We start from the raw sequence: 144179 nt of genomic DNA, 5'->3' as shown, positions 1-144179 counted from the left end.
TGCCTTGTGTATGAGTGTACAACTCTGCAACATCAGCAGACTTATCAGCTGAGGTTAACGGAAGTTCAGCATTATATTTGTTAAGAGGGAGATGTAGAAATTAAAATTCTTTGGAGACAGGGTGAGACATGTCATCTGGGGGTCAGTTGGGCAAGATGGTTCCTGGACAAGAGTATTGAAAACAGACACGGCGTTATCTATAAGTCTGTATTTTAATAGATTAAGAAAAGAACGCCCACTTAAGGTGTAGGCGTTCCACTGGGAGCCTTTTTCTTTGTAACCTAATCCTGCATGTTGCATTGTTAAACGCTCCTTCTTGTACAAGAAAATAAAATCTGTTAAATTTGATTTGTTTAATGGTTATTAAGAAGAATTTTTTTAACAACTGCAACCTTTGTTAAACCCAATTTAGGTTTTTTAGGACTGAGATAGATGCAAAGGAAACAAATGCCTGCTCTCGACACGTGCACATGTCCTGATAAGCACCATTGGAGAGCAACCTTTTGTTCAAACATCTTGTTCTTCAAAATAAATTCTGCATCCTGAAGAGGAAAGTTTTTGAAACATTTCCTCGACAGGACCGAACCGTCTATATATAATCGTTAATAATGTGAGTACAAGTGATTGACTGTGTGCAGGAGTTTTACGATCCCACGCACCTGCCCATAAGACTTTCTGGAGTGCAAGAACTTTGTTGTACTGCTGAGTTTAAGAATGTTGGAAGGGATGTAGAGAAGAAGACACTGGAGAGTTTCTGTGTATTTTTGCCCTCAGATGTGGTCGGACGATATTTTGTTCAAACTAGTTCATTTCAAGCATACTGACAGCCTTAAAAGTAAACAAAAATATATTTCAATTATTTTGCTGGCTGCTGATGTCTCCTGCCTCATCAAACTTGTAGCAATGTTGCTGTATATTAACATATATATATATATATATATATATGATGGCCGAAACTTCCAAGATCCAATTTGTAGTAAACTGTATGTGACAGTGAATTAGTTGTGTGTCTCTCTGGACCAGAGATCGGTATAAATCCATTTTGAAACCAGTGACTAGTTATCATCATGATTCTCTGACTCAGTTGTTTTCTGATGAAAGCCATTGACTTACAGTTCATCTAGAGTTCATCCTCTGGAAACCGTAAATATCTGTTCCAAATTTCATTGCAATTCATCCAAAGTTTGTAAAGATATTTCAACCTGACAACCAACTGACATTTCCATGCCTGCAGTTTTGTGTAGCAGCTGACTTGGAGCAGGATTTGGAGCCTCCCAGTAGCACGTGTGCACACGGTGAGACCTCATTTGGATCTGGTGGAGGCAAACAGATCTCCTGTGATGGATACATGTCTCTGGGCACCGGCTCTGAATAGTTCTCATCACAACTTTGACCCAAATAAAAAATTTACTTGTCTGATTATTTTATGAAGTGCTGATGTTTGTAGCTTTGAAACCGATGCTGAACTAAGATTAGACTTTATGATCTAAGTCCTCGAGGAGTGTGTTGGCCATCTAGTCTGCCTGTCTAACCTACACCATCCTGACTCTGTAATAAAACCATTATCCTGATTTTTGCAGTTTACAGTGAAGAGATGGTGACAATTATGTGATATGTATTACCATGTTTGTTGATGTTTTTGAGGGCCATGTTTATGCTTTTTATTAGAGATACACATTTGACAGATTAGGACATGCAACGAAGGTCCCTGGCCAGAATCGAGCTGTGGGCGTCAGCATCTAAAGTCACTCAGCCTCTGGGCACCACTGTTTTCTGACATGGAAATTTACTTTTAGCTCAGCATACTTTGTTTCTGAAAATTATTGGATATTTTTGGACCTTTTCTTACTTTTTTTGTCAGTAAATTTTGCTATTTCGATGGACAAAGCAGATAAAGTGCACATGCAGCAGGCAAACAGCCAATAGCATGCATGTCCACATACTTATGACCATATAGTGTATATTGTGAAAAAGAAATAGGTAAAAAAAAATAGAGAGATAAGTCTAAATACTTACATCTTATGCCTGTCATGTATATTAACACAAGAACTGTCGACACGTGTGCACCCGCTGCTCACTTTATTGGGTACATCTTTACAATCTAATGTAATCCAATACAACATCTCTGCCATGACTTCTACTTTTAGATTAGACAGGTGTGCCTAATAAAGCGGCCTGTGCAAAAAAAAAAAAAAATTTATATGACACAGTTATGCCAGTTGACCAGTTTTAGGTGTGTGAGCATCCTACAACTTCAAGGTACATTTAAGGAGGGAGGCGATGGTGGCCTGATGTTAAAAGCAGACCTTGTGACCATAAGGTCGCCGGTTTAATCCACGGATCAGCAGGATAAATCTGGGCGGGGAACAGCAGCACTTGCCTCTCCGTTATTGCCGCTACTGTTATGCCTCCGTTTAACCATATTTCCCTGCACTTAGCCCTGAAAAAAGTCATGTTTCTGGTGCAGATAGTGTGATAATGACACGGTGCAGCAGTGTTTCTATTGGCCGGCCGAGCACATCCGCTCGATCGAAGTTGAACAAAGGTGAACTCTAACCTGTGAATCTGTCTCAGCTGGTTGGAAAATGTGCAAAAACATGAAACATGTTGTGCAGGCTTTATTAGAAGTGAATGGGAAATGGAGCGAAATAGGATGGAAGGAGAGGAGAGAAGGAGAGGTTATCCAAGTTAAACTACCCCAGAATAAATAAAGGTTAATATTAAATGTTTACATGTTGGTATTTAATGAATAATCCCACTTTATAGTTGAGCTTTCTGTGGTGGACATACTTTACAGTGCTTATTTGAGTTATGGGATGAACCTTTAAATCTGATACTTCATCACAGTGATGATAACAGATGGGAAAGTTCTCTGGAAAGGGAAACAAAATCTTCAGCGAGCGAGGGGTATCAAGTGTATTAAAAGTCCTGAATTTCTCTATAAATTATATTTGGCTGTGGCACAGATACAGATGACACGTGTGATGGTGTTTTGGAGGGATGATCGGTTTGGGTTACAGAGGAGCAGGTGACCTAGATGAGAAGAGGAGGAGCGGGTATAACGCATACAAACATCAACACACTAATAAATGGTTATAAGGTCACATACGGCACATTCAGAACAAGTTTGCGCACAAATATTTCTCATGCATCCACACATACGGAGTTCGAGCCTGCGGACCTGTGATCTGACGTTCTGTGCGGTCACAGTTTTAGGTAACGTAGACAAATATGGAAAGCCTAAAACGGCCTCAAGGGCGAAGAGAGGTAACTAGGAAATCAGAGGAAGATGAATCGTGTCCCTCCTGAAGCTCAGAGGAGGACGGTGAGACGTGAACCCACCACCGGCTTGCCCTCAGTCTGTCCGTTCAGCTGTCTGTTGCTTTCTTTTTCTGTCTGTCAGCAGAGCTAAAAGCTACTGCTCGATGAGGTCATGTCCCGACCTCACGCAATATTTTTCACCTCTGCTGTGACTTTCCTAACTATCCTGCTTCTTACAGAGGGTGTAATGGTGGGATAGTTCTGCCCTACAATAGTCAAAGGCAGGTGGAAGAAGGACTTAGATCCTTTATTGAAGTAATTAAAGTATCTTAAGTAGCACTTAAAGGTGCAGTGTGTAGAATTTAGTGGCATCTAGCAGAACAGACTTGGCAGAAATGGATTATATTCATAAGTATGTTTTAATTAGTGTATAATCACCTGAAACTAAGAATTGTTGTGTTTTCGTTACCTTAGAATGAGCTCTATATATGTACATAGGGAGCAGCTCCTCTTCCATGGAGCCCACCATGTTGCACCTCCATGTTTCTATGGTAGCGCCAAACGGACAAACCAAACACTAGCACTAGAGAGGACCTTTCACTTTTCTCGAGAGTTCCACAGCCACCATAGGGTGATCCAGTTTGATATAGTGGCCAAACTGTGGGATTACAACTTCCAAGTTCAACAGGTGCCCAAAAAGCATTTTCCCCCGTACACAATCATGGGAGAAGGGGCGGCTGTAAAACCATGGATACATTTTTTTGAGCATCACAGCCCCAACAAGAATTTGATAATGAAAGTCTCGAAGAACCGTACAACTGAATTCTTTTGTCCCCATTCAAGTTAGTTGAAGGGCTACACTGGAAGTTAGCCAGCTCAGCTCCATGGGCGTACGGGGCTCACAGAGCGTGTGCAATCTGTTTTCATCAAGGTAACTTCTTTACAGCAGGAAGTGGGGTTTTTTTTGGCTTCATGCAGTGTATTTATGTGGTTGCGATCTGCAACTTCACTGCTAGATGCTGTTAAATCTTACATGCTGGTCCTTTTAAGAAGGAGGAAAAGATTACCAATTTGAGTTTTTTATATGTATTATTCAATATCTAATTGTTTTTTGCATATATTCATTTATTACAGTACAATTTAAAACAAATAATTACACTGGTGATACACACAGACTCTAAAAATTCTACAGCAATGCAAAAACTAATCATATGTTCATAAGGAAGCTACAATAAATTAAACTGTTAAACAACTAAATGTAGAAAAGGTAGTGAAATATAAAACTACAATATTTATAACTGTCATAGTGTCAGCATATAGCTCAAATAAAGTATGTAAAAATTGTAATTAAGTACAGCAGTTGACTGAATCTACTTTCATCCACTGTATAGAAGAACGTATTTAAAAGAAATGTGTAGAGTTAAAACAGAAACAACCTCAAACATATGATTTTTAAATCAACAACAAGCTTTTCCTCCGGTTGCATCTCTGTCACCACTGACTTCCTGCTCTGTGTCGAGGGCCAATACATCACCCTCCTCCCCCGAGTCTGACACCTCTTCAGCGCCAGTGACCCTGTAATATCACACTGCTGTTTGTGACTTATCGTCTCCCTCTTGACCTTATGCTACGGCAGATAACGATAGGAACATACTCGACCCGCATAGTGTGTTGAAAAGAGTTACAGCTGCATCTGACGTCAGAAGCATCCGTGTCCAATATAATCATTCTGTTCCAGCAAATAATGATGTTAAAAAATGAGTTCATGCATTTATTCACTAGGGAGACAGAATCACTGAACACTCACATACTCAACCCATTTTTTAACCCATTTTTACATTTAAGAGCAGCAAAAAACTCTTTTCTTTTGACTGGAAAGTTTATGACTTTTCCCAACAGAATATACAAAAATAGGAATATTTCATTCCATGTATTTTTTTCTGTATTTACTTTAAAAATCACTCATGTTGTTGCATTCTTCACATTCAATGAAATTCATTGAAATCCTGATGACTGTTATGTTCTCCTCTTTTAGGTGACATAATGCCATCATATAATGTGATTGTGAGTGTTTATTACACTCTATCTGCTCTCTGAAAGCTTCATTAATCACCCAGACTGAAAATGTATTTATGAATAAAAAAAAATAGATTTAGAAATAGATAGTGTACAGACACTAATTATGAGGGGATATTGTGAAGAGTCAGAATATGAACAGTATGTTAGCATTAAAATCTCTAAGTTAGAACGTCTTTTCATATTTTTTTTTTTTTTAAGAAATTGTGAATTAAATAAGTGATTTCAAGAAGTAAAACAAATTAATTTCAACATATTTAATAATTTGTAGAACAAAGTTGCTGTTACACTCATGACTAAAGGGTTTAAACTAGTCATTTACGATATATTTATCTTGGCTTGTACAGTCAAATGAAATTGTAATATAAACATTGAGTTTATATTACAAAGTGTGTGGTAGGGATGTGCAGAGAGCCCAGTATTTGTGTCTGTATTTGTTGAGGCAGCAAAATTATTTGTATTTGTATTCGAATAAAAGTGGAAAGAGGCTTAAAAAAATCCTGTTTTTGTTTTTATGACACTTTTAATTTTAGAAAATTAAAGTGTTACAATAAGTGTTCATGAATAAACTACCTTACGAAGGAGGTCCCCGCATCAGGTCTTGAACTGGAGTCTCCCAGATCATAGACGACTGTGCTGATTACTGAGATAAAACTTTACTCATCGCCTCATTGCAGACAGACCTCTACCTATTTATACAGCCATAACACAGAGACAGCACACCATGTAATGTGTAGGGAAGAGCTTCAAAGGAGATTACTGCTTTGCACTTTTCATTTATTGCCTATTTTTTACAACCTAACTTTGTGAAAAGGCGAAGGGGATCAACAGGTTACGGAGAGTCCATTGGGAGCACTTTGCTTGTGTCAGTAGCTCAGCTTTATCTCTGGGGAACACCCCCAACAAATATTTTTTAAAATATTTGTATGAAACAAATATTTGTATAAAACCCACTATTTGTGCTTTGCCGAATAATGTATTTGTATTTGGGCACACCCCTAGTGTATGGACGGATTAAGAGATGATTAAGGTATTTTAGGGTGTTATTTGGGGGACGTGTGTCTGCTAGTGACAAAGAAACCTGGAAAACTAAATAATTTTAGCCCTAATCCTTTTTATAGTCTCTGTTTTGATTTCCCAGGGGTCACATCAGAGCCAACTGGTTCTGCAATGATTCTGGGGTCAAGAGAAGTAAAGTTGTTTTTGCTTTATCAGAACAGAGCTTTAGCACCACCCTCTGGTTTATCAATGCAAATTAAACTTGAGAGAAATATGTGAATTCACTGATTGGTGTATTTTTTGCAACTATTGCTGTAATTATTAAAATAAGGACAAGACTTCACACATCCTTTGAAAGGATTTATTGCCTCTTTCTCATTAAATTGGTCATAAATCAAAAGTGTTAGTCCAGTGATTTTACAGCCAGAGTGGAATGAGTGAGAAATGGGACACATTTTTATAGTTTAGCCAGCAATACAAGCAATGTAAACACAACACACATATCCAACATATCATCAAGATATCAATCAGCCCTGTATCTTACCGCCAATTAAATACAGTTCATGTGATCTGATCACAGTAAGCCTTTAAAAATCTATGCAAACAAATGAATTCACAGTCAAGAAATGTTTATGACAATTCATTTGTCAAAAGTCCTGTAAACACGATCTAAAGTCACAATCAGCCAGTATTAAACATATCATTTGCTGCCATTAAGACATTCATCAGATGAAGTAAGACAATCATTAGATGTTGTTGTTGAGACTGGTGTCATCTCTAACAGTGCACATCGGTTCATGTTACAGTCTGAACGGGGATCATTGCATCAGATAGGTTCAATGCTTTAGGTAGAATGTCACTCAGTATTATAATAAATTAAAAGGAATATTTTAACAATTTGGAAAATATAAAGAAACTGGATTTAATTAGTGTTAATTAGTGAGCTTTAGAGATGCTACCAGGCAGATTTTGTTTCCTTTGTACAGATCCAAGGGCCCGTTGGAACATGCAAGCTGCGACTTGCAACATGACATCACTTTTTCCTCACATCAATTTTTATATATTTACTAAATCCAAAAGGAACACCATACTTGTGGCCCATGCGTGAGCATGCGAGGGGACTGTTAGGACTTGCAAATTTATTCGCAATTTGCGAGTGACAATCATTTGTGAAATGTGACCCGGGACCATTTGTGATCTGCGTGTCAGCAGTGCTTGTAAATCCCTTTTTAGGAAGCTGGCTAGCTGTTTCCCTCCTTTTCCAGGCTTTATGCTAGGCTAAGCTAACCAGCTGTAGCCTTATATTTAACAGACAGACATAAGAGTGGGATCAATCTTCTCATCAAACAAAGGTGAAAAAGAGCATTTCCCAAAAAGTCAGACTATGCCTGTAAGTTACAAATATTTTCCTCAGATTGTCTAAATCTTCACAGCAGGATCTGCTGTAAACGCTCGACCACTCAGTACCGTTTCAGACTCGTGTTGAACAGCCTCTTCATCTGAAACCGTACTTCTCATACTCTATTTATCAAGATCTATTCTTACATCCATCCCTAACATACCGAAGGCCATGAGTTCAACACAGGGCTGTCTGTCTGTCAGGTAAACATTTTGCCTTTTAAAAAGCCTTGTGATAATTTCATAAACATGAAAAAGCAGATAAATTAATTCATCATTCATATGAAAACTCTTTTTCTGTGCTGTAAATGGCACAACGGAATAAGATGGTAAGTCACCTCTTAAGTCTGTTTTCTCATTATAACAGAAGAGAAGCATTTGGAAGGTGCAGGAGATGCAGAAACATTAATTTACTATAGATTTAATGCAAAAAGTGATTCTACGATTTACTTGCCAATAATCCCCACATGAGAGCTTCCTTCTGATATGATGACATCAAAAACAAATCTCAAAGAGGCCTTAAAAGAATAAAATAGGACTTTCTCGATACAAAGTCCTGCCAGTTGAAACAGAAAGCTTTACATTCCTGCTCTGATTCACCTCCTTTATTCATTTCACCTTTCCAAACTTTAACTGGGATGAAATGATGTTTTCAGAGGTAAAAATAATAAGAGGTAAAAAAAACTTGATTGGGATTAAGAAGCCCTGTAAATATGTCAGTAGTGTTTTAATTTACTGCTGCGCCACATTCAGCAGATATGCAATATATAATATCTAATTCTGAGCTTATTTCATTCTTAAAAATGCACCAAACAGCTTGAAATGACACGGCACGGCACCACGCATGTCTGAGATTTGGAAATTAATACATTAATTTCAATGTTGCGACAAAATACACCCGCTGATAACAAGCACACAGTAGTAAACACATCTGCATTGTAAACACAAAATAAAATTCATAGTTTAAATACCTCAGAAAGGAATGTTAATGCTGCAGTTCAGTATCCTGTAGATTCAGTGATTCTATAAACACGTTATATACTGTGGAATGGATAAACTCTGATTCCTGTAGCGATAAGTAGATGTGTGTGTGTGTTTTATAAAGGTGGTTTAAGCGGAGGGTTGCATCTGCGTTCAGAGAAAATGGGAAATGTTGAGAATTTAAATTTTATATCCCATAAAAAAAAGCTAACCCCAGCCTTTTGATATTATTGTTGTGTAATCAAACCACACTTTAAACCAAATTATAAACACAGAAATTTTGAGCCGTTTGATTTTTGATTGACAAACTTCCTCCAGCCTGAGGACCGGGCTCTCCATTATTCACAGTGTGCGGATGGGAAGTCAATTAATCCCCTTTTAAGTCATAAAAAAGGGGATTAACTTCTCTTAAAATTAGTGAACAAGTCTTGCCAGTGAGGTAAAGGGGCTTTATGTAGCTCAAATTGTTCTTTGTTTAGAAGTAGACACACTTCTAGTGTAATTTCAAAATGATTCAGGAAAAGGACAAAATCTCATTTTCATTAAAACTATTAAGACTGATTGAAAAAAAAAAAAAGATTTAAGTGCCAATTGTAGAATATTAAAGAAACTACCAGAATCTTTGCTTTATGTCTTATAGTTCACTTAAGCTGAGTTATGTCAGTCTGCACATTATTCACAGTAGGTTACAGAAAGCACTGGTGCCTCTGTGAAGCGTTGTTCTCGAGGTGCAGCGCTCTCTACAGCCTGCAGGGGGAGCCGTTTGAGAGACACAAACACTCCACATTAGAAGATAAACCTCTGTTCAGAGAGCCATCTACCGGGGAGGCGACGCAGACACATAAAAGAGGAGCACCTGCTACTCAGGACATCACACGTAGCCCTTAAATATTATTTGGAAATGGCTCATATCATGTAATGGCTTTAATAGATTTAATGCTTCATTTCCTGTCGAGAACATTTTTTAAAAAGAAACTATGATTCTTTCTGAAATGAAATGATGCCATGATTTGTTTCTACAGCTCTGTGGGGGGGTTTTTCACGTCTCTGCTTTGGGGTCATCGTGTGTGAGAGGTTTACTCGCGGTGTGATGCACAGGAAGCTACGGACAAAGATGCGGGTGAGATGGGAATCGCGATCGACGTAACCGCGCGCCGCGGACTCAAAACTGGATCCAGTTGGCAGCGTTCTCTGGTCGTGATGGTGGTGGAACAGAGCTGAAAAACACAAAAACTGATGTTAGTTTTAACATGACGGAAAAGGGCGTTTCCTTTCTGATCTGCTGACATTACATTAAATATTAAAAAAGGACAATTCCAGTGTTTATATACTTTACATTAATGTCAACAAATTGCCAAAAATTAAGGTTATGCTTTGGAAATGATCGGCAGCAACTGACAGTAAGTAAAAGTAAAATTTATAATAAATGGGATCAATGGGGGCAATATCATTTGTAATATGATCATATAAAAATATGTTTTAATTATGTCTATGTGCATAATATACATATATATTTCTAATATGAAATGTCAAATTAAAAATATTATAAAAATACATTAAGACAGTATAAAACAACTAAAAACAAAAGTTCAAAGCTGTATGTAGAAGCTTATTATGAATGATTATCAGTGCTGCTGGTGTACAACAATGCAATGTATAACATGCATATTGTCATATGGGGGTAATGTTAAGAGTGTCCACATACTTTTGGCCATGTAGTGTATATATATGTGTATATAACAGCTACATTTGCAGTATATTATCAGGAGATTAGCGGTCTACCTTGCAGGAGCAGAGAAGTCTCCCCAAAGATCTAAACTAGGGTTTGGCTGAACCACTGTGTTAGAGTTACTACTGTCCAGCTCCAACAGACAGCCTGAAACAAAGACAGAGAGGGAGAAAAAAAAAAAAACAGAGAGCTCATTAAAAAGTAGCTTAGAGACTGACACACATTTCACTTTTTTTCCCCCTGTAGCCTGAAGCTGAAAGACACACGAGTCGTTAAACGGTCAGCAATTAACACGACAATTAAGAAAATAGGTCGTTCTGGTAGCTGTTACAGGAAACCGTGTGGTGCAGCTTGAAACATTTGAGTGCTGTTCACCTGTCGCTGTTCCTCTTGTCTGGGGGACTATGTTGTGATTGGATGAGCCCGATGAAGGAGGAGGGGCTATCTTGCCTCCAGGTGGTGGTGGGAGGAGTCCAAACCCACCTGTGCTCTGTGGGCGGGGTTTATCCCTCTTTTTACCTTGCTAAAAGATAAAAAAAAAAAAACACAAAACATTTCAGATATTCATGATACTTTTTTTTTTAAAATAAACGTTAGATTTATCACATGGCATCTAGCTTAATGCTTTTAGCTTTAATGGACGACAGATAGAGGACACTTGTTCTTTAATGCACTGACAAGAGATGTGATGATATTTTTGCTTTCTGGGGTGTGTATGTGTGTTCAGAAAAACTGGCAACAGAAATGGAAATTATGAATTTGATTGCTTTAAATCTGCAGTTACACTTGAGCTCCATTTTTAGTAGCATAAATATATTTTTAAAAAGCCAATTAAAATCTTGTGTCATTTATGATTTATTATAAGTACTTCCAAGCTAATTCAATTCATAACACTTTTCTACACTCGCTGTTTCATTTCTTTTAGAAAATGTAGTAAAAGCTTCACATTTTGATGGTTGGAGTCTTTCTTGAAGCAACATTCAGGAGCACAAATGAACAGTGAAACATGTTTTTTCTTGCTGTAATCATCCCCCCTGTTCATACTGACTATTAGATCCCTTCATAATGCACTTACGATGTGAGTGATGGAGGACAAAAAGTGAACCTGTCCTTGAACATGCTGGTTCTCACCCCTATATTGAGTGTGATGGTCTGTCCCTCTTTAAAGCCCAAGTCCAGCTTTGGTCCTGAATCTCCCAGCTGGGCACTTTTACTGAGTTCGTTCTCCTGTTTCACCCATCTGCAGGGAGGCACACACACACACACACACACACACACACACACACACACACACACATACACCATCTCAGCACTGATACAGAAATAAACAATGCATCTCAGCAGTTTTCAGGAAAACTACAGCAGGCGTCTTGTTTTGATACGGACTGCAAATGCTGCAGATGGCTACAGATACAGAACAGTAGAGGATGCAAGACATGTCGGATCTGACACCACAGTCAATACTATCAATACTTTGAAGGGGAAACTAAAGGTAGCTTGTATGTTTGATGACAGAGATTTTCTCTTGTAGTTGTTTGAAAGATAAATAATTCTTTGAATCCTTAAAAATTGGGTTTTGATGAGAAATACCATACACAAAAGAATTGTTTACAATAATAAAAACAAGATTTAAACCACCCAGTCACTGCTTACTTGAAATGGTCCTGCAAAGCCACGTTGAAATCAAAGGCGTCTCCTCGGTCGACGAAGCCAACGCCAATGAAAGCACTGCGACCTGCGGACGAGGAGGTGATGATAACTGGTTAAACGGGAACGAAACTCCATCGACTCAGATCAGCTTTTATCAGGCAGTTGTGATAAATGGTTTCGGAGTCGTGCGAATCAAAAGTAAGTAACGATTCGGAGTCGTTTTAGTATCATCGACATCCTCACCGTTGTCATCTTGTATCCGCAGAACGAAGTATCGGCTGGAGTCGCTGACCGTTTCCACTGCAACACCGGGATACTCCTTCACCGGCGCCTGAGCAAACAGCTCCCCTGCAGGATAGGAGAGGAAATTACAACAGGAGAATAAAAAAAAGCTCGTTCTTCCGTTTTCAGATGTTTATCTGAATTAGAGCAGAGCTTGAGCCAGTTTGGGGGTCACCGATCTATCACAGAGCTAAGATTCAGCTGGTTTATAGTGGACATGTGATGCAGTGTTGGCTTGTGTGAGCTTGTAACAAGTGTCTCTTTCTTTTTAGTTTTAGTTTGCACAGTGAAAAACCCAAAGAAAACAGCTGAAAGCGGCTAAAGGCAGCGTAGAGATGTAGAGAATGGTGTTAATTCTCAACAGACATGTCAGCATTAGTAGCACCTTCACATTACAGAGAGGAAGTTTGATTCAGTGTGACTTTAAGGTAGAATTAACAGTAAAGTCATACCTGAGACTTTGTCTTCCAGTTTGATGTACGCCACTTTTCCCTTAGTGGTGATCCTCATTCGACCAGACCAGTCTGGAGTATCCAGCTTCCAGTCAGCTGCCCTGCAGGCAAACATGATGTAACATCAATATTTTACTCATATCAGTTTTACCCGTATGTCTTTGTTGCAGCCGTAAACAAAACTGTTACACTTTCAGGAAAGTATTAATAACTACCTAAACAGACCTCATCATTTACACCAGTGGTTCTCTACATTTTTGGCTTTTGACCCTTTAGAATAGAATAAATGTCTACTTGTGATATCACATGTTATGGTCTTAGTGTGGATGTGAGTTATGAGCAGTAGAGCTGCAACTAATGATTCTTCTCATTATCAATTAATCTGCCGAATATTTTCTCAACTAAACAATTTATCGTTCTGTCATTAAAATGTCAGAAAATAGAGAAAAATGCCGTTGTACTTTTTAAAGGACAGGTTCACAATTTTTCAAGTCTGTCAGGAGCCCAGATGAACAGTGAAAGATGTTTTCCTCACGCTTCATATTAGCTTCAGATAAACTTTTAAATACATTTTTTGGATTTTGTCCCCCATCACTTACTTTCTAAGCACATTACAAAGGGATCTTCTAACGGTCAGTATGAACAGGAGGAATGATTACAGCAAGAAAAACATGTTTCAATGTTCATTTGGGCTCCTGACTGTTGTTTTACGACAGACTTGAAAAATTGTGAACCCGTCCTTTAAAGATCAAGGCGATGGCTTAAAATGTTTTGTCTGATCAACACTCCAAAATTGAAAAATATTCAGTTTACTATCATGTTTGACACAGAAAAGCTTCTAATTCTCACGTTTGAGGAGCTTTTTGCTTAAAACAATTACTGACACGATTATCAAAACAGTTGCAGATTGATTTTCTGTTGATGAGCTCAATTAATCGACTAATCACTGCAGCTCTGAAGAGCAGTTCACCTTTTTATTGTTTAAGTCTTTTAAATATGCTCTGCCTCTTTACTGAACACTCATAGTGATCTATTACTGTAGGAATAGTGTAAACTCTTCACACTAGGGGTACAATAGTGTATTTTGTATGTATCTGTACATATGGAGATTATATACTGTGCATACTTTGTATTTTTCTATATGCAGCTGGATGCAACACTTTCCACTCTGGGTCAATCTTATCTTTATTTCTTTCTCTGATTCATTTGAAGGATTTTTAGAAGGATGAAAAGGTGAAAGTGTCCAGCGCAAAAGAAAAAATACAAACAAACAAAAACAGTGAAAAGTTATTTATTTGCTCTCTATCTCTCATCCCTTTAGTTATCTTGTCTCTACTCCGATTTAAACCGTTTTGGTTGATTTACACAAATTTGACAACACATAGGCTACTAATTATTTAATAATCTGGTTAATTTTAATGTATAATCTGTGAAAAAAAGTTTTTATCTGTACTGACAACCTCATGCAAAAATACTGTGCAGCCAGAAAACCTTTAACGTTGCTTCTCAAACTGATATTTATCCTGTGTAAAGAGGACATTCATCTCCTGGCAGATCGCCCGTTATCGACCGGTGTGGTTTGATGATGACGAATACCCCCGTCACATCTCTGACAGCTCAACCGCTCCGTACAACAAACAAAGCGGCACAGAAAACAGGCCACAGCTTTACAACTTTAAACCACTGGAAACGTATTTTCATCTCCGGCCCTTCCACAACATTTCACACACCGCCTGTGGTTCTCTTCGTGATTTGAAAGCGCGTATGTACTGGCAGCGAGCGGTGAAAAGTGCAATGCCCAGAACAGAACACAGCAACACCGACCACCCACGACCGTTAAACCATATTTTACAGAGCCGTTAGCGGTCGACTGTTATTTCTTTACCTGTATGCGCGGTTTGAAGCTCGCGGCGGGATGCGATAAACGTTGACATCGGGTTTAACGCACAGGATCGACTCGTACTCGCCCTCGGCCGCCATCTTGATTCAACTGTTATTGAGGTGGGAGTTGTGGGTTGTGACTCATTTATTCAGCTTTTTTTTCTGAAGTGTGTGTGTGTGTGTGTGTGTGTGTGTGTGTGTGTGTGTGTGTGTGTGTGTGTGTGTGTGTGTGTGTGTGTTTGTGTGTGTGCGCGCGCGCGGCGACGTCGTGACCGGCGGACGGCGTTAGTTTACATAGTACTCAAAACAACTGAAATGTTATAAAGGTTCGTCATTCTCCAAAAGAAAAAAATATATTTTATATTAAAGCAAGAGGCATATTGTTATTACGTTTTAACCCATTTTATATTAAAACATAAAACATTAATTGATAGAAAAGTGTATTTTTTCAGGGGGAAAAATAAAATATATCGTGAGGGGCGGGGACACGCAGGTGCTGAAAACTGCGGAAGCGGAAACTGCAGCGTCGCGTCGTCTCCTAGAAGATTCCTGACTATCTTCTCAGGGTTAGTGCATTATTTTTGCTGTAAATCTGCATTTCTTATACACGGAATAGCGGGCGTCATTGGCTGTGTTTTTGAACTGAAGGTAGCTGCTGTTTAGTCGAAATATAACGCTTCTTTTGGTTGGTAAAGTGTGATGTATTTCAGCTCATTGGTGCTGGATGACAGCGACGCTCGGCCGTTAGCCGTATTGACGGCTGCTGGCCGTCTTCAGTCGCTCTCCGAGGTCCTGAAAACACGAAGCGTATTATGACAGACATGTTAACCTGCGAGCACGTCGACTTACAGTTGATGTAGGTTAGACCGATCATCCTCCAATTGAATACGTGGGATTGATTTTCCTACATGAGCTAGCTTCTAACGTTAGCATAGCTAGATAGCTAACGTTAACTGTTAGATGAGGATCTGTGTTTGTCGCAGTGATTATGACAAACGTACACTCAAGCACAAGCTGCCACCCACAGCAGGTGTGGGCACACCTCAAGTCGTAAATGTGTCGCACCTCTGCAGGGGCACATCATAATTGTTTGTCACTCACTGCCAATCCTGCCTCAGCATTTTTGTTTGTTTTTGTGTGTGTGTGTGTGTGTGTGTGCTGACTGGTTCCTCTCTGCAGCTGTAGGATCTGGTTTCTGATATACTGAGATAAACCAATGCAGTCAGGGGGAAGAGAGACCAGCAGGATGAATGCTCACTGAGCCAGGAACTGCACTCAAGCTACACAAATATTAGTCTTTGAAAGGTTTACCTTTGAAAAGGTAAGTATGTGTTTGTGTTGTGCTTCTGTGTATATATTTGTGGTCCTCTCTGTGCCAACTCGGTGCAGGATTGTTCACTAGTTTTCTCTGAATCAGATCGTGGAGGTTTGATTCCTCGTCCCCCCCACCAGACACCATGACGTCCTCTATGCTTCGCAGACAACTGAAGAACCTGGTCCAGAACTACTCTGAGGCTGAGGTCAAGGTAAGGGACACTAGAATTGAAGGGTGGGTAACGGTGTCAATCCTATTGTTCCCAATATTCCTGTTGAATTTTTCCTCAAGCAGAAAATAAAATACTCTCTCGCTGTAATCTCTAAAACCTTGTCAGTCTGCCAATTTTTAAGTTTTGGTGTGGCATGTATGCCTTTATTAGACTTCGACAGTAATATTGTGATCACATTGTTGGGAATCTTAAATCCTTAGAACACAAGGATGTCCCCAAAATGCCATTTTTTAATAACGCTACATGAAATAACATATATTATAGATGTTCAGTAAGAAAGGGTATACATTGGTGCATAATACATCACATTTGTGGCATCTTTGTAAAGCTTTTTATCTTAACTATAATTTTAATACAGTTCCATGGTTTAGAATGATGGTTGTCTGCACAACATGAGTTTTAAAGGATAAACCCAGCAGTTGAGATGAAGAGGTTAACAGAGGTTGATAGGACAAACAATTAAGTTAATGTTTTTACAACATAACAATAATAAAGACTTATTAAGTCATAGTGAGACATGCTCATTGATCCTGAACTTCAGGCTTTTGGAGCCAAGCAAAGGTGGGGACATATTTCTTGCTGATCTGATGAGACGTGATCTGTAACATCCTGGCAGAACTGATTACTTATCATTGGCATGATGAAAGGAGATAATGGCAAGGAAGATTTGCTACAGTGCAGCAGACACTGACATTTTAAAGTGATTGCTTCTTATCATATGCTGGCATCTCTGGACTGCCACCACCTTTATATGTGTTGACATTTCTTACTTTGCTTCTTTTGCAGGTGAGAGAGGCGACATCTAATGACCCATGGGGCCCGTCCAGCTCTCAGATGGCAGACATCTCCGACCTAACCTACAATGTGGTGGCCTGCAACGAGATCATGACAATGCTCTGGAAACGCCTGAAAGACGACAAGAACTGGAGACACATCCACAAGGTGGGGGACAGAAGGAGGAGGAATAATGTATATTAACTTGTGGTAGCTGAGGCCATTTAAAGGTTCAATTGTAGCCTTATTTTCAAAACAAGGACTGTGACCAAAATCATTAACATTCCTCTGATCGTACACAATAAATACATAGACTTCAGGGTTTCCCATACATTCATTTATTTGTGGTGGTCCGCCACAATATCAACATTGACTGCCACATATTTATTTTCTACTTTTTTTCTTTTTTTTAAATGGGTGAAATCTTATTTCATAGTAGAGCTGCGTAGAGCGCATTGATTCGCTCCGCCCCTTTACCCGCTCTCTCTCTCTCTCTCTCTCTCACAAACACATTGAAAACAGACCTGTTTATGAATAGCCCCTCCTCTTAGTGCGCAGTCTGAATCAAAACATGATCATGCACAGGAGGAATGATTGTTGATTGTTGTGTTATCAATTCTTAGTCAGACAACTGATGCTACAGTTATAAACTACAGTGCCTGCTTTGTGAGTCCGCAGCAGCAGAGTCGCCACTTAGAGCAGCAAAGTGAGATGTCTGTCCTCCCTCCTGCTCTCTGCTGTAACTGTTAGCAAGCAGCTGCACTCATGTCTCCCCCGGTCTCGCTGCTTGTTTTTGGCAGAAACTCTCCCGCTCTCTGCCTGCTCTCAGTGAGTCTCTCTCCGGATTGCAAGCAGGTTGCTCCAGTTCTGGTTCTAAGCGGTGCTCTCTGTCTGGACTGCACACTCAGCTATTCCTTGAAGTAGCTACACTCCTTGTATAAAACATTTTAGTTTAGAAAACATATTAAAATACTTTTTTTTTCTTTAAATACTCTGAAGCTTAGGCCTGGCAGGGAGGTCAACTTGCCCTGCAAGTTATCTCTGATAAGTTAGTCTATGTTCTTTACACAATACTGTCAAAATACAGCTGAGTTGTCAAGGTTAGCTGTACATAGCTGCTATTTGGAGTGGAGCACCTCATATATAGTATTATTGAATAATTAATTAAAGGAAGCACTCAAGAGATTGTGATAATCCTAGAGGTCACAATAGGTCATTTTATACAGTGAGGTCAAGTTTCAAAAAATGGTCTCACTACAATGAAATGACTACTATGGGGACTAACATCATCACACATGAATACAGTTGGGCTCATTGAATCCACAAGAGTCTCAGCTCTCCAGTCATACCCAATTTATCCAATTCCAAGACTGTTTAGTAACCCCAGTATGCAGAAATATTCAAATACACCACTTTTAGAATAGGCAAAAATAACACATTTATGCTGCATGCAAAATGGTTTTTGCCCAAAACTGAATGGGATTAGCATAAAGTGGTCATGTCTGTAAAGAGGAGACTCGTGGGTACAGAATGAACCCATTTTCATTTAGATATCTTGAGCTGAGAGGTCAAGAGACCCCTTTGAAAATGGCCATGCCAGTTTTTCCCTCATCAAAATTTAGCCTAACTTTGGAACGTTACTTAGCCCCCTTCCCAACAAGCTAGCATGACATGGCTGATACAAATGGATGCCTCAGGGCATCTAGTTTCATATAATACCAGTATCTTCAGCCTTAAAAACTGAGCCTGCTACATCCTCTGGAAGACACTAATGTAGGCCGATATCGCAGACGCCCCCATGGGTCTCTTAGGGTTAAGTAAGTCCCTACAAAAGTAAGCAATGGGACACAAAAGTTCTGCCTTCAATCCCAGACCAATTAATTCTTATAGGCTTAGCAGCTGTATGGTGACCAATAATGGGTAAAAGCTGCAATAAACTAGGCTTTAAATGAAGAGGTCATTTATAAGAAAACATAAATTAACACTTACATATAAAATATGCAAAGAAATTAAAGATTCAGCTCAGGTTGCTTGGCTATGCTCAGCGAGGATCACATCCAAGGGTAGAGGACACTGAATGGACAATATCCAGTATGCAATAAGAGTTCAGTGTCAGCCTACTATATTAGTCTAGCCCTTTAATCAACATCAGAATCTGTATCTGTTTGATTAAATTTGATTTAGAATGAAGTGTTATACTATGTTAACAAAACTTGATTAGTCTGCATTAGATTGACCATACCAGCACAGGGACAAACAAATTATAAAAGACTGAGATTTTACCAGTTGAGCAGCTATTTATAACAGTTAAAGCTCAATTGAAAGCACTCGCTGTTCCATCACATGACAGGATTTACTTATCTGGCCTTCAGTGGAGATGTAAACTGCACTGCCACATCTGCTATTAAGTCACTGGTATCAACAACACAGTAACATAAAAAAGATAACTTTGCCAGTGACTTTGTATTGGTGCATCAGTTACATTTGTGTCCACTACTGGCGTTGTATATGTTTTGAAGCCTTTGCACTTTACACAGAGATTTAGTTTTGTCCCTTTCCTTGTTGTTTTGTCACATGAATTCCTTGATTATACAGAAAACAAAAGGGTGTTGGAAACATTAGTTTTGATGAAAACCATATGGATTGAAAGTTCACTTTGCTTTCAATCATATATATATTTTAGTTTTACGTACATTTGTTTATTGTCCGGCTTTTTCCATTGTAGTCCCTGACACTGCTGGAGTACCTGTTGAAGACTGGTGACGACCGCGTGCTTCTGAAAATGAAAGACAACATCTACATTGTCAAAGCCCTCACAGAGTACCGCTTTGTAGAGAAGGATGGCAAAGATCAGGTGATACCTAATTCCTGTAAAGTACAGAGCATGCATTTTTAATATCCACTGATTATGTAGTCATATTTCTTGTAACCTCAGCGCCAGCACAGTCTAAGAATCACAATAGATGCTTGTCTGTCTCACATAGATATAAGAAAGCCGAGTCAAAAGCTTTCCAGAGTAACAATGCTTGACACTTACAGTACAAGCTGTAGAACCCTTAGTTATTTTTGGTCATGTAAGAACCTGTACCATTTGGGCTTTATTTCAGGTTTAAACAGAAGTTTTTCAGGTTTAGATATGATTTGTTTAAATGTTCAGAGCCAGGTCAAAGGCTAATGTGAGCATATCTGTCCCAGGGTGGAAATGTGAGAGAGAAGGCCAAGGTTGTCCTTGTTCTCATGGAGGACGATGAGAAACTAAAGGAAGAAAGAGACTTTGCTTTCAAGACCAGAGAGAAGACGTCAAAAGGTTCTGCTGGTGAGCCCCTCTTTCCTACATCTGCTTCCATTGTTTCAACTGTTTTGAACAATGCTCTTTACTTGTCTATGTCTCTCTTTTTCTCTCTCAGCACAAATCTCATTCAATCTCTTTTCCAACCCCTCACAATAGCCTCATCCTCGGACGCTGTCAAGGATCCCAACTACAAGCCAGTCTACGTTGCCGGGGCCACAGGGCTTCCCTCCATAGACAATATACCCTCTGTGGCCGACTTGACTGCTTCCTTTAATGCCCGCAAAGAGGAGCGTCTTAAACAGGAAGCTGAGAAGAAAGAGGCAGAGAGGAGGGTGAGCATATAGCAAGTACAGCAAGAGGACACATTAGTATCAATACTATACCAATACAACACCACAAACCATGGCATCAAAAATAACCATAGTCAACGCTCATCTGACAAAGTCTCAATACAGCTGAACTTTCCCGAATATTTTTTGCAGGGCTATTGTATTGAATTGCCCCCTGTATATTCTACTGTTGAGCCATTGCTCCTGTATTGTCCTGCTTCAAGAACGCTGTTAGGGAAACCAATCTTAACATATTACATCAATCTGAGAAAGCTTATTTTTAAGCTTTTTTTTGTAAGTGGATGGATAAGTAGTATTAGTAGTGATACAGACTGACAGGTAAATAAGAGATAGCAAGTTCAGTACTATAAAGTATGCAATAAATGGTAAAATGTTCATCCCAAAAAAAAGTCAAACAACAGAACATTTCACACAAGATCATAGAGTTGTTTACAAACTTAAATTGAAAAAAGGACTTTAGAAACTGCTACTCCCATTAAAGTTGTCTTTTGACCATACTGAGAAGAATTTTAAACCTGTGGCCTTCATTACAGAGTAAGCTTTGTATATCCTGAGTATTCTAATCCATTAGCATGTTCAGAAAAGACAAATATCTGTGTTGAGGAAACATGGCTATTGCGGTGGCAGAAAAAAATCAGTCACGTTAAAAACATACAGTATAATCCCATGGTTAGAGTAGAATTAGCAGCAATGGAAATCAAATTGGTGGGAATTATTATATAGGCTATCTGGGCTCACCACCTGCAAAGCTAGGTAAAGGGGTCTGATGCATTGCTAGTCAGGTGGCAGATGAAGATAGCGTTCTTGGCAAACTGACTCCTGGTTACAAAAACTGGAGGTGCCAGGCAGATGTGGGGATTATCATGAGTACCAAATAAGTGAAGTAGTGATCACTTAAGTTAAAAGGAAAACTCAGATTTAGCCAGACCACTAAAGAAACCATTCATTGTTTGTGTTTACTAATTTTGCATTTTTTATATCCTAGGCCAAAATGAGTGAAGATGAGCTGAAATGGGAGGATGCAGGCAAAGGCACTGAGGAGAAAAATGATGCTTGGGGAGGAGAAAAAGCAGAGAACAAGGAAAAGGAGGAGGAGGTGAAACCAGACCCATGGGGAACCCCCAAAGAACCAAAAGAGGCCACTGATCCATGGGGCACACCCGCAAGACCTGCCACAACAGACACAGCAGCCAGCAGTGATCCCTGGGGGGCTCCAACCAAAACTCATGAAGAGGCATTTGCAGCTCCAAAAACTGAAGAAGATCCATTCGCGCCACCAAAGAATGGAGAAGATCCTTTTGCAGCACCAAAAGATGAGCCTGATCCATTTACTGCATCTAAAGATGGACAAGATCCATTTGTGGTGAAAAATGATTCAGATCCCTTTGGTGCACCAAAAGATGACCCTTTCAACGCAACGAAAGATGGTTCAGACCCCTTCAATGCACCCAAAGACAAGGAGGATCCATTTGCTGCTCCAAAAGATAAACCAGATCCCTTCAGTTCGTCTAACCATGATCCATTTAATGCACCTAAAGATGACCCATTCAACACCACAAAAGAAGATCCATTTAACACACCAAAAGATGATCCTTTTAACACCCCAAAAGATGATCCCTTTAATATCCCAAAAGATGACCCTTTTAACACCCCAAAAGATGATCCCTTTAGCGCCCCAAAAGATGACTCCTTTAATGCCCCAAAAGATGACCCCTTTAACACCCCAAAAGATGATCCCTTTAACGCTTCAAAAGATGATCCATTTAACACCCCAAAAGATGACCCATTTAACACCCCAAAAGATGATCCCTTTACTGCACCGGCATCAACACCCCCGAAAGATGACCCCTTTGCTGCTCCCACAACACCACCCAAAGAGGATCCTTTCTCTGCACCATCCAAACTATCCAAAGATGATCCCTTTGCTGCTCCAGCAACACCACCTAAAGAGGATCCTTTCTCGGCATCATCCAAACCTACTAAAGATGACCCCTTAGCTGCAGCAACAACACCACCTAAAGAGGATCCTTTCTCGGCACCATCCGCACCTACAAAAGATGACCCCTTCACCTCACCAACAACACCCCCTAAGGAGGACCCATTTGCAGTGCCCTCCAGCCCACCAAAAGATGAGGCCTCAGATCCCTTCAATGCCCCTCAGGTGAACCAAACCCAAGGCAGTGCAGATGCATGGGGAGCCCCTGCCACCTCTCCACCTGCCACTGGTTCAGATCCCTGGGAGGCCCCATCCGATCCACAAGTGGAAACAAAGGGCGGAGATCCCTGGGGGGATGGGACAAGCGCTTCCTCAGTCGTTGATAATTCTGATCCATTCGGGGATGCATCCAAACCAGACAATGACCCATGGGGAGCCCCAGGTAAGATTAAATAACAATGCTTGAGTATGGATATTCATTCTTGGAATTTGGGAACACATTTCTGTGATCACTTAGTAGCTTTTTCCAGTACTCATAAATGTGTCCCATGACCCTCTTCAGTGAATGAAATTTGCATCTGGCAAGGACTCCGTGTAAAATGCAAAACGGCATCAACCAGAAAGGGATCAGAGTCATTGACCAGGAGTTAGTGGACGTCAGAGACCATCTTTAAACATAGACAGGGTTTATGATCCCCCCCCCCCCCCCCCCCCCCCCCTATATCTGACCATTTCTTATCATGTAAAATGGTAAATGGGCGTATTCATGTAGCCATATATCACACTATTGCCACCATTATATGATGTAAGTTTTGCACTTGGGTCATGTGAGGACACCTGCGCAAGTTCCCATCGCTGAATGAAGCCATGTGCTATATGTTAAGGCTATGGAAAAATCTAGTAACAGAATCTTGTGCTTAGAATATTTTATCACAGAAATAAAACCATTAGACTGAAATTTTGGTCAGATCTGTATATTATTGCTATGTCCTATTTGAGCCTGCCTTTTATTTTTGCCTTTTTAGCTGCAGCTCCAGCCAGTACAGATGATGCATGGGGTTCACCTGCTCCACCCTCAGACCCCCCTTCAAGTGACCCCTTTGGAGACGGAGGATCTAAAACCAGTGATCCTTGGGGTGCACCGAGCAACGCACCTAGCAACGGCACAGGTAAATAGCACTTCACATTTGCCTGAATGCTTATTTCTGTGATTCATCCATTTTCTTAAGAGTCAAATTTCATTGTCCACTTTATATTCAGCAATTCAGTGCCTCACTCTGATGAAATCAATTTAATCAACTCAATCTATCTATTCATGTTTTCTCAAATTTGTGCTTGTTTGTAATCAATATTATACCAGCTGGTTGAGTGCTTGGCTCAAAATAGTGACTCTAAATACTAAACCGTTTGTGTGCCTGCATATGTGTTTATGTGCGTTTATGTATAACTATACTCTTTTCTTGTGTAAAGTTAAAGGTCATTAGCATGTGTGACCATTTTCTTCCATTTTCTCCATTTCACCTCCATCTTCCTCCATCTCTCAGCAGTCAGCTAACAATCTTAATTAACTAACCTTCTCTCCCGCTTTGCTCTCTCTTCCTCTCTGACCTGTCTCCTAAAGAAAACACCTTTTAGAGTAGAATTGGACCTTTATTTTATTGCAGGAAAGCGAACAACGCAAGAAGAGGACATACATAGAAAGACTGCTTCATTTCTGGGCTCGGTGGGGGCGTCGCTGGTTGACTTGGACAATCTATTTTCCTCTAACCCCAAACAGCGCCCCCCTATCAACACACCCGCCACCCAGACCCAAGCAATTGGTAAGGAGAGGTAGACATGCTTCACCCTTGGTGAAAAACACCATTTTTGACGAAGGTTTCATGTGGGATTATCTGTGGTACGCTTGATTAAAATGGACGCATGATCAACTTCAAAGACTGGCAAATCAGATATACTAAATATCAGTCATTCCCCTGTAATGCATTCCGTGATTGTTTTGCTGAAGTCTTGAGTCCAGAGAGAGAGAGACAGAGAGGGGAGGAGAAAGTATGACTGACAAATAAATATCTATCAATAGGTTTATATGAAAAAGCTTATTGTGATTCTGTGTTTTGCTGAACCAACCCTCCCCTGTGGTCACGCTGTAGTGTATAGATGTTGTTATGTGTGTGTATGTGTGTGTGTGAGCATTGGTGAACTACTGAACTTACCCTGTATAGAGACTAGTGTATATTAACCAGCAGATATATAACTCTTTTCACCCCTCTCTCTGCTCTGCTTTGGTGCATTTTCTCTCTGCTGGAATACTCCAAACTGTACTCCCTCCTTCCCCTCATCCCTCTGTCGTCCTATTACTCCTCCTGATTTCCCAGGCACTTTTAAAGTCAGGGGCATGGTGTCTGGCCCTATGGTCATTTCAGGGGCTGTTGGAGGGGTGTCCCTCCCTGAAACATCAGCCCAACCTGGCAGTCCTTTTGGTTCCATCCATGCACCGTCTTATGGTGCACCATATCCCACTTTTGGAGCTGCCAATCCTTCCAGTGAAACTCCCCTGTTTCAGCTATCATCCCTTTCCATGGGAGGGTCTCATTCTGGCTTAAATATGCTTCAGGCAGCTCAGGTGGCTCCTCTGCATTCAGGAACTGGAATGGTACAACCTGTTTCTGGAGGAGGGAGTCCACAAATTGGATTTAACATGAACCCCACCAGGGTTGGAGTGGGCTTGTCTGGATTTCCGGCAGGGAATCCTTTATCAGAAATAGGGGCAGAACCCCTTTTATCGGGAGCAGGAATGGTCCAATCCAGTTTCTTTGGAGGGAGTCACCACTTGGGAGGTTCCATTCCGCAAGCCGGAGGTGGAGTCCCCTTGCAGCCACAGCTGCTCTCAGGCAGCGGGTTCGGAGAGACCATGAACAAAAACAAAAATCCATTCCTGTTCTGACAACTTGATCATGTAAACTGTCCAATTAAATATGTCCAGATTAAGAAGGATAATTGAATTTGATTTTTGCACTTATAGTTACAGGACCACACAGGAGTTTGCATGTTTATCCTTGTATAACATGAATACTTCATGTGTTCATCACCAACCATTTTCCAAAACATATCCATAACACTGCATATCGCTTTCTAAGTAACTTCCAGGCTGCCAGTGGTTTCAGTTATGTTCATTATGTTATGAAAACGTACTTGCAAAACCTGCTTAAGAAAGGTAATCCATTACAGAGATAGAACTAATTTCAACCTTAATTTCTCGTCAGTGTTACAATACCAAGAGCTCGTATTTCAGTTTTGTAGGCAGGGACTGTTAAGGAAGCTCATATTGCAAGACAATGTGGAAGGCAAACAATAAACAAACACTGACATCACAAAAAACACAATGTGAATTTGTCCACTATTATCGTTGAAAGTTTCCTGTTCCGTCACCTACTCTCAAAGCTCAGATGTTTTTGTCCTAAAATGCACTAAGAAAGAAGAGTTTCCGAAACTCTTTGCGAAACAAATTGAATTGTGAGAGTTCCTGCTTTTAACCAAGCTAGCATGTAATAATTTGTTATTCTGACAAAAACGAAATGTTTGCTTTGCTGGACAATTGCAGCCTGGAAGATACAGTAGGAAACAATATTAGCATTTATGGTATACTTTTGGAAAAAAGGCAGAGGTAACACGTTTACAGCTTGTCGTGCTAAAACATGCAAATCCATTTGTATAATCCTTAAGTAAACCCAGCAGCTCCTCAGCTTACACCTCCCTTTCTGTCCTTAAGAACGAGAAGCAAAACATTTGGATTGGCCAGTCTTTATTTTTTTTTCATGCACAAGTCTATGAAACCAAGAGCTCCTAAGTGTGAGTGTCTGTGTGGAAACACTAAAGGATTACTATTTATTTTGTTGTTGTATGATTCTGTGACTGGACCTGTAAAACTCTTGACGAGACTGATCTGGGAAATACATCACTGTAGGTTTTCATTGAGTGAGCATGTGTTTGTACAAGATGGAGTGTGTGCGTGTGTGTGACCTGTATGCACACAGTGGTTGTGCAGTATATATTGTGCTGATGTAAATAATGGAAGTAATCACAAATAAACCTTGAAATATGCTGTATATCAAAGTGTTACAATCATGAGTAACTATTTATTGATCTATTTATTAATTGATTTATTGCTTGATGATTTATTGACGCAACAATGCAGCAAAAGGCCTCCAACAAAGACAAGATCAGGTTAATCATTACAGTGTCGTTGTGTTGTGCAACCTGTCTGCACAGGTTGTTCTGATGGTAGTGATTACATAGGATGAGAAGTGTGATTGGTTTTAATCCGATCGGTTGTTCAAACACTGCATTATCAACGAACTCAGTAACCAATGGTGGCTTTATCTTCCTTGTTTAGATTTGTAGTCGTTCTGGATTCATTGTGTAATTCAACATTGTCTTCTCTGTAGCTCCTGCCATTAGACAAGAAACAGAAATGTATTATTGTATGCTGTTTAGCTACAGTGCTGGCTACATAAAAAATATAATTTGAACAACTTCTATAATGTGCATGCTGTCTGAGGGGATCCTGCTCTGTAAGTGTGTGTATCTGCCTCTCATCTATTTGGAGTGTGAGTGATGAATGAAATATTTGGTCACACAACCTGTGTGAAAAAGCAAACGAAGATCCCGTCGGCCATTCTGTTTAAAAGTTTACCTGCATCAATTTATGTAGCTTGACAGACAGCTGCGCATTTAACAGTGAAATGATGAATCGTAGCTTATGACATGAAAACATCACAGCTCAGCAAATCAAAGCCATCTTGAAAACAGACAGGACCAATGACGTGTAAAAGGTCGAATTGTGTTGAATTGTTTTGCATTCTTTGTGTTTAATAGGCTTGTACAAAACATCTTGTATGTTTGTCTCCTTTTAAATGTGAACTTTGATGGGAAAATTAACTGAAAGACAGTATACAGTTTAGTAGTGAAGGATCATAATGACAGCTGATTATGTCTCAGATTTAATTTTGTATGAAATGAATTTATTTTGCTGTGTATTTAAATTTGAGGCTGTGTTGTAAACTGTGACTGTATACAGTACATTTGAGAAATAAAATGATACAAGAATTGACATATTTGCTTTGCTTAATGTCACTAATCAGCATGTGGTCACTTGATGTCCAGACAGGACTGAAGGCGGTTTCTCATATGTTGATATTTGATGTTTTAAAGCTGAATTGCTTTTCTGTTATTGGAGATTTCTTTGTCTTCAAACCTATAAAGAATTTGCTTAATGCCACCACAAGAGGGCCATAAGTACACACATTTACACCCAACATATTCCAGTTATTCTAAACCACTACTACCAGTAGATTAAATTGAAAAATAAATTAGGACACAGCATTTGATTATTAAACATAGAAGAAATAAGAATATCCTGCTGAAGGGAAATAAATTCTGCTCAAATGCAATAAAATACATTAAATTTATTTACTATAAGGGTTCTAAATTTTTTTGTGTACTATATTTCTCAATTACCTGTACATTTACTGATTTATTTGTTTTTTTTAAATGATATTTCTCCATTTATTTGAACATTTTACTCTTTCATTGTCTTATCTCTCCAAATTAATTTAGGACACTGGGCTGTGGAGTCAGCTGAGGCCATTACAGAATGTGTTGAGACGGGATTGAGCCGGATGAGTCTCCCCATTCACAGTGAGACAGCTTAGCATCTAAAAAAAAAAGGGGGGGAAGACTGGGATTTTGATATTTAGTCAGCATGTGTTACATTAGGACACGATGGTCAGTTAAATCCTTGTGTTGCCTTTTTTTACACAAGCCTGTCAGATTACATAATCCATACCCAAAAAAAAATCTTATTTACAGCAAAATTGTTGCCGATTCTCTCAACCTGGTTGCCTTGTTATTTCCTAACCAGCACCACAAATAATTAAAGTGATTTAAAGTGATTAAACCTCCATAATTTGTCAAAACCAAATGCATTCACTTGCATTAATTATGAGTGTGTTACAATACGGAGGTCAAAAGCGGCCACAGTTGCTGATGTCTTTAAGCCCATTATTAGTTCAAGACCACAACTTAATTATTTTAATTCAAGATGACAAGTACTGATTACTGCCGTCAACTCAAAATAATGTTTTAATTATAACTACCATTACCTCGACAACTTAAACCTTGTTTTCATGTTTTCACTTTATTATGGCTTAAATATCTCATTATCTCAGCATGATCCATCGAGGTCAGCTCCACTAAGAAGTCATGAAGTCATTCTGCTCAGCCTTGAGAGAAAGAGGCACAAAGATAATAATAAGAAGAGAAGTATTGAGATATTGTATCAAGGTGATAGATGTATTTAAAATGAGTTTAACAAGCAGCAAAAGTACATAAGTTATGTCAAGAACAAAACTAGGAAATGTGCATTTTCTAAAGAAAATGTCTGTGATTGCTGATAGCTGGAAGTTATTGCTTGATAAGGTGTAAAAAGATGAGCAGCTGAATGTTAGTGGTTATAGAGCAGCTCCCTTAAGACCAACCCATATCAACATATGTTGGCATGTTGATTTTAGCATTTAGCTCAGCTTCACAGAGCCACTAGCATGGCCAGTGTGTAAGATTTAGTGGCATCTAGTGGAGCAGACATGGCAGAAATGCCATGCCAGTATGTTTTAATTAGTGTAAAATCACCTGAAAATAAGAACTGTTGTGTTTTTGTTACCTTAGAATAAGCCCTTTATTTCTACATAGGGAGCAGGTCCTCTTTTACAGAATCCGCCATGTTGCACCGCCATGTTTCTACAGTAGCCCAGAACCAAACACTGGCTCTAGAGAGGGCCTTTCACATTTTTTGCGAGTTTCACAGCAACCTGCAACCTCACTGCTAGATGCGACTAAATCTTACAAAACTAAATCAACTTGGACCTGACTTGACAGTGTTGTTCCCAGTACAATTTGTTGGCTGTTGCATATTAACACAGTGGACTGATCTCACATTCAGCTAAAGTGGTACAAACACCAAAGAAGAAGATTATCCTTAGTTAAAAGACAAAAAAAAAACAACACATAAAGAAGCATAAACATAAAACTAAACAATAAATCCTGAAATGTATAGCTAAAGTAAAAATGTAACTGAGGATTTTATCATAAATCTGTGACCTTATTCCATAGATGAGTCTTAACCTCACTTCTATAAGCCCATTTCATCTAATTTCAAGGGTGTTTCACAACATAGCACCAGTGTAAGGCCTCTTCATCACTGTCACAGAGACAAACAAACTGAGATAAAGCAGGAAATGAGTTGGACAAACTGTGCTGTTCCCGCTTCACTTATTTTCCAATCAGTGATTCAAACCGTTATTCCAGTCATGCAATTGCCGAAAGTCAGCCCCTGTATATACCCTGCTGTACTAGTCAGTGTTAAGATGGGTCGAAGTTTAGAGAGCAGCGCACACCATGAGACCACAACGCTGTCACACTCATCTCAATCCAAGCTGTTCCATACTATGCTGTCAACTTAATCACTATAGGACTAGAGGTCAGGAGGGTTATGAGTGATAGCGGAGTGGAGATGAAGAAAACAAGAGAGAGAGAGAGATGTGAGGATGGATGAATAGACACAGTATAGGGAGCAAAGGGGAGGGAAAGTAACAGATGGACTTGTGAGGATTAGAGTGAAATCTGGGTGGGTTTCTGATGGAAACTCACCCAAGACGGAGAAGGAATAGATAAGGGAGCGCAGAGGAAAAGGTGAAGGAAACTGAATCCCGGTTCAAGGAGACGTAAAGGAAACAGTCCTAAACACGGTAAGTCGATTTGCTTTCGTATTTTTATTTTTGCACAAGTGTAAGCTGATCAAAAGCTGAGTATGAACAGCAGCTGGGTTTTCAATCACATACATGGGGGGAAAGATTTTAGCTTATGATGAGATGATACTGAGCGAGCAATATACCAAGTGTTCTACTGTCATAATGTACTGTGTAAATCCTGTGCTGTTGTAAAGACGGGTGGAATATATTCATGTTTTCTGTCTATTTAGTGGCATTTAAGACAATATTTACACAACACTCTCAGCTAAGATCCCTTAAAATTAAAGTCCAGTTGTGTGACAGGAAACACTGTGTGCTGATGTACTTGATTGAGTTTACGCCTCAAACCTCTTTGCCTGGATCAGTTAATCTATAAGCTTCAGATGCTGATAACATGGACAGGTGTATGTAGATATGTGTCTACACATGTATGTAAAAATCAAACAGAACAATAACTACGTCAGTGTCCTTTATGGATTACAGTTTCACACCATGAGATGATTTGATGCACTAAATTAAACCTTAATACCTGGCTGATCATGACATAATAATGTCATGTAATGATGGTACATCATCTGGGAGATCTTCTGGTATCACTATATCAGAACCACTGTTCAAGTGTAAAGTAGTAACTGTTAAGAGTTTTTAAATCTTGGTCAGTTGCAAAGTGCAGCCACATGGATACATCTCCGCCCTTCCAAGCGTGTAAGAGAAACTACGGTGGCCACGAAACTTGCAAAAAATGCAAAGGTCCTCTCTAGAGCCAGTGTTTGGTTTGTCCGTTCTGGGCAACCATAGAAATATGGGGGTTCAACATGGCAGGCTCTGTGAAAGAGGACCCGCTCCCTATGTAGATATGAAGGGCTCATTCTAAGGTAACGGAAACATAACAATTCTTATTTTCAGGTGATTATACACTGATTAAAACATACTGATGAATATTATATTCCATTTCTGCCAAGTCCATTCTGCTAGATGCCACTAAATTCTACACACTGGTCCTTTAACTGATTATTTATTCAGTAGTGAATACATATTATATATTTTGTTTTTTTAAATATACGTTGTTTCATTTTTCCAGCTGCTGTAATGTTATTACAAATACTTTATGTATTGTTTTGTATGTTGATATATTGTTTGAACCTACCTTATTGTGCATATATGACACATTTGGCCCAGTCGAAACCAATAGACACACCAGTACAGCTTAGTTTGCACTGGTGAAGCCCTTTTATTCACTTTTTGGTTTGTTTGTGGTTTAAACATGTCAGGGTGAGGGAGAAAATAAGACACCAATGAGTTTGAGTTCCTAGTTTAATCAAAACTACTAATTGTAGCCTATTGGATCTTAAAGTAGAAGTGCTTATAATGTATTGGCCTATTTTCAAGTGTTACCTAAATCCATTGGTTGTTAAAGACTTACTTTAAGTCCCCCGATTAACAACATACAAACATTTATAAGCCGTAGACACACATTTAATGAATGGTTAAAAACACACTATAATGTGGTTATAAGTAGATATAAGGACATTTTTAAGTGTTTAATAATGTACAGTTTTTGTCAACAATTATAACTTCTCCTATGAAGCCATATTCTATATTATTCCAACTGTGTTTTACTACATTGTCATTCATACTAGAAAATATGAGTAACTATACAAAGCAAGAGAAAAAACAAGTATCACAAGTTAAGTAATCCTAAATAATATAAAATAGAAATTTACAATAAAATATGTTAACAAATATATTCATAAACACTTATATCTGCTTACAACTAGATTATAGTGTGTAAAAAAAGCATTTATTAAATGGTTATATACTGCTTATAAATGCTACATAAGGGGGCTAAAAGTAAAGTGTTACCATGCAGGTTAAATTACTTGACCTTCATTGTAGACAGGATGCAACTGTTCCTGATGACGTCTAATCCAGATGCCCGGCTCTGTCCCCCTTCTTTCCATTTAGGTGGTTGTCCAGACAAAAGCATCACGAGAGTCAGTGGGCATTAATCTCATCCACCTAACCCTGCAAGATTAACACAGATTACCCGACCCAGAGGTAGCCCTGAGATACTGGACTAATCACTCTTTTGTGAACTCAATCCCTCCCGAAGAGGTGGAAGAACAGGTTGAGAAACGGGATGTGCCGTGAGAGCCGGACTGATTAGTTGCAAAATCCGCAGGATAAGATTTAGACGTTTATCTTCATCCGAGTGGGAAGACATAAACTGACAGAAAAAAACAGAAACAGAAACCAGACGTGAGTTGGGATGGCAGTGGAAAGATGGGATAGAGTGTCAGCACGGTGAGAAGAAATGTGTGGACTCAGACGTCTTGCCTGGGTCGTGCCGTAACATCGAGAAGGAAGGAAGGTCCTATTTCATTCTGATGCTGATTTTTTCTGACTGAAAGTGGAGCAGGAGGAGAGCTGGAGTTCCTCCTGTAACCTCTGGCCTACACATCTGTCTCTTTTTCTTTCTTGCTCGCTGGAAGTGATTAAATCCCAGCAGTTCATCCTCCTCCACGCCACTGTTCTCTGACCTCTGCTCATAGACTGTTCTCCTTCCACTGGTCTCTTTCCACTCAACCTCTTTTCATCTTCCCCTCTGACCTTTGGTCCACTTCTCAAACATCCCTAATCCCTTTTCCTCGCTTTCTCTCGCCTCCTCGCTACCATCCTCCATGAATCAATCTTAATTTGTTGCCTTGGTGTCACGGAAACCCCCTCGCTCCTCTGATCCTTATCCTGATTGGTCAACAGCAAGTAACACAGAACCTGAGTCTTTCCCAGCCGTTTTCGAACCAGGATCAACTTTAAAGTCAAGCCGAAACGCAACCTGTCACCCACCTTTCTTGTTATCCCCACACCCCTTTAGCCATCACCCATTATTCTCATTTCTCCCTGGTTTTCTTTGACCCGAGTTGCCACCATGCTGGAGAAAATGTCCAGACGTAACCGTTCCCTGCTGTCCCTCTCCCTCACCTCACTGGCCCTCACCTTGTCCGTCTCGGCTTTCTGCACTTCCTATTGGTGTGAGGGAACCCACAAGGTGGTGAAACCACTCTGTCTGTCACCGGTCAAGATGAAGAACTGCGGGCAGAACAACAGCCAGCCGTACACCACAGGTATGGCTACCCCTGATGTAAATGTACAGGCTTACAGATTCCTCCACAGTGAAATCGAATGTAATGCAGTGTCATACATCACAAAAAAAACATTGATTTGGTGAAAGTCAAAAGTTGACTTGATGTCTACATTAAAACTCTGAAATGCTGTTGAAAGAAAAGTTAGGTCTATATGTAAACTAGATATCTAAAGAAAAAACTATTGAACCAAATTTAGCCCAGTTTTAGTCTTTTGACCAACCTTTGATCAACCTTTCACTGCTTATTGGGAACCTGGGAGACTGATGTATCTCACCGCCGTGTTGCAATGACATTTCATTAATCTAAAGGCTTGTTCATTCAGTGCCTCCACCAGTGAGGTTATGCTTTCAGTTCTGTTGTTTGTTTGTAGAATACCTCAAAGAGATTTAATTAAATTTCAGCTGAATTTGGTGGCTAGTTTGACCATTAGTCAAGGAACATGGGATTCATTTTTGGAACACTTTTAAAAAAAAAGATTTCTTCACACTACAAGATATGCCATTTTTCAACATTTTCGTTGCTTCTTATGAGCCCTTACATGAATGAAAACCATCCCAGAATCGTGTATCATTATTGTGTATTGGGACCTTCCAAATAAGGAGTGCTGGGCGTTGCGATTCACACTCTGGAAACATGCCCCGCTACCTTGGACCCAAGCTAACGCTAGCTTACTTAGAACACCAAGCATATTTGGGCTAATGTTAGCTCCCTTAGCTAAATTGTGCTAACAGGGCAGGTATCATGATCAAGTAACATTAAACTTATAAATATTATAAGTTCAAGCCAACTGTTAATCACCATTGTCAATCAGTGCCCATATGGCAGACATCAAAGCTACTATAAGTCTTCAAATCTTATGAGTAGAGCAATAATTTTCAAAATGACCACGAATACACTTATTAGAGGGCCTGAATGACTTAGTATTTCTAGAGAGAGGTTGGGAGTCAATTGGAGCATCATTGCACTTTGAGGTGCTTCCACACTGGCTTCAGGCTAAAGCCGTGGTTGTTGCTACTTGGTTTATATCCATGTTTACTTGCTAGGAGTCTTTGTTGGTATATTGCAGTGTTTCTTGGCTCATTATCACCAATTGTAGATCAGAGGTGTGAAACCATTGGCTGGAATGTGTATGTGTGTCACGCATATGCATGTGTATGTGTATGTTCATCTTGTGCATGAGAGCAAACGCTCTGTAAAACCATTGCTCTGTAGTGCTACTGGTGGTCAAAAACTCCACAAGTTACCTTTAATGAATCATTCTTGATTGACTCTCAACAGCTTCTAAGTGGTGCAGTTACTTTTTTGTTTGTTCTTACCAGGAAGGACTTTTGTTATAAAGTGTTAAAGGGGACATAACATGCGTTTTTGTGATTTTCTGTTATTTTTATACTTTAACTTTTCCTTTTATGATGTTAAACATGGTGAAAATTCCAAAACTTGAGGTGAATTTATGTAAAATGCTCCCTGCAGGTCAAAAGTCAGGGCTTCAGCAAGCTCTGAATGCTCCGCTTGCAAAGTTACCTCTACTTCCTCCTCCTGATGACATCAGATTGTTTGTGCATTCCCACAAATGGCCACCCATTCTGTAGTCTTTGCCGCTAAGGTTGTTATTAAGGTTGTTCCATGATCTTGTTCGCCTTGTCCACTCACATATTTCGGATCATGCCCGTGCATGTTTGGACTCGAACATGTATGGATGTATTTGAGAAGTTTATATCTTGAGTAAAGACCAGAAGAAAGAAGTAAAATCCTTCTTCTACTACTGATGGTTTACGTAGCCTCTGGAGCTGGCGGAAGCTTATTGAAGCTGGCCAATCAGAACAGAAGGGGGCCCCTTTAACAAATCATGGAGAGTACCTTTAAAATTGATAAAATAATATATCTTGTTCAAATTTTGACAGTTTCAGAAATATGCTCATTGCCCAAGACCAGTCAACTCAGATTAAACAGAAAAAAAAAGAAAAAAAATGTATTGACTGAAAAAGTGATGAAATCATGATGTTATATAATATTTCACTCTTAAAACCATCTGTCTGGAGATTTGTCTCATAATATTGGAATAATCCAAAAATTCCAAAAAATATATTCCTTAATAAATAGAATGTCATTGCAGTAATAGTGCAGGATTTTATTCACAATATTTTTCACAACCTGGGTTTAAGTATTGTACACTTGACTTGACTGGCAGTGATTCACGTAATCCAGGCTTTGTTGCTAATCTCAGAACTTCTGTATCTGTAGCTGCATGTTATCTGGATCCATTGACTCACTGTCTTATCTTTCAGCGCTACATTAAGCCTATTTGTTTCCATCTAGTATTCAATTTTCACTACATAGAAAATGAAAGATTACCTCAAGAACAAGTGTTTCAGCAGTGGATTGTGTTTCATGCTGGGACCCATAAGGATTTATGTCAGAGTTTCTTCGCATATTGGCTTTGAAGAAGATCCCACAAAGCAATATAGTGCAGATATGATAAATGAATATCTCTTCCCTCATTTATTTGCATCTGTACTCTATTTAACTCAGTAAATTTGCTTCTCAACTAGCTAATTCCCCTCAAATCTTTTTCATCTTCATTGTTTCTTCCATCTCAACTCTATCATCTTGCCTCCATCGACCCCCTTATCTTTCCCTTCTCAAACACTTCCCTCTCCCTCTGGTCTCTCCCTATTTTTTAACTTTTATTCCTCTCATCACTAATTCTCCATCATTCTCCGCCCAGAGGCCCCCACCCCGGACCCCAGGAACCCGGCCTCCAACGTGACGCTCTCGCCCATGCAGAAGGAGGAACTGGCCAGGATCAAGAGGAAGCAGATGGCCAATGCCGTCCACTACATCTGGGAGACGGGCGAGGACAAGTACATGCTGCGCTACTTCCACACCGGCTTCTGGCTGTCCTGTGAGAAGCATAATGAAGGTTGGTGATCAGAATGGGGGCTGGCTTTGTACTCAGCTCCTCAGTAGAAAACTCTGGATGGCCAGCAAAGAAATCAGTTACTTTCTCTAATTTGTAGTGTTGTTTCTTACTCTCTCATAAAAGTCATTACATCTTTTGAGTATCTCAAAATAGCTTCACTGCCATTTTTAAATCCATTTAGGAATTGAAATTTCCTTTATATGGAGCCCTTAAACCCTGAAAAATTACATTTATTCTATTGATGTACAGTTAAGACTCTGGGAGTAGTATATTATCCTTCTCTTACCTTTAAGCCACAACACAAGAAATGCTTTCTTTCATAACTTAGCCATGATACGCCCTATTTTATCCAATTCAGATGCTTATAGCTTGAGCTGCATATTTTAATTACACTGTATATGTAAAGCCCAACTAGGGACAAGAGTTGAAAAGTAGCAATAGCTATAAACTCTCTGTGCAGTACATCAGTTTCATGCTCTGTATTGGAACTATGTTAAATTGCATCGTCCCCATCAAAAAAAATACAAATACAAATACATCCTTGTATATGCCTTTATAACATGCACTTGTCTGGCCTACCTATGCCTCATGCAACAAAAGGTCTCCATTTGGTCCAAAACACAGCTGTCAGAGTCCTCACAAGATCTAAGAAGTTGGATCATATAACACCTGTCCTGATGTTTTTGTACTGGCTACCAATTCAATCAAGAGCTGATATTAAAATCATCTTCCTCACTGATAAGGCTTTAAATTGATCGGTTCCTTCATATATCTCTAGCCCTAATTCTCTGTACACTCTTGCGTCCTGTATCTTTTCTTGATGCTTGATTTAACAAAAAATCTTTTGATGATAGAGCCTTTGGAATACACCTCCCCTTCTTTTGAATGAACTGCACATTCAGGAAGCAAGTTGGGTGATGTGCACTTTAAATAAACTGAAGTTGAAGTCATTGATTGCTCAGATAAGAGATAAGATAATAACTTGTACTGGACAGTCTGTGGTCACTGACATATGCATCATAAACCGTACATCAAAGCAATGTAAAAAATAGTAAATGAACAGCCAATAAAGAAGTCTTAAGAGCATCAAAGAATTACTAAAATTAGCATGACTAGTGGTAAAAGTTAGGACACTGATGATGGCTGATAAGGCTCTATGTGTATATTTTGTATATTTGTGCATGGTAGTATTGATCCAAAACTGCTGCGTCAGTAACCACAGTAAACACAGATTATAAATGAACAAAGATCAACTTGTTGTCAAAGGAGCCAGTAAAGAGGATAGTTTGTATGAACCTGAATTATAATATCCACAGACCAAACAGGCCAGTAAACTGTTTGTTACTGGTGTAACTTTAGATCAGTGGAGTTTGTCCACTTATCATGTTGAAACAGGAAAGCAACAGGCTGCAGACGACTTCTGTTTCTGAACAATTTTTCTGCTTTTTCATATTTCATTATTTTATTTAAAAAATACTCTCTGGCTGCTGCTTTTATTTCAATTTGAGTCCAAATAAGTCAAGTATGTCTTCTTTTATAACTTTAACTACTCTGCAGTCAGTGGTCAGGGGTTCTGGCCTGCACTAAATACTGAATTTATCACTTTGACATTAAACAAACAAAAGACAAATCTGCTTCAAGCTCTTTGTACCATTAAGATCAGAATATATTATTACTGCAGTCACTCCTGGTGTGTGTTCAGCAAAGAAAGCACAAAGAGAGTTTACTGTAGGTATCCTGAAAACAGAAAGTAATCACTGGCCAGCAGTTTTGCCTTAAATTCTTCCTCCCATTGGAAGGTGAACTAGTGGGCTTAAGGGAGCTCTTTGTGTTACAGTTTTAGGATTTGCGATGAGTATAGACATAAGTTCTCAGTATTTGCGAGGGATTATTTTATAAAAAGTACATATTGCAGTTGTAAGATAACACTCTGATCCTGGCAGTTGATCTTATGACCAAGGATAAAAGAACAGACATAACATATGCTTTGTTCTGAGCCACTAAAAGTCGGCCTACCTAAATCAGATAACTTGATGCCTTGTGTTTATCATAGTCAGTATCTCGATGGCTGAAATCTGTTGTGATTCTTCTTTCAGGTGATGATCAGGAAGAAAAGTGTCGCAGCTTCATTGAGCTGACGCCGGGAGAGACACAAGGTTGGTACAAAATATTTAGTTAGTGCAAAATATCCTAAAAATATCCTGTCCTCTAATTAACATTGAAGTCAACCATAACCAAACATCAGGCAAATGCACTTCAATGTCACATCCTCACTCATGTTCACTTGTTGGGAAATGTGATGTTTAAGGTCAAACAAAACTTGTTTAACCAAAAGAAAATATTGAACTACAACACAGAATTACATGTAGGTTAGTTTCTAGTTACTTTTTGATTTTGCAAATGGCTCTTTATTCTCCTCCCATAAGAGACTAAATTTAAAATCTTCTTCCCTCTTTCTTCTCACTGCTGCTTTCAGGCGTCCTCTGGCTGTCAGTCATCAGTGAGTTCATGTACATCGGTCTCCTGGCCATGGGCTTCCTGCTGATGTGTGTGGAAGTGATTTGCCTCTGTGCCAAGAGGGAGATGAACGCCCTCAAGATCAACGCCTTCGCCGCCATGTGCACTGTCCTCTCAGGTGGGGACAGGAGACGCACAGGGGACATTTTCTGCTTTAAAAAGATCACTTTAACAGCTCATTTGATCTTAAGGAAACCTTAAATTTTCACTTAACATACTTACACTGGCAGCACCAAACGTGTAGTAGTTGTTTGAATTATGTGATCTAAACTTATGCCAAACTGATGTCCAAACTTAACACCAGAGTTTTCTTTGGACAAAAGGGCACTCTTTTCAGGAGCTGGTTTTTTGTGTGTGATAGTAATCTTGTCTCATGTGGCTTTAAATTGGAATTCTTTAATTTTTTCAATGATTTTAAGAGGGAGAACGATTTAGAGTTTTGAAAGGCTGCTGTGCTAGGCAATCAAGTTTGTACTGAATTTGCATGACTCTGGTTTGCCAATAGCGTAGACTGAGGTTTTCCTATTTCTTCATTTTAACCCCCATAATGGTCTTTTCTCTCTCATATCTCTACAATCTTTTATTTTTTTCCTTTTCTCTTTTTAACTGTATTTCTGTATTTTTTCCCCTCCATCAGGCATGATGGGGATGGTAGCTCATATGATGTACACCACAGTGTTTCAGATGACCGTCAGCATCGGGCCTAAAGACTGGAGACCACAGACCTGGGACTATGGATGGTCCTTTGCGTAAGTTTGCTTCAATGTAACCCAAAATAATTGTGCAATTGCATGAAATCAATAATCAGTCTGAAACAACAGGTTGCATTTCCCTGCAGTTGGACAACAAAGGTCATAACTTTCTTCCAAATCTTTCTACCCTGCACTCCCCAGCATGGCGTGGCTGTCCTTCAGCTGCTGCATGGCGGCAGCCGTGGCCACGCTCAACTCCTACACCAAGACCCTCATCGAGATGAAGCACCGCGCCCGTGTGAGGCTGGAGGAGGCCCGTGCTGCTGCCCGCGCCCCCTCCTATGAGGAGGTCGTTCGAGCTGGCGGCGGGGGGGTTTACTCCGTCAGCCAGCTGATTCAGCTGGGCCAGCAGGGAGCGCTCATGGACCCCCTGTGGCCCCGAGGAGTGGGCCCAGCCGTCGGACCGTTGGCGTGCGGCGCTGGAGGGGCGCTGCTTGTGGGTGGGGGAGGAATTGGAGTTGGAGGAATGGGAACTGTTGGGATGGGAATGGGAGGAGTAGTGGGAGGAATGGGAGCAGTAGGAGGGGTTGGAGTTGGAGGAATGGGAACTGTTGGGATGGGAATGGGAGGAGTAGTGGGAGGAATGGGGGCAGTAGGAGGAGGTGGAGTTGGAGGAATGGGAACTGTTGGGATGGGAATGGGAGGAGTAGTGGGAGGAATGGGGGCAGTTGGAGGAGGTGGAGTTGGAGGAATGGGTGTGGGGACAATGGGAGCATTGGGCGGAGTTGGGGTGGTTGGAGGAAGGCTGGTGGACCCTCATGGCATGGTGGTGGTGGAGGGATGCGGCGCTGAGGGGTGTGAAGACTGCGAACGGGAAATGGACGAGATAGATTACGCTCTGCAGGAGGAGAGAGAGGACTCACTCTGCTAAAACTGAACTATGTGATGGTCTTGACAAACTCTACATCTTGGACCGGCTTTCCATATATTTATTTGAAACCACATTCACAAGACTTAAACACAAATCAGAATGGTTCCTAGTACATATCAGTTTCAACTGAAATTGTAGAAAGATGCACTTCTGGACTGTTAACAAGGGGAATTTCACTTATTTTACACATTTAAGTCTGTTCTCAGGTCTTGGGAAATATTACTGCATATGTGAAAAAGCCTTTTTGTGACCCCAGAGGGAGCTGTGTGAAATCTGAGACATTGCTTAAAGTGATGTCATTTGAGTTAGTGTCAGTTGGGGCTAAAAACTACAAGTTTGAAAATGAAAGATATGAAAAAAGTGAGGTTAACAGACCTCTGTAGCCTGCTCTTCATCTCTCCTTGAGGCTAGGAGTTCGAAGCTACATTAGTAGCTAATGTAGGCAGCAGGTTTTGATAAAGAAGCAGGATGCATGATTTTGATCCTTTTATTTTAAGTTTTCATCATGAGTCGGACATTGTTAGGAGTGTGATGCTGAATCAGTTTACTACTCTTTTTTAGCTTGCAGCAGTTAAACAATAATAATTTCAAGCTGCATTATTTTGTTTGAGGCCACTAGAGGGCAGAAAAGACTCCACAATAAACTCACCCAAAAATGTTGATTATTTGTATGTTCACCTGATGAATGTAAGTCAATATTTACTCTCCTTTCAGCTTTGGTTTAGTCCCCATTAATAATCTGGCTCTTTTGCTGCCAAATATTTCTTTTTCTTCTACCTGTCTACTGTTTGGTGCTGGCCAGGCGGTGTACACTCCACTTGCCTGAGCTTATTTGCTGGAAACAGCTGCCTTCAGTTTTATATGGAGGGTTGGTGAGAGCAGTGAGACCTTCCAGTCTATGTGGCACCGAAGAACTAAAACAGTCATCTAAAGGAGGCTAAAAGCTACATAGAGCTGCAGAGTTGGGTGCTGGATCTCAATGGAGGTTTTGCATAGTAATATTGTTAAAGTAAATGTTAAAAATGTTGCTTTCAGAAGCTTGAAACCTGCATTAACCAATGTTTTTGGCCACATGGGGGCAGCAGAAACAAGTAGTGAACACAACACTGACAGAGTTAAAAGAGAGTGAATATTGGACTTACACTCACCAGGTGGACAGATATATTCATTTGGAGTCGTGTTTCTGTCCACCTGGTGAGTGTAAGTCCAATATTCACTCTCTTTTAACTCTAACTAACTGTTTTTGCTCTCTACCAACTCCGGAGGGAAATATCTTTAGCTCCTAAATGCTTAACTATGTTCACCAGCTAGTCTACAGCTAACTGTGTATGTTTGGCGTTTGGTGCTGAGCAGGTAGAGTACAGTGGTTTTTTACAGCTTTTTCTCTGAAAAAAGCTGCCTACTGTGGCTGAGAGAGCTATGAGAGCGCTGAGAGTGAACCAAAACAGTAAAATTGCAGCCGGACAGCTAAACAATGAGCTGAAACTCGTTATAAAGCTCTGTAAAGCCGAGAGGAGCTGCAGAGTCACTGATAATTCTCTGTAGGTCCATCACTACAAGCCAAGACCAACACATTACACACTTGATGCACTGTTATTATAAAATAGTGATTTTTGCTGCTTTAAAGCTACATCGCCCCCAAATCAGCTGCACGTTGATGTTTCCAAACTCTACTGTGAATTATTTTGAGGATCTCAACAGCAGTGAAGCTGAATAAGAGTGAAGTCAAACCATATTTGTACAAAAAGTGTTGTGTGTAAATTTTGTTTTTTCACCAAGTGAGACACTATTTCTTGTCTTCCTTTTTAATAACAGTGTAGCTTGAAATTGTAAAATATTTTTAAATATATTTAAGGCCCAAAAGGCTTTAATGTGAGGATGTGCTGATAGTAGGGCTGTGTTGACTAAAATGTTATGATCTGTTGATATCCAGTTGTCACTCCATTTTATTTTTTTTTATAACATCTGAGACTGGATGTTCTACTGTATGTCTCATAATAAACTTCTTAACATGCTGGATGCACACAGAACATCAGGGGATAACATAACAAAATGTTCCTGTGATTCTATGCAATAGAAATAATCTTTTGTTCTTTCAGGATTATCCAAAAATGTCAACTTTCAGACACAAAAAACTGAAAACAAGTTCCAATATTCTTTCCTTGTGTAAATCCAGTCTGGCAATGATTACTTCAGGGATAATGTGATTTTAAATATGACTCATGAGACATATAAGAATATCAAAAGGCATTGTTGTTGCAGTCATAGTGAGTTTTACAAGCAGGAGTGACTGTGGAACGCGACATTATTTACATTTTTATGTATTATTTTTATTCTATGTTTGCATGAATGGATGAAAACCCCTGCAGTAAGGTGATGAATAAAAACAAACCACATCTACAGCATGATATCAATACACTGAGTGCTTGTAATAATGTAATCATCAATTTTATAAATTAAATGCAATTAAACCAAACTCCTCATAAAAAAATATGAAATATTTATAACCAATGATCGTAGACTCCTATGTTGGTGTTTTGAAAAACAAAAAGGTTACATCATTGAAAGAAAACTTTCAAGTACCAATTTACCCAGAAAATACTTACTGCCATCTTTACTTCCAAGAGTTTTGTCTGTTAAATGTAACACTGTGTTATCTTTAACATCCCTTAGTGAGAGGTGACAGACAAGCAAAATGAGAACATAAATTGGTATTGAGAACAAGAATTTTATTTGAGAGTACAGTTTCCCAAATTAAACCTGCATTGACTGATTTTTTTGGCCACTTGTTTTCAGCAGAAACAAGTAGTGAACACATATCATCATCTTATTAGTTATTATGTTGAACTTGTTAGCAAACAGTCGCTTATTTCCACTTCCAGCAGTTACGGAGCAACATTATCATTCATTTGGTGTCGTGTTTCTGTCCACCTGGTGAATGTAAGTCCAATATTCACTCTCTTTTAACTCTGTTATTGCTCTCTACCACCGCTTGAGGGAAATATCTGACTCTTTAGCTGCTAAATGCTCCGCTATGTTCACCAGCTAGTCTACAGCTAACTCTGTTTGTGGTGCTGAGCAGGTAGTGTACAGTGGCTTTTTTAGAGCTTGTTCTCTGAAAACAGCTGCCTGCTGCAGCCAAAAACAACACTATGAGAGCGCTGAAAGTGAACCAAAACAGTAAAGTTGCAGCTGAACAGCTAAACAATGAGCTGAAACTCATTAAAAGCCAAGGGGAGCTGCAGAGATGCTGACAATTCTTTGTCAGTTCATCACTATGAGTCATACCTCTCACATTACACACTGTCATTTAATATATTGATATTATGAAAAATATCGATTAAAGCCACTTTAAAGAGGAGAAATAAGTATGTTGTATGTTTTTTTAACTGTTTCATAGCAGTACAACTTATTTCTAACCATTTAAAGACCTTACTGAAGAGACAAATTCAAAAAAGTACTTTAAAACTTCCAATACTTTTTATTGTGTTTTTTTTTTCATCAGTGGTCTAAATACCTGTCTTTCATAGGAGTTTGTACACATAGTTATTCTGTGTGTGTCTCTCTGCTACCCTGTGATTATGTACATCTACGTAAGAAAGAAATCAAAGCTTACAGCAACAGAGAGATTTGGATGTTAAGACAGATGCTTTCGAATGCTTTACAGAAGATTATGTCAATAATCTCCCCAGTCAGGGGAATAGGAGAGACAGAGAGAGAGAGACAGAGAGAGAGAGAGAGAGTGATTGACATAATATAGGCAGTGAAGCAGAGATAAATAAGGTTGCCGGGTCACTGAGCAGTATGTGGGGAGTAATTAAAAATGTAAATTAAGAGTTTGAATTATACAACAGTTTATGTAAGATGAGCCTCGAACGCCACTTGTGACTGTATTTCACAGCAGGGGATTGTTGCTCAAAAACAAAACAACATATAGAAAATAAACGAGTTAATTCACTCATTTATTCATGGTAAACAGACCAGTATGTGCTCAGTCTGTCACCAGCAGCTCGGTAATAATGGCACATGTTTAATTGCAGCCAAAAGAAACAAATTGTTGTAAAGTAATGGCTGCTGGTTCCCATTTTTTGTACTTTTAATAATTCAATAATAGAATACTGCACAACTATAACGACTCAATTAAAAGTCAACTAATCTCTAACTTTATCCTCCAGATAGCTCTGTAAGATTTCCTCTGTGTCATTTTTTTAAAAAGTATTTTATATTTTTAAGATATATATCTTAAAACAGGCCTGGAGGAGCTCTTTAAAGAGAACAAGACTTCATCTTAGTGAGGAACTGAAACACATTTTGTTCTTTGGTGGACCGGTAAGGAACTTGACTTCATAATGACATAAGAAGTATTTGTGCCTGTGTACTAAAAAGAAAACATAGCAGATGTCTGTCAGAAAGTAGAGCAAGAAAGTGAACCAGGTCTCTTGATTACGAAATGATATTAATCTTTTATACGGTGACTATTATCTGAGTGTGTCTTGTGTAACTTAAAAACGCAGCCATCATGAACATCTGGAGATTTGGGGGGGTTGGAGTGGTTCAACATATCCCAACCCTAAAAGATTTAAAACAGAAAACAAAAAATATATTTTGGAAAAAGAAAAAAAAAGCACTCATAATATCAGATTTTCAGATTTTTGACCATTTAAACTCAGTTATATTCACAGTTTTGGAGGAAACTTTGTCTGACTCATAAAAAAACAGCAGTATTTCCTCACTTACCCCTGCTGTTGTCTAGACATGCAGATGGATTTAGTTTCATTTGCTGAGATTTTAAAATCCTCTGCAGTCTGTCTATTCATCTGTGAATACACTGAACATGTTTTATTCATAGGAATGTAACTTTATTTATATATCAAGAAGAGACAAGCTGAGAAAACCAGCTGATAGTGCTGTCTGTAGACCATTAAACATGCTTCAAAGACTTTTTTATATGAATTAATATTATCAATGATTTACATTAACATAAAATCAATTTATATGTAAATACACTATATTATAGTTTAGTATAGTTTATTTCTTACATTTTTCTTCTGTATTTGTGTGTATGAATACTTAAACAATATTTTTTTACAGTCTTGAACTGTCCCATGCAGTTTTGGACAAAAACCATGCAGTTTTTTGCATGTAGTATAAATGTCTTATTTTCGCCTATTCTAAAAGTGGTGTATTTGAATATTTCTGCATACTGGGGTTACTAAACAGTCTTGGAATTGGATATATTGGGTATGACTGGAAAGCTGAGACTCTTGTGGATTCAATGAGCCCAATTGTATTCATGTCTGATGATGTTAGTCCCCATAGTAGCCATTTCATTGTAGTGAGACCATTTTTTGAGACTTGGCCTCACTCTATAAAATGACACCAAATCTCAGCATGAATATTTATATGGTGTTCCACAAGGTCTTAGTGTCTGAATGTGGTATTTTTGAGGGATTTTTGACCACATTGTCAATTCTCAATTGGTCAAAAATAACATAATAACAAATGGTATCAACCCTAAAATTGATGCAACAACTTATGAGACAAAATTGATCATGGGAATGGCCATCATATACTTTCATCATAATGTTCTAGTCCCTCATACACTCTAAACTTTCAAAATCTGAATAGGCAACTAACCAAAACACAATGTTTATTAAAGATTTATTACAAGAAAAACTTGCCACACAGTGCTGAGCTGCATCTCAAATTAATATTCAGGCTCCGAGCTTTCAGATGATGTATACCACTTCTATGTGGCATATACTGTTGACCTGCTATCTTCCCCTAAACATCCCCTGTGCCCCCCCAAAAATGGGTCTAGGGTAGGGAAGGGGGGAAGTGGAAATGAGGAGAGAGATATTTCTCAACACAATATGATCACACTTTCTTTAAGGCTCAGAGCATGACACACTCACAGAGAGTGAGTGAAAACTCCTTTATCTCTTTATCTCTTTCTCACTAACCGCTGAGAGTTGTTGTGACTACTCTATGTGTAGTTATACCCAGACGCACATGGCAGGATATACTAGGTTTCTCCTTCACACAGGGACCTACTGTCACTAAGTGCTTTTGTTTCATACAAGTGTTTGTATATATTCATACAATAATTTCCCTCACACTACTTATCAGCTTTGTAAGGAGAGAGAAAAGTCAGTGTCTCACAGAAATATGTCTTACTGTTAGTCTATTTAAGAACATAAGAACTATATCACTACATGAATATGAGAAATAGCTTCTTTATTGCAAAGGCAAGCACAAGACATCATGTACACTTTTATGTGACTTTTATAATCAGAATCAAACAGCTGAAACATTCATTGTGAGGCAGATGCATTACATTGTATGTAGTATCTACAGACAGATGTATTTCACTAGCAGTAGCTCAGTTTAACACATAGATTCTCTGGATTCCAGCCTTTGGCTATACCATCAATCAGTTTGTCTTTGGACTCTTTGATGATATTCTTGCATGCTTGTCTCATGAGTCCAGGTTCATTGCAGGAACCATCCATCTGCTTCTTAATTTCTTCCTTCAATAAAAAACATATAAATATTTGACAAGAATCACTTTGTTGAGTGATAACTGGCAAGATAAATTCATTAAAGGGGACGTGAGTCTAATTTAGTATGGTTTTGATCATAGCAACATCCAAATATCTTCAAGTCATAAAAATAAACATTTATAAAACAAAACATACTATATCAGAGGTCAACAATTAGCTTCTCTCCACTGTACTGTATAATGTTAGATAGACAGGTTTCTTTTTGCATGTAAGAACCACTGTAATGCAATAACACTCCACTTCCACCACCACTGCACCAAAAAATGTAAATGTGCACAGCAATATGTAATTATCATTTATTGACAACTAAAATCTCTCAAAGGAAAAATAACCAAGTAACACAGTACTTCCCAAACTGTTTCCCCCTTAAAATTAGGCTACAGCTTTCTGAGACCCATCATCATTCATATTTTCATCTGAATGATTTTTAGGGTTAGGGTTATTGTTATTATCTTAAACATTTTCAGCTAAAACATAAAAGGGTTAGTAACCCTAACCCTAACCCTCATCAGGGCTTGACTATAACAAAATCAGTGAGACCATTTTTTAACACTTTGATTATGGCAAAATGTGGACATAAGAATCAAATGAGAGTTCATATTTTGAAAAAGTTTGCTTCAGACAGGTTTGGAAGATATTAACGTTCTGTACTACATTTTGCATTGATTACCTTTAACTGATTACCGCCCAACTTCTTCTGTACTTCAGAGACGATGTTCTTGCAGACCTCACATTTCGCGCCAAATGGTTTGTTCTTCATCCATTTATAACGATCTCCTTCCTGCATATAAAATGATTTTGGTTTACGTCATACCAAATAACATTCAGTCCATATGTTTAGCTCACATGTTGATGTGTCAGTCAAACAGAAACATGATGACACGACATAGCTAAATGAAAGAAGAGGCCTTGAGGTTTTAATATGTGTGACATAGTTTCTCACCTCCTCTGCTTGATAGATGATGCATGATGCACCCTTCCTCACATGCTGTTTGAACTGGGATGAAAAATCTCCCTCTGCTTCAGTCTGGTCCTCCAAAGACCACCACGACTTTACAACAGCTAAAAGAAAAATAAATTAAATCCTGCAAAGGTACTTAAATTATCAGGTACATGGTGTAAATAATATTACGTTCTTACTTGCGGAAAGCAGGAGAAGAGCGATGCTGACGGCTGGTGTCATGGTTGTTATTGTTGTGTCATCAGAGCTGTGTTCAGCTACTCCTTCTGTGGTTTTTTATACTTTAATACGTCATATGGCTGCAAAATCCCTCTGAACCACACGTATCACAACCCACAAGTGTGCTTGCAAACGTCAAACAGCATTTTTTTGGTTTTTTCAAAATATGCAAATCAACTTTTTAAAATAAGCGATTGCCGGTATGTTTTATTTTATACCCTAATAGACCAGATAATTAAAAAGAAAACATATATTGTTGAATATACATTTGATATATGTTTGACCTGCAGACTTTTGTTTTTGGAATAATGAATGGTGCATAGTGCAGAATGCAGTCAAATGCATCTGACGTGAGCATACACTTTATCTGAGCACTAATATCAAAGAATGCATGCAAGTATTGTCATAATCTCAGTTTTAAAAGGGTAGAAACATGTCTGACATATCAGATAATGTCAAGCTGAAGATGATAGCATGGTTATCAGTACAGGGAGCGTTTCAGTTTTTTTACACATATGTTTACTGTGTCGTCTGAGTTTAAACCCTAAAAGTACATTATTCCCATTCAAAATGAAACTTTAAATATAAGTTAAAAATCTGCTCTTTTGACCTGGGTTGAGCTTTTACACCCAGGAGGAAAATTACTGTAGCATTGCTGACTGTTTGAAAACTAACTCCTCTGAGCTCTAAACCTAGAGCTCTTTTCAGTTGAAATATAGTTATTCTATTTTCACCTTTAACAAACAAACATGAAAGAATGTTGTTATTTTATTTGTAAGTTCATTTTGCTGTGACCTTTGACCTTGCAAAGTGAAACTAATTCATCATAGAATTAGCCTGAAGCTGAATAGACTTTAAATGTAGGAATTACATCACTCCCTGTATATTGAAATTCAACAGCTTCAGATATTCTTTATTGCAAAGGTAACGACAGGCAGTTTGCACATGATCAAAAGGAAACAGTTGCAACAATAGCAGCGGTGGATTTCAGTGCATTAACTACAAACTTCATGTGACTGTTACATGTTATCTGTAGGATCTATAGATAGGGGTTTGTTTTTTTTTCCTTTCACAGTTTAACTTTTGCAGTGATCCTCTTGCAAACAGCTTCCCCAAGTTCTTTTTTTCTCACAGATTTTATCTTTCATGTGAAGACATTTGAGTACTTCACGTACTTGTAAATAAATACATATAAATACACTCACCTGTGCAATCTAATGCAATCCAGTACAACAGCTCTGCCATAAATTCTACATTTACGAAGCTTATACATTTTCAGTTTTTGTTGATATTGTCAGAAAGGTGATAATCCTACTTTATGTTTATTATTGAGGTTGTAGTGGGTGCTGGTGGTGTACTGCAGTGCATTATATTGAATGGTGTTCCTAAACATACATGAGGGGGGCAAAATACTCAACTCACAGAAAAATATATCACATACAGTATGTTTCTCATATGGTGCAAGATGTTCCACATCATTTACACAACATATCGTATAGTGGAGTTTTCCAGGGTAAAAATAACTCATATTATTCACTCTAGCTTCTGCTTTCTCTCATCGTCTTGTGAAAGAAAACTTGTCCTAAATGAACACAAATCCCAATCAATGCAAAGATATTGTTTCTGACATCCCCCGCAGTTTTGTATATAATATTTTATTCTCTACAAAACATGTATACTTAACATTTCTGTCAACAAGCGTACTTGTTGCACTTTATGAAATAAGAGACTTGCAGAGGCTTGAAAGTTGCATCAGACAGATAATAGAAAACATGTTTAGTCAACATTATTCTTGAACAATAATTTAGGATGTAAGTGCAATTTTAAACCTCTTCTCAAAACATTCTTTTATCAGAAAGCTTTTATGAATCTTTGATATGTTGCTGTGTTTTATTATCCCACTCTTGACAGTTTATATTTTTGTGTAACTTAATTTTATTTCCCTGTGTTTTATGATCTGTTTGTTTTTCTTTGTTTTAAATTGTTTAATTCTTTCTTTTTATCTGTTAAGCACTTGGTTACTTTGTTAAGAAAAATGCTTTATAAATAAAATGTATTATTATATAATTCAAAACTGACACTGCGTCAGTTTCAAGTTTTTTGAAATGCAAACATTTACTGATATCAACTGTGAACTGATACAGACATGGGAATAAACATCACAGGCATTGCAAAGTAATAAAAGGTAAAAGACAATAATGCAACACAAAGTTAATGCAGTGACAAAGAGAAAACTGAAAGAAAACCTTGACGTCATGTGGAAAATATTTCCCAGCAGCGTGTCCTCCTATCTGCCCACAAGACTGATACAGACTGATAAAATTCAAGTGAAAACAAGGATAAAATCTTGTGATTAAATGTTGAGTAATGTAGCGGTTATAGATTAAAAAATGAATAACAAATGAGAAAAAACAATAAAGCTTCTGTGCTCCTGAGTCCTGACTGATAGAAAGATACTTCCAATTGAAATGCATTAGTTTTAAAGTTGCGCTGAGTGTCATGAAAAATGTTCATGTACACAAATCTGTAGATTAAATTTCATTACTATTTCACAAACTGCCATGAGACTGGGTTGCCTCCTGAACTCTCATCTTTAAAAACGGGTCACAGATTTTGTTTTTAAAATGGCTTCATATTTTTCTAAAGCAGGTGGTCACTGTAGTTTTTAGCAACTGTTCCAGGGTATTTACAGATGCTCTGGTGAGTATTTCCATTAGCAAGGAGGTGTGAGCTTGAAATGCCACAGAGGAGTACGTTAAATCAGGCTTTGGCTACACAGACAATAAATCTTGTTAAGAGGATCAGTTAATTGTTGGTTTTGGTCTTTTATTATCGATTTATTGACAATAACAAAAATATAGAAAATCACCAGACTTATGTGTTAAGATCTATTCAACTTCAGGCTACTTCTATGGTAGCTAAAATAAAATCCTACTCTTGTTTGCTTGTTAAAATTTAGAAAATATTAATCACTTAAATACTTTTGCAATTCAATGTCAATAAACTGGTATGTGTAAAGTTCTACACAGTGTGATAATGTAATGACGATTTTGCTTCTAAGTCTTAAAACATACTGTTTTTCTTCTGGAGCTTTCAGCCACATCTTTTCATCAGTAAATGGAGATTGCAATGTTGAAAACAGACCCATCTCCATGACAACGGAACAAACACCATTCGCTGACGAATGAGATGATGGCTGAAATTTCTTGAGAAAAAAGTCAGCATTGAGTAAAGACTTTTTTTTTTGTCAAGTTACTTTTTCCATGCTCAACATTGTTTCAGAACTTTAGGGCACAAAAAAGAGCCAAAAATTGATGAATGGGATGTAATGAAATGTTTCATCTTGCAGAATGAAACAGCTTGTCATAAACATATCATTTCCAGCCTTTAGCCCCATTCAAACCAAAACAAAACCTTTCAGCTGAGGGGAAACTGCTGTGTAAAACAGCACAACATTGTTCTTCTGTATTCGAGTGTAACACAGATCAACTGCTCAGTGGGACTTTAATCCTTGAACAGACAGATCAGAAAATAAAACAATAACTGCAGTATTGTCTGTGATATTCAGATAGTGAAGCATTGTGGCAGAAACACTGTGGTTCTATCATTTCCTTTAATGGCAATAGCTGATATGAGTGAGTGCAGCAACTGGAAAAGATGAACTCATAGACAAAGGCAACTGTGACAAGGAAACATCAGCAGACATAGTTTTACTTTAGGATTCACTGACCTCGGGTACATAACCTTACCTGACATAAATTATATGCAGTTTGTCCAAACTTTATTCAGACCCACAGAGTTTTATATCAGATTCAAATACAGAACCAAAAGTTTTATTACATGCTACGGTATGTATTTATTTGCAAGACACCTTTTTTTCCAAACTAACTTACAACTGCATTATAGTGTGTTACAAACCATTCAGTAGTTGTTTACATAATGCTTATGAATGCTCTGCAGTATTCAACATTTTTCCATTACATTAAGTGTTACTTTGAGGGCTCATGCATTTGTTAAGTGTTAAAATCATGTGTCAATTTCATGTGCAGCTTCCAGGCGTATGCTGGGCATGTAAGTGGGCTCTGAACAAGGTGAAGAAGGTCATTGGTCCGAACGCCACTGCAGAGGTAAAACGTCCACTAGACTGACTGTACAGTAGTCAGTGCATTTCTGAAGGAGCGGTAATGTGATTTTTTCTCTTATTACAGAAAATGAAATCAAAGTTGTTGACCGTCTGCGATCCAATTGGCCTCTTGAAAAGTTTGCGCCGCAAATTTGTGAAGTCCCACCTCGGAGTATTACTTGAAGAACTCGTCGCCACTGATGATGTGAGGACGATCTGTGTTAACACCGGAGCCTGCAAGTGAGTCACCAGCCTGCCAGTGTACTGACCTAAAACCACATGTGTATTTATATTTGACTATTACTCACCTAAAATAGTCTAAAGTACTTTTACAATGTTCATTACTCACGATGTAGCAACTTTAATTACGGCTTCATACTCCACAGTGGTAGAAAGTAACTGATTTACTCAGGTACTGTGCTTAAGTACAACTTTAAGGTACTTGTACTTTACATGAATACTTCTCAAAGGGGAAACACTGCACATTTTATCTGACAACTATAGTTGCTTGTTCAAGATTTTACATACAAAACACATGATTTAAGTTTATCACATATGAACTGCAGTTATAGATTCAACTACCCAACAGTATTTGAAGTAGTTTAAATATCAAAGCCAGTCCGCCACACGGACAGAAAACGATTTATACCAAAAGATCCTTGTGTGCAACGTGTTCCTGTCCATGTTTACAAAAATCCTTGGCTGCATTTATGCACTGTGTCGTGTGAAGTGCAGACTATTACTTTTACACAAAAGAAAACCATCTTCTCAGGCCTCTGTAGACTCCACAAAAGACAAGGACATCAAAGACAACTCAATTACATAAAAGGTCTCTCTCACAAATTTTTGTACTTCTATCTTTATGAGGCTCCTCCATTAACTACAATATATTAATCCCCATTAACATTTTACACATTCTGCATATACACAACTGCGGGGGATGTCAGAAACAATATCTTTGCATTGATTGGGATTTGTGTTCATTTAGGACAAGTTTTATTTCACAACACGATGAGAGAAAGCAGAAGCTAGAGTGAATAATATGAGTTATTTTTACCCTGGAAAACTCCACTATACAATATGTTGTGTAAATGATGTGGAACATCTTGCACCGTATGAGAAACATACTGTATGTGATATATTTTTCTGTGAGTTGAGTATTTTGCCCCCCTCATGTATGTTTAGGAACACCATTCAATATAATGCACTGCAGTACACCACCAGCACTCACTACAACCTCAATAATAAACATAAAGTAGGATTATCACCTTTCTGACAATATCAACAAAAACTGAAAATGTATAAGCTTCGTAAATGTAGAATTTATGGCAGAGCTGTTGTACTGGATTGCATTAGATTGCACAGGTGAGTGTATTTATGTGTATTTATTTACAAGTATGTGAAGTACTCAAATGTCTTCACATGAAAGATAAAATCTGTGAAAAAAAAAGAACTTGGGGAAGCTGTTTGCAAGAGGATCACTGCAAAAGTTAAACTGTGAAAGGAAAAAAAACACCCCCCTATCTATAGATCCTACAGATAACATGTAACAGTCACATGAAGTTTGTAGTTAATGCACTGAAATCCACCGCTGCTATTGTTGCAACTGTTTCCTTTTGATCATGTGCAAACTGCCTGTCGTTACCTTTGCAATAAAGAATCTCTGAAGCTGTTGAACTTCAATATACAGGGAGTGATGTAATTCCTACATTTAAAGTCTATTCAGCTTCAGGCTAATTCTATGATGAATTAGTATCACTTTGCAAGGTCAAAGGTCACAGCAAAATGAACTTACAAATAAAATAACGACATTCTTTCATGTTTGTTTGTTACTTTTAAAGGTGAAAATAGAATAACTATATTTCAACTGAAAAGAGCTCTAGGTTTAGAGCTCAGAGGAGTTAGTTTTCAAACAGTCAGCAGTGCTACAGTAATTTTCCTCCTGGGTGTAAAAGCTCAACCCAGGTCAAAAGAGCAGATTTTTAACTTATGTTTAAAGTTTCATTTTGAATGGGAATAATGTACTTTTAGGGTTTAAACTCAGAGGACACAGTAAACATATGTTTAAAAACAACTGAAACGCTCCCTGGACTGATAACCATGCTATCATCTTCAGCTTGACATTATCTGATATGTCAGACATGTTTCTACCCTTTTAAAACTGAGATTATGACAATACTTGCATGCATTCTTTGATATTAGTGCTCAGATAAAGTGTATGCTCACGTCAGATGCATTTGACTGCATTCTGCACTATGCACCATTCATTATTCCAAAAACAAAAGTCTGCAGGTCAAACATATATCAAATGTATATTCAACAATATATGTTTTCTTTTTAATTATCTGGTCTATTAGGGTATAAAATAAAACATGCCTGCAATTGCACATTTTAAAAAGTTGATTTGCATATTTTGAAAAAACCAAAAAAATGCTGTTTGACGTTTGCAAGCACACTTGTGGGTTGTGATACGTGTGGTTCAGAGGGGTTTTGCAGCCATATGAGGCAGTATAAAAAGCCACAGAAGGAGTAGCTGAACACAGCTCTGATGACACAGCAATAACAACCATGACACCAGCCGTCAGCATCGCTCTTCTCCTGCTCTCCGCAAGTAAGAACGTAATATTATTTACACCATGTACCTGATAATTTAAGTACCTTTGCAGGATTTAATTTATTTTTCTTTTAGCTGTTGTAAAGTCGTGGGGGTCTCTGGAGGACCAGACTGAAGTAGAGGGGGATTTTTCATCCCAGTTCAAACAGCATGTGAGGGAGGGTGCTGACCATCATGCAGAGGAGGTGAGAAACTATGTCACACATATTAAAACCTCAAGGCCTCTTCTTTCATTTAGCTATGTCGTGTCATCATGTTTCTGTTTGACTGACACATCAACATGTGAGCTAAACATATGGACTGAATGTTATTTGGTGTGATGTAAACCAAAATCATTTTATATGCAGGATAAAACATTTGACCCGAAATGTGAGGCCTGCAAGAAGATCGTCACTAAAGTACGGGAGAAGTTGGGCGGTAATAATTCAGAGGTAATCAATGCAAAATATAGTACAGAACGTTAATATCTTCCAAACCTGGCTGAAGCAAACTTTTTCAAAATATGAACTCTCATTTGATTCTTATGTCCACATTTTGCCATAATCAAAGTGTTAAAAAATGGTCTCACTGATTTTGTTATAGTCAAGCCCTGATGAGGGATAGGGTTAGGGTTACTAACCCTTTTATGTTTTAGCTGAAAATGTTTAAGATAATAACAATAACCCTAACCCTAAAAATCATTCGGATGAAAATATGAATGATGATGGGTCTCAGAAAGCTGTAGCCTAATTTTAAGGGGGAAACAGTTTGGGAAGTGCTGTGTTACTTGGTTATTTTTCCTTTGAGAGATTTTAGTTGTCAATAAATGATAATTACATATTGCTGTGCACATTTACATTTTTTGGTGCAGTGGTGGTGGAAGTGGAGTGTTATTGCATTACAGTGGTTCTTACATGCAAAAAAAACCTGTCTATCTAACATTATACAGTACAGTGGAGAGAAGCTAATTGTTGACCTCTGATATAGTATGTTTTGTTTTATAAATGTTAATTTTTATGACTTGAAGATATTTGGATGTTGCTATGATCAAAACCATACTAAATTAGACTCACGTCCCCTTTAATGAATTTATCTTGCCAGTTATCACTCAACAAAGTGATTCTTGTCAAATATTTATATGTTTTTTATTGAAGGAAGAAATTAAGAAGCAGGTGGATCGTTTCTGCAGTGAACCTGGACTCACGAGACAAACATGCAAGGATATCATCAAAAACTCCAAAGAAAAACTGATTGATGGAATAGCCAAAGGCGAGACTCCCGAGAAAATATGTAAAGATCTGAAATACTGCTAGTGAAATACATCTGTCTGTAGATACTACATACAATGTAATGCATCTGCCTCGCAATGAATGTTTCAGCTGTTTGATTCTGATTATAAAAGTCACATAAAAGTGTACATGATGTCTTGTGCTTGCCTTTGCAATAAAGAAGCTATTTCTCATATTCATGTAGTGATATAGTTCTTATGTTCTTAAATAGACTAACAGTAAGACATATTTCTGTGTGACACTGACTTTTCTCTCTCCTTACAAAGCTGATAAGTAGTGTGAGGGAAATTATTGTCTGAATATATACAAACACTTGTATGAAACAAAAGCACTTAGTGACAGTAGGTCCCTGTGTGAAGGAGAAACCTAGTATATCCTGCCATGTGTATCTGGGTATAACTACACATAGAGTAGTCACAACAACTCTCAGCGGTTAGTGAGAAAGAGATAAAGAGATAAAGGAGTTTTCACTCACTCTCTGTGAGTGTGTCATGCTCTGAGCCTTAAAGAAAGTGTGATCATATTGTGTTGAGAAATATCTCTCTCCTCATTTCCACTCCCCCCTTCCCTACCCTAGATCCATTTTTGGGTGGGCACAGGGGATGTTTAGGGGGAGATAGCAGGTCAACAGTATATGCCACATAGAAGTGGTATACATCATCTGAAAGCTCAGAGCCTGAATATTAATTTGAGATGCAGCTCAGCACTGTGTGGCAAGTTTTTCTTGTAATAAATCTGTAATAAACATTGTGTTTTGGTTAGTTGCCTATTCAGATTTTGAAAGTTTAGAGTGTATAAGGGACTAGAACATTATGATGAAAGTATATGATGGCCATTCCCATGATCAATTTTGTCTCATAAGTTGTTGCATCAATTTTAGGGTTGATACCATTTGTTATTTTGTTATTTTTGACCAATTGAGAATTGACAATATGGTCAAAAATCCCTCAAAAATACCACATTCAGACACTAAGACCTTGTGGAACACCATATAAATATTCATGCTGAGATTTGGTGTCATTTTATAGAGTGAGGCCAAGTCTCAAAAAATGGTCTCACTACAATGAAATGGCTACTATGGGGACTAAAATCATCAGACATGAATACAATTGGGCTCATTGAATCCACAAGAGTCTCAACTTTCCAGTCATACCAAATTAATGCAATTCCAAGATGGTTTAGGGACCCCAGTATGGAGACATATTCAAATACACCATTTTTAGAATAGCTGAAAATAACACATTTTTACCGCATTCAAAAAACTGCATGGTTTTTGTCCAAAACTGCATGGGATTAACATAAAGTGGGCATGTCTGTAAAGGGTACCCATAGAACCCATTTTCATTCAGATATCTTGAGGTAAGAGGTCAAGGGACCCCTTTGAAAATGGCCATGCTAGTTTTTCACTCGCCAATCAAAAAACTTGAAACTGACACAGTGTCAGTTTTGAATTATGTAATAATACATTTTATTTATAAAGCATTTTTCTTAACAAAGTTACAAAGTGCTTAACAGAAAAAAAGAAAGAATTAAACAATTTAAAATAAATAAAAACAAACAGATCATAAAACACAGGGAAATAAAATTAAGTTACACAAAAATATAAACTGTCAAGAGTGGGATAATAAAACACAGCAACATATCAAAGATTCATAAAAGCTTTCTGATAAAAGAATGTTTTGAGAGGAGGTTTAAAATTGCACTTACACCCTAAATTATTGTTCAAGAATAATGTTGACTAAACATGTTTTCTATTATCTGTCTGATGCAACTTTCAAGTCTCTGCAAGTTTCTTATTTCATAAAGTGCAACAAGTACGCTTGTTGGCAGAAATGTTAAGTATACATGTTTTGTAGAGAATAAAATATTACAACCTGCTATAAAAAGCTCTTTTAGGGAAGAAGAAAAAGTGATTTGATTGACCATTATCAAAGCCAGTCCCCCACACAGACAGAAAACGATTTATACCAAAAGATCCTTGTGTGCAACGTGTTCTTGCCCATGTTTACAAAAATCCTTGGCTGCATTTATGCACTGTGTCGTGTGAAGTGCAGACTATTACTTTTACACAAAAGAAAACCATCTTCTCAGGCCTCTGTAGACTCCACAAAAGACGAGGACATCAAAGACAACTCAATTACATAAAAGGTCTCTCTCACAAATTTTTGTACTTCTATCTTTATGAGGCTCCTCCATTAACTACAATATATTAATCCCCATTAACATTTTACACATTCCGCATATACACAACTGCGGGGGATGTCAGAAACAATATCTTTGCATTGATTGGGATTTGTGTTCATTTAGGACAAGTTTTATTTCACAAGACGATGAGAGAAAGCAGAAGCTAGAGTGAATAATGTGAGTTATTTTTACCCTGGAAAACTCCACTATACAATATGTTGTGTAAATGATGTGGAACATCTTGCACCATATGAGAAACATACTGTACGTGATATATTTTTCTGTGAGTTGAGTATTTTGCCCCCCTCATGTATGTTTAGGAACACCATTCAATATAATGCACTGCAGTACACCACCAGCACCCACTACAACCTCAATAATAAACATAAAGTAGGATTATCACCTTTCTGACAATATCAACAAAAACTGAAAATGTATAAGCTTCGTAAATGTAGAATTTATGGCAGAGCTGTTGTACTGGATTGCATTAGATTGCACAGGTGAGTGTATTTATATGTATTTATTTACAAGTATGTGAAGTACTCAAATGTCTTCACATGAAAGATAAAATCTGTGAGAAAAAAAGAACTTGGGGAAGCTGTTTGCAAGAAGATCACTGCAAAAGTTAAACTGTGAAAGGAAAAAAAAACACCTCCCTATCTATAGATCCTACAGATAACATATAACAGTCACATGAAGTTTGTAGTTAATGCACTGAAATCCACCGCTGCTATTGTTGCAACTGTTTCCTTTTGATCATGTGCAAACTGCCTGTCGTTACCTTTGCAATAAAGAATCTCTGAAGCTGTTGAATTTCAATATACAGGGAGTGATGTAATTCCTACATTTAAAGTCTATTCAGCTTCAGGCTAATTCTATGATGAATTAGTATCACTTTGCAAGGTCAAAGGTCACAGCAAAATGAACTTACAAATAAAATAACGACATTCTTTCATGTTTGTTTGTTACTTTTAAAGGTGAAAATAGAATAACTATATTTCAACTGAAAAGAGCTCTAGGTTTAGAGCTCAGAGGAGTTAGTTTTCAAACAGTCAGCAATGCTACAGTAATTTTCCTCCTGGGTGTAAAAGCTCAACCCAGGTCAAAAGAGCAGATTTTTAACTTATGTTTAAAGTTTCATTTTGAATGGGAATAATGTACTTTTAGGGTTTAAACTCAGAGGACACAGTAAACATATGTTTAAAAACAACTGAAGCGCTCCCTGGACTGATAACCATGCTATCATCTTCAGCTTGACATTGTCTGATATGTCAGACATATTTCTACCCTTTTAAAACTGAGATTATGACAATACTTGCATGCATTCTTTGATATTAGTGCTCAGATAAAGTGTATGCTCACGTCAGATGCATTTGACTGCATTCTGCACTATGCACCATTCATTATTCCAAAAACAAAAGTCTGCAGGTCAAACATATATCAAATGTATATTCAACAATATATATTTTCTTTTTAATTATCTGGTCTATTAGGGTATAAAATAAAACATGCCTGCAATTGCACATTTTAAAAAGTTGATTTGCATATTTTGAAAAAACCAAAAAAATGCTGTTTGACGTTTGCAAGCACACTTGTGGGTTGTGATACGTGTGGTTCAGAGGGGTTTTGCAGCCATATGAGGCAGTATAAAAAGCCACAGAAGGATTAGCTGAACACAGCTCTGATGACACAGCAATAACAACCATGACACCAGCCGTCAGCATCGCTCTTCTCCTGCTCTCCGCAAGTAAGAACGTAATATTATTTACACCATGTACCTGATAATTTAAGTACCTTTGCAGGATTTAATTTATTTTTCTTTTAGCTGTTGTAAAATCGTGGGGGTCTCTGGAGGACCAGACTGAAGCAGAGGGAGATTTTTCATCCCAGTTCAAACAGCATGTGAGGGAGGGTGCTGACCATCATGCAGAGGAGGTGAGAAACTATGTCACACATATTAAAACCTCAAGGCCTCTTCTTTCATTTAGCTATGTCGTGTCATCATGTTTCTGTTTGACTGACACATCAACATGTGAGCTAAACATATGGACTGAATGTTATTTGGTATGACGTAAACCAAAATCATTTTATATGCAGGATAAAACATTTGACCCGAAATGTCAGGCCTGCAAGAACATCATCTCTGAAGTAAAGAAGAAGTTGGGCGGTAATAATTCAAAGGTAATCAATGCAAAATGTAGTACAGAAGGTTAATATCTTCCAAACCTGGCTGAAGCAAACTTTTTCAAAATATGAACTCTCATTTGATTCTTATGTCCACATTTTGCCATAATCAAAGTGTTAAAAAATGGTCTCACTGATTTTGTTATAGTCAAGCCCTGATGAGGGTTAGGGTTAGGGTTACTAACCCTTTTATGTTTTAGTTGAAAATGTTTAAGATAATGACAATAACTCTAACCCTAAAAATCATTCAGATGAAAATATGAATGATGATGGGTCTCAGAAAGCTGTAGCCTAATTTTAAGGGGGAAACAGTTTGGGAAGTACTGTGTTACTTGGTTATTTTTCCTTTGAGAGATTTTAGCTGTCAATAAATGATAATTACATATTGCTGTGCACATTTACATTTTTTGGTGCAGTGGTGGTGGAAGTGGAGTGTTATTGCATTACAGTGGTTCTTACATGCAAAAAGAAACCTGTCTATCTAACATTATACAGTACAGTGGAGAGAAGCTAATTGTTGACCTCTGATATAGTATGTTTTGTTTTATAAATGTTTATTTTTATGACTTGAAGATATTCGGATGTTGCTATGATCAAAACCATACTAAATTAGACTCACGTCCCCTTTAATGAATTTATCTTGCCAGTTATCACTCAACAAAGTGATTCTTGTCAAATATTTATATGTTTTTTATTGAAGGAAGAAATTAAGAAGCAGATGGATGGTTCCTGCAATGAACCTGGAATCCTGAGACAATTATGCAAGAATATCATCAAAGATTCCAAAGACAAACTGATTGATGGAATAGCCAATGGCGAGACTCCCGAGAATCTATGTGTTAAACTGAGCTACTGCCAGTGAAATACATCTGTCTGTAGATACTACATACAATGTAATGCATCTGCCTCGCAATGAATGTTTCAGCTGTTTGATTCTGATTATAAAAGTCACATAAAAGTGTACATGATGTCTTGTGCTTGCCTTTGCAATAAAGAAGCTATTTCTCATATTCATGTAGTGATATAGTTCTTATGTTCTTAAATAGACTAACAGTAAGACATATTTCTGTGAGACACTGACTTTTCTCTCTCCTTACAAAGCTGATAAGTAGTGTGAGGGAAATTATTGTCTGAATATATACAAACACTTGTATGAAACAAAAGCACTTAGTGACAGTAGGTCCCTGTGTGAAGGAGAAACCTAGTATATCCTGCCATGTGTGTCTGGGTATAACTACACATAGAGTAGTCACAACAACTCTCAGCGGTTAGTGAGAAAGAGATAAAGAGATAAAGCAGTTTTCACTCACTCTCTGTGAGTGTGTCATGCTCTGAGCCTTAAAGAAAGTGTGATCATATTGTGTTGAGAAATATCTCTCTCCTCATTTCCACTCCCCCCTTCCCTACCCTAGACCCATTTTTGGGTGGGCACAGGGGATGTTTAGGGGGAGATAGCAGGTCAACAGTATATGCCACATAGAAGTGGTATACATCATCTGAAAGCTCGGAGCCTGAATATTAATTTGAGATGCAGCTCAGCACTGTGTGGCAAGTTTTTCTTGTAATAAACATTATGTTTTGGTTCGTTGCCTATTCAGATTTTGAAAGTTTAGAGTGTATAAGGAACTAGAACATTATGATGAAAGTATATGATGGCCATTCCCATGATCAATTTTGTCTCATAAGTTGTTGCATCAATTTTAGGGTTGATACCATTTGTTATTTTGTTATTTTTGACCAATTGAGAATTGACAATGTGGTCAAAAATCCCTCAAAAATACCACATTCAGACACTAAGACCTTGTGGAATACCATATAAATATTCATGCTGAGATTTAGTGTCATTTTATAGAGTGAGGCCAAGTCTCAAAAAATGGTCTCACTACAATGAAATGGCTACTATGGGGACTAACATCATCAGACATGAATACAATTGGGCTCATTGAATCCACAAGAGTCTCAGCTTTCCAGTCATACCAAATTAATGCAATTCCAAAATGGTTTAGGGACCCCAGTATGCAGAAATATTCAAATACACCATTTTTAGAATAGGTGAAAATAACACATTTTTACCGCATTCAAAAAACTGCATGGTTTTTGTCCAAAACTGCATGGGATTAACATAAAGTGGGCACGTCTGTAAAGGGGAGACCTGTCAGCAGTACCCATAGAACCCATTTTCATTCAGATATCTTGAGGTAAGAGGTCAAGGGACCCCTTTGAAAATGGCCATGCTAGTTTTTCACTCGCCAAAATTTAGCATTACTTCCCTAGGTCATCTAGTTTCATATGATACCAGTATCTTCACTGTAGCTTTAAAATCCTCACAGGCAGTCTCTTCTCACGCCAAGAGTCGTTTACGAACCTTTCTCAGGGGAGGGAGACTTCGTGGGTCTTGGGCGACTTGTAGTCCCTTCAGCAGCCACACACATTTGACCTGTTTGGATATCAAGTGAAAGAGGGAATGAGATTGGCATCCTGGATGAGCCCCCAAATCGTTGTGGCAATTTACCTGATGCACTTGACTTCAACGAAGAAAGAGACAATTCTCAATACAGTTTTGTCACACTTTCTTTAATGCTCAGAGCATGGTACACTTACACACTCAATACAGACATACAAGCTGCTGTAGAGGTGTGAGTCCTAAAGAGTGGGGCGAAAACTCCTTTATCTCTTTCTTACCAACCTCTGAGAGTTGTTGTGACTACTCTATGTGTAGTTCAGTGGCGGCGATGACTCAAAAAATTGGGGAGGACAGGAGGAAAACCAACATGGAATCTTACAACAAACCGCGTCAAACTATATCATTGTCCTCCACCTGATGAAATCGGAGGGGTGGGGAGCAATTATATATGCCAATAAAACAATTTGCTTCCAAAAAACAAAAACCCCTGAGTGGTGAAAAGGATGCTTCTTTAAAGACATTTAGCATATACATATTGTTTCTAAACAAAGAAGTTTCTCATTTTAGCTGTGGAGTGGTTCAGGAAGTGTCATTTTACCAACAAATTAACTTCAGTTTTATAATATTGTTCTATTGTGACAACAGATTTATATTCTCATCAAAAACAGACAACATATCACATGATTTACACGTGTTTCCTATGTATTTTCTTAGTATACAGAAATATATAAATTACCACAAAACTTATAATCTGATACAGGTTCAGATCAGTGCTGAATACTAGAAAGATTGAACACTAAAAACATTCACGGATCGGAGGATCAGTTAATTGTTGGTTTTGGTCTTTTTATTATCGATTTATTGACAATAACAAAAATATAGAAAATCACCAGACTTATGTGTTAAGATCTATTCAACTTCAGGCTACTGCTATGGTAGCTAAAATAAAATCCTACTCTTGTTTGCTTGTTAAAATTTAGAAAATATTAATCACTTAAATACTTTTGCAATTCAATGTCAATAAACTGGTATGTGTAAAGTTCTACACAGTGTGATAATGTAATGACGATTTTGCTTCTAAGTCTTAAAACATACTGTTTTTCTTCTGGAGCTTTCAGCCACATCTTTTCATCAGTAAATGGAGATTGCAATGTTGAAAACAGACCCATCTCCGCAACAACGGAACAAACACCATTCGCTGACGAATGAGATGATGGCTGAAATTTCTTGAGAAAAAATCTGATAAGTCAGCATTGAGTTAAGACTTTTTTTTTTGTCAAGTTACTTTTTCCATGCTCAACATTGTTTCAGAACTTTAGGGCACATAAAAGAGCCAAAAAATGATGAATGGGATGTAATGAAATGTTTCATCTTGCAGAATGAAACAGCTTGTCATAAACATATCATTTCCAGCCTTTAGCCCCATTCAAACCAAAACAAAACCTTTCAGCTGAGGGGAAACTGCTGTGTAAAACAGCACAACATCGTTCTTCTGTATTCGAGTGTAACACAGATCAACTGCTCAGTGGGACTTTAATCCTTGAACAGACAGATCAGAAAATAAAACAATAACTGCAGTATTGTCTGTGATATTCAGATAGTGAAGCATTGTGGCAGAAACACTGTGGTTCTATCATTTCCTTTAATGGCAATAGCTGATATGAGTGAGTGCAGCAACTGGAAAAGATGAACTCATAGACAAAGGCAACTGTGACAAGAAAACATCAGCAGATTATTAGACTATTATATCTGCTGTTTACTTTTAATTACTGAATTTATCCTAAACTGATTAAGATATTTGTGCACACACACACACACACACACACACACACACACACACACACACACACACACATATATTCACACATATTCCCACGCACATATCTTTATCAGTCTCTATTTACAAGCCTATTTTTCAAACCGGAAGAACTACAACCGTGGTGCTGATTTGTATCAAGCTGCACACAAACACAGTTTCTATGATTGTCACTAAGCACTTTTGACTTTTCACAAGTTCACAAGTTCATATTTTTTCTCTCTTCTTTGGAAAAAATCCATTATTGAAATTCTGCTTAAAATGCTTCAACAGCGATACCTGCAGGGCGGGAGGAGAAAGGGCAGTGTATGTGAAGTGGTGGTGGGGAGCAGTGGAGGAGGAGTGAGGGACAGAGGAGGACGGGCTCCTGCTGTCCTCCACCGGGTGGGATCTCCTACATAAATTTAATGTACTTCATTTTTTTTCATGCTAATCTATGATTGGCCAAGACACATAAAATGACGTTCCGAGGGAGGATGTCCCCCCTAACCAATCGACAACCAGAATGCAATATTGACATCACGTTGGTTCCATGATAGTTTCCGGATTTCATCTTCAATTCTCTCCACTGTAAGGCAGAGTAGCAACGGTAGATAAAGAGCAGTAGATAGCTCCTTGCTGCAGCACAGCAGCAGCGCAGCTGGGGAGGCTGGAGAGAGAAGCAACCGGAGAAACAACCAGGAGAGTTAGCTTGTTTGTCATTGTTGCTAATGATATCAGACTGGTTAACCAGCAGCCACAAAGTTCTGTTAACTAACAAACAAGATGACCAACAGCCACAAATGGACGTTATGACATGGATACTTCATCTCCATGAAAGAAAGAAGAAGACGTCAGATAACATGAGTCAGACACAGCTTCTCTCTCTCTGTCTCTTTGGTCGCTAATTTCATCTCTGATGGTTAAATATTTCTTTTTGGCTCTTTTGTGAATTTATCTCCTTAACAAGAATGCAGCAGAGATCATATAATGTGTTGTGGGTAGTTTGCTTGTTGAAGTTACAGTGAGCTGTCTGGACTCTCATTCATTTAGAATTGATCTAGTTTTTAATTGAGTGGTTGTTCAGTCACCTGTTGATGTTGTGTGATTAGTAAATGAGTGTGCAGGAGGTCTGGCTGCTTGCTTGTGACAATTTCTTCAGTTTGTTTTTAAGCTGAGCCGTATATTTAGTAATAAGCTTAAAGTAAGTAGAATAACAAGTACCTGTACCTGGCTGTGCTTCCCAAATCCAACATGGCGATGGTACAAATCGCTAAACTTGAGGCTTTAAAACGGCAGTCAACAAACCAATGGCTGACGTCACAGTGAATATATCCATATTTTTTTTACAGTCTATGACCGTAAATCATGCAAAGATATTCCAGTAGAGCGCCAGAATAAAAATATACACCTGGAAAAGTGCATGCTACATCCCCTTTAAGGCAACACTATCACATAACCCCCACTTTTATGTGAAAAAGGAAGACAACTTAATTTTTTTGCACAATTTCATGGTTTTGATTTATTGGAATTTTATTTTCTTGGGGAAAGCCAAGACCAACACTTATTTGTAGCTGTCGTTGTATATGAACAAACCTCTACGCCAATATGCACCACTTAACTAGAACATCATACAAGAAGGATTGTGCCACATGGAAGAATTTAACACTGGTAAAGACAAAAAAATCAGACAATAATAAGGGCCCTGGTACAGTGCATTTATTTATATTGCAAGGCAGCTGGATGCGTGAGATGACGACATCACAAGATCATGCGAGAATCCATCTTATCAGTTATGCGCTTGTGACCAATCAGCGACCTATGAGGAATCTCATGCATTCTTGCAAATCCAGCTGCCTCACAAAGTAAGACTGTGATAGATGGTGATAGGCAGATGGTTCATCCAATCACGTGCCAAGTAGTTTTTGAAAGTGCCTGCCCTTTTCCAAACAGTTTCCAAGGACAACTTCTCAGATGGTTCTGTGTAACAAACAAACAAAGATAACTGATGTACATGACTTTATATTTAAATGAAAGCTTGAGTTGCTAAAACAAACCCTCATAATGTAGTTTCTCTTAAGAAATGTAAACTAAACACTGTCAGTTTCAGAAATACTGTATGTGCCTCATCTACTGAAATTTCAGAGAAGAAACTAATCTTAGCAGGTAAAGATAATAGTTCCATTTTACTTAGTTGCAGGATTTAGTATTATTTAGTTTACACATATAATGGAATATTGCACAGAAAAATAGCAATGAGGGTTGGAGTTGAATAATGTGGAGATTGATTTTTGTTTTATTAATGTTTTGTTTTTTTTACACGTAAATCTCTTTTTGTGTCAGTGTAAAGAGTCACTTTAAGGATGTGCTTCATGTTGGACACATACTGGTCAAGTAGGAGTTGCTGTGAAGCTTTGATATGTGGAGATAGTTGCAGATAACTGGGGGCATTTTTAACATTTAGTTGATGCAATTTGTGTGTGTATCCATTAAGAAAACTGTTCAGACAGTGCATGCACATTGGTAACAAAAGTTGTAAAACCCATAAGAAGATTCACTGCAGTTCAATTTGAACAATGCAGTGTGACGATGGCAACTCCTATAAGTTCACAATTTCTGAAGGTGCTGTTGCGTGTCAGATTGAAGGGCAGAGTGCAAAAGACATGAGTGGAGAGTTATACAATTAATCTGTTTGATCAAAGTTATTTTGCCGGCTGATACTGAATCAAACGAAGGGCTGCCTCATTGTCCAACACTCCCTGGATGAACTCTCCTTCTGCCACTCGATCTGGAAAGAATAAAAGGAAAAGAAATTTAGTTCAGGTAATTGACATGACCCAAACTTAAAAATACTTATTTAAAGTAGCTCTTAAAAACACACAAAATTAGTATTCAGGCATTCAGAAACGTTGAGGCATTGCAATCGGTTGTATTGGAAATAAGTTCACCTCATAGAGCTCGAGCCAACAAAGTCCAAGGAGCATCATCTACTAGTAAAACAAATGTAATACAGTCAAATGAGGCAGATGGTCGGTTACTGGTAATTCAGTTTTGAGAGACGTAATCTTCCACCACTGACAAATTCAAGAATGCATTTCCTGTTTTGGTGTGAACTCCAGTCACCTTCAGCAGCCAGCAAATCACAGGTCAACGTTTACTCTTGTTCACATTTGACCAGCGAATCAGTACAATAGGCCACCAGAAACGATGTGATCTTGATGCATCTTGTGTGTGAAAATGGGAGTCATTTTTCTTGCAGTTAACCATCACCCCATTTCTTATAATATTACACTACAAACGGCAGTATTCCTCACCTTACACTTACAATTCATAATGTAGCCTAGATTTGGTTGGTCTTTAATATGTTATGTGCATTCTATGCATTGACCTTTTTGTTTTGAAAAATGTTACACTTTTGCTTGCATGAAATTTGGGTCTGTTACAAGCCAATCATGTGATTCATTGATTGAATAAAGGATTGTTTGCATTAGGTTTCAAGACAGAACTTCCTAAAAGGTTTGTAGCACGCCTCAGAGCTTCATTGTCTAATGTCAGGCCATTCCCTCATCCATCCCACCTTCACAATTGGGCCCTATCTATCAAGTGGTTGGAGTTACAGTCATACAGACATTTCTCAGAAGCATAATATTTTCATTGGTTGACTCAAAAGAGCAAAAAAGCTATCTACTTATCACTATCTCACCATTCTCTCCCTTGTCAAAGAACATCCAGAGTTTATCTGCTCTCTTCTGAGGTGTGTTTTCATCTTCAGGCAGATCAGCCACTTCATCTTTAGGAATCAGCTTGAAAATTGACTATTAGAGGGAAAAAAAGCAGACACAAATTAGTCAAAGATAGAGAAGCATTTTGTTATGACATTTTACCTTTAATCTGTAATTTAAAAATGTGAGGTATGGTGACAAGATGAATTTCCTCCTTTGTCATTTTCATCATTAGCTGCAACTAATATGAATTCTACTTTCATAACTGCAGTGGGAGTAGAACCGTCACACCCAAGCCCTCCTCTAATCTCAATTTTGTCACATCTATGAGCCGATCATGTATCTACTGACAAAAACAGCAACAAACTGCTTTGGTGGCACGGATTAACCGGCCAGCTGCTTGGCTCCCCTGGCTTTGTTCTGTGATTATTCAGTATGAACTATAATCTTTTAAATTGAAATGTGGCAACTATAAATAGGTGTGCAGGGGTAGCAAAGATTTAAAAGAACCCAGGAAATTGGGTATTTTCCATTTGTTGTTACTGGGTGCTATATTGGGGTTAACACATAATTATTAAACAGCCCTTTGGTATATGATTATGCATTCCTCTCCCTTTTAACTGTGATTTTCATATGACAGATTGGATCTATACCTGAAGCATTTTACATTTCACAAAAGCCACCAAGTAATCCCAAAAGGGGAAGAATGCCAAAACTATTAGCTCACATTTCACTACAAAAGCAGAGCTTAAAGAAAATATTACTGCTATGGAAGCAAATTGATCAGGTTGTCGTATCAGGAGCAAACTGTCTTATTCAGACATACTCTGAGGAAGGATTTGGCTTTTTTCTTAAACCCCATTCTCCAAGTTCATTTATTGTAAGCCTTGCATAGTCTTTTTATGGCTATTTTTGCAGTGCAAGTTATATTTAGTTATATTTAAGAAGACAAACTACTGGCAGTTAATATTGTTTTTAAAGTGTAAAGTGCATTAACATCAGATGTACATCGATGTTAGGTGTTTATGACCATTTAGAAGTCTCCAAAATACACATTATACCACATATCCCACCCCATATCAACTTGTATGCTGATGATACTGTTGTTTATGTGTTTCATCTAACCACTCAAAAGTGTTCAGGTAGACAGTCTGACATTGGTTTTAATTTCCTAATTTGAGTTTCAATTATCTTCCTGGAAAAACAAATCAAATATTAAGTGTAAATGTTAGAGGTAATCTTCAATTTAAAAGTGCGTAGTCTATATTTATTCTACATATGTCCTCCCATCCCGATTCCAAAGCTCTGTGGTGGCTTAGTTCTTAATTTAACCTATCAGCATCAATTAAAGTCTAATCTTGTGTTTTAAAAAATGTTACCTAACCAGATTAAGTCCATGAGATGGAGAATAGCTTTCAATGCAGCAAGTTAAATTTGGTGACAGAAAAGGTATTCCTGACACTGAGTGAGTGGGTGTTAATGTGCGACGTGATCAAAAATGTCAAAAAAGGAAATTGTGATTCAACTTTTTTTATTTTTAATTCTACATCCAAATCAAGTGACATCCTTGGAGATGCTTAGATTGCATGCCTCAGCTTTCTATTCCTCTGATCTCATTGTGCAATTTAGATCATTTTCATAGAATTCAAATATGCTTCCTTAACAGTTCCTTGTGAAAATCTCCATCACTTTGATCCAGCTTCCAACCATGCTTTTAACCATCTAAACTCCTCATTCTTTTCACAATCCTTTTCTCATCACCTTCACCTATAATTCACCTATAATCAACAGTCCAACTAAAACTCTACTCACCTAAATCCAGAAAAGATTTATATAGATGATAATAATAATCTTATTCCAAAATGATAGAGGAACATAAACCAACTTAAGCTCAGTCTATCCAGTAGTTAGATCTGCTTTTAGATTTTTGTCTAAAAGCTGATAAAAGATACCATTGAGAACAGTCCAATATCAACTCATATGCAGAAAATACTGTTGTCTATGTTTCATTTTGCCCTTGCTAATTCAAATCTCTTATCTTATCTCTTAAATGGAGGCCATACTCTAACTACACAAAAGTGTTCCTACAGACAATTCTCAAACTGCTGGAAGTCAGACCAGTTGGTAAACAATGAGGAGTGGTTTAGATGATGGTAACAACATCAGCACCATATTTTTAAAATGAAAACTGTGGTTTGTGGCTCTGAAAGTCATATTTTCCAGCTAAGGAAACAAATATCTACCCTGCAAACACAATTTGGAGCTTGCAAATGCTTTTACAAGCTACTACATCACTGGTTTTTCTCCAAAACTCACCGAGCAAATTTCTGTGACCTCTGACTTGGTGATGTATCCGTTCTTGTCCACATCAAACAGAGAGAATGCCCATTCTAGTTTCCTGGTGGTCTTCCCTGTTGATGTCATGTGGAGGGCGATGATATACTCCTTGAAGTCCAGTGTACCATCATCATTTGTGTCAAAGGAGCGAAAGACATGCTGGGCGTATGTATTAGCATCGCTGTCTGGGAAGAACTTGCTGTAGATGCTCTGGAACTCCTCTTTTGAGATGCGGCCTGTTGGACACTGCTTCTTGAAGTTTTCATACCACTGGACAATCTCAGTCTCTGAGAATTTAGTGTTGAGCTTCAAGTCCTCCAAGATCTCCTTGGACACAGCCCCACTCTTGCTGTTACCCATTGTTGGTGGTGTTGGTGATGTTTCAGGCCTTTTTCAAAGTGTGAATTTGTGGCCCTTGACTTCTTCCAGGGCAATCAACAAACTTCAGCCTAGGGAGTTGCCTCCTCTATTTTGTCAAAGTGATAAACAGAAGACTATTCATAAAGTATGCTGCAGTATCCTTCCTGATCCTGGTCTTGGCCAGCAATTCAGCCCACAGAAGCAAATGCTGTGAAAAGAGCAAAAGCCGCTTGGTAAGCTCATTAAGCCTATCAACCATTGATAATACCAGCAGAGTTGTCACGAACAAGGTTCAACCCAGGTTGACACTAAAGTTCTTGTTTAGCAATATTAAATGGGTGGCAGTCTATTTTGGCATTGGCACAATTGAAAAAGGATTTTATAAGAGACTGTTGAAGGTGTGATCACTCTCACATCAATGGCATCTTTAACTGAATACAACAGAATGACAAAGTGAAGCTCAGACCACAAAAGAAAGCATAATATATTCAGCAAATCAAAAAGGGAAAAGCAATATAATTTTAGCAGCAGCATGGTGCCATGATTTAGCAAGTGAAAGTTATTAATTGATATTACCTGATATATTTTGACAAATGCATAACATCAAAAATATAAAAGGCATTTGTGATCACTGATTCCCATCGCACTCAGATGAGCAGTCAGGACAGGAAAAAAGGTTTCATTTGGCACTCAAAATATTGGTCTTCCAGACTAACTCAGATTTCTTTTTACAGTGTGTTTTTCCTTTTTTTCACATGGATTGAAATGCAATGCAAAATGAATACAGAATAAGCCTGGAACATCTATATTATTGAAGGCCAACAAGACTTTTTTTCCACCAAAGTGAGCCTGTCAACCCTGATTTCAAAGCACCAACCAGTGAGAACTGTGATTTACTCTACAGATCTTTAAAACACAATCAACTCAATCACATTTGGTATGTCCTGGAAGCTTAAATGGTAGGGAAAATTCTGTATGGGAGCTACATTCAAACATTAACTTTGAAAGTTAAGTGAGGTGGCCCAGCCCCTGAGAAGGATTCCCCTTAATTACAAGGTTTCAGGTCTGATCACCACTGTAGCCTAAGTGTCTACCAAAATTCACCTGTCTCAGGGTGTATTTCAAAACAGCCCCTAGCGCAGTAAAGTGTCCCAGTGCCAAAATCTCAATCAGTGCATTGGAAGTTCAGTTTCTCAGACAATTCCCACAATGTACCGTAAAAGCAAGGCAGTGCATTTGTTTGTTATCCTCGCTGACGGAAAGTAACATCACTATACTTACCTTACTAAAAGAACTTTATCTACAAATGTAAATAGACATTATACTAAACTCTAAACTCCAGGCTTTCTTCAAGTTAGTAAACGTTAGCTGTTGATGTTACATCACTGTAAAATTCTGCCTTAGACATGTTTTGCACATCACTGAGTACCAGTGTTCACTCTTCACCAATGCTCAAGCCCAAATTCACTGCATATGATTTCATACATACTAAGTGAGGGACTGAGACACGACCTCAGTATCACTTAAGGAAAACACTAAATTAATTTAAGTATGACGGCAACATTCATCAGTGACAACCAGCGAAGAATAATCAAATCTACTGAGGAGAAAGTGAAGCACTATGATGACCATAAATAGACTTAATTTATATCATTATGTGTTGATGCAAGTCGATTAAAAGCCATCTTAGCTTAAATAAGTATTGATGAAATCCATCATGACAAATTTACTTATGTGCAATAGTGGACGACAGATGAGTAAGATTATCCGGTCTTTTTGGTCTTCTCTTCAGCATGGCATCAACAGTTCTTAAAAAGTTCCACAGAGTACATAGCTGTAGATTGAAGTTGACTGTCACATAACAACAAAATCTATTGTAAATAATATTACTCTTCATCCCTTAAAACTATTTCTTTCCACCTTCTCACACCTCTACCTGCCTAAAATCCACATGACTAACAAGTGAGAGATTCCAACCAGAGTCTAAATTAAACAGTACCAATGTCACCAATAGTCCAGCAGCAACAATACAACAAAATGATTTTCAATACATCTAAGTCTTGAGTCTTTCAGATCATTATATTTGTCTCTCCGCTCTGCATGTTTTCCTACCTGTGCGAGCAGCTGAGGAGTCCAGTACAAAGAGTGGCTGTCAGCGAAGGAAACTAGCCTCCACCTGCTGAGATAAGTCAATTAACCCTGAGGCGGAGCCACAGCAGCACCCATGTGAGCCCCTAAAATTCCTGAACTTGTGGTGCTGTTTCTTCTTCTTTTTATTTATGTAGTTGCTCAAGTCACATTTATTTATGAGGTGTTTTTCACAAACAGGACAAAGGAAAAGACAACAAGAAGAAGCACATCACATACAACTTCAACTCATGAGAAACGAGTTAACAAAAATCAATTCAAATCAATTTGTTGTTTTTGCTCTGGACATGTGGAGGTTGGGGAGGGCATGGGTTTGTGTTTGTGTGTGTGTATGCTTTCTGTCAAAAAAAGTATGAAATTATACACAACTATACATTTATTCTGATGCAGAATTTAATCGGTATGACTTCCAGCTTTAATGGTAGTGAAAAAAAACAATAAAATTTAACCTTGATAGTCTCAGGGTCTCAGGACTCTCTTTGAGGAAAAATGCTCTTCAAATATTAGAGGTGATGTCACATTGCACAAAGCAGACCAGAAACCTTAAGTTTAATTTAGTTTAGTCTCAAATAAATTCAATTTATTAATATAAAATATATATATATATATATATATATATATATATATGTATATAATACATACTACCTTTGTGAATTTGTCACACTGTGTCACAGAGATGACGATTCAACTCTTTGGTCCTTTATGAGGCTGTAGTTTGTGATGTTGTATTGTATATATTATTGTATTGTTAGGTGTTTAGAATTTTTTTTTTTACTCTGCTATCTGCACATCTACATGTAGTGGATAAAATATTACACACCTCTCAATATAATGCAGTCTAATGAAAGACAAACACCACAACGCCAAAAACTACTACTTCAAATGTGACCACAGAGTTAAATTGTCACAAGGGTAATATTTCTTGGTTATTTTATAGTTTTGGACTGCAGTGTAGGAGTTTCTATTTTTCTGATTGAATAATAATATAACCAAAGACTGACTTTTATCCAGTTTATGAAAACTTCATTGGAGACTTTTAGTATTCCATGATGTTTTAAGTGCTGTTTCTTTTTGCTTTTTCATCTTTGCGTGAATAAACGGGAGGAGAAAAACATGATTTTCTGCTCATTCAAATTGCTGAATTGTTAGATTTAGAGATATTTGCAAAAGTATTGTCAGTTTTTAGCTTGAAGGATAGGTTCAAGTCACTTTTCAAGTCTGTCTTAAAACAATAGTCAGGTTCCCAAATGAACACTGACATATGTTTTTCTTGCTGTAATCATTCCTCCTGTTCATACTGACCATTAAGAGATCTCTTCATAATGCACTTTCATTGTCAGTGATGAGGGACAAAGTCTACAGCCATGTAAAAATGTCTGTAAAAGTTTATTTGAAGCTAATATGAGGCTTCAGTTGTCCAAATTAGTCAAATCAATTTCTTTCAAAGTTACTCTCTTTTTAGTGCCAGATTCCCTCTTTTTGTGATGATCCTTCCACTGTAGCTGAACAGGAAAACATTGTCTGTCAAGACACAAAGAAGGATTTTGTTACTAAAAAGACTGTAACTGTGGAAGATATCCACTTTATTTGACTAACTCAGACGACTGAAGCCTCATATCATCTTCAGATTAACTTTCATTTGTATTTTCCTATTAAAGCTCTCATCATCTCTCTCATCAATTACAATTATTATGTGATTATTGACATTATTATGAAATATGATACAATGGGAGTAACAGGGAAGTGACATGTGACAGAGGTGAAAGGTCAGACCAAACTCAGTGGACACCAAAGATACCCTGCAGCTTCTCTACCAAACAGCTTTCAACTGAGCTTGATGCCTGTTGCGGACTAAGCTAGGTCAGCATGGGGCAGGAATGTTGCCCGATTACGAGCATGCTGAGGGCTTTATCCGCTGTAAAAATACACCTGATCAAGTGAGGCAACGTTTCTAAAACTATTTCGGACCTATCTTGGAGTTAGTGGTTTAAATCCAGCGAGTGGTAGCGAGTGGCTCTGCAGCAGTCAGCGGGGGGAGTTAAATGCGCTTAACTAAGTGTTGACTGCTGATCCACACCATCTGCTCCGCTGCAAACAAGTCAACCACAGAAAACACAGAAAAACCACCTTCTCCTGTAGTTCACAGTACACATCGTCCAGGTGTAAACTTCCTGTCTAAAGCATTTTCGGTACTCCTCTGAGCTCAGAGATCATGACCTCAGTGTCAAAGTGGTCTTTAACCACTTTGACCCACCTCCCTCACCAGCTCACTGTAGTGCATTTAATGTTCGTAAAGTTTACTGCTACCCAACAGTGTAGCAGGAACATACAGTAGTTCTGCAGCTCACCAGCGGGTGTGTGTGAGATTGTTCGATAAAAGATCCCTGCTTCATATTTAAAGGCTCTATCTACATGTGGAAGGATATCTTTTTCTATCTTTTTGTATGAATCACCTGATCAGGGTTTTGAATGTGCAGTACATAACTGTGTTTTTATTGTACAAAACATAGTTGATGACATTTTGACCTGCAGGAACATGTTTTTATACTTGCTTTTAGAAAAATTCATAATATGCCTATATCCATTAAGCACTTGCAAGATACTGTTTTTCTAACAAGCCCTCATACATAAAACAACAAAACAAGTTGCTTGTCAGTGTTGTCCAAAATTGTTACATAGACAGTTACAAAAATTATTCATATGACTGTTTTCTGATCTGCTAATTTTAACGTTTGGTTAAAGTGGCTTGCCCTAACCCTAACCCTAACCCTAACCCTACCCCCAGTATACAACAATGTATCAAATGACAATGTGTAATGTTTTGTGCTTTTGTTGTTCATAGTGATGAACCTACAGAGAATTATCAGTGACTCTGCAGCTCCCCCTCAGCTTTACAGAGCTTTATAGTGAGTTTAAGCTCATTGTTTAGCTGTCTGGCTGAAACTTAACTGTTTTGGTTCACTCTCAGTGCTCTCATAGCGTCGTTTTCGGCCACAGAAGGCAGCTGCTTTCGGAGAAAAAGCTCAGCACCAAACAGCAAACAGACACAGTTAACTGTAGACTAGTTGGTAAACATAGTGGAGTTGGTAGAGAGCAAAAACAGAGGTGGTGTAAGTTTAGGCAACTAAAGCTGCTTGGTTAAGGCCAGAAAAATGCAACTGTTGGTAGGAGAGATTTATAGATATATTTTTAAATTCTTTTGATAAGGACTCCCACTCATTATCAAACTCACATGTACTAATAGCTTCCTTTCCATTAGAGTTTGGAGTTACTGTTGTTGTAACATTTTCCACCACGTGTTACATTGTGATTAACAATTTCATTTTTTCTTGCTGTCACCGAACAGCACAACAACAACCTGTGAGCATGTCTCCTGTATGGACTTTCATTCTGATTAGGATGACATAACTGCTTGCAGGCATCCTCCCCACCCACTGCTTTCATCTTTAGTGCAGCATTAAATAACTTCTGCATTAAATAAAACAACTTCATTCCTGCGCTGACATGCTGAGGCCTCTGTCTTGGCACCATCAGTCACGGCTCCATGGGTGATTTAGATTTTGCCATCTGGCTGCAGAGACTTTGGAGAGCCCTGCCAGAGGAACAGGAAGGTTTAGTAATATAGCTTCTTAAAAAATGTTTTTTTTTATCTTCATTAACAGTCCTTTATGCAGCCAGCTTCCATCTGATTTATTTCTGATGTGAAAGACATAAAGTGCTGCTCCATTAACAGACTTTCAGAATAAAGACTTCTATATATTATCAGTGAAAAACACTGGTGCGATTTGAAAGGATTTGGGGAAAGTTGTCTCTTTTTTGCTTTATTTGTTCTGTATCCTTGTTTTAATCCTTGTTTCACATTTAGATATTTTTATTCTGGGGCTCTACTGGAATATCTCTGCATGATTTATGGTTAAAAAAAACTCCTTATTTATCTTATACTGGTCCTTTATGCAGCCCCTCAGTTCAGCCTCTGTCTGAAACAGGCTGTTTTAGCTCCTTTCTCTTTAAAGGCCTATTATGCTTTTCCTTATTTTCTGTCATATATATATAATGTTTGGCTTTTTAATTACAGGACGCATTTTTACATACATTCATCTCAAGTTTTTGGAACTTTGACCAAGTCTAACATCCAACATCATAACAGTGTAAAAATGACAGAAAACCACAAAAGCATGACATGTGCCCTTTAAGTCCTTTTTCTCCACAATTTGAAGCCTGTAGCCACAAACTTTTTTGTAAATAATGTCTTTATATAATATGATATAAATATATGTAATATGTAATAAATGTAAATATGTACAATCACATTTTAACTGTTTAGTGGCTAAAGAAGTTCCTCCTGCTTCTCAATTGGCTCTTAAACTTTCTGGCTCCACCCACTGAAGTAACCAGTGAGTTTATTTCTGTCCCAAAGGATCTTTTCTCAAAATTCAAGATCAACTAACTTTAATTTTGACAAAAGTTTTGGAGCTGAAGCTGTTTTTTGGGAAATTTGGGAAGCACCCCGTTTGGTGCTTGTCACGTTCAACGTCATCCTCTGTCTGTCATCCAGATCTTTCTTATTTTAGAAAGGGGATTTTCCCTCCAGGCGGGAGTCTGGATTTATTGGATTAGCGGTTTTCATCCCTGGGCTCTTGAGACAAACCATTCTCTCTCAAAATCCCACCTCCAAGCCACAACCTGGTTTAGATTGAGTTCTTAGAAAGGGAATCCTTTGATTTAACGGAGAGGGGGATTAAAATAGAGGGACAGAAGGAGGGAGAGAGAGAGAGACACAGTGAAGGTGGTGATGGTAGGCTATGTAAGGAGGATTTGGCAATACAGGGAACGGCAAATCAGTTGTTACGAGAACGTGGCTGATAAGTACTATCAAAGCTCTTTGGTCCGACCTTGAGAAATCTATTCCTAGAAAATGGAAAATTTAATCTAGACGCACTAATGAGTATCATATCAGCGTGGATAATGTGGATGAGGAGGGAGCAGAAGGAGATCAACAGTGTTTCACCAGGAAAATTCATGTTTTGAAGCAATTTAAATAACACTTATTGTATGTAGCGAGGTGTGACGTCACCTGTTGGTTTGCACTGGAGCCGGTTGACATCAAAGCTATTATAAGTCTTCAAATCTTATTAAGGGAGAAATCATTTCCAAAATAACCACCAGCACACTTATTAGAGGGCCTGAATTTAGCGATTGAGACCACAATGACTCGTTGAAAATAAATACTGGATTAGTATTTCTAGAGAGAAGTTGATGCTTTTTGAATAGGAGTCAGTTGGAGCATCAGGCAACCGTTGTTGGCACTTTAAGGTACTTCCACATTGGCTCCATCTCTACTATGGCTATTACTACGGCCAGCGATAACAGAAAATAACCCGAAGTTAAGATACAAAACCAGAAATTGAACAGGTGAGGCCGCATAAGGTCAATACTGTATGATACGTCAAGCTTTTCTTCATACTGAAAATGTGTGGTTTAACATGATGGCATGCAGATGAAGCTGACACCTTCAGTCATTTAGCCAAACCAGCCAATATGTGTTTTGCTTTATCAACAAAATGACACATCAGGCCTTTTGCCCTCTGTCACATACACATAAAAATACATGTAGGTCATTTTAAGAGTTTCAACCCATGCTATTGTTGTTCTGGTGATTTTATCTGTGTAAAAAACCTTCTAATCATCACCTGTCAGGCCACAGGATGTCATCCATGAGATGTTGACATTGCGACTCGACATCTGAGGTCAACAGCAATGACTCAGCGTGCAAGTGTTAGAAACAAGAGCAGCAAAAACGAATTGCCCTCATAATCTCATTACTGGTTGTGCAGACGCTGTCTGTGGGGGGAATACCCTCCTCACGCTAAGTTCATTGAGTGGCGGGGCAGGGGGTTGTGACCTGAATGCCTGAGTGCAGACCACACCTAGAGGTTGTGGCAAATACCTCTCAACTGCTTGCTTTAGGTCATGTCTAATCCATTTATCAATCCTTTGTTTACCACGTGGTGGGGGCTTAAAATATCAGCATCTCAGAGGAGTGTACCATATGGTGAGGTATCAAACCCAAGAAAAACAACTCTCAAATATTCACTTGTGATGGACTTTTTGAGGTTTTTCTGACTGATCTGATCCGTCTTTGTTTTACAGCTTCTGTAAGTGATCTAATGATTTGTTTTGGGAGTGATGGATTACAGTAACTGTAAAAGAACGGGTAACTTTAATCCCACAGTGAGTAATCCATTACTGTCTAACCTCCGGATATGAGCAGTGTTTTCAGCAACAAAGCGAGAGGTGAATCAGATTAGCCGAGCCGGGTCAGAGGTGAAGTGGAGATTTGTCTTGGTGGAAGACAAATGTTCTGCTGCCAGGTCAGTTCCTCTTTTTTATTGTCTGCTTGTTATGGATGTGTGAGTTCAGTAACCAGTTTGTGCCAAAAAAAAAAAAAAATTTCTCAGGCTTTTGTTATCTGTTCAGAAAGAGGAAATAACCTCTCTGTATCTCTTGGAGGTTTAAATGTCTGGGTGTCACAACTACAACAGGATTACATCATCTCATTGAGCAATTTTTGTTGCAACATAAATAATCAGCATGTTGCAGGGTGATACTGGATATGACCTCTTTACTTTATCTTTGATCTCTGCTTTATCTTTGTTGTGCAGGCCAGAGATGGATAGATGATCTACTGGTGTTGTTGTAATTCCTGCTGGTCACCAGTAGAGGTCAGTACAGGTTACATGATGCCACTTCATGAAATTAGATAAAATAAGATTAACACTAGACTTAATTGAAGAACATATGTTTATTAAATGTGTTTCTAATCTAGAATCTATATAAATGGTCCATCCTATGCTTCCCCCACCCAAAAACTTTTTTTGTGTCTTTTTAAAAGTCTGTAAATATAATTTAAAGTGCAGCCTCATAGAAAAAAGCCTGAACCATAAACACACATTTTATTTACCATGACTACAGATTGAACATTAAACAAACCCCCTTTTGGGAGTTTTTCTGCTCACATGGTTCCATTGTGTTTTCTTACTCTGCTGCATTATTGGGAAATGATTCATATTTTCATATAACTGATGTTTGGAGCTGGAAAATAAAATAAAAACAAAGAAAAGAAAGATAGGACTTTTAAAAAAATGCAGAACTACAAAACACACCAAGAATTAGGAAGCTACACAGTATTATAAAGCTAATAAATAAATGTAGTTTATGTGTGTATATGTGCAAAAACAGATTTTAAGTAAAAATGTAGTGAACTACATAATTTTTATTGTGTAGAAATTCATAAATATATCATATTACTATTGTGCATATATAATAAATGTGACATAAATGTCAAATGATGAATTTATCATGTTATTTATAGGATAGTACAATATTATTGCAGTATATACTTCTGTATATGTACATTAGTAAAGTTATACATACTTTATTAATCTTGAGGGAAATTCATGTGTGATTACAATAATAAAAAAAATTACATGTACAGTGATGTAATCTATGATCCAGTGTTTAGATCTCTATATGTGATCCTGTTACTTTGAACATGTGTATTGACATCTATTGTATTACTGGTGATTATTGAATCAATACCAGCCAATCAAATTGTCATTCGTGTTGTTTGACTAATGGAGTGAATCTGTTTTTAATATTAAATAAGTATGAAAGTGTATTTTTAGATGAGGACATCGCGCCTGGTTGTGATTAGAGAGCTTAAGTTATATTACATAAAATAAGATAAATACATTTTTAATGTGTAAAAAAGTCCTTTATTGAAATCTAACAGGAGATCACAGCGTCATTGAATGATAATCACATCTAAAACACTATAAAAAATAAAAATACAAATCATAATAAAACATCATGACGACAGTATGTAACAGAACAGCAGGTGCAAATCTATCATGAAATGTTTCTCATATGCTTGTAACACTCAGCGTATTTCAGTGTTACATGTGGTTTCACCGAGTGTCTGTATCTAACATTAATACTGACAAACACAGGCATCACCGGACGTTTAGGATTGTCAGTGGTGGCTCCTGTAAGTGCGGATCTTGCGGCTGAGGTTGCGAGCCAGTCGGTCGACGGCGCTGCCGATGTGTCCCAGCTCCCTCTTGGACGTCAGGCCCTCGATGTTCCCGCTGTACCAGAGCACCCATCCGCCCAGCGACATCAGCACGAACAGGGCTCCTGCACACAGATCACATCAGTCACTTCTTCTACATTCATATCATCTCATTTATAGTTCTGATCACAGGCTGAGGTAGGGAGACTTTCTTTGTCTTGACCAACATACCAGTATAGACCAGCAAGTCTCCAAAGTCTTGTCCTTTGACCTCCACAGGGGCGAAGACTCCCACCAGCAGGGCCGCTCCACCCAGTAAATCCATCAACACAGCAAAGGCCAGAGCCAGTTTACAGTGGGATAAACCATCACACAGGCCCATAATGAAACTGGTACAGAGGGAAGAGAAGGAAGGTGGTCATTACTGGTCCATCGAGAAACTCACAATTTTGAGCCTTTCTGGTGGAAAATGGTCATATTTTAGCATAAAATGCTATATTATAACAGCTTTGGATACCCTGTTATGATTATTTTTAAACGTATAACTTGCATATTACATTTACTTTGCATATATTGTAAAAACTTGTCGGTATATATGCAGTATGCTACTTCTGTGTATATATGTAAGTGTATATTCCTTTCCCTGTCCTTTAATATTGACAATTAAAAGAAACCTTGAAAAACTGATTCAAGTGTTAAACAGGATAAACTATTCAGACGGATAATTGTAATAAATGAAAAGAGATCACAAAAAACATCTACATTTACCCAAAGATCAGCAGCAAAAATCATATAATAATGTTGATAATTAAAAATAAATAAAATAAGTGTGAAGAGAAGGAAGAAAGTGAAGGATCAATAGATGACTGGATGATAAAACCAGTGACATCAGCATTAAACCAGCACATCTGTACTTTACCAATACAGACAATTGATAGTGTGACTCTTACATACCTATTTATAACCCATAATTATGCGTGATTCGCTGAAAGAGTACAGTATTATTGTATTTAATGTATGTAGTAATTGCAATACATTTAACACTATCGGCATGCACCAAGTATTTTGTAGGATTTTGTACTTTGCTTTTTGTGTAAATATAGTTAAGTATGGATTTAATCACAATTTTCAAAGCATAATTAGCTTTACTAATTTACTTGCACTGTCCAATGTCTCAACAAAGACTGGATGTAAAAGTTAGAGCTTATTTAGCTTCATGAAGACAGACGCAGTGAGTCCAGACTATCGTCGACAAAAAAATCTATAATAAACTTAAACTCGAAACTTAACTTCACATCAGTAAAACACCAACTTTCACTTACTTATTAATGTGGTTCAGTCTGCAGCGTGAAACTCTTTATTCCACGCTTTTTAAAGTTTATCCTCTCCTTCCGTGTTCACTTTCTTCGTGTCGCCACCTTTACCTGCGCCCCGCCCACAGGTGACACACTTCCGGTGGGATGTTTGGACGCGTTCCAACACTTTCTACTCCTCAACCTTTACATGTGAACTCTATAGAAACACTTCTGTCTCTTCAGGAAAGCAGATATGAGTCGCTGTGGAGTCAGAAAACAAGCTGTCTGAGCTGAGCTGAGGCATCCGGATGCATCCTAAACGTGTTTTGGGAAAGGTGAGGGGACAAGACCGTTGTGCGCATGTGTGAACTAAATGAAAAAATGAGCGCGGTGCACCTGTTGAGGCTACTTATAATCAGGTAATTGCTGGCGGAGAGTGAGTTTAGCAGCAGGAACGGGTGGTTTCAGGTTGTATTACAGAAGTATTACTGATTACAGAACAACTGCAGACAAATAATAACAAGTTTCTGACTACATGTAGTTATTACTCATCAGTATCGATTACCTGACAACCTGAGTTTTCAGCCATGAATCCTCCAACAACCAGAGATGATACAAACCCGCCAGGTAACAGCAAATGGCGCATCCACTGTGAAACAAACATGTAATGTTTCTTTCCTTTTTTTAAAAAAAAAAACTCATCTCTTATCCTTTTATGAAGCGCTTTGTAACTTTGGTTTTGAAATGTGCTGTACAAGTACAATTTTACTTACTTACCAAATGATTGAATGCATTTTTTAAAGAATTAAATAAGCAACTGCAGGGTTTAGTTGAAGTTTTAGTCATCTAAAAAATAGCTCCTGGACTGGTCAATAATGGTTTTTGTTTTTAAAATAGCTGCAAATAATCAGGAAAAGACATGGTGGGACATTTCTGAAACTATCGTCTTTGAAATTGTATCTTAAAATAAATGTTTTTAATTGAACTATTTACGTTTTTATACCTGAATGTATCTCGCTTTGATTTATACAGTGTTCAGTGACACATTTTCTATGTTATAAGTGTTATTCTTGTAACTTAGTTATTGACCGCTGATGTAAATCATAATTACCATAAATACACTTTATTATTATTAAAGTAATTACCTGATCAATTAGTCAATCAACAGAAAATTAATGGACAACAATTTTGATAACTGTTAGCCAAATAGGCTAAACGGTAGCTGGTTCCCACTTCTCAGATGTGAGGATTTGCTGTTTTTTTCTGTTCCATTTGATTGTACATTGAATATATTTGGGTTTTGGACTGTTTGATGTCACCTTATGCTCTCTGGGAACTTGTGATAAGCATTTTTTAATATTTTACAACATGTTATAGGTTAAAAGATTAATCGATTAATTGAAAAAATAACTAGAATAAGACTTTCTTATACTTGCTTTGCAGAATCTTATGTTTCTATTGTCTTCTGTGTGTGTTAGAGCACTACATGCCTCACTCTGCCGCAGCAGGAGGAGGAGGAGGAGGAGGAGGGTATCTGGATGCCTATGAGGTCTCTTTTCCTCCGGAGGAGTGTATAGACAGACCGCCTGCCTATCACCTGAACCACAGCCAGCAGATGATGGACGGTGCAGTACACCACATCTACTACTCGTGACCACTTTTATAATGTGCAGTAACACACGCATTTGGATTATATATTTAAAAAAAATTAAAAGGATGGGTTCACAATTTTTCAACAGTTAGGTGTTCAGACTGGCTGTTAAAAGATCCCATTTAAATGCACTTTCAATGTAAGTGATGGAGGCCAAAATCCACAGTGTGTCATTTAAAAGTAGATGTGAAGCTTATATGAGGCTTCAGCAGTCTGAGTTAGTCATATCAAGTGGATCTGACACATTTACAGTCTTTTTAGCGTCAAATTCCCATGTTGAGCTGCGATGGAAGTAAAGTAACAAAAAGAGGGACTTTGGCACCAAAAAGACTGTAACGTTGAAAGATATCTACTTGATTTGACTCATTTGGACGCTGAAGCTTCATATTAGCTTCAGATAAACTTTGGAATACAATGTTACACAAAACAAGGACTGTAGATTTTGGACCTCATCACTTACATTGTAAGTGCATTATGAAGGGTCTAAACCTATTTCGATATCGTATGACACATATATGTCTGTAAATATAACTGTAAGGGTATTTATGGGGAATATTGAAGTTAAAGATTCATTTCTTTTCCTTAAGTCTACTGTATCATCCTTCTCAAATTCATCTTGAATAGCTTCCTTCACTTTTCTTTTCTTCTCCATGTTTATTAACTCTCCTCTCCTGCAGTGCCCGTGGTGCAGGAGTCTCCTCACTCTCAGTACAGCCCTTTCATCCTGGTCTCTAACCTGCGGGCTCACCTGTACGTCGCTCTGGAGAAGAACACCTGGCTGCAGAAGCACATTGAGGAACTGGAGGAGGAACGCAACTTCCTGCGCTGTCAGCTGGACCGCCTCATCGTCAGCATGAGGAGTCCTGAGGGTGAGGCATCAGGAAACACATCCAACTTATTAAGCACTTAAAGGATTTGCCTGCTGATTTTCTATATTTTTCTTATTGTCAACAAATCTCATGTGCTGTAGACCTCCGTTGTTGTCCAAAAACTATTAAACACGTCAGTGAGCCACACTGTTGCTCTGGGTGACATGTTCCTTTACCATGAAGATTACGGTCATGTTAGTTTGTTGTGTTACATATCACAACCTCTTGACTTTGTGCTACATTATAAATTTCTCAAAGAACTTCAGTGCAAAGTCAAGAGGTTGTGATTTGTAGCACAACAAGCTAGTGAAGCTCTGTAAACAGAACATGCTCAGACTCACACAGAACTACTCTCCTAAGACTGAAAATGTGATCGCTGTTATTAGTCTTTGGAGCCATTTCTAAACAAACTAACGTGACCAAACTCTTCATAATGAAGGAACATGTCACCCAGTGCAGCGGTGTGGCTCACTGACGTGTTTTTAATATTTTTTGGGCAATAACGGAGCTTTACAGCACAGCGGAATAAGAAATATCAGGCTTTGGATACACACACAATACTTGTAAGTAGATCAATTCATTGTTTGTTTGGCTCTACACAGGAGATTTGTTGACAATATGGAAAAATATAGAAAATTGGCAGCCATGGACCAAAAAATGAAATTAATAGACAAACATTAAAATAAGTTTATTTGTTGTTTTTTTTTAATCTGATTTGTGTCTTTGTTTATCATCTGATATTTGGGGTTTATTTTGAGGTGAGATGATGTCACAGACCTCTTGAGTTATTTTGGCTTTGTGAACCTCATTTTCTTATCTTTTCTTGCTTTGATATGGAGCCGGGGAGGGACCATTGAGGATAAAACAAACAAATTTGTGCTTTTGATTTAATAATTTATATTATAATAATATAGTAAGTTATGTTGTGTAATTAGTGTTCTTGATTTATCTATTTTGCCTATTCCCTTCCTGTAGAGGGCACCAAACGCCTTCAGTCAGCAGGAAGTTTGAAGAAAGCGATGAGGAAGACTTTTGCCCTGTAAAGTTAGTTACTTTTTTACGTGCTGATGTATGTTGAATAAACTTGTTTGATGATTTACTTCAGGTTTGTTAGCAATCCTGAACCCCAATCCTGAGTTTTTATGAATCAGATGACACCTTGAGGAGCATAAAAGCTTTTTTTTTACATTGAAGGGATTTCAGAGATAACAAAGTGTTAAAGTTGAAGTTTATCCACACATCTTAGTCCAAGATCAATAAAACCTTATGAAGTCCAGGTGATCCATAGTGAGGGTGTATGCAGGACGAGGGATGGCGTTAAAAATCAGGAGCACAAATTAGTTATTTTTTTTCTCCATGGCCTCTCTCGGGCTCCGCACTCTGTTGATTAGTTACACTGAAAAATAAATATTGTTATCATTATTATTATGAACAGTGACAGAGTGGTGTGGAGACCCCCAGCATGCTGTGAATGTCCAGCCCGTCATCTCTCCCTCCCCTCCCTCACCCATGACCACCAGGTCTGGAATGACCCTCAAACGCCTGCAGGTACCGGGACCTCGGACCCGCCGCAGCACTGCCATCCCTGGTGAGGAACCACTTTCATATGTTAGAATTATTGAACTAATTTGCAGTTCAGCAGGTTTCGAATATCACACTGTAAACTAAAATGGAGACAGACTCGAAACATGACGACAGTTTTGTGCTACAGTCAAGCAGGAGTTTCACCTGGAGGAGGATAAATACTACACCGAGGACGAGTACATGGAGGAAGAGGAAGAGGGGGAGGAAGAGGACGACTCGTCGGTGGAGACGGGCTCGAAGAAGAAGGGACGAGGACGAGCCAAAGGAGAGCCGAGGATGAAGATGAGGAGGATCTTTAGGATCACCCACGGCAGGGAGAGGCAGAGAGGTGAGAGTCATGTGACAAACCTCCTTCTAACTGTTCCTCAGAATGATTCGTCCTGATGTATTAAACCAAGCAGCTTAATGATAATGATGTGCACGTTTTAAAGTGTGTTCAAAATAAACACAAAATATTTAATTTTTTGTACAGACAACACAATTGCATACAAAGTTAATGGAAAGATGAGAGTGGATGCAAACTAAAAGTGGCCAAATTCATACAAATAAAGTCAGGCTGCAACAAACGATTATTTCCATTATTGATTAATCTGATGATCAGTTTCTCGTTTAGTCATTTGGTTTTTAATATGGCAGAAAATTTCCAAGACCCCAAGATGTAACCTAAAATACCCAAATATATTCAGTTTACTATCATAAAGGACTTAAGAAACTAGAAAATAGTCACATTTAAGAAGCTGGAACCAGATAAGTTTAGCTTTTATTTCTTTAAAAGAAAGAATCAAAATGACTAATCGACTCATCGACTTATCATTGGAGCTCTAAAATAAAGTGTTCAATCTGAATACATGTTTAAGTTTCACTCAAGAAAATAAATGCAGGTGTTCTTGAAGTAAAAAAAGGTTGAGAGTTTTTATGAAGTTACCACCTGTGTAAATATTTGACTTAATCTGGTAAATACTGTAATTACTGCAGATTATTTAGCAGCAACCGAAACTGTGTTAATTTGTCTGTAATCCTCTCTGTGATAAATACTCATCTGATATACCTCTTTCCTGTTTTCTCTTCACTCTCTCCTCAGTCAAAGACCCAGATGGGGTTCTGATTCGTTATAAGAAGATCCTGTCCACCTACCAGCGAGTGAGGAGCATGTCCCGAGCCTTCCAGATCCACGGAGTCGACCGAAACACGATGGCGTCCACCTCCCCGATCGCTGAGCTGCTCCTGGTGGCGCCAGAGAAGGTCTGAAATAAACATTTCTGTTCATGATAAAAGGAAATATAACAATTTCCACATTCCTATGCATGGCAGATCTGTTGCCTTTTGATGTTGTAAGTATTTAGTTTATGGCTGCAACTAATGCTAATGATTTTTTTCATTATCGATTAATCTGCTGATTATTTTCTTGATTAATCGTTTAGTCTATGAAATGTTAAAAAATAGTGAAAAAATGGCGTTCACAGTTTCTTAGAAGCCACGATGGTGTTGTCAATTAGCTTGTTTTGTCTGATTAACAGTTCAAAACCTTAAAATATTCAATTCACTGTCAAATATGACAAAGAAATACAGCAAATGGTCACATATGAGAAGCTGCAACCAGGAAATGTTTGACATTTTTGATTGAAAAATGACTGAAACAATTATTCAATTATCAGAATAATTGCTTTTCTCTTGATTAACAGATTAATCGTTGCAACTCTAATTTAATTAATTCTGGGCTGTAAAATTCTTTTTTTTTTTTTAAATCACAATTAATAAATTTAAGTTTTGAAATTAGTTATTTAATCTTTGGATGATGCTTAAAATGGATCCTACGCATAAAACTGTACACTGAACACATTTTCTGGTCATTCATTTAAATTATTATTCATTATTGGTTCATCTGTTGATTATTTTTTCTCAATTAATTAATTAATTAAACATTTTTGTCTATAAAACATCAGAAAACTGTGAAATATTTCCAGTTTCCCAGTCTCCAAGGTGATGTCTTCAAATGTTTTCTTTTGTCCGACCAAACAGTCTAAAACCCCAAAAATATTCAGTTTACCATGATGTAAGATCAAGAAGATGCAACAAAATCTCACCTTGAGAAACTGGAACTCAGTGTACTAATCAACTAAACATTGCAGCTTTAAAATTAAAGAAACTATCATTGGAAGGTTTCTCTGTTCTCTTAACAAAATGTTCCCTCGCTGCTTAAATGTCTAACAGTCTGTGTGCCGTATTGCAATTTATATTGCAGTTAAAAATTTGGGGGAAATCATTGAAAAGCAATTATTTGCTCTAAACTGATTCAGAGCGACTCAGTGAGTGCAGCAGATGAATGAGGGTTGTAATTTAGTTGAGGCTTTGGAGAAAGTGAAGTTTTGAGACATTTCTAAACATTTCTAAAGTGAGTTAGTTATAAAGATCAAAAGGTTGAGGTCAGATGAATCTAATCATTTGTTTAGGTTTCTCTCTTGACCCTTTTCATTTTCCACATCTGCAGGTGGCGGAGGTCGGGGAGTTCGAGGCGTCTAAGGAGAAACTTTTAGATTACGCCCGGCGGTGCTACAAGACGATGGACGATCAGACGCACGCCAAAGTCCAGGCCATGAAGAAGACTCACAAGCTGCTGCCGATCTCCTACAGGTTCAGGAACTGAGGAGAAGAATAAAGGTTAAATTCGTTGGGGTGGTTTGCACACTTCACATAGTGTTGAGGCTTTGTTTTTTGTTTTTTTTCATTGCTTGAACATAAGAAGAAAAGATTAGAAACATGAGGTCAAGAAGCCAAATCACAGGATTAACTTAGTTTGAATATAGTTTAAGATTTCTGACAACATGCTGCTTGTTTTTCATTGAATTTATTGTGCAGCTGTTATAGTCAGCAGGGATATGATTTTGTCTTTTTCACTGGAGGTTGAAGTTACTTGAAGTCACTTACTGCTTTACCTCAGGAATTAACTACAGTAGGTTAAAGATGCAAAATATTGTGAATTATTGGACACAAGTTTTCACCTCAGAGAGAACTGATTTAGTTTCCATGCCTGAAATCATGTTTTAGAGCAGGTATACAAACAGTGAATGAAAGACAAAGAGTCTTTAATTTATATTTTTGATCTGGTTGTAATGAAAAGATCCCAGATGATTGTTTGAGTGGCCTTTAATTAGTTTCACCTTTTGTTTTCTATCTGATGAGAGAGAAATATTTATTTTCTTTATGAGTTTTTGACAGTATTATATAGTTGTTTGCACAATATGTACATTTGATTTATATTATTGAAAAAGTTTGTTCATGTGTCTAATGCCTGAGTTACATATTGTATTTAAGTTGGTCACATGAATGTATTTATGTTGAATTATATGATGACAGAAAGCTTAAAATGTCACTAAATGGAATAAAGTAAATGACTTGTGTGTTTGTTTTGGGGTTTTTTTTTTTAAAGTCAGGATGTGATTAATGAGAATTTGTGAATGAAAGTATGAATTTTACCTTTTGAATCCAGAATTCAGAAGAGAATATCAGCAATAATAACACAGCAGACTGGCTGCCTGCTTAGACATGATAAGTTACACAGTTTGTCACATTTCAAACATTTAACAGATGCTCTTATCAAGGCTCTGCAGCAGTAAAACCGTCAGTGATTCAGCTGAGAAAACATCCTTTAAATTGTTATTAAAATTGATGAAGAGCTGGAGAACGAAATTAGACTTCTTATCTTTTTTTTAATAGTAGTTACAGTAATACTAGTGCACTGTGAATATACTGTATGACATGTTTAACAGCAGGCTGCAGCTCCCTCTAGTGGCCAATGGTGATACTGCACTGGTTCACTTATGACAGACCACAGGAGACACTACGTGATCCAGAAAAGGTCACCACAAAGCAGAACTTATATTGTAGGGAAATTTTTATTTAGGATGTGTTGTATATTTTATGAAATATTTAAAATAGACTTCTGACATATAAAACCTTTCATTTCAAACAGGCATTTTAACTCAAAATGTGTTTCTGTGTCTGAATTAAAATCCCAGGAAGGTATTTGAAAAGTTTAAAGTAAACTGAGGTCAAATGTGTGCTGACATTCTTTTCATGATCCGAGACTCTTAGATCCGAGGAAGGCAAATCTTAATCCTACAGCAAACAATAACATTTTAGACAATAGCATTCTTTATGGCCACAGTTTGTGGATGCGCCCTTCCTGTTTCAAGATGACAACGACCCCATGCACAAAGCTACGTCCATAAAGAAATAGTTTGGTGTAAACAAAAATGGAGACAGGAGACACCCATCCGATGCCTTTATGATGACCTGATTGCGGGTCAGAGTATGTCCCAGCATCAGTGGCTGACGTCTCTTATGGTTTTGTGGCTGAACAAACGGGAGAAAATCTTCCGGAAAGCCCTCCCAGAAAGAGTGGAGGCAGTTATATTAATGCTAATGTTATGTTCAACAATCCTGTACAGGTGTAAAGTTCAGGTGTCCAAATACTTTTGGTCGTATAGTGTAAACAGACTTGTGATGCAGTTCAAAATTAGACTCATTTCTCAAAGTGATGCAAAAAACTGTATATTTGTCACAAGAGATGAAGCTGCCATTTGTAATATAATGTGTTTGCATTGAGAAATACATTAATACATATTGATTTTCTGTCTATACACTTTGTCCTTTGACCTTGAAAATACAAAAAAAACAAATTTCTATCATCTATTAAAATAGAAAATTCAAAGACTGATCAATAAGAGGCCATTTTCATCAATCGCAATAACCAGTTAACAATGAAGTGGTTAGTTTAATTAATCATAATCAAAATCTTTTCTTAGATCACTACATTATGTGTCTATTAGGGATGTGCAGAGATCCCAGTATTTGTATTTGTATCTGTATTTGTTGAGGCAGCAAAATTATTTGTATTTGTATTCAAATAAAAGTGGAAAGAGGCTTTAAAAAAATCATGTTTTTGTTTTTATTACACTTTTTGTTTTAGAAAATTAAAGTGTTACAATAAGTGTTCATGAATAAACTACCTTACAAAGGAGGTCCCCACATCGGGTCTGGAACTGGAGTCTCCCAGATCATAGATGACTGCTCTGACTACTGAGCTAAAACTTTACTCATCGCCTCATTGCAGACAGACCTCTACCTATTTATACACCCATAACACAGAGACAGCACAGTGCGTAATGTGTAGGGAGGAACTTCAAAGGTGATTACTGCTTTGCATTTTTCATTTATTGCCTATTTTTTACAACCTAACTTTGTGGGAAGGAGAAGAGGAACAACAGGTTATGGAGAGTCTCTTGGAAGCACTTTGCTTGTGTCAGTAGCTCAGCTTTATCTCTGGGGAACACCCTCAACAAATATTTTTTAAAATATTTGTATGAAACAAATATTCGTATAAAACCCACTATTTGTGCTTTGCCAAATAATGTATTTCAGGCACACCCTTACTGTCTATATGGGAATAATGACAGAGGAAATGCCACCGTGTTGCTGACATGGTTTCTGCAGACATCAGGGGTCAAAGGTCGTTCAGGGCGTCTGGTTTATTCATTTATTACATGTGTAGCAATGATCAAACCAGAAAGTATTAAGTGAGCTCTGATTTAGTTCCACAATGAAATCGCATGATGAGGTCAAAAGAAACAGAAAGGATTAAAGCATTAAAACGTTACTCAACAACATAAAACCACTGACGCAAATTTAATTCATGAAATAGTGTTAATAGCTTTCTAGCAGGATGGCTTCTGTAATTTTTAGCGAAGACATTTTTGACACTAATTCTCTTTAAAAGACTGTGACTAAAGGTTGTACTTTGATGTATTTGGCTTTATGAATAAGGAATTTCCTGAATAAGACAACAGTGTCTCTATTAAACTGAGCAATGGACGATATTTTATGTCTTCCTAAAGAGTGTTTGAGTACATACAGTAAAAGATAGTCAAACCTATTGTCATGATACAAAAAAACCAAGTTCTCATGAATAAAATCTATATATAGTGCATAAATGGCTGTTCCCCAGATATAACCTGTCAGTTGATGAAAAGATATTATATCAGAGGAGCCACAGCTGAGGGAGCAGCAGGTGGTAACTGTAGTTTACAGTCGTCTCTTTCTGTATTCTCTTTCAAGAAGAATAGACTTGTCCATGCGTTTATCTTCAGGAGACTCGACTACTGTAACGGTGTGTTTACAGTTCTCTCTAAAAAGTCGATCAGACAGCTGCTCGAGTCCTCACCGAGACTAAGGAAGTGGATCACATCACTCCAGTTCTCAGATCTTTACACTGGCTTCCCATCTGTCAAACAATTGATTTTAAAATATTGCTGTTGGTTTATAAAGCACTGAATGGTTCAGGGCCCGAATACATTTCTGATCTGCTGCTACGTCATGAACCATCCAGACCTCTCAGGTGGTCTAGGACAGGTCTGCTTTCTGTCCCCAGAGTCAAAACTAAACCTGGAGAAGCAGCGTTCAGTTTTTATGCTCCACATATCTGAACAAACTCTCAGAAAACTACAGCTGTTTGCCTTTTATTAAACCAAATTTGAGGCTTTTGACTCATTTCTTACAGTGTAACTTTTACTCTCCTGTTTTATCTGTATTATTCTATTTTAACTTGTATTTAAATGACGTGTGTCTTTCACATTTTGTCTCGATGCCCTTTATGTTCATGTAATTCATTTTTTATTTATTTTTATGTAAAGAACTTTGAATTGCTTTGTTGTTGAAATGTGCAATACAAATAAACTTGCCTTGCCTTGAACATCATCCTAATCCTAATCCTTTTACATTTTCAATACACAAGTGAAACAATGGCTTAAACACCACACATGTAAACATGCTTATACACATAGTCTGTTTAATCTGCTCTGTTGTTTTTATCCTGAATCTATTTCATTAATTTGCTGGTCTAGATATTGTAACGTGTACAATTGCTTCAGTTAGATGTCTCACATATAAATTACATTGCTGTGTAACACTGTTTACCTGTACTTCCCCTGTTAAGTAAACAAACAAAAACATTTTTAAAAATTTGATTTTGATATTTTTGTTACAAAAAGTACAACTATTATTAAACCTTTTTGTAAGAGGTTCAATAACTTTACCAACAGGCAATCTTGTACCATTTCTTGATAATTAATTGATGTTGACAAGTGATTAATTGACAAATATGTTTTTTGTTGCATCTTACATGATACAGTATAGGCTAATAAATCGATAAATATGTTACATATAGGCTTATGTTTGTTTTACTTGTTTTATTTTTTTAGGTATTTGCATTAAAAACTAATTGAGTAGTGACACTTTGTTAATCGAATAAACTGATAAAGCATTTGGATAAGAATTTTTCATAAATATGGCCATATTCATTAATTTCATGTACTAAATCCACACTATTAAAAGCAGAGGTGAACTCCATTTCCCAGAACACCTTGCGGCTAACAGCGGTGGTGGGGTGAGGGAGGGGAGGAGGGGGGGGGGGGACGTTCATAAACCAAAATTTAATTTACCCTTTCACCTTTCCAAACAGTCCAATCATAGCGGGAGTTATGCTGGAAGTAGTAAAACCAGCCTCTCTTGACTGACAGCTGGCTTTGACGAATAGAAGCGCGGAGGCTCCTCAGAGGACCAATCACAAGCCAGGTGGGCGGAACTCCTGTCCAACAGGGCATCGGAGGAGGAGGTGTTCCTGGTAGCCATCTTGGATGTGCGGACTGATTGTTTAGCGAGAAGAATTGACAATTTTTTTTTTTGAAAAACAGCCTTTATACTGAATCACTGAAGATTTACCGGAGTGCGGCCACCGAGGAAAGAAATCGTAACTCGGAAAAATCCAGGTAAATTGATTGCAGAGCCAAATGTGATGAATTAATTTGCCTTCCCCCCCTTTCTCTCTGCCTCTCTCCTCTTTCCAAATTGTGTCTCCCAACATCAAATATCGCAGCCGGTGGGAAGCTGCAGCTCCGCACACTCTCAACAGACCAACTTATAGTGGAGGGGTTTTTATTTTTAAAACGGAAAACTTTTTCTCCGGAGTCGCGGCGGGTAAGTTGGAGTTTGTTTTGAAGAGTATCTACTCGGATGTTGGTGCCCACTGGCTGCTGTTGGCAATGATGCCCTCATTGTTTATAAACATCCCGGTCTGATATATGTTTGTCTCGCGGTCCGATAGCACCGTCTGGTTGTTTGGTTTAGCGAGTAACGAGACCAGTGTAGTTTTTATATTTTTAAGGAGAAAAAGCTTAAGAAAACAGGCAGTAAAAGTGTCTTCAGTTGGTCCAAACTCAGCGGGTCAGTGTGGATGTGTGTTAGCAGGACGAGGGGGCCTGTCTGACGGTGTGTGCACCTGTTTGGAAAAGTAATGTTGAAGCTAGTTTAACCCAGTTTTCTTTAATGTTAGTCAGCAGAAGATGCAGTTAAACAGGAACATGCAGGTGAGCTGTGTGTCAGATTGTGTTAAAGTCAGGTTTTGATGTTCGCTGTATTGGTTTCAAGTTTATTTCTCATCTCAACTGGAAAAAATACAGAAATCATGTTTGTTCCAGACCAGATTATAACACGTCAGGCTAAACATAAAAGCATCAAAACAAATAATGTAAAACATTTAAAGTGTATGGCTGCATTAAAGCCTAATTTCTGAAAGCTTTTAATATTTAAAGATACAAGAGAGTAATAATTGATATGTGAATACATCATAAATGAGATACATTCCCATATGGTACATTATCAATACATGGGCACCAGTATGGTAATATATTACAGATCACATTGATACTGTGTATAGGCCGGTGATGTGTACAAAATGAAAGGATATGACTGACAGTGTTTTATAATTTATTTATTGTCAAGAAATCCCATTAAAAGACAAAAAAAAAACAAAAACAAACTAGCCTGGTTCCAGATAACCAGACCTCTCGATTGCTGCCCGCAGCGACTCGAGTAGGTCTGCTGTTGTGCTTATCGACGTCTGTTTCCTCAGTTGGACAAACAACCGAGCCAATCAGAGTTATCTAAGCGGTGTTCAGAGCGGCATCTTCCTGTGCCAGAGGCAGAAAAATGGCAACAGGGAAATCGGCATTAAAATGGCGCTAAACGCGGAAGAGATCGACACAGCTGTACAAGATATTGTAAATCAACTTACAGATATAATAACTCTTAAATCGACATATTTTCTTCGATCAATGTTTAAAACAGTGTTAATTGAAAATTACTTAACTGACGGATACATCATTGGCTGCTAAAGGCGTCATCTAATGTGCTTTTCGGATGGACACTCAGCATCTGAAACTCCCCTCCCCGACAGTTTTCCAACATCATGTTGGGTCGGGGAGGTGCGTCCGTAAATTTTCGTAACTTTTCCAAACTAACAATTATTGCGGAGGTGAGAAAGTAGGCAGGGTTTAAACTCTCACGACTGCAACACCATGAAGGCCCACGATGAGAGACGATCCGGAAATATATAACGTCATTCTGATTAGAACAATTATTGCGATCCTCCCACCTCTGTGGCCGTTCTGAAGCTATAAATGCTTTTGCCTTCAGACGTGGTCGGATGACGCTTCGTAGAAACGCTCTAACCTTAAATGGTTGTAGCTTCGGCGTGTTTATAGGCATCACGTCGTTCTTAATCATAAAGCACCTGCGTGATCGTCTCTGCGCGTGCTTCATTACAGCGTCTCCTAGCTAACACCGATACGATAGTTTGATGGGATGACGGTGATGAGAATAAGGGGTTGGTATTTCTGCGATTCTGATATTCTTGATGATACGACAAAATACTGGCGGGATTTTTTGGCCCTCGTCATACTCTACCGGATGCTTCCGCTTGAGGTGATGAAATAAGTTTGTCGTATTTCCCCTTTTGTTGTTAGAATCTTCTTGCACTTCTTATATATTACAGTAGTTTGTTGTACATCTGATCTTTTATAACCAAACCACTTCCTCACTGATGAAGTCACTCCTCTCTCTGAAACTTCCTCCTCCGCCGTGGAGCCGGTAGCGATGTTACTTTTGCTTTCAGCCATTGCATCAGAATATTTCCATTATAACAATATGAATCTTTTTTTAAAATTATATTAAAAAGTACACGATATTATCATGAACGATACGATACGGCGCACCCCTACTGAGACTGTTGAGTTTTCAGGCGGTAGACGACGGTACACGACGTACTGGAGCAGTAATTTAAGATGGTGTTGAAATATTTACATTGAGTCTCTTTTAGTATGTAATTTCTCTCACACTGGACTAAGTTTCATCCACTTCATCTTGCATTACTTCTTCCCGTAGACAGATAATTCCTGCGTAGCGACTGAATTGCAAAGGAAAGTATAAATAAACGCGGGCTACATGGGAGAAACATGCATTGTCAATTAACTCGTTTTTAATTGGTTAAATTATTAACGTCCACTTAAAAATGTGTTTTTCTTCTTGTTCCTACAGTTTGATGTTTGAGCTTCACTGTGCAGGATGATGAATGTGCTGAAACGTTGTTTTCATGTTCATCTGCTGAAAGTTCCTCTGTTCACACCTTACATCTGTGACATCACAACTAGTTTGGAGCCAATCGGAGTCCAGTAAACAACTTACACAAGTGTGATGTGGAAACTTGAAGCCTCCAGTGCACAAACGCTGAGACTGGACTTTATAGTGAAGCAGGAGACAAACTTCTGAAATGAATAATATTCACATTTTCATAGATTCAGGAGTTTTTAATGAGGAAGAAGGAGGAGATGTAATTATAAGGATTTTAAAGAGATAAATGGACTTTTTTTAAAAAAAAAATTAGACACAAAATATTATTCAACGTCTTAAAACGTCTGTAGGGGATCTTTACCAACAATTAACAAATTATCAATTAATCATGAACATCATCTGGATAAAACAATTTGCAATCCTAGAATTAAAAATATGTGACAGATTTTGGTCAAATTTAAGGCTGATGATAAGTGAGCCACATTAAAATGTAGCATTAAGTTTGTGTAGAGACAATAATTAATAATAGTGAATAATTTCTCAGATATACTGATATCGCAGCATCATTCTCTTGTGATATTGATCGACTGACACCAGGATCACACCACATATGTGACAGATACATTTTCTTCTTCACTCACTGAGATTTCTCTTATCGTCCTGCGGTCATATCGTACCGCAGCGTGTTGTGACACCATCCTCCGATTGACCCTCTTATTTAAAAGATTTCATCACTCTCCTTTCAGTCGGTCACGTAGGTCGTCTTCCTCCTTCTTATTCTGACGTCTGCACACAACAAGCACATTTAAAGATCTCAAGGCTCATCTCTTGAAATTCATTCCTTTACTGAAAGAAAAACAACTTTTATAGACGGATAAACGAGGCGACTTAATGAGGTGTAATTAGTTTTTATTTTTTATTTGAGGGTTATTTGTCCCTCGGGTGAATGTTTTTACACCACACATAAGAAATTACTGCACATCTAAAACTGTGTCACCCTACAAAACATTATCAATACGGTGCAGCCACTTTTCACTCTGCGTATTGATAACAGCTGCAGTGACTGACAGATTTGACACAAAAAAAACGAATTAAAGCTTTTAGCATTCGTTGAAAAATGATTACGGTGAATATAAAGTAGGTGTAAGGGCGAAACAATACGAATATAACTAAAAATGACTGGTGTTTTCTTTGTGTTTGAACCTACAAACCACATCTCAAAGCATGTTTATTCAAAAAAAATGCATAACAGATGTTGAAAACACCTGTGTTCGTTCACTCATCGAACAAACCTCCAGCAAACCAAATGAAGAGTTAAACTCCCGGAGTGTTTCGGGGCTAAATGGAGACATTTTATTTGTTCTTCTAGTTTTCCTCCGGGTACGCGTCAGGAAAGCCTCATTAACAAGTCGCTCTCTCCTCTTCCAGCACAGTCAGAAATGCTTTTGTTTAATGGCCTGTGTCCGAACCTGATAACCGGGCCCCGCTGAGATGACATTATTGACTTCACCTCAGACTGAAAATATGTCAGCTTTCAGTCAGTTCAACAACAACAACTACGCTCTACATGCTTTTGTCGAAAGGGAAAACTTTTAATCCTTTTTTTCAGTTTGATGTGAGTCCAATCCCAACGCACGGTGCACGGAAACGTCGAGTCGTGAGCTGCTTTTACAAAAAGGTCTGTATTCACATGTTTATCCCAAACAAGAGGAACCTTATATCGCCTCGTTTTGCAGTGTGACCCGACTCTACTGTGCAATTAAAAGCACATGTTCACAGCTGATAACAGTTCGAAACAGAAAGCAAAAGTAAGAAGCTGCAGAATATTAAGAGTTTATCAGCTCAACTGTGTGTCAGATGGACTTCAGACTGTCACTGATGCAGACTGACACTGAATGAATGAAGAATGTTATCACGGTTTATAATCTTTCAATCAAATCATATCTACTGTCATCTAAATTAATGACAGAAAGCACGTTTTATTTTGGATGAACCAACATTAAGGAACATCTGCACCTTTTAATCATTTATCCTTAAAACTTTTCTTCACAGTATTGACTTTCTACAACAAAGTAATCTTTAGATCTACAGCTGGATATCCTTTGACATTCTTCAATACTAGTGTCGATTCAAGTTCAAAGAGTCCTGGTTTGCGATCGTCAGAGCAGTACTTTATGAAATATAAATGACTCTAAACATAAGCGGCTGTACGAGGTATTTTCTTAAATAAAATTGTCTAAATTTAGATTAAAACCAGGATTTATCTGATTCAAGAACAAGATTACAGCTCTGAACAGGCGAACTCGGTGATACGGACACATCACTATCGATTCATCTTCCAACTGTTTTCTCCATTATTTGTGTGGTTTGTAAAATGCCAGTAAATCGTGCAAAATATCCATGAAAAGTGAAAAAAAAAAAAGAGTTTCTTAATTATCATAGCAGAGTATGAAAACCAGTGAATATTCATATTTGGGAAGCTGGAAGCAAAAATAGCTTGAACCGATTATTAGATTATCAAAACGGTTGCTGATTAATTTTCTGTTGATCGACCAATCGTTGCAGCTCTACAAACGCATTTCGGTTGGTACCAAAAACTACGTAAAAAATACTACTGAGCGCTCCGTCCATCTTGAACCAATCGCAGGTGTTTGTTTTATTCTCACTGTAATTAACCAGTTTTATTTAGTTTTCTGGTGGAATTATTATCAGGACTCCATTAGTTTTATTAAGAGACATTTGGTCAATGTGTAGAGATTAATTTAAGAATAACAACCTACTGATTATTGAGCTTTGATGGCACATGTTTGAAACTCACTTGCCATTTATTAGTGCATAATTCATGCCATCTAAAGTATGTACACAAAACAAGTGTTGTCATACCTGTTCAACCTGATTACTTAATTGTAATCTGCTCAGAATAAGGGCATCATGTACCAGTATCACCACTAATGACAGTGTCATTGAATAGAAAAAGTTGTTTGATTTATCTTACTTCCACGTTTGGTGAACTATTCAGCTACTTTACTGGAGTTTGATTCCAAAAAAAACCCCCAAATCTATTAAACCGAAACATCAACCGTCAACATCAGGTTTCTGGTGTCAGTGGCTCAGAATCAGCTGATAGGACGCAGAGGAAACGCAGCTCGCGATCACGCCACAGTACAGCTGAAACGTGTTAAACTGAACCAGTGGAAATGTGGCATCAAGTGCAACAAGTTCAAACTTGTTCTCTGGCGGCTTGTCAAGAGTCGTTCTAGTGTCTAAATTACCAGCTAATGTAGATGTTCAGCAGGGAAAGTTGATTCACAACAGAAAACGACTCCTGGAATGCATCGAACATCACGGAAATATGAGTTTTTATTTTAACTCTGTCGGGATATTAGAGGCCAAAAGTAGTGACGGGGTTTGACGGCATTTTATCAAACTCAAATCATGTAACGAATCCACTAATCGAATCCTTTTGAATCATTTTCATTCATTTTTCATTATCGGTTAATCTTTTATTTATTTCCTTGATTAATCGATTAGTTCTTTGGTCCATAAAATGTCATAAAACCCAAGATGACGTCTTCAAATGTCTTGTTTTGTCCCAAACAACAGTCAGAATCAGATGATTTGGACTTTTTTTCTTATTATCAAAATAAAAAAATAAAAAAACTAATCGTTGCAGCTCTATTAGGTTTAGCTTTTACAAGTAAAAGAAATCACTTCTTGTTGGCTAAGAAGTCAGAAACACGACAGTTTTTAGTGGTAAACTGATTAATGTTCACAACCTGAAAATGAGATTAACAGAATAAAATATGAAATGTTGATTAAATGTATCCGACACCTTCAGTTATTGTACTTCACAAGCTACTTGCTCCAAATACTGAAGATCCTGATGCAGAACTCTTTGAAGTTGAAGTCAAACTGTTAGATTCTTTAATTGACATGATGATCGTTTCTCCAGAGAAGAGTCGCCACACTGCTGGTCTCTGTTGAACTCCAAAAACAAAAACTCATGCTGGTACGGTGGTTTCTTTTCACTCACATGCACACAATCTTTGGCTGAATCCGGACACCAGCTGCAGAGAACTCAGTCACTTTAACCAGCGTCAGTCGATAAAGAATGAAAAGCCTCTATTTATATGTTTTCCATTCGCTACCGTTTATTGGAGTCGGAGCTTAACCAATACAGATGTTTTTTTGCCGATCGGGAATCAAAATCGAACCAGTTATCGGATCCCATCGCCAGGTCGAAGGTCAAGCTCGGCTGCAGTTCTGGATCTGCTGGATTGTCTGTTTCCCCTCCTTCTGCCCTCCCTTTTTCCCACCACTCTCTTGCTTTTTATTCCCTTAAATTCTCTTTAATGCAAATGCAGCAGTCTGATTGTTTTTTTTATTGTTGTTTTTCCTCTTGTTTTCCGCAGTGAAAGAAGGCATGAAGACATCATCCTAGTCATCAGTCATGGCCGATAAAAGGAAACTTCAAGGTGAGCTCTCTGATGTGTGACTGTGTGTGTTTGTGCCCCATCAAAGAGAGGTGATGATGAGGATTTGTTGTGGTCTGATCAAGCCAGTCAGGCTGCAAAATTGACTTTTTTTATCCACCGACCAAATGGTTAATAAATGTTCAAATTTTACCAGCCGCTCAACAGATTAACATTGTTTTTTTGGGGGGCATGTGAGTGAAGCGAATCCGCCAGCCACTTGCATATTTTACCAGCATTTGGCTGTTTGCTGCTGGTGCTAATCTGGTGCCCCGGTGCCAGCTTTACTGCAGATTACAATAAAAGGAGCGTCACAGTCACAGAGAAGCATTTCAGTGTCAGTAAAGTTCATGGTTCTGTAATTTGGAAAGTCCCCTGATGGCATCTTTGTGATAAACTCCTCCCGTCTGTCACTCTAAGTAGGTTAAAACAAATATAAATATTTACAGCTGCTACTACTGTTTGTATTTGGTGTGACCCAAAGCGTAAAACTTTATTATGGTGCATATCTGTATTTATTTATATATTTATAGTTTCACACTGCTTCATAAAAAGAGAACCACTGCTGGTAAACAAAAGTCACATGTGCTCACAAGTAGCTTGTTTACTGTTGTGTAAGCTGTCCTCCTGCCAGATTAGAGCTTTTTAGCTCTTGAGGCAGTCAGAAATAAATCAGATTTTGGTTCCTGTAGCTTCAACTAAAACACGATGGAGCCGAGAGCACTTTTTTTTAACCTTCTCTAGCGAAGAAGAGTATGTGTAGAAAAAGCTGAATTTGAGCCTTAGGCTGAATTTACACCAAATCAGGCGTCAGTCCTCCCATTTGTTTGAATGGGGGGTAGTGCGTTTAGGCTGCAGGGGTGCCACAAAGGCCTGCGGCAAGACAGTTGAACCAGAATCAACTATTGGGAGAAATGCAACCCGGCGTCACGCTGCGGTGGCCAATCACAGCCGGCGTTCAGACTGATCAGAGCTGCCATGAGGGAGAGCAGATGTTATTAGGAAGAGGGGAGGGCATTTCTATTGGTTTGATATCGTTAAAAGTAAAGTTAGGCCTTTCTGACTGATTTTAAAAGAGAGAGAGAGAGAGTGAGAGCCCTTTTTCATCATAAGAAGAGCTTTTTATGCCATCAAAAGAAAAATTACGACTTAGGATGTGGTTCAAAATTCTAAATTCAGTAATAGATCCAATAATATTATATGGTAGTGAAGTGTGGAGTCCATTAACCAGCCAAGACCTCCCAAAATGGAAAAAAAAAAACATCTGCTGGAAGCTCTGCATGCAGAATTGTATAAAAACATGCTCACAGACACACAGCTAACAATGCACGCATGGCAGAACGTGATCAATACCCTTCAGTTATTAAAATTCAAAAGCGATCCATCAAATTTTATAAACACCTCCAATGTAGCGACCCCCACTCCTGCCAGTACAAAGCCCTTCAGTGCCAAGAGTTGAACAAAGATAAGAGTCTCCTCTGCCAGCTGGTCCTGAAGCTCTGCCCACACACACCAGGCCTTCAGGACAGACACCAAACAATCTGGCCCAATGAAATCATCTCAAAACAAAAAGAAAATTATATCAAATATTGGAGATAAACCACCGAATCACAATGTAAGTTCAAATTTTATCTGAGCCTAAACAGAGAGTACATGGCGGCAGGGTATCTGACCACTGTGACTGATGGAAAACTAAGGAAAATGTTGACAATGAATGGACACAGCCAGGACATAGAAACAAGCCGCCACAAGCAGAACAGGCTCCCCAGGGAAGTCAGGCTGTGGTCACTTTATCAAAAGAGAGGTTGAGACAGAATCTCTCTTCCTACTATACTGTGAGTAATACTATGCAAGGAATAGAAACTGAAACTGCCCTAATCTATGTGGGGAGAAAAGTCAGTGTGCAGTATAAGCTGCAAAATATGTTAACTACTGTCATACACTAAGAGAAACAAGCCTTGTAGTAAATGTATGAGTGACTTTGAGAGAAAGAGAGAAGCGATGGTCGACCGAGCTGGAGAGTGAAAGAAGAGAGGGAGCAGCGGCGGTGAGAAAGCCGGTGAATGAGAGGAATAAAACGTTATTTTGTGATTGTTTCACTGCGGTTACAAATTAACACACCCACACCCCCACCCCCTGCACCTCCGCACAACCCTGCGGAGGTTCACCGCAATGCCAGATCTAATCTGAATACAGCCAGATTGTCCTCTGCTGATTTTGTTATGCACAGATTTCCAGTGTCAGCGTCTCTTTCTGCATCAGTGTCAAGCTCCGTCTCCTTCAACACTTTGCATTTTGGGTTCAGTAGTGGGTTTAGATTATATTCTAACTCCCAACAAAATGTACAACAGTTATCTTGGAGGTGAACAGAAACTTGCAGTTTCAGCGTGATCGTAAAGTCAAGCTAAGTCAATTTTATTTATATAACCCAACATCACAGATTTGCCTCGTAGGGATACGACACCTTCTATCTTTACACCCTCAGCTCTCTGCAATATTTAAAACTGGTCTACTGACCAAATAGAGCAGAATAGTCCATATTTTGTCATGTAGACAACTTATTTTTATTGAAGAATAGCATTGCTAGCAAAGTTCTGCTAATTCAGTGTTCACAATGAAAGACTCTGGTTTGCTGGTGCAGCAGCAGGAAATATTCAGTCTGCAGCAGTGGTACATTAATGCAACTCTGATACAACTGAAAGTGATCAATAAACAGTAAAAGGCTGGAAGTATGAACAGCAATGTAGGATTGAAACTAAACTCCAAACCACAGAGATTCAGTTACAAGCTACAGAAGTACTGAGAGCTGAACACAGTCACATGTATCGAACCATCAGTTTAGTGAAAGACCATCACAGGAAGCTCGAAGTCACCTTGTTATCAAGCAGGACCACAACAGCATTGCAGTCTAGCACAATTTAAGCAGATAAAACCAGGCATGTAGAAAACAGCATAAGCATTTTGTAAAATGTGCTCCTCGCTATTACAAATTGATGAATTTTGCATATACTTTCAAGCATCAGTTTGTTTTATTTTATCCAGGAACAGTGTTTCAAATGATTAGATTTTAGAAAATGTAAATGATAAACAGTCCTGAAAGCATCTGATGCACATTTTGAAGCACACTTCTTGTTTTAAATGGCCAAACGCACACCAGAAGCATCATGAGGTGCATCAAACTGCTTTGGCGCACCGACTCCGACCTTGTTTTGATTCTGGAGCATCAACTGAGGACCCAGCGACCAAAGCTGCAGCTGAAAGAAGAGAGAGAGCGAGCCAAGAGAACAAAGCAGTGAACGACCGAAATAAAACATTATTTTCTGATTGTTTCATGGGGATTACGTTCTAAAGCAGAAACAAATAACCACCAAACACTCAACAGATGATTTACCGTGGAAACAGACACTCTTAGTTTCATTTTCCTCCTCTGCATTTCTCCTTTTCATTCATTCATTACATCCAACTTAATTCAGCAGGAACATTAAACACAAAGAACAACAGGACTAATGCGTGTCGGTTGTGTGACGTCGGCATTTCAAATCTTGATGCCTGCGGTTTGACGTAGGAGCGTCAAATGAGGCGAGTCAGTTATCGCTTTCAGTGCGTTTTTGTTCTTCATGCTTCATGTGTTTCAACACATTAAACATGATCTTGTTTGACTTTATGTGTATTTGTCCAATTACGGTTGAACCCCTAAACTTGTGTGTTAAAAGGGTCGCAGTTCTTTCTAAAACTACTCCTAAACCCACTCAAATTAAAGCTGAGACATGGAACTTTAATATAAGTATCCATTATTTTATTTCAAATTAAATGTGTAACTATCCAAACACTTAATCTCTGAATTGTATACAAATATTGCAAAATATAAAATTAGTTATGCCATGATAAAGGATTTTTATCCATATCGCCCTCTCCTATTTGAGTTTTCCTCTTTTGCTGTTTTGGGGGGTTTTTTTGTGCACAGGGTGACATTGTGTCCGTGTCTTTTGGCTGACATCTGTGCACATTTTCATTCATTTCATTTCACCAGCACATTTTCACAGAGACCAGTACATGTTTTAGGCCTCAGACAGAAACACTTTGTGTCTAGTGTGAGCAGTGAGGGTCTGTTCTTCCGCTGCTCTTTTCTCAGCGCTTTTATGTAAAATTTTAAACAGTACGACTGTACCAGGGAGACTCATGACTGCTGATGTCTGTAGCAGTTCATTGTACCTGGATCATACCGCATCCGAAGCTCGACACCTGGCCGAAGAATACTCGTAACACGACCCAGACTTTTGTGTAAAGAGAGAAAACCTTGAGGCTCAGCTCTGTCCCACAGAAATGTTCCTCCGTGTCCTTTTACTTTGATGTTATTTTCAACTGACGTTTGTCATCGCAGCCTGAAAACACAGTTTTTGACAGGATTCAGCCTTGATGATTCTCTGCCAGCATCACTCATCCCTTCACGTGCGCTCCTGTGACTTCTCATAGTGAACGGCTGTCATATTTAAAAAAAAAAAAAAAAAAAACCCACATTTGTACGTATCTCCTCTAAAATCTCTTTGAGAAAGAAGAAGAAAAGATCAAGCACAAACAGCAACTAGGATCTGTCAAATTGTAATGTATTATTACAGAGGAGGTAGACTTTTATCTAAAAATAACACAACCGCAGCAGTATCTTAACGTCAAGGCTGTTTAAGGTCAGAATTGGAGTTTGTTCACACAACTTAGTCAAAGCCGCAGTCTGTTCTCGTCTCTTTAGTTGTTTGCCCAAAAAGAAATCCTGAATTTTATTCCCTCCAGTTGGGCTGAATTAAATGATATATCACTTTTTGCATAGCAGTGAAACATAGTTCACTCCATCACACAGTAATTTGATTACAATTACCATATGGTAATGTATGACAATGCCCAAAATTGTTAAAAAACACACTTCTTCCATTCCTGGAAATATTTCCTGTATTCATTTTCTGTCAGTGTGTTTCTTCCACCGTAGCATCAAGCTGTATCGATGGCTTCTGGGAGTTTTTGGGTCCCCCCCTCATATATGAAAATTGGGAAATATCAATATTGTGATATTGAATTTAACCATATTGCCCAGCCCTAAAGTTATCACATCACTTGAGTCCAAGTGATAGTGGTTTTGTAAGGCAGATACTATCATTAATATAATATATTGGCTGATATTAATTTTTCAGAAAAAGAGGAAAGGAGCCGTATTAATTTAATATATATGTGCATGACTAAATGGCGTGAAACAGACTGTGGACATTGATCGTTCAGGCAGTTAATCAGGTGTCATAACCCCCCCTCAAACTGCACTTCAGATGACTGATCTGAAAGAAATTCAGCAAACAATTTGGGGTTAAGATCAGGCTTGATCCAGACAGCGTCTTCTTGGCTTTATAGAGATCTGTTCTGAGTTTTAAAAAAGTAAAGTTTTCTTTGTGTTTTAACATATTTTTATTCACCGTCATGTGATCGGCTGTATCATCTTGTCTCTTCTCCACCAGGTGAAATAGATCGATGTCTGAAAAAAGTAGCGGAAGGTGTTGAACAGTTTGAAGATATTTGGCAAAAGGTAAGAAGAGATCATCATCATCATCATTGATCTGAGCGGCAAAATCGATTAGTTGATCAACAGAAAATTATTTGAAAATTCTTTTGATCATCATTTAAGTAAATTTTAAAGCAAAAATGTCAACTGTTTGTCTTTTCCAGGTTCTTAAATGTGAAAAATTGCTGCTTTTCTTGCTCTTACATTGTAGTAAACTGAATATATTTGGGTTTTGGGTTGTTTGTGAGATAAAAGGAGACATTTTAAGATGTTACATTGAGCTTTAGGACTGTTTTCTGTTGTTTTATAGACCGAATGATTAATCAGTTAATCAAGAAAGTAATCAACAGATTATCAATCATTACTGCCAGCCTTAAATAAATGTATGCAAAATGCCGCCAACTTTTGGCTACAGGTTTTACATTTATATGTGGCAGGTAATCATTGAATGTTTCCGAGATTTAGAGGAGTGAATGTTGTGTTTTTATGCTAAGTGAAAATTTCCAGTCACAAAATGCCAAAGTTTCAGTAGTTAAATCCTTTTTTCCGGCCATATCTGCCTCTGAGGTTAATTTCTGTAGTCGACTGCGGCGATGGAAATAAGTCCCACCGCGGCCACAACAGAATGTACAGTTCTAATGATGTTGATAATAAACTGAGTGCATATGGCTCTCGTTAAAACAGCGCTTGGCTCTCAGCTAACAGCAGCCCAGAGCGCAGATCTGTCCTGCTAATAAAGAGGCAGAAAGTCGTTAGTGGTTCAGTCACCCAGTTGTCCTTTTTTCCTTCATTATATCCTGTATTCATTTGTGTGGGCTGAACACCGCAAGTCTATTTGACTTTCCAGTGGCTTGTATTACCCCACAAATGTACATGTTATACTTGTATGACTTTTATAGCGTAATTTATAACCCATTTAGCTCTTATGTTTATCTTTTTTTCCCACGTAGTCTGCTGCCAAAAACCTAATTTGCCCACAGACATCGATTAAAAGATTTAGTTAATTGATAGTTAAAACATATCACAGAAGTTTAATATTAAGCGTATGAACAAAGAGAAGCTGGTAAAGCTTCTCACAAACTAAATATTTACAGTATACATGTTGAATTTTGTATTGTTTTAGCTGAGAACTGGTTTGACTCTTCTTCCTCTGTTTCATCCTCTCTGCAGCTTCACAATGCAGCCAACGCCAACCAGAAGGAGAAGTATGAAGCAGACCTCAAGAAAGAGATTAAAAAGCTACAGGTTAGTACAGAACCCCCCCACCCCCCCCCCCACCCCCCAGTTTTCCCACTGAAATCTGGTGTAAACTCTCCCGGGGACTTCCCCAACACTAAATAAGTAATTCACAAGTCTACAAATCAGCACTCATCGCTTAAAGATAATGGCGATATTGGACAAATTTTTAATTATTTAAAGAGGTAATGATTTGTCAGTTGTGTGATCAGTCTGAGGACTGCAGTTGAAGCCCTGTGGTCTGTAAAGATCTGTCCTGCTGAAGCCTCTTCCAATAATGAACTGATCTGATGTCACAGAGAGAGACTTCAAGTTTATAGTGATCTCAATAGAAAGTGAGAAACCTGCTAACTTTCTTTTAATTCACAGGTGCAGCAGCGTTAGTAAATGAGGTCATTGGGAAAGCACCCATGTCATCGGAAACATTCAGCCTCACCACACCAGTGTTTTCATATTGAAACCTGTAAAGGTGTTTTCACACCTTTGCTCTGGTCTGAATCAGTTGCTAATCTTGGTGCGTGTAAATTGGGTTTAATATGCAGCCGATCAGTAAGTGAAACAGCCTGAGTTGACTTGTTGAGGTCTGGCGTCTTACGTTTTTGGGCCCTTAAATTGAATGAAAGGACAGAGATTGTTTGCTGATGTGAAATCTGTGGAGTATTAAATATCATCAGGTCAGCCAGAAGCAGTGTGCGCTTCATCCCAGTGTTACCATGAGGACCAAACTCCAAGCCAAGCCAGTGTGATGCACGTAGACACCAAGTTCACCGTCCATGACAAGTTTCTGCACGTATCACAGAGTTCGCTGATGTATCTCTCTCTATCCCCCCCCCCCCGCCCCTCCCCCACTCTGTTTCTCTCCCTCTTCTTCTGGTCCCTCAGCGTCTTCGAGACCAGATCAAGACGTGGGTGGCATCCAACGAGATCAAAGACAAAAGGCAGCTAGTAGAGAACCGCAAACTCATAGAAACGGTGAGTAGAAACTGAGAGAGAGAGAGGTGAGACACAGTCCATCATGTTCATTATAACACTCCCTCCAGGACCTGTGTTTACTCTGGAGGGTTGAGTTTGTTTTGAACTCTCAGATAAATCCCAGATCTTGAAAATGTCTGAAGCTTATCAGAATTTTGGTGTTTATCAGATTTTTGTGTGGAATTAGGAGAAATAATCGCAGGAAAACTATGAAACTACGCAAAATTTTTTTCTAACACCACAGGTTTAGCATCATTTCACCCATCAGGTTGTGGGAAAACACAGATTACCAGTTTATGATTGATTGACTGTGAATATACTGGTGTTATTTGTGTCATTTATGATGCTCTGTGTGAAGAAAGAACACAAAAAATTGCATCTTTTAGATTTTCATTCAGAAACAGATGAAAACGTATTTTTGCAATGTGAAAGTTTTATTAATGTAATTTTTTCTGCTTCTCTCAGAGTGTAAGAGTTGATTTCCTTTATTACAGAAGCAAAAGCAAAAAGTGTGCCTGCATACATGAATAATATAGTATTGTTAGTAAATTTGTCTTTGGCTTCACCAAAAACCAAAAGACAATTAATCAGGACAAAAATCGAGACATAGTGAGCATCAACAAACAACACAGCTTTTAAAATATCACTTTGTAGTGAGAAAGGAAAAAAAAATCTGCTTTATTGTTTCAATATCAAATACTCGCCTCCTGTAGAGATAAAAGCTGGTTTGTAGTTTTATTCTTCGTGGAGAAAAACAGAAAGTTACGGACAGCTTGGATTCAATCAGTCAAAAGTGACGAGTTTTCACAGCGAAATAATAAATATTAAAATCATCAATCATCTCCTGCAGTATAATCTACGTCTCTGTTGTATCGGTGTATTTTTTTCTGATGTCTAAAAGTTGTGATATCGTCCTCCTCAAAGCTCAAACAGAAGCTTCATTTACATCTTAAAATTCACAAAAATCGTGCATATTTTGTCTTTTAATTTGGATCAGACTGTTAAGTGTTACAGTATATGAAGCACATTGTTTGGACAAATGTATTTGTAGCAGAAATTAAGTTTATCTTTCGATGCGTGCAGGTTTTGATCCAGATCTTCTTTTCATAAGTTTTAATTTTGTCTCTCTTTATAATCTGACTCCCAGTAATTTGAAGTGTTTATTATTTATTATTCAGGTGTAAATAAAGGTACATTTTGGTAATTCTCTCACTTTAAAAATCAGTTAAAACACAAGTGATTTAAACTTTTTACGTAGCTCTTCTGAATACTTACACACTCGAGGAAAAAATGCACAAAAACTAATGTTTTAAGTTTCAGGCGGCAGCTGTGGTTTGTTAAGAATAAACAGAAGAAGATCTGAGCGGCGATCACCTTTGTGACTCAGCAGTGAAACACGCGAGCGCCACCTTCGGGAAACTAAAGCATCACCAGCAGAAAATCCAGTGTAGTTCCAGAAAAAACACACCGACAGACCGAAGATGTTGCCAAAATAATTTCTCAGATTAGCACTTTAAATAAAAAAAACCCTCATTACATCGTTCTTCACAGAGAGCCGGGTGGGGGGGCGGGGGGACATGGGAGCCGGTCCCGATATCCAAACATCTGTTCTTTAGCGCAGCCGTCCTCGTCCCTCAGGCCTCAGAGCCACACGAGTCTTTGATGAGGGTTATTGAGACGGACTGAAAGCCAGCCACCTGCCCGCACAATGAGAGCTGAGAGCGACTCTCGCCAGCTCTCCCTCTGATCTCCATGAGTTGCTTTTTTTTTTTTTTTTTTTTTTTCCTGTGGTTTGGTCGGTTGACCTGAAATTATATGTTCGGTCGTACTGCGAGAGTCCTGCAGGAAACGGATGAGGTTTGTTGTCTTGTATAGAAAGAAGAAGGAGCATCGCAATCTGCTCGCTGATTAAACAGAGAGATAGAGGATGTGATAAAGATGAGTCAGTCTTAAATTAATGTTACAGTTCAAATCTAAAAGAGTCCTTGTCCTCTGGTGCTGTTAGGCCTCTTAACGTCACTTTTATACAGAAGTAAATACAGTATCTGGTCCTATTTCTGGTCTGCTGAGTGGGTTTTAATGGCTCCATTAGTGCACAGCTGCCATTTATTATCACTTTGCTGAGTTCTTCTATTTTAAAGCTCCATTAATATATATATATACAAACATGCTGTAAGGAAAAAAAGCTCCCCATTTATTTCAGTTTCTGGAACTTGTCGGCATCTTCTTTATCTTCTTTCTCCTCATCACAAAGATGCGAAGGCTGAAGGCTACTGGATTTATAATGGTTTTTTTTGTGTCTTGTCTATATATTTACCGTCTCGCAGCAAATGGAGCGGTTCAAGATAGTGGAAAGAGAAACCAAGACGAAAGCGTATTCAAAAGAAGGACTGGGACTGGCCCAGAAGGTGGACCCGGCTCAGAGGGAGAAGGAGGAGGTCGGCACGTGGCTAACGGTGAGTTTGTGTGTGACGTCGTTAAGCGTCTGTGTTTTTTTTACATGGAGACGGTCGTTGTTTTGTGACATTTCTGTTCAGTTTGCAGCCCTGTGTGTTATTGTACTGATGTGATTCTAAGCTCTTCCTAAGCTCGAGTTTGCTGCTCGGAATTTTTTCAACTTTTTAAACAAAACCTGGAACTGAAAGTCAGAAAAATGCAGAACTAAAACCAAAATTAAGACAAAACACCGTCCTGGCTTTCACAAAAACAAAAGCTCTTAACCAGCGGTCACTTACATTAATACACAGGAGCTGTTTCTGAGCTGCACTGATGACCTTTCTGATATATTGAGATAATATATAATTGATATTTCTAGTTATCTTTATATACCTAATCTGATTTTAAAGTCTGCATTTAACTCGAGCACTAAACTGTTGTTGACTTATTTGACTGTTCTAGTAAAGTTCAATTTGTGTGTAATTATCTTCAAAATCCACCCTGACAGTTTTGTTTTAATTAATGATATGAAGTAGAGCTGAAACAACAAGTCAATTAATCAATAAGTTGACTGACTGCAAAAGTTTTGATGATTATCAAGAAAAAATGTCAAAAATTTTGTGCTTCCAGATTCTCGATTGTGAAGATTTTCCTCTTTTGTGTGTTTTTATGTTGTTGTAAATTGAATATATGTGGAGTTTTGACTGTTTGATGAACAAAGAGCTGTTTAAATTAAAATAATTTCATTTAATCACATTTATTTTAATTAAAAAAATGTCATTTTAGGGTCTGTGCAATTGTAATGGGCATTTTTTTTGCTATTTTCTGACATTTTATAGTGTAAACCAAGGTGTCATCTGACATCTAAAGGGGTCCTTAATGAGTCAATTAACAGGACAGGAAAGCAGAAATACTCGTTCACACTTTTGTCTAGTTTTTGCTAATTTTCCTGTGAATTATTGTGTAGTATTACTTCTTTAAGACTTTAAAAATGACTAAAAAACATAATTTTACTCTTTAGTCGACTTGCTCATAACCGACATATGCAGCTGTTGACAATGTGCCACGAGTAGGGCTGCAATTACTGATTATTATCAATTAATCTGTCAGTTTTCTCAATGAATCGATCAGGTGTTTGGTGTATAAAATGTCAGAGTCAGCCACAGCTTCCCAAAGCGGTATCCTCAAACGTCCTATTTCGTCCACAACGCAAAGATATTCTGTTTCCTGTCATAGACGACGAGAAAATATTCACATTTGAGAAGCTGGAACCAGAGAATTTTTACATTTCTTCTTTAAAAAAAAAAATGACTCAAAACAATTAACCGATTATCAAAATCTCCAAAACATATTGATTGATTTTAACAGCGGACTAAAAATCTTTATTTTGTTGCCCGTGTCACATCTGTAACCACACCCAGCAGTGATGTCAGCGTGTCCTGGAGTACACCTCTACATCACCGCGGCCAGCTGAGACGTTAAACCACTAGAGGGCAGCAAAAACAAGATATTCGGGGGGGGAGGGGGGGGTGTTAAGTTAACACTAATAACCAGCTGAATCATTTTAACATCACAGGTGGATATTAACTTTCTTTTTTTACTTCCTGTATTCCTCCAGAATACGATAGACACCTTGAACATGCAGGTGGACCAGTTCGAGAGCGAAGTGGAGTCTCTGTCGGTCCAGACGAGAAAAAAGAAAGGAGACAAGGAGGTCAGTGTGCTCAGTCGTCTCTGAATCATTCATTATCTTTTCCTCTCTCTAGTTTCTTCCTCCTGGTTATTTTTCTTTCTTTATAAGCTGACACAGACCGGTCGGTCAACCTCGCAGCCCCCCCCCCCCCCCCCCCCCCCCACCCCCCCCCTCAGGCTCTCAGGTCAGGTAGTGTGTCCTCCATTCATCATCTGTCTCTGCTCTGATAAGGACAACCTTGCTGACCACTTCTCTTTTTTATTTCTCTCTCACTCACTCACTTTCCCCTTTTAAGTCCTCTCCAGCGGCTTCATTTATAAAAAAAAATGCTCTTCAGCGTTACCCTTGACGACACAGCGCAGTAAACACAGAAGTAAAGAACAAGCAGATCTTGAGTCGTACAGTGTTCGTATCTCACACACACAAGAAAAAAAATGACGTCATAGGAAAATATGTGCAGCTGACTCAGTTTCTCTGTAATTGGCTCGTATTTGTTCTGAGCATACAATATCTGCAAAGGACTTTTTGTTTTTTTTGTTTGTGTGTTGTTTTTTGTTTTTGTTTTTTTATAAATGAGACCCAGAGGGATTTATTTTTGTTTGTGCAGTCGGCCAAACGCGTAGGACTGAAATATATCAGTGGATGTCTTCTGAATATCTTCTAGGAGATGTAGAGCTGGTATCAGTTTCTTGACCTTCAGATTTCATACAGACTTCAAAATGATATGCATGATCCTGCGTCAGTCAACCCAAACCAATTAAGTGTCCTGATTGGTTGCCGGTTAATGCTGAAATATACAGTATATACAGTTTATGAATGAACATTAACATCATACAGGCATGAAGAGAAGAGGTTGCTGCACACCTCTAACATCTCAACTCTTGACTACATGCTGTCCTGTGCACCAAACAAATGAATGTACTTAATTTAAAGGATAAGTCTGGTGTCTTTTTATAGTATAGAGCAGGTTTCTATCAGGCGACGGCTGGCAGATATGACGCAAAGCGAGGATGATTCATAAGTGTCTGAACTGCTCACTACAAAGTAAACTACTGAGAGTCTATTATTATATTTGGAATAATGAATTAGGCAGTGATGTCAGACTTTCTTTTTTTTTTCCAAGGTTGAAAACTTTTCAGTTTTTTCTTCTGCTTCATTTGCATTTTGAGAAAAGCAGCAACATTATTATCCAAGGAGACAGTGATGTTTGGAATATGTGCAACAGACACAGAAACATGTTTCAGGCTTTAACTACGTTATACAAAGAGAAATCACCATCATATGAATGTTTCTTCTCACCAATACGCACCTAAAATAACATTAAACGTGACAAACTGAGCAGAATCCTCTTGATCTACATTAATACAGGACCATTAAAGGTTTTGTCAAATTCAGTGAATATCTCCTCGTGGTCCGCTATCTGTCAGGCGTTCATACACAGCACTGACTCCGAACACAGCGGCTCGGATTGAGCCACACAACGCGCCTCCAGCCAATCAGCAGCAGCTCTCGTGCGCAGGACAAGAGCAGCCGTCTGTGTGTAGGACATGACAGTCTCCCGTCTCCAGCACCGGTTGAACGGTGGGAGGACTGGTGAGCTGGAGAGAGAGAGAGAGAGAGAGGGGCCGTGTCTGATTCACACAGAAAGTGTTTTCTCACCAAACAGCTTCCATTTTATTTTACACTTTGAATCTGTTTCTATCACGTTCAGTGAAGTGTAATCTGAGCAGGAAGCTGTTTAAATCACACAAATAGTTCGCTATATATGTGTCTTCAACAGGAAGTCGTCCATAATCTTCAACTAATAGATTAGTAGCGGGAGAGGAGGGGGGTGTTGGATGTAACGATGCACAGTGAGCTCAGCGGCCACACATTTCTCCGTTCTGTACTTCGCGTCTTCAGGTTATGCTAACTCATTGTTGCTAACTTTGGAGCTAACCTCCTTCACTTGTCCAGCACTCGGGGAAACAACAGACGTGACTTTTTAGCATTTATTAACTGACACACTGTAGTCTGTGCTGTACATTTACTGCCAGACTGACAACTCACTACTAACCTTTTTCCTCTGCTCCGCTCGCATCCACCGTCTTTTTCCCGCCCGCTAGGCAAACATACTTATGTCCTATTCCTAAACGGAGCTACGCTACCAATAGTTTCCCCGGCAACGACACAGAGGTTGACAACGGGGATGTTTTGAATAATAATCTGTAATTTGTTAGTCTGTCCCTCCTGCCGCAGGAAATGATAGATTAATCCCAGAAGGCTGTTGATGTCGTACTTTTCTCCTTATGAGAGGAACACGGAGATTATTCGACCAATGAGAATTTAGTCAGACAAGAGCATATCGACCAGGAGATTACAGCCCTAGTTTTGAACTTATTAACAGTATCAGTGAATCAATAAATACAAACACTGTTGATTTCTTCCCGTGGAGGCAACATGTTAACTGTTTTAGTTCAGTAAATATCAGTCGTCAGTCAGCTTGGTGAAGGTGTGAAAGTTTGTCCGGTCGTTGTCCTCTCAGCTTCCCGAGGAGCTGCAGCAGCAGCAGCAGAAGAAGAAGAGTGTGGACGGACTGTTGTTCTCACATCAGACACCCAAAAAAAAAAAAAAACAACATTTTTTCCAGTCTTGATAATGTGTGAGAGGAACAGAAGTGACTCTACAGCTGACGCATCGCTCTGGATTCCACCATATTTCTCTTTTGGTCGTTGCCATGGCAATGCGAGTCCCCATGAATTCGGGGAGCAGAGCTTGTCCGAGGAGCACAAAGGGAAGGGAAGTTTAGTTCAAATATCAACAATCTTTCTCTCAGAATGACTGACTCTACCTTTAAATAATAAGGTAGAGCTTTCAAATAATAATACATACAGACACACACATGTACATACCAGTTCAGAAAGTTCAATTCCAGTGAATGAAATTGAAATAAAAACACTGAATGATCCTTTAAATGCAGGTTCAAAGCCTTTTGATCACAGTGGGAAACGGCTGTTTTGCACATCAACATATTTTATAAATGAAGGGGGGGGGTCATGGGAGGGTTTTTCCCGCCCTGAGAGGGGTTTTAACCGACATCGTGCTTTTTATTTATTTACTCCCTTTGACGTGTGTTTACTTTAAAACACCATTAGTCGCTTGTACGCGGTCAGAATCGCTGGCTGAACGGTTCGCTCGCTCAGTCAGGATGAAAAAGCTTGTAACTATGATCATAAACCTGAAACCAGAGAGGAATAAAGCTCAAGTTTGTTTCCTTAAAAGCTTTATTTTGGTTTTTGGCCTAAAGGATTTTTAAAATGTGTCACGTAAGGGTTTAAAAAAATGTTTTCTTTCATACTCAACGCTGGACACAGATCATCAGGTCGAGGGTTTATATTTAGCCTGTGGAGCCTCAGCACAGAAATATCTTAATGTTCCCGACATGTGCTGATGCAGCATTAATATGTATTAAGATGAAACACATTAATATGTTCCACTCCGATGCCTCCACTAATGCACAACATATGTCTAAAGTGTCCTGCCAGTGTTTTTTTTTTTTTTTTTTTTAACAGCTGTGGTGTTTTTTTAATCACGTCAATTCAGCCGAAGATTTACACGTGTGCTCCTTTTCTATTCTCATGTCTGCATCCGGAATAGATGCACACGTTTGATCTTTGATATAAAAGTTTTCCCTGAAAAAACTTTCGGATATGAAGTCAATTACGTGCATAAAGAAAAAAAAAAAGAACAGAGCATCACATTAAAGTGGCCGAGAACACGTATGAATCAACCGTAGAGGAGTCGAAGAATTAAATATTGAAATGACAAGCGATCCTGTGAACGTGCTGTATGATGCATTAAGCCAGAAAGTGCACATGTAGCAGCAGCAGCGCAGTGCTATACCTTTTATATACTTCTGTATCTTATGTGTTTTTTTTTTTGTTTTGTTTTACTATTTAAAATTTTAACATGCTTTTACTTCATTTTGTTAAACTGTTCTGCTTGTTTTCACTCTGAAATGCTTTTTTCTGCTTCTTGTTATTTCAATGAATAATTGAGTTAAATCGGATTATTCGTGTTTTGCGTCGGAATACGTTAAAGTGGAGCCGCAGCATGTTAGATTACCTTTTTAATACCAAATATTACAGTGAAAAAAAGTGTTTTTATACCTTGATTTTATTCTTGTCTGTTTATAAAAGCTAACTCAAGGATATCAAAACTCTCCACTGATGAGAGTCTGCATGATAAAGTGTGAAATTCATACAAATAAAACAGATTTAACAGGTTGTTTTCATGTATTTGTGGTTCGGGAGGAAACGTCCTCATATCAGAGGTTTTAGACATGACTGCCTGATATTAAAACGCAGGATAACAGCTTTTAAAGTCTGACTTTGGGACTCTTTTCTTCTCTTTCTATCCCCTCCCGTCCCCCGTCCCCCCCCACCCCCGCCCCCACTGCACGCTGCTCCCACAGAAACAGGACCGGATCGAGGAGTTAAAGAAGTTCATCGAGAAGCATCGATACCACATCCGGATGCTGGAGACCATACTGAGGATGCTGGACAACGACTCAGTGCAGGTGGACGCCATCAGGAAGATCAAGGTTTGTTTATGTCTTGAGAAGATAAAGCCTAAAGGGACTTTTCTGACATTTACTTATTATTTCTGCATCATATAGTGCTTTACATGATGCAAACGCACATGAGAACGGGAATAAAAATAAAAACAAGACTAAAAGATGCAAGTAAAATTAATGTAACAATAAAATACACTAAATTTGAAAAAAGTAAAGTAACATTAAAGCAGTCAGGAGCCTAAATGAACATTTAAAGAGGGTTTTTCTTGCTGTAATCATTCCTCTTATTCACACTGACCATTAGAAGATCCCTTCATAATGCACTTACAATATAAGTGATGGAGGACAAAATCCTCCACAGTCCTCCTTCTGCAGCCAAAAATGCATTTAAAAGTTTTTTTTTGAAGCTAATGTGAAGCTTCAGTGTCCAAATTTGTCAAATCAAGTCAATATCTTTCAAAGTTACCGTCTTTTTAGTGCCAAATTCCCTCTTTTTGTTATGATCTGCTGCAGCTGATTGTCTGTGGAGACACAAAAAACACAGAATTTCTTACTAAAAAGACTGTAAATGTGGGAGATATCCACTTTATTTGACTAACTTATTATCTTCAGATGAACTTTTAAATACATTTTTGCACAGAAGGAGGACTGTGGATTTTGTCCCCCATCACTTATATCATAAGTGCGTGATGAAGGGATCTTCTAATGGTCAGTATAAACAGGAGGAATGATTACAGCAAGAAGAACATACCTGACTGTTGTTGTCAGACAGACTTTTGAACATATCCTTTTTTAAAAAGGCAGCATAAAGGACAATAAATATGAAGTGCAGCTTTAAGAGATAATTAAAAGCCGTGGCAGACAGATGTGTCTCTAGTCTGGAATCTTCAAGTTACATCTTCCAGATGTGAGCAATATAGAAGCAGCTTTACTATGTTTAACTTCAGGAACCACAAATAGACCAGAACAGCTGACCCGAGAGCTCCGGAGGTTTCAGACTGTATGAAACCTTATTTGATAAAAATTCAGATGCAGATATGAAACCATGAAGGAAAGAAAAAGGAGCAAGACAAGCAACAAAGCTCCCCAGAATCTCTACATCTTATCTACTAGTCCACCATGATGCATTTTCTTACATTAAATGTCTTTTTTTTATTGCAAATGCTCACTTTTTGTGTTGTTTTGCACGTGTTTATATCTCTTTTATCTCGTGCAGATTTACAGTATGAATTAACGCGCCTGTTAATCCGTCTCTTTCATGTGTTCTGTCATTACAAAGGATGATGTGGAGTACTATCTAGACTCCTCACAGGATCCGGACTTCGAGGAGAATGAGTTTCTATACGACGACCTGGATCTGGAGGACATCCGTAAGTAGAGGAAGAACTGTGGGAGACTCTGCATGTCGGCAGCTCCGAGCGTCAGTTTAATCCTTTTACTGTGTTGTCAAGAAGTTCAGCTTCCTCTGGACAAATCACTCCCCGTTTTTTAATTCCTCACAAGAATGTCGCGTCAGTGTTACACACAGACATCTACATGGTGATTAGTCCAGATCGAAGCACATCTTTATTGATCCTCAAGAAACTCGTACATTTTAAATTCTATAAAAAGAAACGTACCGGTTATTTTGCTGATTTTGTGCTGAATATCAGCGGATTTACTCCGATCCTGATCTATGAACTACGGAGTCGACTCGTCCTTGAAGAAGATGGTCTTGACTTCACGAGTGTCGGTGTCTCCTCGAGTAGGGCTGCAACTGTTTTTCCGATTCATTGATTAGTTGTTTGGTTTATAAAACATCAGAAACTGGTGAAAAATGACCCAAAGCAGAAGATGACGTCCTCAAATGTCTCGTTTTGACGCATCTTGTTAAGACTAAATAAACCAGAAATATTCATATTAAAGAAGCTGGAACAAGAGAATATTTTACTTGTTTTTCATTACAAATAACTCAACAATTATTCGATTATAAAAAAAAAGTTGAACAGATTAAATAGATCAGAGAACCGACCGCCCATCGCGACTCTTCTCCTGAGTTTTCCAGAGAATTAAACCCATCAGACGAGCCGATAAGTTAGTACCATGAAGCTCCTAAAAAAACAAGTGTGTTGATGTTGTTTTTTCCACACAGCTGTTGACCATACTCACCGCCGCCTCTGAACTCTTCTTCTTCTCTCTCTTCTCTGCGTCTCTCTCTCTCTCTCTGTGTGTGTGTCTCCCTGCAGCTCAGACACTGGTCGCCACCTCGCCACCAGGACACTCGCACTTGGAGGACGAAATCTTCCAACACTCCAGCAGCACACCCACCTCCACCACCTCATCCTCACCCATCCCCCCCTCACCTGCCACTTGCACTACGGTAAGAAAACTTTCACTTAAAACTAGTTTCATCACGTGCAAATCGACCATTCTTGCACTTTGGAATATCAGAACGTGGTAGTAAGAGGAGGTTTTTTTTTCGTTTGTGGTCATAAAATGCAATGCAATTTATACGTTTTGCAAATATTTGGTGCTCCGAATTTGAGTTTAGCAAGATTTTCATGCAATTACAAGGAATTAAAAAGAATAATAAAGTCATGTGGACCAAGTTTAAGTTGATACTTTCTACATTTTGTCACCTGTGATCTAAAAAAGTGAAAATCTTTATTACAAATCAATGAAGAAACTTTTCCTCAGCCAAAAAACACCCTCCAGGCTTTTATCTCTTCATTGACTAATGGTTGTAACGACGTCTGAAGATTCATCCCATTGTTACGCTCGCTTTTAAGTCAAGTCAGGTCAATATTTTAAGATATAAATGTACAATAATTGCCTTTGTATCTGCTATCATAGCGCCCTGCCTTCTGCTCTTATTGTCATTATATCATCTGTTCTTCCTCTGCGCCCACACGCGGTACGGTAGTGAGAGTAGTTATTATAGTTCTGATGCGTCTGAATAGGAGGCGTGGCGTCGGTCGGCGCTACTGACGATGAAGTCATACTTTTGACATGAAAGGAAATGTAAAGGAAAGGCTTGTGAGACGATTCCAGTAAGATATGTGAAGTTCAGTTGGTGTAGTTTTACACTCAGGGAAATTGTTTTATTTCACTTTTCTACAACTGAGAACTGGTCGACACCCTTCAAATTCTGGCGAAAGTTAAGTTTCAGTTCTTAAATTCGTTGAGGATTTGGACCAGAAACCTTCCAGTCACAAGCTCTTTTTAAAACATTTTTAAATCTACAGTGGTTCTTCTTTAGATTGAAGCTTACAAGTGTTGCTCTAAATGTTTTTCAGGAGAACTCAGAAGATGACAAGAAGAGGGGACGTTCAACAGACAGTGAAGTTAGTCAGGTGAGTCAAAGGACACAGAAAACACGTCTGCAGTCACCAGGAAGACAGAAAACTCCAGTTAATGCTGCATTTAATCATGACAACAACCTTGTAACAAAGCGCTGAAATTAAGTTGATTTTTGGATGCGTTAACGGACAAAATCTGATCATTTCTAGCCTATAAATTGTGAGATTTTGTCGCTTTTTTTCTCTTTTATATCAATGTAAATTAAATAATTTGGAGTTTTGAACTGTTGGTCAAACAAAACCAGCAATTTAAAGACTTCACTTGGCTTCTGGGAAATGTGTCTGATGTTTTAGAGACTAAACAACCAAACAGTCAAACAAAAATAATCCAGACAGAAGCCCAAACCGTATTGATACTGTTTATTATCCTGAATATATCATCAGTATTAACTCTTCTACTTCCATCAATGAAACTCCTCTTTCTCACGTTTTCTTATTTTCCTTCCAGTCACCTGTGAAGAACGGCAACCCCTCTTCCTCTCTATCCTCTTCCTCCTCCTCCTCTTCCTCCTCCTCCTCCTCCTCCTCCTCCTCTTCCTCCGTCTCGGGACTGACCTCCTCCTCCTCATTGGTCTCTATGGCGACCATCGCCGGTGGTGGAAGCTGCGGCTCCGGGGGCAACAGTCATCTAGGCAGCTTGGGGGGTCTCCTCTCCAACACTTCGGCCGGCAGCTACAGCAACGCGACCCAGCAGCAGCCGCACCCGTCGGCGCAGCAGCAGCCGCACCCGGCAGCGCAGCAGCAGCAGCAGCAGCAACAACAGGCCAAAAACTCAGTTAGCTCCTCCTCCTCCTCCTCCTCTTCCTCCTCTTCCTCCTCCTCAGCTCCTATCACCAACCCCAGCAGCTCGACCAACAGTCACCCCGTCTCCTCGGCCTCCTCCCCCCCCAACGCCAGCACGCAGGGGCTCTTCACTTCAAACTCCCAGCCTCAGGCTCCGTCGGGGCCCACGCCCACTTCCAACAGCCTGGGCCTCAGCTTGGGCCTCTCCCTGGGGAAAAGCGCCATGTCCAGCTCCATCACCACCAGCCCGATGTCCGGAGGCCTCGGTTTGTCCCTGAGCACCATGGCGGGCCTCCTGTCCGGCTCCACTCCGGCGCCCTACGCTCAGGCGGCGGCTTCAGGCGCGGTGGGCTCCAGTCTACTGGGCTCTCTGGGAGGCGTCAGCACCACGACGACCAACAGCGCGGTGGGGTCCATCGGCAGCGGGAGCATCACAGTCGGCGGGCCGACATCAACCACGGGAGGTCTTCTGGGCCCGGCGCCGGGGATGACCGGTGTCGGCTCTGGGATTCTGGGTTTGGGTTCCGGTCAGTCGGGGGTGCAGGGGTCTTCCTTGGTAGCGCCGAGCCCGGTAGGAGGTTTAGCGCCGGGAAGCGGCGTAGGAATCATCGGGAGCAACGGAGGCAGCTCGGGATCAGCAGGGAGTGGAGTGCTGGGAGGAAACTCGTCGCTCTCGGTCAGGCCGCCGAGCCGACAGAAGCAGAACGGTAGCACTAGTGAGTATCTGAGGTCTGCAAAGGGCTGCAGCGACCAGAGAGTCCTTAAAATTAGTTTAAAATTAGTTTAAAATACTAAAAAGGAAACTCTGAGAAGGATCACTGCTCCTCCAGAACCTTCGTTTAGTTCTGCTTCAGACATTTCAGGCACAAAATGTGATTGATTAGCTGATCAGGAAGTGATTATCAGATGTTCTTCAAGTGCAAGTTATATAATCCAGATCCTTATTGGAGTCAAATTCATCCTTTGATCAGTTCAGTTTATTGAAAAATCCTTTTGGGGGGTTTTGGTTTTAGAGCAAACAAAATATAAGAGTTTATAGTGTTTCCAGGTCCTTTGTTTACATCTAAGGTGCAAAAAAACACAAAAAAAGCTTCATTATAGTTTGCAGCTCATGTAGTTTTTCATCAAATCTTAAATATGGATGTTTTAAACCTCCATATTGTTCTTATTTCGCTGATCCTTCCAGTATTTGTTACTTACGAGGTTGCTTCTTCTTCTTCTTCTCTTTCTCGCCGTAACCTCACAGGTTACAGCGCTGTGGTAGCAGACAGCACAACAGACTCCGCCCTCAACAGTGCCAGCCAATCACAAAGCAGCCAACCCTCGTCTTTGACCTCGACAGCCAATCAGCCGTGAGTATGACGGAGCAGACTGAAGTTATACATCAGAGTTAAATTGATTCCTAGAGTTTCACCTCTTTCACCTGCTAATTTTTAGTGTTTCACCTCCTTTTTAATAGTTATTTTTTTGATAGAAATGGTAACAAATAAACATTTTTTTAACTTAATGTTGTTCATTAACACCCACACTTCTTACCTCATGGTTTATATCTTGTTCCTCCCTCTCACCTTCTGTCTCATTCTCCTCTTCTGTCTCTCCCTCCCCAGTAAGGACACTGGTCCCAGTTTACTGGGCTCTATGAGTTTGTCGTCCAGCTCTCCGTCGCCGGCTTCCTACAGCGAAGCCAAAACGGTGAGCGGCGGCAGCCTGCTGAACGGGCCGCTTTCCTACTCACAGTCCTCCGACAGCATCAAGGTGAGACCAGCTGCAAGATCGATCGATCGATTGATTGATTTGATTAAAAAGCAGAATTATTGACACTCCAACATGGTTAAATAATCAACCGGTTATCTTTACTTTGCTCCTAAACTTGTTTGAGAGCAATTAATTTAGTTTGCAAGGTATTCTGGGACATGTAGGAAGGAAGGATACATATAAAACTGAGGATTTCTTTCCTTAAAGTTGCACCAGAAACTGTTTGTGAGGTTTTTTTTCTCATCTTTTTTTTTCCATCTTGTGGATTTGGGATTTATAGACAGGATATGATGGTTGGAAGTTAAAAAAAAAAAAAGAATCTCCACAGACTATTAATTTGCAGTGAAAATTGCCTTTTCTTCAACTGTGGTTTATTAATTCTGCCAACAAGTGAAATCCAAAGGGAGGGATTATTATTCTCTCATTACGACTCTTTATTATTTGAAGTTCAAGCAAAAATATTTCAGGCGCCGCTAACAGATTCTGACAAAAGAGAATAAATGAATAACAGAATAATTCAACAGCAACAGTCACCCTGAGGTGAACTCTCTGAGGAAACTTCATCAGCGTGAATTTCTCGCTTCACAGCTGTAAAACAGTTAATATTCACTGAAACCGTGTGTAAAGTAACACATCTGTTATCATCTTCTACTGGATTTACCAGTCGCGTTTTCAAGTATTGAGACGCTTCCAGTCTTCGTACACTGTATTGTGTTATAGATTTAATCAGAATGGATTATATTAACGTTTTATTTCTACACAGTTGTAATTGTGGCGTCCTGCTCTATATGAACAGGTGTGTGTGCTTTTACTAAATCATCTCCAATAAATTCAGTTTGCCGCAGGTGCACTTTAATCCACTTTTAGAGAAAATGAAAGCAAACAGGAAGCACCTGTTGCCATAGCGAAGCGTCTGAATATGTGTGTAAATTAAGAGATGTGTTCTTTTCCATTATTGGTTATTGTGAGTAGAATTAATTACCAAAAATAGAAAATCGAATCTATTTGAATTAAATCTTTAACACAATTAAATGTGCAGCAAGTGAAAGAGGTTGAATGTTTTTAAGGTTTACAAGTTGATGCTGCTTTCTGACATCTTGAGGAGAAAATAGATCATAACAGTAAATCTTATCTCAGATATTGAATAATCAATATTATTTCTGTTTATTTATGATGAAAACTTCCTTTTATAGTTTTATTTTCAAGAAGATGACGGTCTACTAAGGTTGTTTATAGCAGCTCTGATGGATTATTTTTTGTATTTCAAAACTTTTTATTCTCTTTGAGAGAATTAAACATTCAGGTAGACATGTCCAAAAGTATGCGGACACCTTAACATTACACCTGTATGTGATTGTTAAACATGTCATTTCAAAACTATGAGTATTCATCTGCTGCTCAGGAGGCTTTCCTTCATATTTTGGTGATGATGAAACAGGAAAGAGCGTTCCCCACAAAGCTGGAAGTACTTGATTGTCTAAAATATTATTGTATTCTGTAATATTTACTATCTTAAGGTGTCCAGACTATGAAAAACAGGAGTGTCCACATATTTTTGGCCACATAGCGTACTTCATTTGTTCTTTTTTGCTTCTGATATTACGTCAAAAGCGTGTTTGGGGAAGGGCACGGGAGCAAACAAAACAGCCCCAAAAACCAGAAGTGATTTCCATGACAACATTATCACTGGTGCGGGAACTACGAGTTCCTCCGTAGGGGCAGGAACCATAACTGTGCGCACACGTCCAGTAGAATCTGTTTTCCCATGAGTCCCCTTGTCTGTCCTCATCAGCCCCAGGAGCCTCTGAGCAGCCTGAAGTCCATGGCCGAGCGAGCAGCACTCAGCTCAGGGATGGAGGGAGACGTGCCCTCCCTGCACCTCACCCCAGGTAACACACACACACACACACACACACACATATATATATACCTTAATAAAAGGAGATAGAGGGTTGCCACAGAGCAGAAATAGAAAAGCTGTAGTTTAATGGAACAAAATGTCATCTCACCTCCCACTCTCAGCCTCCTCTGAACAAAACCTGATGATGATATTATCATCCCTGACTCAACTTCTCCCTCTTTGTCTCTCTGTCTTCAAATCCCGAATCCCTCCATCCTCCCCTCCGTTTCCTTCACCCCTTTCATATCTCCTCCGCACACTTTAACGTCTCTCTGTCTCTCTCTCTCTCCCCCACCCAGACATCTTCCCCAGTACTACGGCCCCGTCGGGCCCCCCGTCAGCACCTCAGCCCTCGCTGTCAGAGGTCAGCATCCCCCCGTCGTTGGGGGTCTGCCCGCTGGGGCCGGTTCCCCTGTCCAAAGACCAGCTCTACCAACAGGCCATGGAGGAGGCGGTGTGGACGCACATGCCCCACCCGTCCGACTCCGAGAGGATCAGGTGAAGTGACGCGTGATGATTCACCGTCCTGCGCGCAGTCGGCAGAGTCGGAGACGACAGTGTTTGATGCAAAATTACTTGTTACAAGTTAAAGTACTGTACTTAAGTAGAAGTATAAAAGTCTTATCAACAAAATTATTATATCATAAAAAACTTGTTTTTAATATATTTATTTATTATCCAAAAGTATCAAAAGTAAAAGTACTAATAATGCAAAATGACCCCTTTTACAGGATTATATTCTTATATATTTACTATTATTGAATTATTATCAATGCATTAAAACAGCTTAATATACTGTTAGTTAATCTATAACAATGCCTCACATTTGCTAAACTAATGATCTATTTTGCATTTAAATTTAATTATATTTATATTTATTTTATAATATTTCTCTCAGAAATGATGTGGAGTTTAAGTATAAAGTGGCAGAAAATGGAAATACTTAAATATGAAAACCTCAAAGATCAAATGAGATAAAAGATCTTTATTGTCATTATATTTGAACATATATTTGGCTCAAAGCAGCAACAGGTCATAGTGACCCGATATATACAGTGAACAATGTAGTATATAAAATGACTAAACTACGTAAATGAACTTTCCACCACTGTTGGACTGACTGAGGCTCATTATTTTAGACTTAATCAGTTTTAATTTTGAAATTTAAAAAAAAAAAAATGGATGAAATCTTGATGAAACCAGATTTTACAAACAGCAATTTGCAGCTTTAACTCTGTAACTTTTTGAGGATGTGGTGCATAATCAGCAGATTCTTTGTGTTTTCACACATTCACTCTCACACACACACACACACACACACACTCACATTCACACTCACACACACACACACACTCACACACACACACACACACACATATACACACTCACTCACCAGCCACAATTAGAGAAGAGAGAATAGTGTTGCTGTATCTACAATACAGTCAACCCACACAGGTACAATTGACATTTAAATCCAAACACTCAAACCCTCTTTGTCCCACAGTACCTGTTGTACTCCATCACACACACACACTCACACACACACACACACACACACACACACACACACACACACACACACACACCCCGCAGTGATTTTTTGTTTAAAACAAGATACAGATGTCGGCAGTCGACTGAGAGGAAGAAAAAAAAAAGAGTGACAGGAAAATTCCACCTGTTCCTTTAATAACTATAATTCACTTTTCACTGATTTCAGCCACATAACTTCTACTTTGTTTGATTTGAATCAGCTGACGTGTGTTTACATGAGGAGGATGTCGGTCGGACGCTGTAACTCAGCAGCAGCAGTGTTATCAGTCTAAAACGTTATGTTAGTGTGATATTATTGTGTTTTTGATTCACACTGTTCAACCACAAGAACTTCACATCAAGTTTACTGACGACTAGAGCTGCAACAATTAGTCGATCAATTAATCACAGACTATTTTAACAATCAATTCATCATTTTGAGTAATTTTTTAAAGAAAAAATACCAAAATTCTCTGGTTGCAGCTTCTTAAATGTGAATATTTTCTGGTTTCTTTAGTCTCCTATGACAGTAAACATGAATATATTTTGGGTTATTGATTGTTGTTTGGGACAAACAAGACATTTGAGGTTAATGATTAGACTTTTGGGAAACAGTGATCAACATTTTTCACCATTTATTAACATTTTATAAACCAAACAACTGATCACTTGTTCAAGAAAATAAATTAATTGAGCCCCACAAAGCTGGAAGTACCTGATTGTCTAAAATATAATTGTATTCTGTAATATTTACTCTCCTAAGATGTCCAAAACTATGAAAAACAGGAGTGTCCACATACTTTTGGCCACATATTGTACTTCATTTGTTCTTTTTTTTTTGCCATTTGCCTCTGAAATCGCTCCTCAGCTGCCTGATATTACGTCATATTTGGGGAAGAGCACGGGAGCAAACAAACAGCCCCCAAAAAAATGAAACCAGAAGTGATTTCCATGACAACATGACATCATAATGACAATGATCATTAATTGTAGCTCTACTGTCAACATTAGTGTGTCAGATTAGTGAGTGAATTTCCAAAATACTCGATAATACAGCTGAAAATGAAACTATTAGCTTGAAAATGAACCTTTACTTTCCAGCTAACACAGAACATTCATGTCTGACATTATCAGTGTAAAACAACATTTTCCCATCATCACCCAATCATATTTTGATATTTTTTTATTGATGATGCTCAAATTTACACTCAAATCTGTTAAATATTTTCCCTCCTTTGTCCCGCTAACGCACCTTTTGCGTCCGTATTTTTACAGGCAGTACCTGATGAGGAACCCGTGCCCCACCCTGCCTTTCCACCACCAGGTGCCACCGCCCCACTCCGACACTGTAGAGTTTTACCAGAGGCTTTCCACAGAAACTCTCTTCTTCATCTTTTACTACCTGGAGGTAAGCTGCTGGGATTACGATGTCTAAATCCTAACTCGTTTTTTTCCCCCTCATCCTGCAGATAACGGGCTTAAACGTAGATAAATGTCACGTCGTATCTAAATGTTACGATCTGCAACAACACGGTTTGCTGAAAGCTGAAAGTGACAGTTAATGTCAAGGTTTAGTTTCTTAGTTTTTTCTCAGTTTGATTAAAAAGTAGAATTATGGGACATGTAGGTAGTCAGTTTGATGGAAGATATTAAATGTTATATATAAAACTGAGGATTTCTTTAAGTCTGAACTACAACCAAAAAGTTTGTATGTCCACCATCAACGTCTTTTATCTCGTCCTTGTTTCTCCGCCGTTCGCTATCCTCTTCCTTCTTCTTCTTCTCCTCTCTTCTCTCGCTCGTCTCCTCTCCGCAGGGCACTAAGGCCCAGTATCTGGCAGCCAAAGCCCTGAAGAAACAGTCATGGAGGTTCCACACAAAATACATGATGTGGTTTCAGAGGCACGAAGAACCCAAGACCATCACCGATGAGTTTGAGCAGGTCAGCTTTCACAGAATTAAAGACTTTTACTCATTTGAGTGTTTTTTTTTTTTCTGCTATTCCTGACGTCTATTAGTTTCCATTCATTTCTTTACAATATGAAAATATATTAGAAGACTCTTGAAACTTGCTTGAACATCATGTTTTCAAATCCTTTTGAATGTGAGCTGACTTAAAATGCAACGATAATGTAACAAAGCTTCAAAAATGATGCTCATACTTTATGGAAATAAGTGGAAACTGTCCCAAACCAGTTTTTCGGGCCCCAATCCGGGTCACGGAGTCAGATCTGATGCTTGTATTTACGTATCTGGCACATTGAAATAACTTTGACACGCATCTTTCTTAAGCTACTTCATCCAAATACTGAAGGTCCTGGTTCGCATCTCCTTCCTTTTCAGGGAACGTACATTTACTTTGACTATGAGAAATGGGGCCAGAGGAAGAAGGAAGGTTTCACGTTCGAGTACCGGTACCTAGAGGACCGAGACCTCCAGTGACTGCAGCGAGAGAAAAAAAAACACAGACCCGACAGACAAACGGACGGCTGAGGAAGTGAGAGAGGGACGGACGGACGGAGAACAAGCGAACCAAGAAGGGTGGTCCACCTGTTGACATTCCTGGATTTGACCTCAGCACGTTTTTGGGGGGGAAAAGGAGACGTTCAGAGCCGGAAGTGGGGGGTGGGGGTGATGGGGGGGGGTGAACCATGCCTCATCATCCTCACCCCCCCCCGGCAGTAATAACTCCTCCCACCCTTTCCTCCCTTCCTCCTCTCCTCCTTCCTCTCTCCTCCTCCTCCATCATCAGGCCTTTTTTTTTCTCCCATCTGCATCAAAGCTATTCTCTTTTTCCTGAACTGGAACTCCCTTTAAATCAGAAAGACTTTGTTTGTTTGTTTGTTTTTTTGGCAAAAAGATTACACATAATATCCAGACTATCATGTACTTTTTTTTCCCCCATTGTGTTACTATGTTATGTTGGCTTTAAAAACACTTTTTCTTATACTAGCCCCTTTAAAAGACCAAAGATAATTGGTTATCAAACAGTACAGGCTTTGCCCCCCTTCCCCCCCAACCCCCTCCACCCCCCTTCTAAACTAACCGCGTGGAAGTGTATTTAAAACCTAACGAGTGCAGAAGCTACAACCTTAAATCTGGTCGGCATCAGTGCTACAGCATCTCCTAAAACAGCTTGTGCGTGTGGAGCAGCAGGGCAGGAAGCAGGTTGAAAATGTGAACTTTTGTTAAGCAAATCTAGCGAGAAGCAACGATAAAGAAGATCTGGTCAGAGGAGACGTGAACTGATTCGTTTTGTTTTTTATACTCAGCCGGTTAATGTGAACCCGAAGTAGCTAAACGACGTTGTTCTCCTGCCCTGACGCCGCTACAACAAAAGCTTCAGCGCCTCCACACTCGACGAGCCTTAGACACCGACCCTTCATCCAGTCAAAAAAAAAAAACTGCCTCCTGTAAATGCAAGTAGCTCTGCCTTGATCTAACATGACTGCCATAGACTGCTGTGCAGCTCCAAAAAAAAAAAAAAAAAAAACCCATCCGTCTGTCCACCAGGGTGGAAAACAAACACACACCAGCCAAAAATGTGGGTAAATGTTGGTTGTGGGTGGCAGCGTCGCCTCCACCACAGGCCTCTTTTGCACTTAACTATCTTTTAGAGGTCCTGTTGTATTCTTGTGAAGTGGTAAAAGTGGCTGGTTCATATTTTTTTTTTTTTAAGAATCTACCAGCCAGTTGAGGTCTAAAAATATCTTGTTTCCTGCCTTGCCTACTTCCATCCAGCCAAGGTGGAGGAGTGTGACAACACAAGCGAGTGAGGTGTTTGTAGTAACTGTCTTTTACCTTGTGGGCAGTGTTATGTCACAGCTTGGATATATAAAAAAAAAAAAAACAGGAGTGGGATTAGGGTTCTTTAAAAAAAAAAAAAAAAAAAGATCAAATATTTCAGAATTTAATCTAAAATTCTGGGGTTCAGTTCACCCAAATGACAAAAAACCCACCGTTTCTCACTTACTTCTAGTCGTATCCAGTCATATATACATATATATACATAGTTTTTATTTGCTTGTGTTTTGAGATATTTCTAAGATTTCCATTGAAATACATCAGAGTGAGTGGAATTTCTTTCACGGTGCTCACAGTGTTGAAAAAGCGACGTCTCTTAACACAAACGGTGTCCTCGTTACCCTGGAAACGCCACAGACCTCACTATTTAACGCTTTCATCTGGACTATTCTCTACAACAGGAAGTAGTCCTCATGAAAACTACTGACAGAAACGTCTGTTGATCATCCAGAAAAAAAAAAAAAAAAAGTAATTTTTCAAAACTTGAGCACAAACTGAAAACAGAAATTTCAGACGTCCGGAGAAGCTTCTAACGCACCGACTGCCAGCAAACTACTAACATAACGTGCGTGGACAGATTTTCTATCCAACTGTCCGTAAATGTTTGAAGTTTAGGGTGAAACAGTCTGAATAAGCTGCTGACTCAACAACATGCTGATGGTGATATTTACCGCTACACTAATTTACTCTGCTTCAGTGTTGAGGAGGAGGATTATTCTTCTGCGTAGTGTTAGATCATGTTTTTTTTTAAGTTGCTTCACTTCCATTAACACATCTTTTTAAAGGATAAGTTCACATTTTTTTTTAAAGTCTATCAATACTCACATGCCTTTGTGTGTGTGTGTGTGTGTGTTGCTGTAATCAGAGATGATATTAAAGCGATTCAAATATAAAAGATGGGGAACAAAATCCACAATTTACCTATAAATTAAGAAGCTTCCAAAGATACAGTGTTTTATTTTGAAATTCACTCTTTTTAAATCGAATTTGATTCTATAATGACTGTAACTTTGGAAGATATAAACCTGATTTGACAAATCAAGACTGTTGAAGCCGCAATTTAGGTTGAACAAATGATTGTAGACGTCGCCCCTCCCCCATGACTTAGAAACTTAGATTTCATCAGAGCCGGTATAAACAGGAGGAACCGTTTCAGTTGTACATTATGTGCAGGTGAGCTGAACTTATCATGATGGTTATTTATCTCAAAACTTGCACAAATAAACCAAAACTTGCAGCATAACTAGACACAACCAGGAGTAAATGTGTTCTTGTAATTTGGGTGAACTGCTCCTTTAACAGCTCCAGCAGTGATCAGTGTGAGCGTTGTGGATGTTGGATCCTACCAGCAGCTGGATGGACTGTTGGTTAGTCTCCCACCAGCCTTCCTCTCTCCCTCCCCCTCTCCCTCTTCCTCCTCCTCCTCCTCCTCTCTGTGCCGAACAGCACAAACACCAGCACTGCTGCCCACATCTCCTCCAGCTCTCTGCTCCATGTTTACACGCCGAAGGGTTCGACCGAGCCGACTGGACCCACAATAAACACACACACGTACTGTCCAGTTCTCACCTTCAACAAGTCGTGGTTTTAGCTTCTTTTTGTTTTCTCTTCTCTACACCCTGAAGTCAGCTGCCGACACACAGCAGCTCAGTTTGTCTTCTTCTGTTATTTTTTTTTTTATAACCCAAATATCTTTCTCTCTCTCTCTCGCTGACTCTCTTCCTCTCTCAGCCGGCCAGCTCTCCTCCTCCCTCTCTCCCTCCCTCCCTCCCTCTCCTCCTCTCTTCATGCCAGGTAGATATTTCCTTTATTTCTCAGGAAGTATTTGATAGATCATTTTATGAGGAAATGTATCCGCCAGCAGCTCCCGTCTCCACAGCACAACAACAACGACAACCTAAATAATCCTTTTCCTGACAGATTTGCACCAAAATTTTAATTTTTAAACTTCATTTGGGAACGATCTCAACTAGCGTTCCCCGTCCCCGCCCCCCGCCCCCTCCTCCTCCCCCTCCCCCTCCCCCTCCCCCGCCGCTCCTCTTTATTCCACAGTGGCCCTTTTCATTTCACGAAAGGCTTTTTTTTAAAAAACAAATATTATCCTCCAATGTTTGGAGCAGCACCTGGAAGAGAGACCATCTTTATATTTTGTATTTGTTGAATTAATTTTGGTAGATTGTATTTTCTTTTTCAGATATGGGGAAAGCATTTTAAACTCAGAGGAGAACGAGGACCCCTGTGCTTTTTAAAGATCAGTCAACAGGAGTGTGGGGTGTTTTTATAGCCAAACAGACAGACAGACAACTCTACACCTATTCACTTGACTGACAGTCCTGCTTTTAACCTTTTTTGTTTACTTCTTTTTTTTTTTTTTTGTTTTGACAAGCAGAAGGGGTGAGAGGTCAATCCGAGAGCCGAAATGTGAAACTCTCTCTGCCCCTTGACAAAAAGTGTTGTATAGACTCTCATTCTTCACACCTCTACTTTGTTTGTTTTTTTTTTTTGTTTGTTGTTGTTGTCGTCAGGACAGCGTGGAATAATGACACTTGCAAAGTGGCGCTGAAAAAGTAAATAATGACATAACCATGAATAAAGGATTGTAAAATATTAATAAAAGAATTACTTTTCAGAAAACTGTACTCGTGTCGTGGTTTGTGAAGAGTCCTGTGAAGAGTTTCATCGCAGTTTTATTCCAGTTTAACAAGATGCTAATAAAGTATGTAAGTTCCTAGATAGACAGCTGGGAAAAGTCTTACTGCGTATTTGTTTACTCAGAGTGATGATATATGACATATGACATATGATATATGAGTTTAGGCAGCATTTTAGGCTGAAACTAACAATTATTTTCATTATAGATTCATCTGTTGATTATTTTCTCAATTAATAAATTAGTTGTTTGGTCCAGAAAATGGTGAAAAATGTTGATCACAGTTTCCCGAAGCCCAAGATGACGTCCTCAAATGTCGTCTTTTGTCCCGACCAGCAGTCAACAACCCAAAGATATTCAGTTAACTGTCACAGAGGACTAAAAAAAACAGAAATAACCCTAACCCTATAATATACAGAAAATAACCCTAACCCTATACTATACAGAAAATAACCCTAACCCTATAATATACAGAAAATAGCCCTAACCCTATAATATACAGAAAATAGCCCTAACCCTATAATATACAGAAAATAACCCTAACCCTATAATATACAGAAAATAACCCTAACCCTATAATATACAGAAAATAGCCCTAACCCTATAATATACAGAAAATAGCCCTAACCCTATAATATACAGAAAATAACCCTAACCCTATACTATACAGAAAATAACCCTAACCCTATAATATACAGAAAATAGCCCTAACCCTATAATATACAGAAAATAACCCTAACCCTATAATATACAGAAAATAACCCTAACCCTATACTATACAGAAAATAACCCTAACCCTATAATATACAGAAAATAACCCTAACCCTATACTATACAGAAAATAACCCTAACCCTATACTATACAGAAAATAACCCTAACCCTATACTATACAGAAAATAACCCTAACCCTATACTATACAGTAAATAACCCTAACCCTATAATATACAGAAAATAACCCTAACCCTATACTATACAGAAAATAGCCCTAACCCTATAATATACAGAAAATAGCCCTAACCCTATACTATACAGAAAATAACCCTAACCCTATAATATACAGAAAATAACCCTAACCCTATAATATACAGAAAATAACCCTAACCCTATAATATACAGAAAATAACCCTAACCCTATAATATACAGAAAATAACCCTAACCCTATAATATACAGAAAATAACCCTAACCCTATAATATACAGAAAATAACCCTAACCCTATAATATACAGAAAATAACCCTAACCCTATAATATACAGAAAATAACCCTAACCCTATAATATACAGAAAATAACCCTAACCCTATAATATACAGAAAATAACCCTAACCCTACAATATACAGAAAATAGCCCTAACCCTATAATATACAGAAAATAACCCTAACCCTATAATATACAGAAAATAACCCTAACCCTATAATATACAGAAAATAACCCTAACCCTATACTATGCAGAAAATAGCCCTAACCCTATACTATGCAGAAAATAGCCCTAACCCTATAATATACAGAAAATAGCCCTAACCCTATAATATACAGAAAATAACCCTAACCCTATACTATGCAGAAAATAGCCCTAACCCTATAATATACAGAAAATAACCCTAACCGTATAATATACAGAAAATAACCCTAACCCTATAATATACAGAAAATAGCCCTAACCCTATAATATACAGAAAATAACCCTAACCCTATAATATACAGAAAATAGCCCTAACCCTATAATATACAGAAAATAACCCTAACCCTATAATATACAGAAAATAGCCCTAACCCTATAATATACAGAAAATAACCCTAACCCTATAATATACAGAAAATAACCCTAACCCTAAAGAAGCTGGAATCAGAGAATTTTTCTTTAAAAAAAAAAAGACTCAAAACGATCTATCTATTATCTAAATAGCAAGGAACTAATTGATTAATCAACTAATCATCGCAGCCCTAGATAATTTTGTTTTATTCATAGCAGGAGACGGTGAGTTTTTCTTTAATATATCAATAACCAGATTTGATTTAAATTCCTTTAGCTATTCTATAAATTCAATCTGTTCAAAACAAATATTTAAAAGTACATCAGAAGAAAAGTTTTTGCCTCAGTTCACCATCACTTTAGTAGGAAGTCTGCAGAAGTGTTACAGTTCTGGCTTAAAGGAGACTCATTGTGATAGAAAATAGACTTCCTACAATTCATCAGCATCACAGAGAGGAGACTCAATGATCCCGATTACATGATGGTCCTCTAGTGGCCAACGGGGGACAGTTAATAGGATGGCCAGTGAATGAATTATGCTTTCTTGGTCTATTCTGTACACAAAACATCTATTTCCTGTCCGTCTGTCCAGGAAAAGGGATCCCTCCTCTGTTGCTCTTCCTGAGGTTCCTTCCATTTTTTCCTGTTAAAGGTTTTTTTTGGAGAGTTCTTCCTCATTGGAATCGAGGGCCTAAGGATAGAGTATGTTGTGTGTTAAAGCCCCTTGTGGCAAATTTGTGATTTGTATATATACTGTATAAAAACAATTAACTTCACAGCTAAAATGACACAACCATGCTGACTCATTTTAATAAAGCAAACCACCAGACCAGTGATTTTTGCAGCTGCCAGTCCATTAATTTTGAACTGTGTGAACTGAACACTGCTCCCACAGGTTTCAGTTTACTTCAGTAAACTATGAAAAATAACTTAATTTGTTAGAGAAATGGTGCATTCAAGAATGTTTCATAATCTGGTAATTTGTAGTTGCCAAAAAAGCATTTCACAATGAAGTATGTTGCTTTAAATATGATAAAAGATAATCAATAAAAAGACAAAGGAGAATGTAAATTTGGTCGTTTCTTGTGATGTAAGAATGACCCTGTGCACAACTGTATTATCACAACATAACTTAGACAGTAAAATAAAGGTGGTGAGTTCACTGTCATCAATATATCTCAAGCAGATTTCAAGTCTCTGCAATTAGGTTTTCATACAGAAATGAACTGGAAGCAATCTGAGATCACAAATCCACTAATCACACTGCCAAGTTAAATAAAGTCTGTAGTATTGATGATAACATTTTTATCAATTTAATGACTTAATACTGATATCACTACTTATCAGCTCTACATACTGTATATAATGTGCATTGTGGCATTTAGGGCTGAGTATTGTGATATTTTCATGATACCACTATGATACAATATGAGTTTTGATAAAGATGTTTTTTCTTTGCCTAACTTTGGGAAATTAAATCATTTTTTACATTTTACAAATTTAACAATATATGCCGAACTGCTCAATGTGTCAGTGTTAAATAATTAACAGTCCAATGTTTAAATATTTTCCTGTCATAGATCAGGAAAAATCTGTTTAAAGAATGAGTAAATAAGCATAAGAATATGAACGTGCATTTTTTTAATACTTGTTGGTACTCAAAAAGTACTGACATTACCTTTAACTTTAGCCATTTTGTTTGAATCTCAATAAACAATATACAACAAATCACTTATTATCAGTTCTTTCCTGCTACCAACCACCATCAGAGGGGAGATGTGGAATAACTGTATCTCCTCTGATGGTGGAAGACAGCCTTTTCAGTCCGGTGACTCTTTAATCTGATAAAAATGTGAGAAATAAACCAGAACTCGACTCTTTCAATCAGATGAAGTAGCTGCATCTCTGGGACCCGACGGTCTGTCCCTGCAAACGCTGCAGCAGCCCATTACTGCTGCACCTACCTGTCACTTCACTGATGAGCAGCATGAACATTACGTTCAGTGCATTCTACCTTTTAATAGCGTGACCGCATTATGTGGAACTATATAGAACAATAAAGCTTTTATGAAGCTTTAGTGGAAGAGGTTAGTGGAGGGATTAGAGAATGTGCCGCTTGTCAGGTTCTCAGAGAAACCCATTAGCGGGACCGATGTTTGGTTCAGGATTCAAGGTTGATGTCGAGATCCTTTTATTCATGTAGTCTCCATTTGTGTTGCTCATTGGCTCAATTGTGCACTGCATGACTGGGCACTACCTGTCAACAGAGGTGGGAAGTAACAGAGTATATTGGCTCAAGTATTGCAAAGTTTTGAGGTCTTATATTTCTCAAGAGTATTTTCACTTTTTGAAACTCAACTATATATTGCAGCTGTGGTCGTGTCCCCAGAAGATTCCCCAGTATTTCCTTGTGTTTCCCCTTCCCAGTGTTCCCAGTGCTCCCCTGTCTGTCTCTGGGTGCATTCCAAGAGAGCACAGACCAATGACAGCGTATTGACAGTGCAACGACAGGAGCCGCAATGGCAGATGAAGTAGTATGTCCAAGTTGTATGCATATGGCATGCAACAATATGTACTTTGTAAGGGCAGCTGCAGTACGTACTAAAAGTAAAAAGTAGAAGTATGTGATTTGAAACGCAGCATCTCTCTCTGTTTGTGTGTGTGTTGACGCGGGTGTGGTTCCCCTTCCTCGTTCTCCTGGTTCCCAGTTGTGTTCATCCTGCACACCTGTCTGCAATCGGCTCGTCACCTCTCCCAGTCTGCTCACCTGCTTCTCATCAGCTTGCAGCATATCTACCCCAGCTCTTCAACCACACTTCGCCAGATTGTTCAACCACAGTGGTGGTTACACTTCAAGGCCATCTAAGGTTGTATTCTTAGTGATCCAGTTTCTTCATGTTTCGTGTACTGACCTGCTTTTCGATGTCCCAGGATCATCACCCGCCTGCCTTCCTGCTTGTCTGTCTGCCTGCCAGCAACCTCCAAGCCTCCAAACTGCATTCCACACTGGCCACCACTCTCTCCTGCTCAAGCCAGCCGCACTCCTCCATTAACCATCAGTCACCCCTGCTGTTGCCAGATCCCCATTCTCTGCCATCAGATCCTCACTCCACAATAAAAACTCTTAGCACACCAACCTGTCCGTGCCCTGTGTTTGGGTCCCTCCTGTGTTTGTAACACTATACTTCAAACTGAAATGCTGTTTCAGGTGACTTCTTTTAGAATAATCATCACATCTTTGATAAATTTGTTCCCATAAAATGATCTTTTACTTTCAGCCGACGCAGGTGACCGTTCAATTTTAATTCTTCTCAATCTCAGCTCAGCATTTGACATGGTTGATCTCTCCTTTCTATTGGATCACCTTGAACAGTGGGTTGGCATCAGGGATACTGCCCTAGACTGGTTCAAATCCTATTTAGCAAGCAGAACTTTCTCATTAATCGTCGATGATGCCTCCTCCGTCGTGGCCCCTCCGACATGGTGTTCCCCAAGGCTCTATACTTGGCCCTTTCCTGTTCTGTGTGTATACGCTGCCTCTGGGACATATAATTCATAAACAAAATATTAAATACCATTGTTATGCAGATTATATGCCTATTTATGTCAAAGAAGGCAACTTTCATCATTTTTTTTATCTTATATGTCAGAATTAAAGTGCTGGATGTCCCAAAACTTTCTCTAGATAAATGAAAACAAATCAGAAATAATCCTTTTTGGTCCTCTAAAGTCCACACAAATGTCACAGAAACATCTTGGCTCCCTGTCTACACATGTCAGACCTGCAGCCAGAAACCTGGGTGTAGTATTTGACTGTTACCTCACATTTGAAAAGCAAGTTGCAAAAGTCGTTCAGTCATGTTCAGTCAACCTGATCTTGAGAAGGTGATACCTGCTTTTATTCCATCTCTGCTGCACAGCTTTTAACACATGCTAGAAGACGAGATCATATTACTCCTGTTTTAGCCTCTCTTCACTGGTTACCAGTCCCTTTTTGATTGATTGATTTTACTGATTACCTTTAAAGCACGTCATGGTTTAGCACCCAGCTACATTGCTGAGTTATTACTCCCCTACAACCAGCACAGCCTCAGATCGGCAGGCAGGACTCTTCTGGCTGTTCCTAAGTCACGGCTCAGGACTGAAGGGGACCAGGCTTTTGCAGTCAGGGCCCCTCAGCTCTGGAACTGCCTGAAGATCTGAATCTTTTAAATCACTTCTCAAAATGTATCTTTTTAGAAAGGCTTTTACTTAATTGTTACAACACTGTTTTAAAACTAAAATAAAATGGTTGACACCGTCTCTCCTTTAATCATTTTTTGTTGTTCTTCCTCACAGTTACACACATTCACATCTCCATTTTTTATTTCCAGAACAACCAGCACTTCCATTTTTGTCCACTAAGTGGCTCCTTCACAGCTACCTGGTTTAACTGTGTTGCTAAAGGGCACCTTGGTGATATATGCCCCCCCCCGAACCCACTCCACCACACACACACACACACACACACACTGCCCTCACCTCTGGGCTACCACCGCCCCACTTCTTTACAATCTGACTGCTTTCATGTGCGTGTGCCTGTGTGATGCTTGTTTACTCCTCACACGGTTTTTACCTCATGTAAACCGTAGTGCGACATATGGAGATGTGCCGCCATATGGCCGTGTTTTGCTGTTTGGCAGTGTGATGGCTGCAGAGACTCGCTCTCTCTTTCCTTTTCTTGGATGACTGGCTGCATGTACACCACATAATAACATGACTTAACCCAGGTCAACACCTGCAGATGTTTTTTTTTTCTTTTTGGAGGAGGGGTGTTGGCACAAGTCTCAAGTGTGGACGTTTTTTTGACGCGTGTGTGTAAATGTGTGAAAGGGTTTTAGTGTCTGCAAGCAAGAATGTGTGTGACAAAGTGTGGGAGATGCGAGTATGTTTGCGTGTTACTGAGAGAATATATGCAACCATATGTCATCGTTACTGACTTTGTATATCTAAGGATACACATTTTTAGGTTTTAAAGGAGTACGCTAGTGATTTAGTACTGTACCTCTATAAATTTGGGGGGGCTCACAAGAGAGAGCTTTTATAAAGCATGGCCAAAAATGATACAGCAGAGGCCAAGATATTCTGATTTTTTGGGCGTTTTCAGACCTGCACTCCAGTTGAATCGGACTCTGGTTAGTTTTCCCTCTTGATGTGATTCGTTTTGGCAGGTCTGAACACAGCAATCATACTAAGTGTGGTCCAAAACAACCGTACCAAGACCCATTGAGGAGGTGGTCTCAATCCGGTCCCAAATGAACTCTGGCATGATCCAACCTCGATCCGAACCAACTACTATACAACACATACTCTGCGAGTTTTAGGCTACACAGCTCCCATAGCCAGGTGTACATTGTGTACTGGGATGCTAATGAGCAAAATCGACAGTTGCTAGCAGCAACCAGGAGAATGGATTGAGGTCTGACCTGGACTAGCTCGATGAAGACCATTGCATTTTTAATATTTAGGCAGATAGGACCTTCTTCAGGACCTTCTTCCTGACCAATGAGCGGAGTGAATTGTAGTGATGTATTTTGATTTGCTTGGAAAAGAAACCAAACCAAGAGGGAAATGCACCACGTTTACCACCTCATCAACTGACCTGGGACCAGAGCAAATAGAACTATAGGTTTGAAAACGCCCTTAGTCCCTCATATGAGTCAAGCTCCAAAAATACTGAATCCTACATTACCCATAATGCAACCAAAAACCTACTTTTATTAGACCTTCTTTGTCTGGTAAATGCCCACATCTCTCAAACACCATTGCCCCACTTTGCAGGCTTCCTATCAAAAATTCTCCAAGCCCAAGCCAAAATAACCCTGATGACATCACTATTGCATCATCAGGTTTATTTTCTCCAATTTTTTTGCAATGCCTCCAGAACCACAGAAGACATTACACAACTGTTTCCAAAATATTAAGTAGTACCATGATGAGTAAATTGACCTTAATGTATGAAATCAGTGGAATGCAAAGGCTAACATGTTGATGCTACAGATAACTTTGAATCTTTAATAGTATTTATTATATTTTGAGTCTTTTGAACATGTTAGTGTGTATTTATTGATGGGGTGTTTTTTGTGTATGTCCCTCAAAATGATGAATGTTGTGTTGGATATTGTTTGTCAAAAAATAAGTAAAAATCTCTGCGTTTAGAAAATAATACAGCTGTAGTATTTATTAAAGCTTCCCAAAAGCCTGGTTTTGACAGCAGTGACATAAAACAAACTGCTGTTGAGATAATTTGTCCTATAAATCCTTGAAAAACAACAGGGCAAACTCACATTTTCATGATGATCAAGCAAACAAAGCAGCTTTTTGGTCTCTCACAAGTTGACATTTTGAAAGTTACAGAGCTTTCAGCATTGGCACCTTTGTACATGGGTTGTACATGTTTGTGTGTGTGCGTGCGTGTGTGAGTATGTGTGTGTGTGTGTCCATGTGTTTGCTCATGTGTATGAGTGACGCACTCTCTGCTGGCCAGAGGACACTTTGACTCATCCCTGTCTGTTGACTGTACAGAGATCTGGCAGGTCCACCACTGAGAGCAGCGCTGCGCCGGCTACAGCGTCAAACACACCCCCTCCCTCCTGCCCCGGAGGAAGTGATGTAAAGGCTGAACATGATGGAAAAAGAGGAGAAAACAAGCAAATGGAGACAAAGACCTAATTTTTTTTTTAGGTCTTTGTCTCCATTCCTCTTGAATCTTCTTCTTTCTCTTTCCGCTTTTAAAAACAGAATTTGCGACTTACTAAGAAACACATAAACACATGATTTGCTCTACGTGTGTGGAAAAACCGGTGATTACCGCTTAAAGACACACTGATAATCAGATTTTCTTGAAATGGCACATGAAAGTTTCACATTTGAATAAGTCAGGCTGAAACGTGAGGATGGGTTTATTGTCCCAGACATGACGCACAAACATGCTGAAAATCTCAAACAGAAATTTCTTTGTACTCTAAATTTTTAATTTTTAAGAACATCGACTATGCGTACCTTACAGCATGCTGGCGTTCAAGAGGACGCCATCTTTTCTTTGACCTACATTCTACTGTCTTGACGCTTATCCGTTCATACATGTTACTATAGAGATGAGGCGTTGGAGGTGGTGGTGCTGAAGCAGACGTGGAAAATGCCCTGAGAAAGTTTCTCAGCCCTGCTATTACACTCTGAACTGCTGGGAGCTCGACACAGCTGCTTGCTGAGAAAACCACAGCTTCAGAAATCCCTCAGCATCATATCTGGAAGCTTTACTGGTTCTCTGCAGAGTTTCAGCTGTGTTAGACATTGCGTGGCCAAGTAGAGATGGAGATGAGATAGAACGGGATGAGATGCGACACAGGTCAAGAGTCAGTCTGCACCTCAGACCGTTGAGCCTCCGCGGCAGCTCATACTGTGTGATTCAAGTCTCTGGCCTCTGATTAGAGTGTGACATGAAAACAGCCTGCAAGGGAAACTAAACTATGACTCAATCACAGAGCATCACATCAGAACGGGCCAGCACAAGAAAGCAACAAGCTCTCCCATGATCAACAGTCTTCTGACGCTCAAACAGGACCAAACAAGACTCTTTTTTTGGGCAAATGGTAACAGGTGAAACACCTAAATGGTCTGTATTGTCTTTCCATGACAATGGTGTTTGGGGATAATGTGCTAAGACTGCAATGGCCTCTAAAATTTTAAATTTGTCCAACATCTGAGCTACACCGAGCTTGTTTCCATAATGACACATCCACCATGAAGAAACTAAAACCTGACACCTGCTCTGACAAAATGATGCATGTATATAAAGAACATTGTGAAATATCCTGTCGAAGTTATGAGTCATCTGAGGACCTTGGATGACAACGTTGTTTTGTTTTGATTGTTACGTGGTTTAGAAATAATGGCTGATGAGTTCATTGTTTTCTATATTGGACTTATATTTTCATTCATCAAAGTAGTGTTGGCGCGGTTATAGATGAGTCATATCCCATACTTTTATTTCCAGATTTTTTTTCTCCATTTACCCGTGAGGATTTGACTAATATCCAATTCACAGAGTTTTGAAGGCAGATATCAACATTGATATTTATATAGTAAAGTTGTCAGCGGCTTATATTTTATGCAAATGTCATTGTATCTTTTAATATTACCATTTTAAGCTAAAGAAATACTACAGAATTGGCATCTATCAGGTTGGAAAAGCCTTTAAAACAACATTACTATTATGGGAAATTGCATTACATTACATTTATTTGTCTAAAGCAAATAATTATTTTTCTCTCTCTGACATATAAAGCACTGT

General features: G+C 38.6%; 7 protein-coding genes and 2 long non-coding RNA genes across 17 annotated transcripts; 5 read left to right on the top strand and 4 right to left on the bottom strand.

The window, feature by feature from the left end:
* Positions 1-3155: 3155 nt before the first annotated feature.
* Positions 3156-27715, top strand: LOC122969227 (epsin-1-like). Of its 6 annotated transcripts, none has more exons than XM_044334764.1 (11): positions 3156-3325; positions 15889-16030; positions 16127-16235; positions 17043-17198; positions 19756-19884; positions 20226-20346; positions 20479-20654; positions 21658-23050; positions 23634-23777; positions 24273-24428; positions 24981-27715. In XM_044334764.1, the coding sequence occupies exons 3-11, from the start codon at positions 16167-16169 to the stop codon at positions 25547-25549; spliced, it is 2913 nt and encodes a 970-aa protein (XP_044190699.1). In that variant the 5' UTR covers positions 3156-3325; positions 15889-16030; positions 16127-16166; the 3' UTR covers positions 25550-27715. The 6 variants fall into 6 exon arrangements, with proteins under 6 accessions (XP_044190699.1, XP_044190697.1, XP_044190696.1 ...); XM_044334762.1 differs by lacking the exon at positions 3156-3325 and adding an exon at positions 14322-14590; XM_044334761.1 differs by lacking the exon at positions 3156-3325 and adding an exon at positions 14744-14829.
* On the bottom strand, positions 6684-14828 carry necap1 (NECAP endocytosis associated 1). Its single transcript, XM_044334774.1, has 8 exons — positions 14714-14828; positions 12829-12929; positions 12338-12442; positions 12098-12179; positions 11576-11684; positions 10820-10967; positions 10498-10591; positions 6684-9932 (listed from the first exon to the last, which is right to left on the bottom strand). Exons 1-8 carry the CDS (start codon positions 14806-14808, stop codon positions 9878-9880), a joined length of 789 nt encoding a protein of 262 aa, XP_044190709.1. The 5' UTR covers positions 14809-14828; the 3' UTR covers positions 6684-9877.
* Positions 27716-30336: 2621 nt separating the features above from the next.
* LOC122969236 (germ cell-specific gene 1-like protein) lies at positions 30337-41722 on the top strand. The gene is made up of 9 exons (XM_044334778.1): positions 30337-30407; positions 32376-33535; positions 36282-36476; positions 38573-38632; positions 38953-39111; positions 39631-39742; positions 39887-40347; positions 40435-40440; positions 40486-41722. Exons 2-9 carry the CDS (start codon positions 33340-33342, stop codon positions 40614-40616), a joined length of 1320 nt encoding a protein of 439 aa, XP_044190713.1. The 5' UTR covers positions 30337-30407; positions 32376-33339; the 3' UTR covers positions 40617-41722.
* Positions 41723-46836: 5114 nt separating this feature from the next.
* On the bottom strand, positions 46837-48228 carry LOC122969240. Its single transcript, XR_006398954.1, has 3 exons — positions 48123-48228; positions 47850-47960; positions 46837-47146 (listed from the first exon to the last, which is right to left on the bottom strand). It is a non-coding gene; the product is annotated as an uncharacterized LOC122969240 (long non-coding RNA).
* Positions 48229-60645: 12417 nt separating this feature from the next.
* On the top strand, positions 60646-61742 carry LOC122969241. Its single transcript, XR_006398955.1, has 2 exons — positions 60646-60729; positions 61433-61742. It is a non-coding gene; the product is annotated as an uncharacterized LOC122969241 (long non-coding RNA).
* A 5531-nt stretch (positions 61743-67273) lies between these two features.
* Positions 67274-73549, bottom strand: LOC122969234 (recoverin-like). Of its 2 annotated transcripts, none has more exons than XM_044334775.1 (4): positions 73463-73549; positions 70970-71558; positions 68635-68746; positions 67274-67719 (listed from the first exon to the last, which is right to left on the bottom strand). In XM_044334775.1, exons 2-4 carry the CDS (start codon positions 71348-71350, stop codon positions 67634-67636), a joined length of 579 nt encoding a protein of 192 aa, XP_044190710.1. In that variant the 5' UTR covers positions 71351-71558; positions 73463-73549; the 3' UTR covers positions 67274-67633. The 2 variants fall into 2 exon arrangements, with proteins under 2 accessions (XP_044190710.1, XP_044190711.1); XM_044334776.1 differs by lacking the exon at positions 73463-73549 and adding an exon at positions 73350-73370.
* Positions 73550-81250: 7701 nt separating this feature from the next.
* tmem238a (transmembrane protein 238a) lies at positions 81251-82994 on the bottom strand. Its single transcript, XM_044334777.1, has 3 exons — positions 82892-82994; positions 81801-81958; positions 81251-81694 (listed from the first exon to the last, which is right to left on the bottom strand). Exons 2-3 carry the CDS (start codon positions 81949-81951, stop codon positions 81531-81533), a joined length of 315 nt encoding a protein of 104 aa, XP_044190712.1. The 5' UTR covers positions 81952-81958; positions 82892-82994; the 3' UTR covers positions 81251-81530.
* A 116-nt stretch (positions 82995-83110) lies between these two features.
* Positions 83111-90366, top strand: LOC122969232 (coiled-coil domain-containing protein 106-like). 2 transcript variants are annotated; one of them, XM_044334772.1, is made up of 8 exons: positions 83295-83332; positions 83441-83491; positions 84343-84489; positions 85193-85384; positions 86820-86972; positions 87096-87296; positions 88050-88210; positions 89457-90366. In XM_044334772.1, the coding sequence occupies exons 2-8, from the start codon at positions 83452-83454 to the stop codon at positions 89610-89612; spliced, it is 1050 nt and encodes a 349-aa protein (XP_044190707.1). In that variant the 5' UTR covers positions 83295-83332; positions 83441-83451; the 3' UTR covers positions 89613-90366. The 2 variants fall into 2 exon arrangements, with proteins under 2 accessions (XP_044190708.1, XP_044190707.1); XM_044334773.1 differs by lacking the exons at positions 83295-83332; positions 83441-83491 and adding an exon at positions 83111-83199.
* A 4266-nt stretch (positions 90367-94632) lies between these two features.
* LOC122969228 (CCR4-NOT transcription complex subunit 3-like) lies at positions 94633-131888 on the top strand. Of its 2 annotated transcripts, none has more exons than XM_044334767.1 (19): positions 94633-94791; positions 101842-101904; positions 107397-107464; positions 108611-108685; positions 109559-109648; positions 111976-112104; positions 113703-113798; positions 118237-118359; positions 119612-119702; positions 120558-120691; positions 121608-121664; positions 122119-123169; positions 123700-123805; positions 124061-124208; positions 126001-126097; positions 126408-126606; positions 128914-129046; positions 129455-129580; positions 129982-131888. In XM_044334767.1, exons 2-19 carry the CDS (start codon positions 101880-101882, stop codon positions 130078-130080), a joined length of 2847 nt encoding a protein of 948 aa, XP_044190702.1. In that variant the 5' UTR covers positions 94633-94791; positions 101842-101879; the 3' UTR covers positions 130081-131888. The 2 variants fall into 2 exon arrangements, with proteins under 2 accessions (XP_044190702.1, XP_044190701.1); XM_044334766.1 differs by having other exon boundaries at positions 118231-118359.
* Positions 131889-144179: the final 12291 nt, after the last annotated feature.

This window comes from Thunnus albacares, chromosome 19, assembly GCF_914725855.1.
Source record: "Thunnus albacares chromosome 19, fThuAlb1.1, whole genome shotgun sequence".
Taxonomy (NCBI): domain Eukaryota; kingdom Metazoa; phylum Chordata; class Actinopteri; order Scombriformes; family Scombridae; genus Thunnus; species Thunnus albacares.
This window is presented reverse-complemented; position numbering and strand designations above follow the sequence as displayed.

Coding starts and splice junctions, on each gene's coding strand:
- LOC122969234 (XM_044334775.1), bottom strand. CDS start 71,350: ATGGGTAACAGCAAGAGTGGGGCTGTGTCCAAGGAGATCTTGGAGGAC. Junction 68,747..70,969: donor AGGTCACAGAAATTTGCTCG/GTGAGTTTTGGA, acceptor TCCCTCTAATAG/TCAATTTTCAAGCTGATTCC. Junction 67,720..68,634: donor CTTTGACAAGGGAGAGAATG/GTGAGATAGTGA, acceptor TATTCTTTCCAG/ATCGAGTGGCAGAAGGAGAG.
- tmem238a (XM_044334777.1), bottom strand. CDS start 81,951: ATGGGCCTGTGTGATGGTTTATCCCACTGTAAACTGGCTCTGGCCTTT. Junction 81,695..81,800: donor AGACTTGCTGGTCTATACTG/GTATGTTGGTCA, acceptor ATCTGTGTGCAG/GAGCCCTGTTCGTGCTGATG.
- LOC122969236 (XM_044334778.1), top strand. CDS start 33,340: ATGCTGGAGAAAATGTCCAGACGTAACCGTTCCCTGCTGTCCCTCTCC. Junction 36,477..38,572: donor CTGTGAGAAGCATAATGAAG/GTTGGTGATCAG, acceptor TTCTTCTTTCAG/GTGATGATCAGGAAGAAAAG. Junction 39,743..39,886: donor GACTATGGATGGTCCTTTGC/GTAAGTTTGCTT, acceptor TGCACTCCCCAG/CATGGCGTGGCTGTCCTTCA.
- LOC122969232 (XM_044334772.1), top strand. CDS start 83,452: ATGAATCCTCCAACAACCAGAGATGATACAAACCCGCCAG. Junction 84,490..85,192: donor CAGCCAGCAGATGATGGACG/GTGCAGTACACC, acceptor CCTCTCCTGCAG/TGCCCGTGGTGCAGGAGTCT. Junction 85,385..86,819: donor CAGCATGAGGAGTCCTGAGG/GTGAGGCATCAG, acceptor TATTATGAACAG/TGACAGAGTGGTGTGGAGAC.
- LOC122969227 (XM_044334764.1), top strand. CDS start 16,167: ATGACGTCCTCTATGCTTCGCAGACAACTGAAGAACCTGGTCCAGAAC. Junction 19,885..20,225: donor AGAAGGATGGCAAAGATCAG/GTGATACCTAAT, acceptor TATCTGTCCCAG/GGTGGAAATGTGAGAGAGAA. Junction 20,347..20,478: donor GACGTCAAAAGGTTCTGCTG/GTGAGCCCCTCT, acceptor CCCTCACAATAG/CCTCATCCTCGGACGCTGTC.
- necap1 (XM_044334774.1), bottom strand. CDS start 14,808: ATGGCGGCCGAGGGCGAGTACGAGTCGATCCTGTGCGTTAAACCCGAT. Junction 12,443..12,828: donor ACTGGAAGACAAAGTCTCAG/GTATGACTTTAC, acceptor CCTATCCTGCAG/GGGAGCTGTTTGCTCAGGCG. Junction 10,592..10,819: donor GACAAGAGGAACAGCGACAG/GTGAACAGCACT, acceptor TCTTTGTTTCAG/GCTGTCTGTTGGAGCTGGAC.
- LOC122969228 (XM_044334766.1), top strand. CDS start 101,880: ATGGCCGATAAAAGGAAACTTCAAG. Junction 126,098..126,407: donor CTCCCTGCACCTCACCCCAG/GTAACACACACA, acceptor TCCCCCACCCAG/ACATCTTCCCCAGTACTACG. Junction 126,607..128,913: donor TCCGACTCCGAGAGGATCAG/GTGAAGTGACGC, acceptor GTATTTTTACAG/GCAGTACCTGATGAGGAACC.